Genomic DNA, 144,179 nt, shown 5'->3' on the forward strand with positions numbered 1-144,179 from the left:
AAGACGGCGAACCGTAGGAGCTCAGAAGAAGTCGGGATGAAGAAAGAAGCCGGTGAAAAATTAGGAAAAAGAAGAAAGGAAGGCTAAAGAAAGCCACAGGAGCACCAAGATGACAGCAAAGAGACACGCCGAATGGGAGAAGAGGTGCCGCCGGCAAAAGGGCTGGAAGAGATGGAGAACGAGCAGGGGAAAGCAAAAGAGCTGACACGATCCCCCCTTGGTGCCACCGAAAGCTGCCAGATTAAGGTAAGGCCCTCTAAGCATCCCCCTCTTTCAGGCCCACGCCTGCACTCTGTCTTTTTCTACCTTATTTTTCTCGGGGACATGGCCTGTGGCACCAGTAAAGTTCAGGCTTAGCCTGTGTCCCTAAGGTAAAGTCAGCCTGGGTTGCAAATTAAAATACAAGATTAGCCTGTCCAGCAAGTAAATTCATGATTAGCCTGCGTCCCAAGTAATTCAGGTATTAGGTCTGTGAGTTCATTTTGGCATTAAGCCTGCTAGTAGTTAGAAGGTACCCTGACATTTGAGACCATGCCTGGCCTGCTCCCGCTGTAGTATATTTAGGAAGCCATTTTGTGGTGAAACGTTCCCTGTGGCATATGGTATTGCATTGTGCGGTATGGTGTGTTTTGTGTACGTATTTCCCCTTCTAGGAATCAGAAGTCAGGCCCCCATTAAAGGTAGTCTTTTGTTATTTCTAGTCTGCATTTTGTGATTGACATCGGTGAGTTGTGGGTTTTGAGTTAGGGTAGTACCTAGTGCTAGGAGTTTATATTTGTGCAGCATCTGGTCAGATAGGTTGTTAGGATCAGGGCACTGTTTTGTTGTTATTGTAACTAGCACTGGGAGGTACATACTAGTCCGGTACACAGCATTGTGGGAGGGCTCTCTTGTGTCACTCCTGACTTATAGACACAGATCCTGAAAGTGCAGATGATCATCAAGTGGAGGCGGCGATTACCCGGTGAGTATCATCTTCCTGTTTCGTCTATTCCTCTTGGTAGGGGCTCTCACCAGTACCTCAATGAGTAGAATAGTTAGTTGGGATATTTCCCTGTCCTGAATATCTGCAGTCCTGCACCCAGGCTTAGATCAAATCGAGGTGTCAGCAATAGGGGTAGAGTGAACTGTCTCTGCTCATGGCCGTCACCTCGGACAACCCCTTCTCCTACTATTCTGAATCTCTGCCCATCAGTAATCTGTCTGGTTTCTCCCCTAGATCGAACTTGTGTGGGGAGCCCTCCTGTGGGATCTGTATGAATGGTAGGTGAACTACCCATGGACAAAGTAGGAACTTTATATGTGTATGTCTGTGCACTGTCTTAAGACAACCTTGGGATGGCCAGATAGGTAATACTAGTTTTGTGTGCACAACAATGGCATGGTGCAATTATCTACTATTAGGGGTATGTTGCCATGCTAGAAGAATTTTGGGCCTCGGTACAGCAACGTCTTGTTGCTCCTTCCATAGATGCTTAGTTCACACTGTTGGGGGTGTGGCCACAACTCTTTGGGGGCATACCTAGTACATGATAAATGCTAAGCTGTCACCCCCACCTTAACCCCCTACAAATAAAACCCTGGACTGCCTCCTGCACCATTGGTTAGTGAGTTAGACTAAGAACAATCTGCTCAGATGTTTTGGTACCACACAGGGGGCTGTTTATTGAAAAATGAACAAATTGCTGAACATTACTGCTCTTTGTGCAGCCATTTTAAGAGTTGACTCCAACCAGCCTTACTGCTCTTTCATTTGTAATCAAAACACACCACTCTACAAATCCCTTCATTGGCTCCACATGCCCTCCAGAATTCATTTGAGACTGTGCTTCCTCACATTCCATTTCATACATGTCCAATGTTGTCATGAAAAACATTCCTACTTACCCTCTCCTCCACTCTAATAACAACCTCTCACTCCAGCCTCCTGTGCTGCTCCCCACCTGTGGAACGCCCTACCCAGCATATCCAGACTCTCCCACAACCTTCAATATTTCAAGCTTTATCTCTCAAGCCGCCTTTTCACCACTGCCCACTGCCTACTCCACCCTCCCCTAGACCACTCCTTATCCATTCTCTTTACTTCATCCTCCACTTACACTCATGTCCCATTTGCTCCTATAGTCTCTGCCTTTCCCCTCCCTCTAGACTGTGAGCTCTCACGAGCAGGACCCTCTATCTTCTGTCTCATGCCTGCTCCTCCTTGTCTACTTCAAACTTACCTTCTCCCCTTTTCTCACAACTTCATTTATATGAGTGTTATGGTTTTATATTTAACCTGTGCTCATGGAATTCGTACTTAATTATGTGCTACTTATGTACACGTTTAATCTGCACCTGTTTTCTCGCTTGTTTGACTCTTTGATCTGCTTGTGGTTTTTACACTGGCAGAACACTGGGGAATTTGTGGTGCCCTACAAATAAACAATGATAAGGATGAAAATGAGAGGAGATGTTGCTTGAGTTTCCTTCATTTTGCACCTGGTGACACTTGGAAAAATTGTCCTCCTATTTACTGTGGGTTATTTATATTTTATTTTACAAAACATTTATTTTCATAAATAAATAATAGGTAAGATGATTTTTTTATACTATTAGAAGTTGGGGGTACATGTTTTGTTTAAGAATAAAATAGTGCTAACATATTATTTAGTATACCATTAGCCCAATAACCCCAAAGGCCTGGGTTGATAGACAGGACCCCGGAGGTTACCAGTTATCACTTCCATGGTTTTAAATTTCCCAGACCCCCATAGCCTAGAGGAACAGAAGAGTGCATACTCTGTATCTACACATGGAACCCACAGAGCTTTGAAGAAGGGAGAGAGCAGAGAAGAGCTTCTAGCCAAAAGCCAGGAACTATTTTCTCCAAACCTCAGGCCCCACGCAACTTCGTTGATGAAAACTTCACCATTTTATTTATGTGGTGGTCCTGTCACTCCAGTGGAAACAACATTTACTTATCTCAGCTCTCCAAAACTTTTCAGCAGCAGTAATGTCAAAATCCAGACAATTGCTGAAGAGAGCTTCCTGTCACAGGACAGGGACTAATTTCAGTAATCCTCTAGCCCTCCATAATACAAGAGTATCTGAGAAGAGCACTCAGCCGCCAGACTATTGAGTGTTGCCCGCCATACCCATTGGGTCCAGGCCAGCTGTGATTCATGAGTTATTACCCCTCCACCAAAATGTTATAACTTTATTCACATTTTCAGCAATTTATGTTTACCATTTGTATTTTTACATACTTTTGTGAATCACCTATAGAGGAAATTATTATTTTACCCCTCAACTGATAGTAAGCCTCCATTTACTTGACTGTTTCTAAAATGGCTCATACTGTAAATGTAATATTTATGGATTCACCCAGACTGGAATGGAGATAACACTTCCAAGTTAGGCCCATTGCAAGTAGATGACTGTATATTGTGATAATCTCTGTGAATTGAAGCGTGCATTTCGGTTTTTCTCCTGAGTACTCATCCTCTGTGGTTTTGTGAAGCAGGCAGCCATGCAGAACAGCAGTTTACAACATGGATCTAATTAGTAGGACCAATAACATGTTGCTCACCTGCAAAAAAAGTTATCTTAAATCTATTTTTTTTATTTAATTATTGGGATGGCCAACAGCCCTGTTTATTTTAAACAGATCCCTACTGGAAAATCCCAGGATGGCATTAACAACTAACAGAACAGGTATTGTGGTGGTACAAGCATTGCTGCAATATTTGGCAAATAGGCTCTGCTATTTAAAAGTACTTGGTGAGTTTATTGAGGGGTGTAACCCATATAACATGTAGTGCAAAGCAAATAAAGACACCCGTTTTCACTCTGAATTTTACCTATTCTCCATTTGATAAATTAGTCCCTAAATCTGAGTCCTGGGACAAATAAAGTCAAATATACAGTGTCCAATTTAAAATGGCAGATAGCAACTAAAGAAGGCAAGATATAATCATTATCTGCTTAAGCACAGATAAATGTCTCTCTGATCGCTCCTGAAAAATGTGATTTTGCTAAGCTGACGCCATCTTGTTGCCTTATAGCCATTTTGTTCTGTTATAGCTTAAATACAAATTAGATGCACCTCTTTTGTAGGAGTAATTCATTATTTTCAAGGATATGCTTATAACCTTGGACATACCAGACAGGAGATAAGCCAACTACCCCCCTTGTGGAGTATTCCTGTGTGATAATGAGAGAATATAGTAACATCTGTGTGAAGGGAACATGAGTGCTTAAAACCTTTTGGAGCGTAGTTTTCTGTAATACGTGATTTTTGCCATATAGATAGGTACTTGTAACTAGAGATGGTCACTGACCCCCGTGTTTTGGTTTTGGATTCGGTTTTGGATCTGGATTACCGTCGTGTTTTGGTTTTGGTTTTGGTTTTGCAAAACCGCCATTGCGTGTTTTGGTTTTGGTTTTGGTTTTGTTTGGTTTTGTTTTGCTATTTTTTGGGAAAATCCATGTTTTTGGGCCTAAATTAACCCAATTTAGTGCTCCAACTGTTTTAGAGACAAGTAATCTAATTGTTGAGGTAATAAATCATCCAAAAAAACAGTTTAATTCTTCGTTGGTAGGCCTTCATTTATTCTACACACAAAACAGATTGTCTTCCTCTCCATCTATGCATATTGGCAATGCAGCCATCGTCTTTGGATGTATATTACACCCTACACTTATAGTTAAATATGTAAAGAAATGGAAAAAGACAGTTTGCTTTCTGTCTCTATAGGCCCCCCTCCACTTTTTTAAAAAAAACAAAAATTCAGCCATTATAGACTGTACAATATTAATTGACATGGAGAAAGCCAGTTTGGTTTCTGTCTCTCTAGGCTCCCCTCCACTTGTATAAAATACTAATAAATTCAGCCGTTATATACTGTACAATATAAATTGAAATGGACAAAGGCAGTTTGGTATCTGTCTGCATCAGATCCTCTCTCCACTAGGAGTAAAATAGAAAACTATTCAGCCGTTATATAATCTAGAATATAAATAGAAATTGAGAAAGGCAATTTGGTATCTGTCTGCATCATAATCATCAACATCATCATTAGCGCCCTCGTCGCCTACACAAATCTCCCCCTCATCCTCTTCTAATTCCAAAGTGGCATCCTCAATTTGGGTATCACCATTTACACTCGGGCTATTAAGGCACACATCAGAAGAATGCTCACGATTAGACATCCTACTGTTGGATGGACTCTCCACAGGGATTGTTGTCATTTGTGAATCAGAGCAAATATTCTCCTGTAATGCCTCACTGTTATCTTGCAGCTCGGCTTTGACGCGTAACAGTAGTTGTGCACCAATTGTAGGCTGGGTAAATTTTTGGGATCTGCCACTAATAGCCAAAGGTGAAGGCCTCATTCTCTCTTTGCCACTGCGTGTGTAGAATGGCATGCTTACAATTTTTTTTTTATCGTCACTTAACTTTTGCTCAGTTACACTTCTTTTTCGCTTCAATACAGTAAATTTTTTTGGGGTTTTTGTTTTTTGCACTAATTTGAAAACACTCTGTTGTTTGACATCGCCTTGGCCAGATGACGTACTGGGAACACTAACATCAGGACTGGTGACAGAACCTGGTTGCTCATTCAGATCATATGTGGACTGCTTTGAATCCATTCTGAGCGCAAACCACTGGGGAGTGCTAAAAATTATTTGGTAGATACTGCTGACAGATATGACTTTTGACAGCCAGAAATATTAATGCACAATTAGGGAGTACACCCCAAAAGCACTGAGGAGTGCTAAAAATTATTTAGTAGATACTGCTGACAGATATGACTTTTGACAGCCAGAAATATTAATGCACAATTAGGGAGGACACCCCAAAAGCACTGAGGAGTGCTAAAAATTATTTAGTAGATACTGCTGACAGATATGACTTTTGACAGCCAGAAATATTAATGCACAATTAGGGAGGACACCCCAAAAGCACTGAGGAGTGCTAAAAATTATTTAGTAGATACTGCTGACAGATATGACTTTTGACAGCCAGAAATATTTATGCACAATTATGGGGGACACCCCAAAAGCGCTGGGGAGTGCCAAATATGAAGAAAAAATAATAAACCTCTATCCTCCTCTCTGCACTAGCGATTTTGGTTAGAGCAATTGCAAGAACAATATTGTATTCTCTGTGCCTGCTCTAATTAGCCTATGACTACACCCTGCTCTCTCCCTCTGTCAAATGGCGATGGATTGCTGTGGAGGCGTGTATTTATATAGTTGAAGTATCGCGAGAACCGAGCCCCGAGATCCGACGACGTCACAATGACGTTCGGCCTCGATTTGGATTCGGAATGGGCGGGAGAGTACCGAGCTGCTCAGCTCGGTACTCGGATACCCAAAGTTCGGGTGGGTTCGGTTCTCGGAGAACCGGACCCGCCCATCTCTACTTGTAACTAATGAAGCAGAGTTTATTGTACACTCACACCATGCAGTGTATTTAATTCTCTCCAGCTGATGAGCTCATAACTGATAAACTGACACTTACAGGTGAACAATCTGATATAGATTCCACACTCCTTACCTCTAGAACTCTACCTGTCTTGATGTGTCACCATGTGCCTTCAAAGCTAATCTGCAATCCTGCCGCCTAGATCATTAGTACTGTTACAATGTCATATCTTGGCTGCACCTATTGCTCTATTCCTCTGTTGTTAGCACTTCTGAATGTTTAGCATTTATCTACATTTGTGTATATGAATACATACCTCCCAAAATTTACATTTTAAAAAAAATGACTCCAAGTAGGTAATATCATCATGGGGTATGACTGAATCACTTGCAGTGTGCCTTGCTATGTGCCCCAACCCACCACCCCTCCCCAATAAACATTGCACTGTAGTCCTAGGTGTCAGAGAGGTGGCAAATAAACATATATTAAAAAGCGTGTTTTTAAATTATAGAATAAATTACTTTATCTTATACTTATATTATCATGCTAATTGCAAAATGGGCAGTGCTTGGATTCTCCAGCGATGCCTCAGCTCCTCCAAGACTCTGCAATTGGTGCTGTGTCTCTCCAGCATCTCCTTTATTGTTCCTCTTGCATGTCGTCAAATTCAGCGCTACATACTGGTCTATAGAACCAACTCCCATGTGGTAATCAAGCGCCACTTCCCTCCTGCACCTCAGGATGGCTTTAAAGGGGGGAAAAATTGAAATACCATTAATTGAATTATTAATATAAATATCTATAATAGTAGTAAAATATATATATATCTAACATAAGCTATAATTATATAACTGTTTAATTTTTTATATCAAACTTATCACAGCAATGGATGTAATCATATATAGGCCACTAAGACAAGATACCAACAATTACAATGCTCCTGTTTTGGGCTGGTGTTGTATATTTGTGCTGCTCACAGTTACACCAAAACATTTAGGAGCATTTCTAAGTTTTTTTTTAGCTGCTGAAAAGGGATTTAATAGCCATTTATTGTGTGTGTGTGTGTGTGTGTGTGTGTGTGTGTGTGTGTGTGTGTCAGGCTACAGCATTTTACATTAATTTCAATGGACCTGAATTATACCCATTTTTTTATCTGCTGGGTGAAAATATATGTGGCACTTGTGACTGTTAGAAGCTTTGGAAACAGCTGGTGCACCAGCATTGAGCAGATCCCACAGACTTTAAGCCAGGTACACACTACAGGTTTTTCACCCGATTGTCGTGCCAATCACACGATAAATGACTGTTAGGTACGATATTGCATTAGTGTATGCACTCCCACAATCATGTTTTATCGTACCAAAGCACATCATGGGGTAAATGTATCAAGCTGAGAGTTTTCCGGCAGGTTTGAAAAACCAATCAGATTCTAGGTATCATTTATTTAGCACATTCTACAAAATGATAGCTAGAATCTGATTGGTTGCTATAGCCAACATCTCCACTTTTCAAACCCCCCGGAAAACTCTCAGCTTGATACATTTACCCCCATATCTTTTCATTTGATTCTATAACAGGACTAAACATCTCTATAAACGATGGAACGCTGTCGAGAAAATTCTGAAGTGTGTGGAGCTTAGTGTCACAATCTTTTCAGCAGATGGTTATTACAGATGAGGAGCACAGATCTGTTGGTAAATCTTGTAAAACGTGTATCGCGTGTGCACATGTATCGGAATGCTGATCGGGATTTTCAGTCATTGGTAAAATCGTTAACTATATAGCATCAGAGAAATTTTCTGTAGTGTGTACCCAGCCTTAGTAATATGACTTATAAGCAGAGATCTGCTGTTTTATACTAACATACAAAATGCTGTATCCTAAATCCAGGTCACATCACCCTTATATCGTTAGCTTAAAACATAGGGCAAAATTGTTTTACACATGGGTGTTATTATAAAGATAGTGACATATAATGACATCAATACATTCCAATGTAATTTAATGCAGAGAAAATATCTGATAGTAAGTGAAGGTGAAATTATAAAGAGGAGATACTGTGAGTACGAAACACAAACATGGATTAGAATATGGGCATTCAATTTTCTTTTCACATTTAAATTTATTAAACTCGACTACTCCCTACATTCCTTGTTTCTCACCAGGTGGCAGCATTTATTCAAACTCTCACAGTAATTGCTAAAGAGTAAGTCAAAGAGATATATTTGAACACTAGGGGGAGCTAAATTAGAGAAACTACTAAGAATTGTTCAATTGTGCAAAAGGAGTATCTATAGTCTCTAGAATGCAGTGGTAACCCAGGCTTATGAAGACGTCCATAAAATGAAATTGCCCTTAAGTATTCACAGAATCTTCAACTTGGCTGATGATCTGTATCATTTAGAATAAATATGGGAATCAGCAATGCCGAACAATGTATTTAAAGAACAACATCCAAGAACAACAGAGCAATAGAAGCATAATTGCAGCTATGTTTCCACAAGAGAAATAACTAAATCATTGCATTTTATTTTATTCATACAGTTCATTTAGATGCATCGGAATTCTGGGGGAAAAAATAATTCCAAAGGTTAACATGAGAGAACTGCAACCCAAAACGTGTAACAACTGCAGTATTCGTGCTGAACCTAATTATGCAAATAGTCTATTTGATAGTATTGTATATCATTAACATGTTTACACTGGGCGAATCCTAGCATTGCTCATTTATCAACTAAGCAATTGTGTCCCACTCCAGGTTGGCAGAAGAGAGCTGCACATTCTCTATTAGGTACAGTAGTAGCTGTTTGTGTCGTACTCAGCTTTATACCAAAGTAGAGCCCATTAATCTACAGGTACCATTGTGTGAAGAAATGCACAAAGCACATTTCTAAAGGTTTGCTAGATCAGCTGTTTAAAACTGGACACATATTTATTACACTTGGCTATTGGCTTCATTGCATTACATTTGGATGCATGTTGCATGCCCCCTGCTCTCATTTTGCAACACGGTAGTATGTATGTGAAATACTATATTGAAATGTGTCCATGCAGAATGTATGTAGCCCCCTGTTTGCCAATGGTACCTTCCTCTGGAACACAACATTTGATCAGCCACCAGGTTTCATGCTCAGTCTCTCGTTGCTCAGACCTTTGTGGGTGAATCAGCAGGTTTAATGACAGCAATGATCATGCAGTAAGTGTAATAGTGTACAGTTTCCAGATTAAATAAATGGGTGCCAAGCCATCCCTCTGGAGGTACAAATAAAGGGGAAACTTTATTTTAACAAAGTCTTTCACCTTCTCCGTTCCAGCACATACTTTGTTGCAGTAAATGAATTAAAGTATTTTGCATTACTCCTCTCCAGAGAAGACTTACTTGCAGCAAGTTAGTTTTCAGCTACAGTAGAACAGTGATGGGCTGCATGCAGCCATCCGAGTCTTCATCTGCATCACCTTCCTGCTTTATTGTCAGATTTGTTTGTGATAGCTTGTAATATTTGTTTTAAATGCCTGCTGCTATGTTATTACAGATAGCTGAAACCGCTGTTGCTGAGAGGCCCCACTAAGAATCCGTAGTTTCAATGAGAACGCACTGTGGCTTTGCAGGACAAAATAAGAGATTTCATTGGATGAAACATTACAGATTTTATTGGACATCAATATTAAGACATGGCTAAAGTAATGCAGAGAGGTGTGTTGGGGTGTATCCAAAGGTAACATTATTATCCAAATGGGTGATGTGGGTGTCAAGGGTCGAGCCAGATCTCCGGAGATCGACGTGTAGTTAAATAACTTTATTAGGGCCAAGTGCATGGACCCCCTAAATACAGTAACACAGGAACAGAAGTGAGGAGGGCGAATGATCGGAATGAAGGGGCTATATACAATTCAAGCATTTACACTGGCAAAGGATAGCACATAAGCCAACACACTATACTCCTTCCTCTCAGTAGACGTCTTCATACTGGGCCTGCTAGGTCTCAAGAAAAGCATAAGCCCGCCCAGTGTGGGGAAGGAGCAAAGTTATCTTTCTCTTGAGAGGTAAACTCTTCCTCACACGTGGTAGACTTCCACTCTGCCAGACTAGCCAAAGCCCTGTACTCCCGCCCTGTAAAATCTGCACTGGTATCCTGGATGATGATGTAGCTAACAAGGAAAAGGCTGGAGCATTCTGTACCACTGCATCAAGCATAGAGTGCAAACATGAAGGGTGATCTTTGATGAAAACAAAATTAACCCCCCCCAAAGTTGTAACAGAGATCCACTCAAAAAAACAGAGTTTCCCCTGGCTTAATTACAAGACTGGATGCTTGTTAGGGTAGGGTAATCTTACCTCTCCTTTATCAAGTCCCTTCAGATATCAGTGAGATAAGATGCTGGTTAACCAGGAGATCAGTAATCAAGACACAGACATGCCAATGTCAAGATGGAACTGAGCTGTGCTCATTTATTAGTGGGCTACATTTATACATGAAAAAGCGTTTGATCTGGTTATAGGATAGAAACACATGATTGATATTTTCCTGAGCAAATATAAATCTTTTGACAAAGCTAGTTAGTTCTCTTCATGTCACTTTTATGGGTTCTTCTTATCAACTTTCACTGGAGCCAGTACTCCCAATGTCATCATCCATTATCCCATGTCCTAGGCCTCCATCCGGGGTCTTTGAGATAGTTCAAGGCTGGAGCTGGTGATTATGCTGAATGTATTTTTAAGGCAAATACCAACATTTTTAACTCCTTCACATATTATTACCATTATCAGTGAGGACCCTAGAGATCCTTTCACATGCTTTACCCTTTTGAAGTCGCTATACAAGACAACCTCAAGTCCAGTTGTTTCATCAGGTGCCTGCTAGACCACCTGACAAAGCAAAAACAAATCAATAGGGCACAGCTTCAAGATATACTGTCCTAGGGCCTGTTCTTAGGCAAACCTAACTTTATATTACCTCACCGGAGTCCCAATTTTTCTACCATAACCTATGCCAACCAGGCATCTTTGTGAACATGGCTTGACCAAGAGGGCTTAATCATGGAAAAATAGCCATCTGCATCTGAAACCCAACCTCTCTCCCTTAGGCATCATGTTCCCCTCATGCCTACCTAATACAATGTCTCAGCAAAACACGAAGAACACTAAACCTGACACAGCTCAACTTGGGTGTCACCACCCATTCCTGACCCCTTGACTTCCCCAGTTGAACTCATTTGCCTGATTTGGAATTGGGAGTTGAGGCGCATCTTGTTATCGCAAACTATGTTAAAGAAATTAAGACGACATATCAGCAAGAACTTAAACGGTTCTTTAATTACTTCAAAGTAGAGATCACAGCACTGGGCATAGAACAGATGCCCTGGAATCCAGAATAGATACCTTTGTCACACACACGTAGCCACAGAGAACTTGCAACTATGGGCCTGAAACCTTGAAAATATTTTCTGACGAAACAATCTCAGACTGAAACATATACTGGAGTCTTTAGAAACCCAAGCTCTCCTTTCATTTCTAGTTGGCCTATAAATACAGATGGTGTATTCTCTTTCAACTTTAAGTATTACCAAAAACCAAGCTCCTGTATTGAAAAACAGATGAACAGGGCCAAATCATTCTTCCCAAATTGGTCATCCCCAGAGCCTTATCAACCCTTCAAGCTCTTCCTAAAGAAACTCACCATAAGGGCGAGTGGGATCTCCTTCACTGCAAGAAGAACCCCCTGTATGAATCTACTAACTATAAACTTGGTTGTAGTTTAAGACACTGAAGAGGCATTTGATCGAATATCATGCTATCGACTTTATCCATTATTTTCACAGGGAATATGTTAAATTGTGTTTCTGCATTATGTTATAATTCTTCAGTGGTAGTCACTGTGAATGGGTTCTCGTCCCCATCTTTCTTAATATCAAGACCAGATTGCCCCTCTCACCCATAAGATTATATGTAATAATTGAACAACTAGCTATTAAAATCTATAAAGATCCATTCCTCACAGACATTAAATCTGGATGCTCTGAGCACAATATAGCCCTGAACATGGATAACCTCACCTCACAATTCCCTGACCTCTCTACCCAATATTCTACAGGAAATTAAACTATATGGCTCCTTTTGGATATAATGTAATCCAATATTACTGCAAAGAGCAATTCTCCTTTAAACTGCAAATGACAGACTAATTTTGGAAGTGGAATCTTGCTAAAATAAAAAAGGACATGGACATCATGGCTAACTTAAGCACCTCCATTGCCACTTCAGTCATGAAGTACTTTATGATGTACTCTATCCTTGTCCCATTCTATAAGGCCTCCTGTGTATGAGAATGTATGTGTCACTCCAGATGTTTAGTGAATTTGTCCCAACATGATCTTCTATCATGGCATATATTCTGAACATTCCCTGGTGAGAAAGAATTTCCTCTTAGGTTGATCCACAAATCTTTGATTAAACTCCTGTAAAATAAACAGATGTGCCTGGTGCTTTATCAAACAATTTACCAGTCTCCTTTGAGAAGTTTTCTGAATATCAAAGTTATATCATTATATCAAGAATATATTTCATAGTACAGTTCAAACCTTCTACTGACTCAATTGGAATGAGGATGTTGATTGTAGTACTGGCTAATGATCATCCTCTAGCTCACTCTCAGAAAAACACAACATATCAATAATCAGTCCAGCAATATCCTAAATATGGGGAAGGCTAACTAGATGAATTTCCCATCGGCTGTGATCCTGCCAAAGCTTTAACAAAACACTCAGTGACCTTTGAAGCTACTGTTTCCATTGACTGTACAAATGACAGCTTCGTCAAGTCGGTTAAGGAAGCAATCTGATCAGAGGTGGAGGCAGATTAGAAATTCAAACAATCCTGACAAACACGTTCGTCCCTCAGGGCATGGTTCTCACATACATTACATTTGAAGATTTGCATATAGATTCTTCCTCTCATCATCTTCCTAGACATGAATTATAAAAATACATGTTGCTATGCTTTTCTTGATAGTGCATTTTAATATATATATATATATATATATATATATATACACACATACATATATATATATATATATATATATATATATATATATATATATATATATAACACCTCTCTGTTTGTCTGTATTACCCAGTATTGTTTTATTACTGAGTTCGTTCCCAATTGTACATAAATGTTGATTGAGTATGTGTATATATATATATATATAAAACCAGTCCATGCATTCTCATATCCATACTCACCCCATTGAAACGGAATGAAACCATCTAGATCTTTATTACGGTGTTTGTTCCAAATTGTAAAGCGCCATGGAATATGCTGGCGCTATATAATATGTGTTAATGAATAGTAAATGATATATGACCGATTTTCACATTTGCAGGAATCGGTACTCACTACACTGCAGGCTTAATTTTGCAGGCACCTGCAATTAAATACTTTATTAAGGTTTTCTGGTATATGGAAAGGTCTAGATCAGTGATGGGCAAACTACGGCCCACGGGCCAGATCCGGCCCACTTAGAGGTTCTATCCGGCCCACCAATATTTTTTAGAAATTTAATTAAAATATGCATAAAATTATTAGGGCCGACCCTGTGTGTCAGAACCTTCATTTTTATACCTTCCCAGCTATTTCCTCCATTACACTTCATCCTTCTTCCTAAAAGGACACTTCGTATGTCAATCACTCAAACACCTGCCCGCCCCCTAATGGCTGAAAGTCATGTGAGAAGAGATGGGCTGGGCTATATACTAAGGCGGATTTCGATTGGCTGCTGTGTTGTCAGTTAGTGGCTCACCAGAAAGACGGATCTGCAACAACCTGCTGAAATAAGTGCTGTGTCTGTACGATCGCTGCACTTATAGAGGTAACACTGCTATATAACACCCTCCCGTCCCATTCAAAAAATGTGTATTATATATTTCGATATTTTTAATAAATTATATTGGCCCGCCTACAGTTTTTCTTTTTTATTTGGCCCGCTCCTGAAAAAGTTTGCCCATCACTGGTCTGGAGGCACCAGGTGCCTGTATGTACAGTATACATAAGGATATAATGATGATTTACTATACACTCACTAGATGGTGTTCAATGTGACTTACAGCGTTAAACTTAGTGAACAAGCCTTGTCCCAGCAATAGTCACCAAGGGGATAGTTACTATATTAGCATTGTGCTGGCAGTTTAGTCAGGGAAGAGAGTACCAGAGTGGGAGCAATGCTGCCTCCATATTCCCAGGCACGGGATGAAAAAAAGGCAAGAGAAAATAGGGGGAAGTGAGATATTTGCTACTGATGTTTTTATTGTCTGTCTATACATATGGCAGGGTGGGATTATCCTATGAGTGACAACTGTTATGTGTAAGTGCAGGAAAAGCAGTTACCCAGCACTGAACACACTTCATTGAAAAAGAGCTTTCTGCTGTTCACAGTAAATTGCCTGTGAACTTGCAAATTTAAGTGAAGGGGATTGCATGTGCCTGGAAACCCCTTCAGACCTGAAATAATGTATAAAATAATTTAATAAGTTGTTGAACCCCCATTTTTAGTAGTACCCATATATTTGCACTGGGTCATCTTTGCAGAGCAGTGTGATTTTTACACCCTCCTATTCATACTTGCCTACTCTCCCGGGAGGCTCCTGAAGTTTGGGGAGTCCTCACGGACTCCCGGAAGAGTAGCCATTTGCCGAAATTCACAGCAGTGGATGGAGGTTGGCAATGGTGATGCGATAATGTCACCATGCCCTCCTCCTACCCCATGTCACATGACTTCTCTCCCAGGGGTGAAAACTTAAAAGTTGGCATGTATGTTCCTATTACTGAATACATATGTAATTTTTCTATATACTCTGGGCCTGAGTCATTAAGGGAAGTAAGGCAAGAAAAGGAATAAATGTTCTCTGGGACAAACCATGTTACAATGCAAGGGGTGCAAATTAGTTTATTATTTTGCACATAAGTGAAATACTGGCTGTTTTTTTATCTAGCACACAAATACTTGATAGCTTTATCTTTACACTGAAATTTAAAGTTGATTTAGGACATGCCATATCCCAAATATAAATCTGTCCCCACATTTTAACTTTACATTCCCATCCAATCAGTGTCGGACTGGGGCATGAAGGGCCCACCGGGGGACTGCAACGCTAGTGGCCCACCAGAGGGGGTGTGGCCAGCCATCATGGAGGCGAGACCAGATGCTAGAGGGCAAGGGGTCAGCCCACGAAGGACAGCTAGCACCATAGTGTAGTATATAAAGAATGCAGTGTGTATATAAAGAGTACACAGTCTTGACCTGTCCCTTAGATTGGACAGAACAGTCACCAAAAATCGGGATTGTCCCACTAGAATCAGAACATTTGACAGACTGTCCTACCTGTTCTTCTCACTTTCACCACCTGTGGCTGCTGGTTTCTTTAGTTGCAGCTTGTCTGGATCCTCGGATGTTGGGGGCCCTATTTGGAAACAAAATGGGTACATTTAGAAAATTCCAACCAGCCCATGGACCTCATGTGCCTCAAACTCAGCCCCACATTCAATTACTAGCCCCCAAACCACCCCATCTTAAATTAATAATCCAAAATACAGAATTAAATTGCCCCGCTATCACCCCACAAACAAAATAGCATCCATTAGTTAGCCACCACCTACCATGCACATTACATTTCCACAAGCCTGCTGTACCATCACACACACATTACTGTGCCCCTTCATCACCATGCTGTGCCCCCTTATGATCAGACTGCACCCTCCATGTTGCTTTTGCTTCCCTCTTCTCCTGGTCCCCCTTTACCACACTGTGCCATGCTGCTTTTGCCCATCTTCACCCTGCACCATACTGCTTTGGCCTCCCATCACACTCTGCCATGCTGCTTTTGCCCCCCTTCACACTGTGCCATGCTGGATTTGCCCCCCCCCCCTTCACACTGTGATATACTGGCTTTGCCCCCCCTTCCACACTGTGACATGCTGGCTTTGGCCCCCCCCCCCCTCCACACTGTGACATGCTGGCTTTGGCCCCCCCCTCCACACTGTGACATGCTGGCTTTGGCCCCCCTCCACACTGTGACATGCTGGCTTTGGCCCCCGCTCCACACTGTGACATGCTGGCTTTGGCCCCCCCTCCACACTGTGACATGATGGCTTTGCCTCCCCCCTTCCACACTGTGACATGCTGGCTTTGGCCCCCCCTTCCACACTGTGACATGCTGGCTTTGGCCCCCCTCCACACTGTGACATGCTGGCTTTGGCCCCCCTCCACACTGTGACATGCTGGCTTTGGCCCCCGCTCCACAATGTGACATGCAGGCTTTGGAGCCCGCTCCACACTGTGACATGCTGGCTTTGGCCCCCCTCCACACTGTGACATGCTGGCTTTGGCCCCCCTCCACACTGTGACATGTTGGCTTTGGCCCCCCTCCACACTGTGACATGCTAGCTTTGGCCCCCGCTCCACAATGTGACATGCTGGCTTTGCCCCCGCTCCACACTGTGACATGTTGGCTTTGGCCCCCCTCCACACTGTGACATGCTGGCTTTGGCCCCCGCTCCACAATGTGACATGCTGGCTTTGGCCCCCGCTCCACAATGTGACATGCGGGCTTTGGAGTCCGCTCCACACTGTGACATGCTGGCTTTGCCACCCCCCAGACACACACACTGTGACATGCTGGCTTTGGCCCCCCTCCACACTGTGACATGCTGGCTTTGGCCCCCCTCCACACTGTGACATGCTGGCTTTGGCCCCCGCTCCACAATGTGACATGCTGGCTTTGGCCCCCCCCTCCACACTGTGACATGCTGGCTTTGCCCCCGCTCCACACTGTGACATGCTGGCTTTGGCCCCCCCTCCACACTGTGACATGCTGGCTTTGGCCCCCGCTCCACAATGTGACATGCTGGCTTTGGCCCCCGCTCCACAATGTGACATGCGGGCTTTGGAGCCCGCTCCACACTGTGACATGCTGGCTTTGCCACCCCCCCAGACACACACACTGTGATATGCTGGCTTTGGCCCCCCCTCCACACTGTGACATGCTGGCCTCATGCCTCATCGATCTCAAGTTAAAATGACAACCTGTGCAAAGTTCCTGCTTCATGCTCCTCTGGACGGCTGGATATCCGGAACTTCTCCTCCTCCATGGGCGTCTCTTCTATTCCCCTGCTCAAACTGAAAAAACACACTACCGCGCAGGTGCAGAGAGGCTCTCTGCACCTGCGCGGTAGTGTGTTTGTTAAACTGCCGCCGCAGACGTCCGGGACCTGGGCCCGTCATTGTGATGCTTCCTGCAAGCTCCGCCCCAATGTCGGAGGGGACGGGGCTTAATCGCGGCCCGGCCTACAGGTTTATAGCCCGGCTGCCCAGCAGGCCAGTCCGAGGCTGCATCCAATGCAAAATGTTTTTTGCCCAGGTGCAATGTTACTTCTTTTATATACTTTTGCTCTCCTTTATGACTCAGGCCTTCTAAGTACAATTTACAGAGTGTCTACATAGAATATTAAAATTCTGGTACAAGACAAGGGAATCCCACCGGTGAAAGTCCTGCTCTTGGTAGTGCACATTAAACTATTAATATTAATAAAAAGTTGGAAATTTTAGAGACATTTGAAGCCAAATTAAAACCTTAAACAGCATTTATATTCAACTACATCAAAATGCTCAGAAAACCCCCCAATTAATATTAGCAAAGACACAATACTTGGCAAACAAATATGAGACCAATTACCTAAACACTGTGGTTAATGAACTAATACCATATCAAAAACTAAAGAAAATACTAATGAACTGATTAAAAAAAATCTTTTTCAGATTTGTTAGAAAAGTAAATTAATAAATGTATATCCTTGTTTTGCTGATTTTGAGATTTGTCTTTTGTTTTTTAACTTGCTTAACCTACTTGGGAAAACTTGTGGAGCAACAATTTTCTTAATCTAAGTGAAATTAAATATGTGTAAGCAATAAAACACAGCATTTCTACAAAATAATTGGAAACATCATAGTGGGGTGGTTATTGGAGGATTTCTGTGTAGGTACTTTTATTCTTGAAATAAGACTTCACAGTCTGAAGTTTTACTACTGTGATGCACAGAGTTATCATCATCATTAGCTATTTATATAATGCTACTAATTTCACAGCGTTGTACAGAGAACTTACTCACATCAGTCCCTGCCCCATTGGAGCTTACAGTTTAAATTCCCTAACACACACACACACACAGAGAATGGGGTTAATTTGATAGCAGTCAATTAACCTACTAGTATGTTTTTTGTGGGAGGAAACCGGAGCACCCGGAGGAAACCCACGCAAACACAGGGAGTATATGCAAACTCCACACAGATAAGGCCATGGTTGGGAATTGAACTCATGACTCCAGTGCTGTGAGGTAGAAGTGCTAACCACTAAGCCACCATGCTGCCCATGTTATGTGTATGAATACAGCAAAGGAATCTAGATGGCAAAAATATTTTGAAAAAGTGTTCTGTTCCACACTGAGGACCTGATACTGAGTTAGCAGCAAAGCGAAAAAAAAAGGAGTAAATTTGCTCCTGGACAAACCATGTTACAATGCATGGAGTGCAAATTATTGTTTTGCACACAAGAAAAATTCTGGCTGTTTTTTAATGTAGCACACACATGATAGCTTTATTTTTACACTGAAATTTAAGGTTGATCTAGGACATGCCCTACCCCAACTATACATCTGTCCCCACATTTAAAATTTACCTTCCCCACCAATGCAACATGGTTTTACCAAGGTTTAAATTTGCTTTTCTTTGCTTTGCTCCAAACTCAGCATCAGGCTCAGAATGTTTATATTAGTAAACAACATAAGATATATATATATATATATATATATATATATATATATATATATATATATATATATAGAATATATATATATATATATATACACGGAGAGAGAGAGAGAGAGATAGCACATTATAATAAGGTTGTAGAGAGCACATACATAGATTAATATGAGTAGTTATATGGAACACGAGGAGGGGTTACAAATTGCAGAGCAATAGGAGGAGTTAAAAGGAGCATTTGCAGACACAATCTGACAGGATTCTTCCTCCAGGTCCTGTGGTTCTTCAAAGCGTGTGATATGAGGGGCTTGGACAAAATTGGGCTAATGAGATTAGTAGCCGGGAGCAACGGGATGGCATTAATACGGAGGGGGTGTTAGACCAGCGTCTATAATCAGCAGGATGGGGGCTGGAGCCCTCAGGGGAAATCAAATTACTGCTTATCCCAACTCGTGTCAACATAGATAGCGAGAGCTTAATATGCTATTATAGAAACACAGAGAAGATGCTTTTATGAGAAAGACTTTTCTGAAATAAGAGTTGCAATTTGGATTTTTTTTTTTTTTTTAGAAAAGCAGGCAGCATTTTCCAGGTTCGGATGTTTGTCTGTAAGAGTCATTCTCTTGCAATGTTTCCTGTAAGATTAAGATTTGTGGGGGCCTCTGGGCAAGCAACTTGTTGGGGCCCCTGCCACTAGAACATTTTGATCCAACATGTTTGCCTGACCTGCACAAGAACACTGTCCTTGCCTGCATCTAGCTAGTGCATACCGATGTTGTGCAAACACGGAATTGACTTCTTGCAGATAATGCTGTCTGGCCTTGTCAGGACAGCCACATCATGTGGAGTGATGGTAATTCGTGGTAGAGGGGACAATATTTTTTGTCGGTGCTTTCTTGTGTGGGAACCCTAAGGGTAGCATCCTTATTGTCCTACCTATTATATGGCTCAAACTAGAAGTATTATATTCTGCAGACTAAAGAGTTAAACATTGGATGCAGTCCGTTGTGTCATATTGAAAAATAAGCTGAGTTTGTATAAAATTCTTCCTTCAGTGCAGTCATTTCAGTGCATTGCAAGGAAGAAACAGTGAACCAAAGTGTCAAAAGATAAATCTATCCCCCAGATGCCCGAGGCCTAGATCTCCCTGGTGTACTTTGTGCTGTCTTTGAGGTACCCATTAAAAACCTCAGCCTTTTTTACGGATGAGCTGCTGGAAATCATGGTGACATGGTCAGACTCCCCCTGGAAAGGTAGCTTCCCTCTGCATGATGTCCAAGACCAGATTTCTGTCTGTGCTCTCTTGCCCCCCTCTAGACCAGACTTGCTAATTTAAATATGATCAAAAACTGTTGTACGGAAAGTTTCAGTACCTGAACTGACTCCTTGCGGTGCAGTATGAACTGTATTTTTTTCCAGAGCAGGGCGTTCACATATATTCTATATAAATATAAATGTTTTGGTGAAAGATGGAGTCTCTCTATGAAACCTGTGTATTTGCCCCTGAAATACATAACAACATCGATTCTAGGCTGTTTATTATGTCTTTTAGAGTTATGTCAATTATTTATATCTGAATGTCTGGCAAAAAGTGATGCAAGAGTATATAACAGCATCAAAATGTGCAACTTATTGTTAGTAGAAGCTTTCACTTCCTGTTAACTATACCATGTAGCAAACTCCTCACTTGGTTGCTCAGTAGAGGCTCCATGCCTTCGGCAATTAGCATATGAATCAGGTTTGCTAGAATGCTAATTGTGGCCACTGCCATTTTCCTGTTCAACATCAGCACTCTGCACCAGTCAGAGGTGCTGGAATGGAGCACGGGGCCGGCAGGAGAGGGGCAGAGTGCTGCTCAATATATTACTGACTTCTATTTGTCTCTCCTCCGGACTAACCCGTGACAGGGTGGGTAACATTTTTTCTGCTATAGACAAATAACATGTGCATCATAAAACAGGTCCCCTTTAAGTGTTCCTCTTTGGTTGTTTGAAATGTTGGGGTTTTTAGGTATAGATATGTTTAGCAGTGAAGAAGGAGTTAGTTTGTACTGAAGTACTGTTTGAACTGTGGGTGGACTTCAGTCAATAAAAGAGCTCCAGTTAATAGAAGTTTATTTAAAGACTTCAATACTTCAATTACTCTATCCCTTTAGACTGTAAGCTCTCAAGATCAAGGGTTTCTCTACCCTCTCTCTCATGTTTGCCCCTTCATTGTATGTCCTTGTTCTGTGTCTATCTAACGATTGTTTTACTGACTGTCCGGCACTGTGGCGTTCTTTGGTGCCTTATAAATAAACAATAATGATGATACAACACTGACTATTGAGAAATCTCATGTCCTCTGGCTTATATAAACTGGTAGGCTAGTCATTCGTATTGAGCTGACATTGACTACTGCAACCGTCCTATAATGAGGCAAAGCTAAGTGGTTGCTTCAGGCAGCAAATACAGTGAAATGGTACTATGGACCATCTCTGTAATATTGCGAGCTGGAAGATAAAAGCAATTAATTATGTACAGAGTAAACAGTGCCACTGTATACCGTACATCAAAGGAAGGTGATGCAGTTCTGTCCAGTCTCTTTAACAGCATGTCAAAATTGTTTTCATGTTTATACTTCAAGCAACTATGCTGCTGTTCTAGCAAGCAGCTTCACATAATCCTACCCATTAGTCAATGATCTCAGCCAATACAATCAATATGAGGATAACATTTTTCCTGTGATGATGAGCAAAAATGGAAGAACATAATCATTGCATGACACGCGATAGGACCATGGTTTGAAAAAATGAAAACTTAGATTCTACTTTAGAGGACAAGATATTTAAGTGATCAAGAAAGGTGGAGAATGGACATTTATCAATTCATCTCTGTTTGTACTGAGTAATTCCCAAAATTTGCTGATATTTACATAACCATGGTGGTGGAAAATTCAGGTTATTTTAATAGATTCACTGAATCAATAGTTGAAAAGTACTGATTTTCACCTCCTCTACGGTCGTACAAATTTCAGGTCATGTTGCACAGATTACCGCACATGACAGCACTAAATCATGAATGCATTCCAATATGGGCAATTTCCACTACAACCTGATCATGTAAATTTCTATAATTACATCTCAGTTATTGATGTGCATCTCTGACAGGGCAGGCTGGGCTGGGGGGCAGGGTGGCATCTGTCCCCTGGGCCGGTACCATAATGGTTTAACTTGGGCTGGGTCACTGGGCCACCTTCCTTTTTTCTCCTTTAAAATGTTCCTAAAAGGCTGCTGAGTCATATCTTGCCCCCGGGCTAAAATTTTGCAGCCCTTACCTGATCTCTGACCACCCAAGTTCACCTGTCAATCATTGCAAAAGTCTTATCAATGTCCCACTCACCACTTTCGAACTTCTACTTATTATTTATTAGAATCTTTTATTTATATGTTGCCACAGAGGGTCCGCAGCGCCTTACATAGTGCATAGGAGAAAACAGAACACGGCATACAGGACAGTACAAAAAAACAAGACATGAGTGTAATTAAATTGACAACGCGGCCGAGGACAGGTAGCCCGGGCAGAGAGATATGAGCGAATAAAGAACATTTGGGAGCCAGAAAGTGGAAGGAAAAGAGATGGGGAGTGAATGAAAGTAGGATAGGCCTGAACCCAGGAGTCTGGGCACAACTGGTAGGACCAGAGACTGATAAAAACTTAACAGTTTTTCTTTTAAAGTACTGCTCACTTTAGTCTCATTTATGATTTAAGTACATGATGAGAGTGCGGAGAACTTATTACTGTTTGAACTTTTACTACATGTGCACTACATGTGTAATACAAGGCCATCAACAAAACTGCACATCTCCTCATTTGTCTCAAAATTTTCTCCCAACTCTACAACTTCGTTTTGCAGAAGATCTGCGTCTCTCATCCACTCTCTTTACATCCTTCCATTCCCGGTTACAGGACTTTTTTGAGCTGCACCAATTCTGAGGAATTCCCTCCCTCGCACAATAAGACTTTTCTCTGGTCTACAAACTTTCAAGCGTTCTCCGAAAACCCAACTCTTCAAGCAAGCTTATAGTATTCCTCAACCAACCTCTAAACCTCACTAGGCTACCCTATTACCAACCTTTATACAAACCACAAATGACAACAGCCCTCTGACCTCAGACCAACATTGGTTTGTGACTGGATCACATAGCATACAAATCACTTTTTACCTTTGCAATATGGCTGGACCAATATGCAGTATGTAGATTTAACCTCACGTGTCTAACTCCCATTGACCTATAAATTGTAAGCTTGTGATGTATTACCCAGTATTGCTTATTACTGTTTGACCCCAATTGTAAAGCACTACGAATTTGCTGGCACTATATAAATAAATGATGACGATGATGATGTGTCACTTTTGTGTATGTGAAGCTTTTTTTTTTTTTTTTACATAGTTTGGAGTGCACTTAGAAATGTTTTTCTCCACAATAAAAGTATAGAAAAAGACTTGGGCTGGTGCAAAATTAAAGTCCTTCTTGAAATTTGAAATAACAAGTCACCCATCAATACAGTAAGGAACACCCCTATAATGGTACAGCCATACTCTTCAAAATAAAATATTGTTTTTGCACCTTAAAACAAGGCTTATCATCATTATCATCATCAACATTTATTTATATAGCGCCAGCAATCAAATAATACCTCTGCGCTTTTGGTGAAATCTAGGACAGATGGTGGTCCAAGGCTGATTATACTCTGCCCGCCTGACATTTTGTGCTTCATAAAGGACCTCAAGTGTGTGTGACAGTAACTCATTTACGGCAGGATGATCCTACAAAGCAGTCTGTTTCGTTTCAATGGAGTTCCCCCGATGGATTACGTATGAAGAAGGAAAGAAGATGGTAGATAATTATATCATCCCTGCCCTTCAGAAAAAAGGGGACAATATTAATATTACTAAAGTAAGAAAATGGCCAATATCTGTTTATTTATATAGGGGGCACTAATATATATATATATATATACATATAAAATTACCTATATATATATATATATATATATATATATATATATATATATATATATATATATATATATTACCCCAACCAGTAGCTACTTAGCTACTTAGCATTGGGCAGGACATCACTAGATGGTTATTTTCCCTCTAAGTAGCATGTCTCCTTAATGAAGGGGAGGGAGGTTGTTTTTTTTACTATTACTAATGGTAATTTCCCCTAAACTGTATGTGAGTTAAGGGTTTTGCAACCATCACACATAGCCGGTGCTTTGATATTACACTCTCCAGACTGTTGGCTGTATTATCCAGCAGTTTATAAAATCACTAACAAATTTAATATTTTCAATGGCACCAATCAGGGATGCCCATTGTTGCCTCTTATATATTTATACAGTATATACTAGCCATTGAACCCTTAGTGGAACTAGGGGTGTGCACCGGCCACTTTTCGTGTTTTGGGTTTTGGGTTCTGATTAGCTTGAGGTTTGGGGTTCTGATTGGTTTTGCCAAAACACCCCACTAAAGGTTTTGGTTCTGATTTTAGGTTTTGGGTTCTGATTTTTTTTTTAAAAAAAGCATAAAAAGTGCTAAAATCCATATTTTTGTTTTTTTTTCACTCCTACACTATTATTAACCTCAATAACATTCATTTCCACTAATTTCCAGTCTATTCTGAACACCTCACAATATTGTTTTTAGTCCAAAAGGTTGCACCGAGGTAGCTGGATGTCTAAGCTAAGCGACACAAGTGGGCGGCACAAACACGTGGCCCATCTAGGAGTGGCACTGCAGTGGCAGACAGGATGGCAGTTTGAAAAACTAGGCCCCAAAGAGCACATAATGTAAAAAAAAGAGGTGCAAGATGGAATTGTCCTTGGGCCCTCCCACCCACCCTGATGTTGTTGTAAGAGGACATGCTCACTTTAACAAACCAATCATTTCAGCGACAGGGCCTACAAAACTGTGGCTGAAATGATTGGTTTGTTTGGACCCCCACAAAACAAGCTGACAAAGAAAAAAAAGAGGTGCAAGATGGAATTGTCCTTGGACCCTCCCACCCACCCCTATTTTGTTGAAATAGGACATGCACACTTTAACAAACCAATCATTTCAGCGACAGGGCCTACCAAACTACTGTGGCTGAAATCATTGGTTTGTTTGGGCCCCCACACAAAAAAAGCAATTTATCTTTCCCTGTACAAACTAAACTGGCTCTACTGAGGCAAGATGTCGTCCTCATCCTCATCCTCTGATTCCTCGCCCCCTTCAGTGTGTACTTCCTCCTCATCACACATTATCAATTCGTCCCTGTCACTCACCGGACCGTGAGTGCCTCTTCCCGGACATTTAGGAACCGTGGTCGTCCACCATCCTGAGGGTCTGCGCATGCGCAGCCCTTTTCTATACTTCAGTGTATACCCCTTTAACTCAATTGGCAGATCAGGCAACCTCCCTATATTAAGCACCTGTGGTCAACACCACGTTGCCTGATCTTGGAGTCTCATTCCTCATGAGTCTCTGAAGGTGTTCCTGTATTACTCGTGTATTCAGCGCTGCTGATTCCTGTGGTTTCCAAACCACTTCTACTACTGTGGTTCCATACCACTTCTACCATCAACTGTATCATCATGACTGTTTGCTGATTCCTATCCGCTGCCTCCGTGCACTACAGTCTTCTACACCACTTCAACGTTATTTTATATCAATGTGACTGTTTACTCATTGCTATCCGCTGCCTCCGGGCACTCCAGCTTTTACCTCACTCACCTGCTTCTCATCAAGTCTGTTTGCTGATTTCTATCCGCTGCCTCCGTGCACTACAGTCTCCTGCTTGCAACTCGCCTGTGTTCAACATCGTGACTGCCAGCTGACTACTATCCGCTGCCTCTGTGCACTACAGTCTCCTGCTTGCAACTCGCCTGTGTTCAACATCGTGACTGCCAGCTGACTACTATCCGCTGCCTCTGTGCACTACAGTCTCCTGCTTGCAACTCGCCTGTGTTCAACATCGTGACTGCCAGCTGACTACTATCCGCTGCCTCTGTGCACTACAGTCTCCTGCTTGCAACTCGCCTGTGTTCAACATCGTGACTGCCAGCTGATTACTATCCGCTGCCTCCGTGCACTACACTCTCATCTCATCTTCGCTGTGACTTCCTCGAGACTGCCGCTTTTCATTACCATCTGCTACACTTCGTGATCTACAGCTCCTGCCCTGCGCTGCACTCCTGTTTCCCATCGCTGTTGGTTCCTGTGGTTGCTACTGGTTACCTCCGTGTGCCGCTGAGTCCTGCCGCTGTGGTCAGCGCTATCGTCCATCTCCTGCTGATCCACTCTCCACGCCTTCACGTGTTCCACTGGCCTCTACCCTCCTGTCAGCATTGGATTTGTATCTCTTCTACTACCCTCTGCTGGATCATCTCCATTCTCCTGGGTTTCCTATGAGTCCAGTTCCACGTGTTGCTGACTCCTGTGGATTCGTGTCCCTGTCGGTCTACTCACCTGTGCGCTGCACCTGCTAGACCGCTGCTTCTCCTATCCAGGGACTTCCTATCCAGTCGGCCTCCAGCCGCTCAGGTACCGCTGCAATCCCATCTGACTGCTACTGCTGAACCACGGTATGCATACTTCTCATTGACTGTGCTGTGTATTGCATATCTTGCTGGACTGTGTTTGGTTCTCTCTGAAGTCTGCTATCCGCTGAGTCTATTGCCATCATTGACTGTGTTATCATTGTGCTGGACTACTTCAAGAGACTTTCTAGATTGCAGACCTGATCAGTCATTTACATATATATATATACCTATATTGTGCATATTACTGTGGATCGTGTATAAGGTGCCTGTGTATATCCTGTGTTGCAGTCTTCCCCCGTGCACCTCCTCTCATATATATGCAGTGGTACAACTTGCTGAAGGCAGACCACTGATCCCTGTTTCCGGTATCACCTGTTCCATTATCCTCTCACATAGCAGTGGTACAAATTGCTACCGCAGACCACTGACTACCTGGATACCTCCACTTGGATTCCATTCCTTCACTCAGACAGCGGTACAACTTGCTACCCGCAGACCGCTGACTCTCATCACCTCCTTGTTTCTGTTGGACATTCCTCCTCACTATAGCAGTGGTACAACTTGCTATCGCAGACCACTGACTACCTTCACGTGTCCTTGTCCATACAGTTCCTTGTGTATCATTACCTCATTATTACCAGTGTTGCTAGTCATAGACTTTCCTGAGCATCTCATCGGCCATCATTTCATGTTCCGTGATCACCCAGCTACCAGAGTACCCTATTACCATCTACATTGCTCTGGTAAGCCTACCATCTGGTGATTCCTGGGTAAAGACTCCTAGTGCCCGTGACAGTAAGATCAGGCCATGACAGACCCAGATACGGAACCTACTGCCAAAGAGATGCTGCGGCATCTGGTTACCCGTATTGAGCAACAGGAAGTTCGCCAACGGCATTTACTGCGGTGTTACCAGGCGTTGGCCTCCCAAAGACCGTCTGTGCAAGATGCCACAACTACTGTTGATGCTCCTGTGCCTTCCTCCGTTTCCCCATTGCCATCCCAGGTGTCTACAGCTTCCACGCTTCACCTGCCTACTCCGTCAAAATACGATGGAGACCCCAAAACTTGTAGGGGTTTTCTTACTCAATGCTCAGTTCATTTTGAGCTCCAACCTCAAAATTTTTCTACCCATCGTTCCAGAGTGGCCTATCTTATTTCATTGTTTTCTGGACAAGCTCTCGCATGGGCTTCCCCTCTGTGGGAGAGAAACGATCCATTGTTACAGGATAGTGCCGAGTTTATTTCCACGTTCCGAAGTGTATTCGATGAACCAGGTCGGGTTATTTCCGCTGCATCCAGCATTCTCCGTCTTCGCCAAGGATCTCGCACTGTGGCTCAGTACGTCATTCGATTTAGGATCTTAGCCTCTGAACTTCAGTGGAACACTGAAGCACTAGTTGCCGCCTTCTGGCAGGGGCTTTCCGATAAAATTAAAAACGCACTGACTTCACAAGAACTACCCTCCTCTTTAGAAGATTTGATCTCTCTTTGCCATCGGGTAGACCTGAGGTTTCGTGAAAGAGAACCTGAGAAAACAACTTCGGTTAAAACACCTCCTCTCTCAAATCCTCAATTTCACCCAGCTTCATCTCCGGTGATACCCATGGAGATAGGTCGCTCCAAATTAACTTTAGAGGAGAGGGACCGAAGAATAAAGAATAGACTTTGTATCTATTGTGCCGATTCTACGCATATGCTCAATTCTTGTCCCAGGAGATGCCGGGCTCTAACCAATACTGGGGAGATAAGGTTAGGGTTCCTGCAGTCCTCTCCATCGTCTATGAAATCTAAAGTCTGCGCTTTTGATGTTACGATTTCCTGTGCTACCAAAGCCTTTGAGTCACAGGCATTGATTGATTCCGGAGCAGCAGGAAATTTCATTTCCAAATCATTAGTGAATCAATGGTCCCTACCAGTGATTACTTTGAAAACACCGATTACTGTGACTGCTATGGATGGATCACGTCTCATCAATGGTCTCATCACCCAGAGTATGTCTCCAGTAACGCTTCAGATTGGTGGGCTACACCATGAAGAGATTTCGTTTTTAATTCTTCCTGTTACGACAAGTCCGATTGTCTTAGGCCTTCCATGGCTTCAGTGTCACTCTCCCCAGATTGACTGGCGCACTTCTCAAGTTACATCTTGGGGAGCTGAATGTCATCATCGTTGTCTCTCTCAAGTGGGTTCATTCAAAAGACAGCATTCGTCTATTCCACCAGGTCCTCCTCCACAGGATCCTTCATCTACGGATCTCTGTGATAAGGTTCAGTCTGAACGCCTTCCTCCTCATCGGGCGTTCGTGACGTCATCGGACGTTGAAGATGGATCTCAGGAGTCATCTTCAAAAAGTCAAGTGCTGGTGGTTCACGGTCACCATCCGTCTTTTCCAGAATTTCCTGCCCTCCCGCCCACCCAAGTTCCTGCGGTGGAGACTGCTTGTCAGACCTTTAAAAATATCGGGTCTCAGGTCAAAACCTGTTTAAAGAAGACATCTATCAAATATAAATCTTTCGCAGATAAGAAGAGGCGGGCTATTCCACCACTAAAAATTGGAGATCGTGTCTGGTTATCCACCAAAAATATTCGTTTGAAGGTTCCATCCATGAAATTCGCCCCTCGTTTTATTGGTCCATATAGGATCATTCAAGTTATCAATCCAGTATGTGTGAAACTCCTTCTTCCTAAGAGTCTTCGGATTTCTAATGCCTTCCATGTATCTTTGCTCAAACCTCTTATTATCAACCGTTTTTCAACTCCTCCCTCAGCTCCGCAGCCAGTTCAAGTTCATCAGGAGGAGGATTTTGAGATTACCGAGGTACTAGATGCAAAAATTTCGCGAGGAGTCCTCCACTTCCTCGTTCATTGGAAGGGCTTTGGTCCTGAGGAGCGCTCTTGGATCAAAGCTGAAGATCTTAATGCTCCTGCCCTTTTGAAGAAGTTTTACTCCAAAAATCCGGACAAGCCCGGTTCCAGGCGTTCTGTGCCCACCTTTAAAAGGGGGGGTACTGTCACTCACCGGACCGTGAGTGCCTCTTCCCGGACATTTAGGAACCGTGGTCGTCCACCATCCTGAGGGTCTGCGCATGCGCAGCCCTTTTCTATACTTCAGTGTATACCCCTTTAACTCAATTGGCAGATCAGGCAACCTCCCTATATTAAGCACCTGTGGTCAACACCACGTTGCCTGATCTTGGAGTCTCATTCCTCATGAGTCTCTGAAGGTGTTCCTGTATTACTCGTGTATTCAGCGCTGCTGATTCCTGTGGTTTCCAAACCACTTCTACTACTGTGGTTCCATACCACTTCTACCATCAACTGTATCATCATGACTGTTTGCTGATTCCTATCCGCTGCCTCCGTGCACTACAGTCTTCTACACCACTTCAACGTTATTTTATATCAATGTGACTGTTTACTCATTGCTATCCGCTGCCTCCGGGCACTCCAGCTTTTACCTCACTCACCTGCTTCTCATCAAGTCTGTTTGCTGATTTCTATCCGCTGCCTCCGTGCACTACAGTCTCCTGCTTGCAACTCGCCTGTGTTCAACATCGTGACTGCCAGCTGACTACTATCCGCTGCCTCTGTGCACTACAGTCTCCTGCTTGCAACTCGCCTGTGTTCAACATCGTGACTGCCAGCTGACTACTATCCGCTGCCTCTGTGCACTACAGTCTCCTGCTTGCAACTCGCCTGTGTTCAACATCGTGACTGCCAGCTGACTACTATCCGCTGCCTCTGTGCACTACAGTCTCCTGCTTGCAACTCGCCTGTGTTCAACATCGTGACTGCCAGCTGATTACTATCCGCTGCCTCCGTGCACTACACTCTCATCTCATCTTCGCTGTGACTTCCTCGAGACTGCCGCTTTTCATTACCATCTGCTACACTTCGTGATCTACAGCTCCTGCCCTGCGCTGCACTCCTGTTTCCCATCGCTGTTGGTTCCTGTGGTTGCTACTGGTTACCTCCGTGTGCCGCTGAGTCCTGCCGCTGTGGTCAGCGCTATCGTCCATCTCCTGCTGATCCACTCTCCACGCCTTCACGTGTTCCACTGGCCTCTACCCTCCTGTCAGCATTGGATTTGTATCTCTTCTACTACCCTCTGCTGGATCATCTCCATTCTCCTGGGTTTCCTATGAGTCCAGTTCCACGTGTTGCTGACTCCTGTGGATTCGTGTCCCTGTCGGTCTACTCACCTGTGCGCTGCACCTGCTAGACCGCTGCTTCTCCTATCCAGGGACTTCCTATCCAGTCGGCCTCCAGCCGCTCAGGTACCGCTGCAATCCCATCTGACTGCTACTGCTGAACCACGGTATGCATACTTCTCATTGACTGTGCTGTGTATTGCATATCTTGCTGGACTGTGTTTGGTTCTCTCTGAAGTCTGCTATCCGCTGAGTCTATTGCCATCATTGACTGTGTTATCATTGTGCTGGACTACTTCAAGAGACTTTCTAGATTGCAGACCTGATCAGTCATTTACATATATATATATACCTATATTGTGCATATTACTGTGGATCGTGTATAAGGTGCCTGTGTATATCCTGTGTTGCAGTCTTCCCCCGTGCACCTCCTCTCATATATATGCAGTGGTACAACTTGCTGAAGGCAGACCACTGATCCCTGTTTCCGGTATCACCTGTTCCATTATCCTCTCACATAGCAGTGGTACAAATTGCTACCGCAGACCACTGACTACCTGGATACCTCCACTTGGATTCCATTCCTTCACTCAGACAGCGGTACAACTTGCTACCCGCAGACCGCTGACTCTCATCACCTCCTTGTTTCTGTTGGACATTCCTCCTCACTATAGCAGTGGTACAACTTGCTATCGCAGACCACTGACTACCTTCACGTGTCCTTGTCCATACAGTTCCTTGTGTATCATTACCTCATTATTACCAGTGTTGCTAGTCATAGACTTTCCTGAGCATCTCATCGGCCATCATTTCATGTTCCGTGATCACCCAGCTACCAGAGTACCCTATTACCATCTACATTGCTCTGGTAAGCCTACCATCTGGTGATTCCTGGGTAAAGACTCCTAGTGCCCGTGACAGTAAGATCAGGCCATGACAGACCCAGATACGGAACCTACTGCCAAAGAGATGCTGCGGCATCTGGTTACCCGTATTGAGCAACAGGAAGTTCGCCAACGGCATTTACTGCGGTGTTACCAGGCGTTGGCCTCCCAAAGACCGTCTGTGCAAGATGCCACAACTACTGTTGATGCTCCTGTGCCTTCCTCCGTTTCCCCATTGCCATCCCAGGTGTCTACAGCTTCCACGCTTCACCTGCCTACTCCGTCAAAATACGATGGAGACCCCAAAACTTGTAGGGGTTTTCTTACTCAATGCTCAGTTCATTTTGAGCTCCAACCTCAAAATTTTTCTACCCATCGTTCCAGAGTGGCCTATCTTATTTCATTGTTTTCTGGACAAGCTCTCGCATGGGCTTCCCCTCTGTGGGAGAGAAACGATCCATTGTTACAGGATAGTGCCGAGTTTATTTCCACGTTCCGAAGTGTATTCGATGAACCAGGTCGGGTTATTTCCGCTGCATCCAGCATTCTCCGTCTTCGCCAAGGATCTCGCACTGTGGCTCAGTACGTCATTCGATTTAGGATCTTAGCCTCTGAACTTCAGTGGAACACTGAAGCACTAGTTGCCGCCTTCTGGCAGGGGCTTTCCGATAAAATTAAAAACGCACTGACTTCACAAGAACTACCCTCCTCTTTAGAAGATTTGATCTCTCTTTGCCATCGGGTAGACCTGAGGTTTCGTGAAAGAGAACCTGAGAAAACAACTTCGGTTAAAACACCTCCTCTCTCAAATCCTCAATTTCACCCAGCTTCATCTCCGGTGATACCCATGGAGATAGGTCGCTCCAAATTAACTTTAGAGGAGAGGGACCGAAGAATAAAGAATAGACTTTGTATCTATTGTGCCGATTCTACGCATATGCTCAATTCTTGTCCCAGGAGATGCCGGGCTCTAACCAATACTGGGGAGATAAGGTTAGGGTTCCTGCAGTCCTCTCCATCGTCTATGAAATCTAAAGTCTGCGCTTTTGATGTTACGATTTCCTGTGCTACCAAAGCCTTTGAGTCACAGGCATTGATTGATTCCGGAGCAGCAGGAAATTTCATTTCCAAATCATTAGTGAATCAATGGTCCCTACCAGTGATTACTTTGAAAACACCGATTACTGTGACTGCTATGGATGGATCACGTCTCATCAATGGTCTCATCACCCAGAGTATGTCTCCAGTAACGCTTCAGATTGGTGGGCTACACCATGAAGAGATTTCGTTTTTAATTCTTCCTGTTACGACAAGTCCGATTGTCTTAGGCCTTCCATGGCTTCAGTGTCACTCTCCCCAGATTGACTGGCGCACTTCTCAAGTTACATCTTGGGGAGCTGAATGTCATCATCGTTGTCTCTCTCAAGTGGGTTCATTCAAAAGACAGCATTCGTCTATTCCACCAGGTCCTCCTCCACAGGATCCTTCATCTACGGATCTCTGTGATAAGGTTCAGTCTGAACGCCTTCCTCCTCATCGGGCGTTCGTGACGTCATCGGACGTTGAAGATGGATCTCAGGAGTCATCTTCAAAAAGTCAAGTGCTGGTGGTTCACGGTCACCATCCGTCTTTTCCAGAATTTCCTGCCCTCCCGCCCACCCAAGTTCCTGCGGTGGAGACTGCTTGTCAGACCTTTAAAAATATCGGGTCTCAGGTCAAAACCTGTTTAAAGAAGACATCTATCAAATATAAATCTTTCGCAGATAAGAAGAGGCGGGCTATTCCACCACTAAAAATTGGAGATCGTGTCTGGTTATCCACCAAAAATATTCGTTTGAAGGTTCCATCCATGAAATTCGCCCCTCGTTTTATTGGTCCATATAGGATCATTCAAGTTATCAATCCAGTATGTGTGAAACTCCTTCTTCCTAAGAGTCTTCGGATTTCTAATGCCTTCCATGTATCTTTGCTCAAACCTCTTATTATCAACCGTTTTTCAACTCCTCCCTCAGCTCCGCAGCCAGTTCAAGTTCATCAGGAGGAGGATTTTGAGATTACCGAGGTACTAGATGCAAAAATTTCGCGAGGAGTCCTCCACTTCCTCGTTCATTGGAAGGGCTTTGGTCCTGAGGAGCGCTCTTGGATCAAAGCTGAAGATCTTAATGCTCCTGCCCTTTTGAAGAAGTTTTACTCCAAAAATCCGGACAAGCCCGGTTCCAGGCGTTCTGTGCCCACCTTTAAAAGGGGGGGTACTGTCACTCACCGGACCGTGAGTGCCTCTTCCCGGACATTTAGGAACCGTGGTCGTCCACCATCCTGAGGGTCTGCGCATGCGCAGCCCTTTTCTATACTTCAGTGTATACCCCTTTAACTCAATTGGCAGATCAGGCAACCTCCCTATATTAAGCACCTGTGGTCAACACCACGTTGCCTGATCTTGGAGTCTCATTCCTCATGAGTCTCTGAAGGTGTTCCTGTATTACTCGTGTATTCAGCGCTGCTGATTCCTGTGGTTTCCAAACCACTTCTACTACTGTGGTTCCATACCACTTCTACCATCAACTGTATCATCATGACTGTTTGCTGATTCCTATCCGCTGCCTCCGTGCACTACAGTCTTCTACACCACTTCAACGTTATTTTATATCAATGTGACTGTTTACTCATTGCTATCCGCTGCCTCCGGGCACTCCAGCTTTTACCTCACTCACCTGCTTCTCATCAAGTCTGTTTGCTGATTTCTATCCGCTGCCTCCGTGCACTACAGTCTCCTGCTTGCAACTCGCCTGTGTTCAACATCGTGACTGCCAGCTGACTACTATCCGCTGCCTCTGTGCACTACAGTCTCCTGCTTGCAACTCGCCTGTGTTCAACATCGTGACTGCCAGCTGACTACTATCCGCTGCCTCTGTGCACTACAGTCTCCTGCTTGCAACTCGCCTGTGTTCAACATCGTGACTGCCAGCTGACTACTATCCGCTGCCTCTGTGCACTACAGTCTCCTGCTTGCAACTCGCCTGTGTTCAACATCGTGACTGCCAGCTGATTACTATCCGCTGCCTCCGTGCACTACACTCTCATCTCATCTTCGCTGTGACTTCCTCGAGACTGCCGCTTTTCATTACCATCTGCTACACTTCGTGATCTACAGCTCCTGCCCTGCGCTGCACTCCTGTTTCCCATCGCTGTTGGTTCCTGTGGTTGCTACTGGTTACCTCCGTGTGCCGCTGAGTCCTGCCGCTGTGGTCAGCGCTATCGTCCATCTCCTGCTGATCCACTCTCCACGCCTTCACGTGTTCCACTGGCCTCTACCCTCCTGTCAGCATTGGATTTGTATCTCTTCTACTACCCTCTGCTGGATCATCTCCATTCTCCTGGGTTTCCTATGAGTCCAGTTCCACGTGTTGCTGACTCCTGTGGATTCGTGTCCCTGTCGGTCTACTCACCTGTGCGCTGCACCTGCTAGACCGCTGCTTCTCCTATCCAGGGACTTCCTATCCAGTCGGCCTCCAGCCGCTCAGGTACCGCTGCAATCCCATCTGACTGCTACTGCTGAACCACGGTATGCATACTTCTCATTGACTGTGCTGTGTATTGCATATCTTGCTGGACTGTGTTTGGTTCTCTCTGAAGTCTGCTATCCGCTGAGTCTATTGCCATCATTGACTGTGTTATCATTGTGCTGGACTACTTCAAGAGACTTTCTAGATTGCAGACCTGATCAGTCATTTACATATATATATATACCTATATTGTGCATATTACTGTGGATCGTGTATAAGGTGCCTGTGTATATCCTGTGTTGCAGTCTTCCCCCGTGCACCTCCTCTCATATATATGCAGTGGTACAACTTGCTGAAGGCAGACCACTGATCCCTGTTTCCGGTATCACCTGTTCCATTATCCTCTCACATAGCAGTGGTACAAATTGCTACCGCAGACCACTGACTACCTGGATACCTCCACTTGGATTCCATTCCTTCACTCAGACAGCGGTACAACTTGCTACCCGCAGACCGCTGACTCTCATCACCTCCTTGTTTCTGTTGGACATTCCTCCTCACTATAGCAGTGGTACAACTTGCTATCGCAGACCACTGACTACCTTCACGTGTCCTTGTCCATACAGTTCCTTGTGTATCATTACCTCATTATTACCAGTGTTGCTAGTCATAGACTTTCCTGAGCATCTCATCGGCCATCATTTCATGTTCCGTGATCACCCAGCTACCAGAGTACCCTATTACCATCTACATTGCTCTGGTAAGCCTACCATCTGGTGATTCCTGGGTAAAGACTCCTAGTGCCCGTGACAGTCCCAGCTGGACTCCACAATCACAGGTCCCTTTGTAGTCTCTGGAGGCCAGTGCTGGTCTTGATTGAAGAATTGATAATTCATTTTTATGAACATCATCTTCTCAACGTTTTGCGGAAGCAACCTCCTTCGCTGCTAACTGACCAGGTTCCCCGCTGCACTAAAAACTCTTTCGGAGTACACACTGGAGGGGGGACAACTCAGGTAAAATAGAGCAAGTTTGTAAAGGGGCTTCCAAACTGCCTTTTTTTCCTGCCAGTAAAAATAAGGACTGTCTGACATGTCTACTTGGATGGTGTCAGCAAAGTAATCCTCCACCATTTTTTCAATGGTGACAGCATCCAATGCAGCGACAGTAGACATGTCTGCAATGGTTGGCAGGTCCTTCAGTCCAGACCAGATGTTCTCAGTATCCCCGCCAGCGGGTCGTTTATGAAATCTCAGCTGTTTCCTTGCAGCCACAGGTGTGGAAGAAAATGAAGGAGGAGCTGTTGGCATGTCACGGTCCTCTTCAGAGGACAATCTCCTGACCAGCAGGTCTTTGCACCGCTGTAGACTTGTGTCCGCCGGAAACAGAGACACAACATACGCTTTAAACCGAGGATCGAGCACGGTGGCCAAAATGTATTCCTCTGACTTTAAAAGAGTGACCACCCTCGGATCCTGGCAAAGCGTACGAAGGGCTTCATCCACAAGAGCTACATGCTTTGTGGAATCGCAATGCTTTAACAGCTCCTCCCTCACTTTCTCCAGCTGCTTCTGCAACAGCCTAATCAGGGGAATCACCTGACTCAAGCTGGCAGTGTCGGAACTGACTTCTCGTGTGGCAAGTTCAAACGGCTGGAGAACCTTGCACAACACGGAAATCAGTCTCCACTGCGCTTGACTCAGGCGCATCCCCACTCCTTTGCCTATGTCGTAGGTGGCTGTGTAGGCTTGAATGGCCTTTTGCTGCTCCTCCACCCTCTGCAGCATATAGAGGGTGGAGTTCCAGTGCGTCACAACCTCTTGTTTGAGGTGATGGCAGGGCAGGTTCAGGCTTTTCTGATGTTGCTCGAGTCTGCGGTAGGCAGAGGCAGAATGCCGAAAGTGTCCAGCAATTTTGCGGGTCACCGCAAGCATATCCTGCACACCCCTGTCACTCTTCAGGTAATGCTGCACCACCAAATTTATTGTGTGGCCAAAACATGGCACGTGCTAGAAATTGCCCATATGTAATGCCCGCACAATGTTACTGGCATTGTCCGACACCACAAATCCCCAGGAGAGTGTAAGTGGGGTAAGCCACTGCGAGATTATTTCCCTCAGTTTCTCTAAGAGGTTGTCAGCGTTGTGCCTCTTATTAAAACGAGGGATACACAACGTTGCCTGCCTTGGAACGAGCAGGCCTTTTGGAGATGCTGCTACTGATGCTGCTGCTGCTGTTGCTGCGGAAGGCAATGCATCTACCCAGTGGGCTGTCACAGTCATATAGTCCTTAGTTTGCCCTGAACCACTTGTCCACATGTCCGTGGTTAAGTGGACAGTGGGTACAACCGCATTTTTCAGAGCACTGAGGACATTTGTTCGTACTTCTCTGTACATCCCGGGTATCGCCTGCCTAGTGAAGTGGAATCTCGACGGGATTTGGTACCGGGGACACAATACCTCCATCAACCGTCTAAATCCCACTCCACTGATGGCGGACACCGGACGCACGTCTAACACCAACATAGCTGTTACGACCGCAGTTATCCGCTTTGCCATAGGATGACTACTGTCGTACTTCGTGCTCATGGCAAACGACTGTTGTACGGTCAACTGTTTAGTGAAAGACGTAGCGGTCTTACGACTTCCCCTCTGGGAAGATGACCGACTACCAGCAGCAACAGCAGCAGTGGCAGTAGTAGGCGTAGCGCTGCAGGGTCCTCCGGAAGAATCCCGGATTGAAGAGGACTCAGTCATGCCAGTGACATGGCCTGCAGGACTATCTACAATCGAGATCGAGGAGGAAATTGACGAGGAGGGTGTTGCTGGTGTGGATACAACAGGACCAAGGGATTTAGGTGTCCCTGGACTGCTGACGGTCCTAGCCACAGTTCCTGAACTAAACACTGAATTATGAAGGTTCTTCAGGTGACGTATAAGGGAGGATGTCCCTAGGTGGCCAAGATCCTTACGCCTGCTTATTTGAGCTTTACATAAGGTACATATGGCCATACATTTGTTGTCCGGATTGGGATAGAAATAATTCCAGACCGTAGAGGTGGATTTTTTGGTCTTCTGCCCAGGCATGACGATGGGCTTTTTTTATCCCATGGACAACAACTGTTTCTTCCCCTGGTGCCTCATTTAAGATAACCACATCAGCATCCTGCTCGTCAAGTTCCTCCTCAGCGCCAGCTACATCAATATCCTCCTCCCGGTTTACAACATTGACACCTTCATTAGCCAAATCTGTAACTGGACTGTGGGTGATCCTTCCAACATATGCAGAGGGCGTGCTGCAAAATGGTGGAAGGAGCCACCTCTTCCCGTACAGTGATGGGAAGGTCAGGCTTCGCAACCACCAACACCCTTGGACTTGGGGATTTGTGATGCCATTTCTTTAGAAGGCATCATCATAGCAGAAGTGCTAACCACTAGGCCACTGTGCTGCCCAGCACAGGCAGAGTTGTTTGCTGTGTTATTGATGACAGCTTATCTCTCTTAAATTTTTTAGGAAGGGGGGAGGAGGGCTTAGATCCTTGGGTGAAGCTGAACCACTAGTCATGAGCACGGGCCAGGGCCTAAGCCGTTCCTTGCCACTCCGTGTCGTAAATGGCATATTGGCAAGTTTACGTTTCACCTCAGATGATTTTAATTTTCTTTTTTTGCTAATTTTAGTGAACTTTGGCTTTTTGGATTTTACATGCCCTCTACTAGGAGATTGGGCATCGGCCTTGGCAGACGACGTTGATGGCATTTCATCGTCTATGTCATGACTAGTGGCAGCAGCTTCAGCATTAGGAGGAAGTGGTTTTTGATCTTTCCCCACTTTATCCTCCAAATTTTTGTACTCCATTATATGGAGCACACGTTGTATTGCAGTACTAATTTTTTTATACTGCAGGAACAGTGAACGTAGTTAGATATTGCAGTAGAAATTCCTTTTTACTGAAGGAACAGTGAATGTAGTTATATATTGCAGTAGAAATTCCTTTTTACTGCAGGAACAGTGAACGTAGTTAGATATTGCAGTAGAAATTCCTTTTTACTGCAAGAACAGTGAACGTAGTTATATATTGCAGTAGAAATTACTTTTTACTGCAGGAACAGTGAACGTATTTAGATATTGCAGTTTTAATTTTTTTATACTGCAGGAACAGTGAACGTAGTTATATATTGCAGTAGTATTTTTTTTATACTGCAGGAACAGTGAACGTAGTTATATATTGCAGTGGAAATTCCTTTTTACTGCAGGAACAGTGAACGTAGTTAGATATTGCAGTAGTATTTTTTTTATACTGCAGGAACAGTGAACGTAGTTATATATTGCAGTATAAATTCCTTTTTACTGCAGGAACAGTGAACGTAGTTAGATATTGCAGTAGAAATTCCTTTTTACTGCAGGAACAGTGAACGTAGTTAGATATTGCAGTACTAATTTTTTTATACTGCAGGAACAGTGAACGTAGTTAGATATTGCAGTAGTATTTTTTTTATACTGCAGGAACAGTGAACGTAGTTATATATTGCAGTAGAAATTCCTTTTTACTGCAGGAACAGTGAACGTAGTTATATATATTGCAGTAGAAATTCCTTTTTACTGCAGGAACAGTGAACGTAGTTAGATATTGCAGTACTAATTTTTTTATACTTTTTATAATTTTTTTATAATTTTTTGTTATAATTTGTTTACTGTTCTAAGTATACAGGTCCAATAAGTATTATTTCTTAAGTTATTGAACAGTTTATATTTGAAGTTATAATAATTCTTATGCTGTTTGTTAGAGATGACAGATAATCAGGTGTAGTTGCTATATATACAACCGTGAATGATTTATTTGTTAAGTGTTTGCACCTTTAGATGCAGAAACAGAGCCCAGCCAATGCAAGACAGAACAGTTGCCTAGGGCTCAAATGCATCCTTCATGTACAGGAGTGCATAGTGCTTCCTCAGCTTGCCCCCACAGTTTCTACAGCTTAAGACCCAGTGGGAGCTCTAAGTCTGAGGACTGCTACCAGGTTGCCTAAGGCTCCGTGCTTCCAGGTTTCAGAGCTGCTATCTGCGTCTGTTATATTGGCTGTTGTCTCCCGTACACTGAACAAAACCCAACCTCCCGCTTCCCTGATCAATGCCCGAGTGAAGATGACGGCGGCAAACGGGGAATTTAAAGAATCCGAGTATCGCGAGATCCGACGGCAGGATTTGGACTCATAGCCTCGTTTTCAGTTTTTCTCAGCGGCGGAAATACCCGAACAGTGCTCGGATTGCCCTCGGATCCGCACTGTTCGGGTGGGCTCGGATTGCGATAATCCGAGCCCGCTCATCTCTAAGTGGAACACCTCCAATGTTCCACAAATTGCAGGGGCTTCAACTTCTCGGAGACCGACCACAGTCTTTGCCTATTGACTGACAACGTCCTCCTTTTTGTGTCCAAACTGGAGACCTCGTTAGAGCTGCTGCACCAAATATTAAGCAAATACAGTTGGGCATCTTGCTATAAACAAAATACTTCCAAAACTGAGGCACTCCCCTTCAATCTCCCACTGAACTCCTTGGCTCACTTAAAATCCAGCTTTAAGTATCCTTGGAAGGAGAATTCTATTTTCTATCTAGGGATACATCTGATGTTTATGATGTTAATTATCCCCCATTAATTAATCAGCTCACTAAACTATCTAAATCAGGCCTGTCCAACCTGCGGCCCTCCGGATGTTGTGAAACTACAAGTCCCAGCATGCCCTTCCAGCTATCAACAGGTTGTCTACTGGCAAAGCATGCTGGGGTTTGTAGTTTCACAACATCTGGAGGGCCGCAGGTTGGACAGGCCTGATCTAAATCTTGGATGGTCTATGAGGTCTCCTGGCTAGGTAGGGTGGCTGCTTTTTAAATTATGTTGCTCCCTAAGCTTAGGTACATTTTCAGAAGTATTCCCTTTATCCTCCCAAAGATGTTTATGTCTGCACTCCACACGCAAAATTAATATTTGGTTACTGGTCTTTTAAAGTAGCAATTCCACATAGGTTTACTTTTTCTCTTTAAATAGTAAGCTAATTGCCTTTTAAGCATGCATCCTATAGTTAATTTTCTTAGCTGTCATTCTACAAATCAATATCTCACAGCTTTCAGCATGTAAATTGAAGGCAGAGGGGGAGGAGGAAAGGGAAGATTTTACAGTACACAGAGCCGACAGAGCCCACAGGGGCATTCCAAAGTCTCTCTGCTCACTACATCATGTGACTGTGGTTGCCATGGTAGTCTATGACACTGTGCAGAATTATAAATAATTAATAGCAGCCTGAAGAAACCAAGTATATATACAGTGATTTATCTTAAAAAATCCCAATTAATTTTTCCATGGAATAGCTGCTTTAAGCTCTCCACACTCATAGAAAATAACCATCTGCATAAGTAAAATGTAGTAGTTTAGAATGATGGTTTTTATGCAGTTTTGTTTACACGAGATATAGTAAATGTGTTTTTATATGTTTTTAATATTATACTGTGTTGTATTTTTACCTTACTTTTTAAGGAGCACATTTTAATTTAAAACATGTATCTACTTATTTAATCTCTGTTGGCATCTTTAGGTTCTCTATGGTCTCTTTAAAAATGAATGATTGTAAAATACAACACATATTTGGTGCCAAAAAGGTCAAGAAAATATATTCCCATGCTGCACCAAATTGCTTAAAGGATTATGCTGAAACAGATATATTTTAACATGTTTTGTGTAAGTGACCAGAAGTAGCCCAAATGATGAAAATTTAGGAAGGTTTAAAAATATGTAATCTATTTATATTACTTATGGCCACAAAACTATCACCAGAAGCAGCAGTATTCACTTGGCTCAACAACTTTGAAGTTTGCAACAGCTAATTTACTTCAGAAGTAGAAGTAGGAATAACCTTAGTACATTTACAGGTCTGAAGGCACTGCCTCCTTTCTTCTTTTTAATGTGATATCGAACTATTAGAATGTACCACCACTGTGACCATTAACTTTTTTCTCTGTTGCAACAGCATTTAATTTACTTTTTCATTGATTTGTTAATTGACAAGTCTCTATTCTGTTAATTGATATTCTTGTTTGAATTAAAGGTATAAGTAAAAGATAGCACAGATGGAGAAAGAAGTTTAGAATAGAAGCATGTATACAAATAAATAAATACGCACACTCTCAAAACGCCATCATTAGACAAACGCAGTTTACAAAACGTCTCAAAACAGACCAAAATTTAAAGCAACTTCAAATACATTTCAAGGGGGGATTCAATTCCCCCCGAATTAGCGTGGAGTCAAAGCTGTTACCATGATTACGGTAATTTTAACCTGGCTAAGGGAGCTGCGAGCAAAAAGCCGGCATTGAAATTATTGTAATAACGGTAATAATGCGCAGGCCGCGTTACTTTTACCAGTTACGCGGCCAATTGAATTCCCCCCAAATGTGATTTTTTTTTTAATCTTTCCAAAAGTAATTTGTGTAAAGAAGCCCTAACAACGAGACTGTATGACTGGACAGTTCTAAATGACACTATGGGGGGAATTCCTGCCACGTAAAAACTATTACCGTTTTTACGGTAATATTAACCCGGCTTTCTGCTCGCAGCTCAGGAAGCTGCGAGCAAAAAGCTGGCGTTAAAACTACCGTAATAACGGTATTTACGCGCACTGTTACCGTAATAACGGTATTTATGCGCACTGTTACCGTAATAACGGTAAAAGTGCGCAGGCCAATTAAATTCCCCCCTATAATTATGTTACATCTATTATGCAGCGGACAAAAAACCCTTATTTGGTTTCCATAATCCTGAGTCATTAAGAAAAGTAAGGCAAAAAATGGAGTAAATGTTCTCCGGAACAAACCATGGTACAATGCAAGGGGTGCAAATTAGTTTATTATTTTGCACATAAGTTAAATACTGGCTATTTTTACATCTACCACACAAATACTTGATGGCTTTAAGTTTACACTGAACTTTAAAGTTGATCTAGGACATGTCCTACCCCAACTATAAATCTGTCCCCACATTTTACATTTATTTAAATTTATCTTTTCCTCGAATGCAACATGGTTTTGCCCAGGTGCAAAGTTACTCCTTTTTTTATGCTTTGCTCTCCTTAATGACTCAGGCCCATAGGGAGCAAAGGGGACATGGAGAACAATAGTTGAAATCCAAACTCCCAGAAACGGTTAAAAATAGTTAAAACGAGTTAAAAATTATAAAATTATCTAAACTTTAAATTTTTTCCCTGTAATACTAAAAAGCAAGGTAATGTCTTGTTGGCCGAGTCCTGTTTAGAAATCAAATTTTCCACCTGTGAATTTATGTCTAATACTAAATCCGCCAGTCTACAGTACTCTAATAGATAAAAGCATTTCTAGCGTCAAATCCATCATTCTGTTCTCATGATCTGATACCTGGCTAGCAATAAATCTTCCATTTTGCTTTCTTGTATTGATGCTTGGCTTGAAGTAAGACCTTCTCTTGCAGATTCATGCTTGTCACAGGGAAAATCCATTACGCTGCTTTCTTTAAGTGATGCCTGCTCTCCTGATCTGCTCTTGCAGTGTGTTATTCCAGTGTTAAGATTTGCTTGCATGCATTTGCCTACTGTCCTGCAAATGAGATTGCTAGTGATAGCAGCTTTTGACCTTTTTGGAAACAGAGCTACATATACATCTATCATTCTCTATGGATTGATCAATGTCAGGCCGGAAGAAAATGCTCACTGAATACAAAATATGCATCTTATCCAGTTTTCATCCACTATATAGGACTACATTTTATCTAGTAAGATTTGATTCTGTACAAATGAATGTGTTTATAGATTAAATTGCAAAATAATTCTTATTTGAGTATTAGTTTGTCTTTATATGGGGGGTAGAGTGCTTTTGCTAATAGGGCAGGAGAGTAGAGACATAGATTTAAATGGAGAGTGGATATTTTAGATAATCCTCAGGTCGAATAAATATGAATGATAATAGCTGCATGGTGATCAACCATCCAGAATCCATCAAAATTTTTACATTGAATTATAGGAAACTCTGCTGCAACAAAAATATGTTTTCGGCCTCTAACAAAGACTCTGCTTAAAAAAAAACAAACTTCTGTCTGGATTAATATTTGACTTGAAAGAGATGTACAAGTCTTTTTTCTTGTGAATGAAAAGTTCTCATCACCAATACTCATTATGATTTTCTGAATGAATGTAAAGCAAATATTCATATATCTGTCTTCTCATACTAATGTTTGACTTTCAGAAAATACATTAATATTTTCCTTTTTTTGTGAAGTGATACATAACTGCCAATAAATCAATCATTCTGCACTCATCTATTAATGTCTAACTAGCAGTAAATCCATAATTTTGCTTACAAATATTGACGGCTGGCTAGCATTAAATGTGTCTTTCTGCTCACATGGATTGGTGCCTGGCTAGCAATAAATTAAATGGGGTACTACATCAAACAGGCTTAGCTAACATGCACAGCTTCTGCTGTCATTCTTTCTCTGTGCACAGATATTTACACAGAGAAATCATTGTTGAAGTTGATCTTGCTCTTTGATAAACATGCACACACATTGCAAGCAATGATGTCACAGACGAAAGAAGACTTTAGGATTTATTTCACTGGTTTCTCAACAGTTCAGAAATAATTAAGTCCCAAATAAGCAAAATTGATTCTCCTTTGCTCATAAATTCCGTAGGTTTGCAACTGCAAAAAGCAAACAAACAAACAATGATTGCACAATAAATTATGTATTATTTAAATGTAATCAGATCTGGCTTTACTTTCTCCTCAGCTGATGCCCTCTATAGAATTCCATGATTACTAGATTCCCTGGATTAATCACCCCAATTATATCCTATATCTAATAATTATAGCTGCAGGCTGCCAATACCAATTGGTGTAACAATTGGTTTAAAAATGCATCCAACCAATTTAAAATTCCCCACCTCATGCAGTAAAGAATTTCTCAGCTTAACCACCCTTAAGTATAGAACCCTTCATATGCTGATGGTGAAACCACCTTTCTCCCATTCATAGCTTATGAACCCTTTGTCCTTGGAATAAAAAATGAATTAGACACTGTTGTGTTTACCACAGGTATATTTATACCTATTAATATGGTTACCTCTAATTTCCCCTTTTTCTAGATTAAATAAACCTACTATTTCTAAACTCTCTTTATAAATGAATCCTTCCGTTTCCTTTACTAATGAGGTTTCCCACCTCTGAACCCTCTTTGTGTTTTGGTTTTTTTTGCATTATGTAGCGGGAAAAGGAGATATAGGGGAGAGTGGGACAGGAGAGTGGGGGGGCGGGAGGGGGAATAAACATGTACATAGCTCACATAAAATTAAATTCCAGGCACAGGTAGACATGTACAGCAACCCATAATAGAAACAAAAATAACCCATTGTGCTATGTAGTCCTGGGGAGCACAGTGCCCAGCTCCCAGAGGTGGCTCGAAACCTGAGTTGTGAAAGGAACGAAATCTCATGGAGCACGGGACAGAACGGAGGTGGACAGGCAATTATGGCTTTTCCTAAGGTACCAGGGGACCCAGACAGGGTCAAACTTATGTTGCTTTTTGTGGAGATCTCTGAGCCCTCTTGAGGTCAGCTATGTCTTTCTTGTAGTCAAAACTGTACTAGTTAGACAACATCTTGAATGTAAGGTACAATCTTATACTATGTTTACACCATGTGAATCTATTCTCATGTCATACATCCCAGTATGTTATTCACCTTTGCTGTGTGCTGCTACTCAGCTTCCTGTCCACTAACATTCCTAAATTCAGAAATAAGAAGCCATATTTGTAGCATGTCAATACATAAGGTGGGGTTCTCCTCTATGAAGGCCCAGATTTGTGGACAGGACACATAATCCTAGACCTAGAGCAGTGGGGATGGCAGTATTGTTTTACACTGTGGAGCTCATTTAGACTTGGATATAATTGGACATTGAGTCACAGTCAGACGTGGACTTATTAGCAGGTATACGGCTTTTATGTACGTGTGTATATATATATATATATATATATATATATATATATATATATGTGTGTGTGTGTGTGTGTGTGTATATATTGTCGAAGTCAGCAAATTGGATAAAATCATTTCAATTAAAATCGATCAAACTTGGTTGTCTTTGAAAAGATGCGTACGGTACGCTATGACGTACAAGGGCACGCTACGGCATGGAAGGGCGTACGCAGCTGCAACACGTGGCAGCTACAGTATTTGGTCTTTTACCATACATTCGCACAAACACGCATACTTATAAAATAGTACACATTAATGGTAGTTGCAACACATAGTCAGTTATGTCGAAATATAGTAGTATTTATATGTTATATCAGAGTTACATGCATATTAGTGAAATACACGGAATGGGTTAAAGGAATAACATCATGAGTGGTATCATAATGAACCTCTTAACATTTCCTACTGTTTAGTTCACTCTGCGAAGGAATCGCAGAGTGCATACACAAGTTATGAATGATAGGGAATTATGAACTACTTAAGACTAAGGAATCTTGGCGGGAAGAGCCGAGCATACCCCCTGGAGAGATGACCCCCTCCTTTGGATTCCTTAGGATGAACTAGCCAATGATTGACAACCCCTTGGACCTTCCTGAAACCTGGACCAATAGAAGCAAGCTATACCATCTTCATTGTAATACTGTATTTCTGTGTGCATATAAGCAGCAGCTTCACATCTAGTGTTCAGACATCTTGTCCCCAGACTTCAGGATTGAATGACTGCACACTGGATCCAGAGCGGCTGTATTTATTATCACTTCGCTTGAACATATTATACTACTTTTTGCGAATAAATCTTTGTGCGTTGGAAACACAAATCGAGGTTCAACAATCGTTATTGGTTAGCGACAATACGCACATAACAATTTGGGGGCTCGTGAGTTTAGGAGTTACGTTATCGGCAGGTATGCAATGGTCACGGTATTCGGTTCCTCAACAAAGGGTGGATTGACGGACGCGTTGCATAACAGGAAAGAACGCAATGTGTTTAAGACTTGTGGTTCACTGTGTGTTGCGAAACCGAATGTCCGTTGTTACATAGACTGAAGGAACACTAATAAGAATCTAGGGACAAGAAAGAAAAATTTTTCTTTTTATTGTCGTTTTACGTTTTAACTGTATTGATTTGCATAGCGTATGTGTATTTCCGGCTGTGCGTACGCAAACTTCCGGTAGATTTTCCACGTGGTTAAACAATCGTTTTGATAGTTATACATGCATAGTATAAATCACTTGTGAAAACCTCTGGGACATTATTACTATTGTTGGGAATTCTTTTATTTTCTGTGCAGAAAAGGTGTATGTCGTGTGATTTGTTGACTTTAAATACATTAAGGTTTTATCTATTGTAAAATAGAGTGTCAGTTGCTGTTTGACGAGGCAGGTGCCCAACTGGTGTACGGTATACAAGGCAGGTATACCGGGGGCGGAAACTGAATAAGTTTTCGCGACGTGCACCCAAGGGTAATCGCATAGTTTACTGATAATTAGTATCTGTAAGCGTTGCGATTGCACCGCACGGCACGGATATTTCTGGGACCCTATATTGTGGCAGGATATTGTTATATTCCTGGGACCCTATATGGTGGCAGAATCCGTAATTGCGACTTGGGAGCAACGGGGAGGAATTACGCGGTAAGGCTGGTAATTGACTTTACCGTATGCTGCCGAGTGTAATAAACTCAACAGATTTTGTTGGAGAGTGTGGGGTAATCGAGGAGCTGATAACCCCTTAGCCCACATTGATATTTCTTTATTAGGGGTCCTTGTCTAAGACAAGAGGAAGCGAGTGGACGCGGCTTGTAGCAAATACGTCCACAGGCCGGTAAAATATCTCTAGCGGTAGTGTTGAAATCAGTGGCAGGATATTGTATTATATTTCTGGAACCCTATTTTGTGGCAGGATATTGTATTATATTTCCGGAACCCTATTTTGTGGCAGGATATTGTATTATATTTCTGGAACCCTATTTTGTGGTAGGATAGTGTGATATTTCTGGGACCCTATTGTTCAACATGGGTGCTAAGCACACGCTAGAGATGGCCAATTTACTGCCTAAAGAAGGCCTTATTGATTCAGCGAGATTTCTCATGTGTAAGAAATATGGTGCATACGCAACTGTGTATTGTGACACGTGGGTCAAGATGACCAAAGATTCTAATAGGCCTTTCCCAACAATAGGGAGTTTTAATGCAGAGGTACTAAATAACGTAAAAGATAAAGTACGGTTGATTAAGTCAACGAAAGTGAGAACTAGACATGATGATTGTTTAAAGTCGTTTCAATAGAAAGTAAGACGTGGCAGAGCAGCAAATGCACAGCGGAAGTAAGTGTGGTGAAAAGTGCGCGCACAGCGGAAATGAGCGTACCGGAAGTGTGCGTTCCGAAAGTGTGCGTTGCGAAGCGTGGCGAACTCAGCGCAAACACGCCCCCGATAAATTCGATCAGGGTGGATAGTACAGCCAATACCAAAAATGTGAAAACTGTAACTAGTAACTTGTATGTTGTTTTAAGTAATGTTAAAAGTAACGTTTCAGGACAAGGAAAGGGAACAGTTCCACCAGAAGGGGCAGCGGCTGAAAGTGGTGAGAATAATGTAAAGGTTATCGCAGGGGGAGACATCCATTGTACTGCAGCAGCAATTTCAGCAACTAGTTATAGTGAGTTGGTAGGCTTACATCCTGTCTGCACTACAACAGTTCCCAATGGGAAAGCGGACAGAGATGGTGATGTTCCTTTAAAACATGTAGCAAAGCATGATCCATGCATTAGGTCTGAAACATTTTCAATTTTGTCTGATTTCCCTGATCCTAGGAAAGATTTGACCAAATGTCAGCAGTTTATTAGATATTATGGTAATGTGTACGAGCCAACTAATAATGATTGGCGAGTATTATTGAAGACCTGTCTTCCTCTCAATACTGATATACAAAAGTTCATTAAGGATTGTATGTTGGAGGAGGATGAATCCTTAACCGAGGATGATAATCAGGACAATATTAGACATATAATCACACAGTTGGCCATATATTTTCCAGTGATAGTGGACTGGAGTAAAATTTTTACTATCAAGCAAAAAGATAGTGAAAATGCAACAGACTATTTTTGCAGAGCTCTAACAGCAATGGGCAAATATACTGGGGTACCAGACATAAAAGATAATGTACACTACAGAGAGGTTGCTGTTAAAGTTCTAATGGATGGCCTCAGGGAAAATTTGAAAACAAGGGTGCAAACTTCATTACCGAACTGGAGAGGGATCACTGTAAGTGCTCTCAGGGAGTCAGCTATAGGACATGATAGAAGTAGGAATAAACAGAAAGAGACACTAAGTGATAGGGTAATGATGGTAAGTATCCCAGCACTAGAGGGACTGCACACCCAACCACCAGTATACAACCCACATAATAAGAAACATAGAATAATCAGGTGTTTCAAGTGTAACGAAGAAGGCCATTTTGCAAGAGAATGTAAAAGGGAAAAAACACAGAGTGATAGGTTAATGATGGTAAGTATACCAGCATTAGAGGGACTGCACACACGACCACAGTGTAATAACATCTGGGTTAAAGAAAAGAAACAACATGAGTTGAGGAAGGGTTTTCAATGCAATAAAATAGGACACCTAGCAAAATATTGTGCAGACATGACAGGGACACGTTTTTACTGCCGTAAGAAGGGACACATGAGTAGGAACTGTGTAGAGAGAAGAATGGATACCTGGGTTGGAAATCACATAGACATCCACAAAGGAGGCTTACACTTCTCTCAGAGGTTCCCCAACAATTGATTGCACACCTTGTAACAACTAATATTTTGGGGGAGAAATATAGCCGACTCTAGAGTTAATCTGTGGTAAGTATTAATGTGCAAAATGTAGAAAGAAACTTATTTAAAAGGTAATCTGTGTTGATTTTGTTTGTTTGTTTTATGTTGTCACATGTTTGCTTTCCTAAATCGCTGGCCGATGGAAAAGAATGGAAATGTTTGTTTTGTTTGCTGTTTTAAGATAACTATCTTGTTTTTCTTCTCACAGATAAGGGTACACAGAAGATATATAGACTTAGTGTTTAAAAGGGGTGAGATAGAGAAATAGAAGAATTACTCTTGAAAGACTAATTAACAATAGACAAATGGAACACTCTTTGTTTTAGGCTGCAGTGTCTCATGATAATTTGTTTGGCTGAGAATCATTATCCAACAATGAAGTATATACATACTTTGTTCCAAAATATCATTTATGTATCTCAGATGAGTCATCAACAGTTAATTCTTACATTTCTCTATTATAATTTAGGAAAGTCCGTTGAAAAGGTATGTAGTCAATGAGATACCGAGTTCTTAATGAACAAATGACGGACGACACTGGATTGCACGGTTAAGACCCCCTAGTCATTCTTGGGAGGGATCATAGTTAAATGAATACAGCCATTTCCCCATAGAGTCAGAGTCCAATCCAGCTGTCATTTTGTTGTAAAAATCTCCCTTTCTGCATGTATGTTTGTATTCAAATCTTTGTATTCCCATCATTCATTGCTTTCTTATTTCTCATTCTTTACACAAGCGCTAGTCTCTCTCTCTCCCTCTCTCTCTCCCTCTCTCTCTCTCTCTCTCTCTCTCTCTTCCTCTCTCTCTCTCTCTCTCTCTCTCTCTGCTCTGGTGGAGATAAAATCAGACACAGTCTCAACAATGGGGCTAAGACATATTTTTATTTTTTTACATCAGACAAGTTCAGAGATACACACACTAGATTAACATGAGTTACAGAAACAGTCAGGGGTTTTGTTTTCATGGGTATAGAAACTGCTGATTTTAAGCAGAAAGGTTCTGTTGTGGAAATACGATTCATGTTTTATAGATTGCATATCTGTTTTGTTTTTTTTCTTTTATGATTCGTGCCTCCTGTACAAAAATGTGCCTTTATATAAAGGCACAAAGGGTGGATAGGAGATTGCTGGAAGTTAGGCATACAGATATGCACCTCTGTATAGAACATTGGAGTAGGATTTTTACCACAAGATACGACATAATGTGAAACCCTAGAAAATGTAGAATTTTCATGTTTTATATTTTTTTACTGTTAGACAGACATGTACTGGATACTGCTATATTTGAAGAAAGTGTTATAGAAATAGACCCCTTTGTCTTTCTCACTTAGTCAAGTAGCTGAATGTGAGGTACTGAGAATGACATGTGAGTTGGCAGAGGGAAAATCGATTGATATACATTGGTCTTCAGCATTTTTCTAGTCTAGGGGGTGATGTTGAGGTGACTGAGAAATCATTTTATAGCAATACCAGCACATGATTAGGACACTACATAGAGGACTTTATACAGTGACACAGTTACCAACTGAAGTAGCTGATAGTAAGGTCCACACTTACACACACGACCATACATGGCTGTCACACCAGGGCGAACATAGCTGTCAAATAGACAGCAGGGTTTTATGTGACAGTTAACAAATCTATGTTTTATTTTGTTTTTCGTTGTATTGTTTTAGTTTTAAAATGTGAACACACACACACACATGCACGCATACACATATTGGTTAATATAGGAAGATTTGTGTTACCTGAGGAATAAGCTGTCTGGAAGGTGAAGAGATGTGGTGAGGAGTCTGGTGGACTCTGGAGAGATGGACAAGGTAGACCAATAGAGCCATCCCATATCCCTCCTGCTGATGGGGTTTCCTCCAGGTAAAACAAATACACGTCATCCAATTACCACCATGCAGGATCCTCAAGTATACTCAGGTGTACCAATGAAAAATGTCTGGGTAAAGGTGTAATGAAATGTGTCTAATGTATTACTTTGTCATACTCAAAACTTTTGTTATTCAATGTGATAGTCCTAGAGTTATAATAGATGATAGGGGTATTCATGTTATTGATAATAGAGGTATAATGTATGAGTAGTGGTAACAAATCACATACTTTCAATTAGCCATAAACCAGTGTGAACATAAAGTAGTGGTACTCGGTAGAACGAATTGAATAGAATAAGAGTTGGAACTTGATTGAAGTGACTGATAGCTTCGGCCACTAGTCCTTTCCCGCTACCAAAAGATCACTCCTAGGCAGACTCCTAACCTGTCGGTTTTTGAAATGTTCTTGGCCCCTCGTGAGATGAGATTGTAACTGGGAGGCTAGGTTAGACCTTGAGAGAAGGTAAATAGTGAGACAGCAACCAAGAACGTCCAAAACACTGTTTCCTGAAAGGGCACACTAACTGTCAGGATGTTGGATCGGGAGAGTAAGTTGTGGAGCAGAAATTTCTTAGGCTCAGGTTATTTGACAGACAGGTACCAGGTGTAGGCTACCAGCATCACGGCTTCAAGGGTAGCAGAGACACACTGGTGCCCATTCCACCCACTGCAGAGGGGCCAACACTCAGAGAAGGGTTCAAGGGCACTCATGAGTCTGTTCTGGAAGGCCTCGAATGCAGTTAGTAGCACCTGAGCCAAAGGCTAAGACTGTTGTCCAGCATGAAGTTGTAGTTTTTCCTGTTTTGTGTTCTCTCATTTCATTCTCTTCTAAGGGCGGTTAATTCTTTTGATTATTAGCAGGTGACAGAGACTGGTTCAGGTAATGATAAGGAGGTATTGGGGAGAAAGGAGAAGTTAGTAGCATAATCGGTCCAGCCAATTACTCTATTCAATTCAGGGGTAAAGGAAAATTTGGAAACCTCGGAGCTTGGAGAAAGTGCGAGGGGCTATTGTCTGAGTAGCATTACGTCCGTAAGTACGGTGACCCCATGGTTAAAAAAGAGATACACCCAGCGATGCCAGTCCAGTAATATTCGGACTTGAGCAGGCATCCTTGAGAATGATTATCATTCTTGGGAGGGTAAGGTTTTAGACCAAACAAAGTGCTGGGCGTGCTCACACGTGCCTCAGTGATTATATGAAGTAGGATTAGTTCTCTTTCCACTAAATATTCTTGAGGTACCCGAACTATAGGTGGGAGGTCACTAGGGGAAAAAGTACGACACCTAGGTCCCTTAGTCTGAAGTCTCCCAATGCTTTGCAAGCCGATCACTGTTAAATCTGAGTATTGGGAGACTGGGAAGAACGAACAGACAATAGCCCGCCCACAAGTGTTGATGAAAAGAACTGATGACATTATTAGAAGTGTGTATATTAACGCAAGCTGAAGGAGATTGCATATGACATTATTGATAGACATAGGATGATGCTATTGATGAACATGAAGTGTTTAAATGTATTCTGAGCTTAAAGACATGCGTTGGACAGAAGAACCTGTTAAACTTGAAGAACTGTAGTAGAGAACTATGTATAGCTGATACATGTTCTATTGTACCTTGTACCTTTCCAAATAATGTATAAAGTGTTTTATTGCACCCTTGAAGGGCATGCAAAAGGTTATCTCCAAGCTCCACAGATGTACGGTCTATAGTAAAAGAAGAAATCGTTTAGAGGATTAAGACTCTCTCTTATGATAACTTGTTTAGATCTACAAACAGCGTGGTCATACACCAAGGGGGATTTGTATTACATAACAATGAAACGTGGTACTGAGATCCTGCATATAACATCTTTAAGGGGATAGTTTATTGTACTATCAAAGGGTGGACTGTCGAAGTCGTATAATTGGATGAACGAAAGTATATTGGTTTAATATTGGTTTGCCGTGCGATTGCGAAGTGTACGCCACGTAACACGTGGCGTGATGCTATCGCACGGTAAAATACGCACGCACACACTCACATTACAACATTTAGTTATTTATATAATTCATATTCATATTGGTTTCGTTACACTGTAATTTATGAGCAGATAATATTTGGTTTATTATTAGTCTATATATATATATATATATATATATATATAGTATGATTATATATACATTTTAGTGTTATTAAAAGGTTTAGGTTATAGGAAAGGTGTCATGCCTGATATCATATTGATCCCCTAATCATCAGCAGCTGCCCGGTGCAGTCGGCGAAGAGATCGCACATTGCATACTTTAGTTATTGATATTAGGGAATAATCCTTTGTATGATGCTGGCTATGAAAGGAGCAGACCCCCTGGAGAGACGACCCCCACCTTTGGATTCCTTAGATTGAATCAACCTATGATCTGTTTACCCTGGACCCACCCAACGTCTGGACCTATAGAAACAATCTACGTCATCTCTATTGTTCAAGTGTAACACTGTACTGTATATAATCATAGCTGCACACACCCTGGCCCTCAGTCAACTCTGACACAGTATTCTAACAGATATACTGTCCACCGGGTCCCGTGGGTCCGCAGCGAGTGCATGTGATAGCATTGGTATGTACTTATCTTTTTGTATTGGCTGTACTTTACTGTTTCATAATATAATAATGTATTGAATTGTTGACTATTTACATCTGCTAATATAAATCACTTTGTGCGTTAGAAACACAATACAATCACTTGGGCAATGCTTATTTGAAAACGATAAAATTACTTTAATAATATATATATATATATATATATATATATATACACGTGTGTGTATGTGTATATATATATATATATATATATATATATATATATATATATATGTGTGTGTGTGTGTGTATATATATATATATATATATATATATATATATATATATATATATATATATGTGTGTGTGTGTATATATATATATATATATATATATATTTATATTTATTACTGTATATGATTTGGATGCATCTTTAGATGTGTCAGATGGAATAATACATGTAAGTATACCTTTCTTTGCGCATCTTTTCCCTATGTACATTCTGAGTGCATATGCAGCCACCTCTAAATGAACCTTTTGACTCATCTAGAGGATTGACCCATACAGACATTATATTAATATTTTATTATTTACATCATAAAAAAATGTAACCATAGTTTGAATTATTTCTAATAATCTGTTTCATACAGATGGTGGAAAACCAGTGTTAGTAGGTGGGTGGTAGAGGGAGCAAGGAATAAGTGTGAAGGGATAGGAAAGTAAATCTAGACCTGTGTCTACTGGTGAGGGCTGGTCAGGATTCAGTTAAATCAAAGAATAGAGATGTATTTGTAGCAACTAAACCATGCCTTAGATAGGACTATATGCATCTATTTTATAAATACAAGCCTTACCCTAGCTTTATACGTTGGTTACATAAACTGTCTAATAAGTACCTTCTTGTAAAGTGTCTACATCTTCAGGGGAACGGCTATATGCAGTTCTCTGCATAGACCCAGACCCCATTTTCGAGTCATCTTCCCAATGTCAGAAGTTTGAATTTACTATTCATAAAAAAAAGAATAGAATAGAAACCCTTTTCTCTGCTGAAATCCCAAGTGTCAGTGTGCTATCTGGGAGCAGCTAAGTCAGTATGCCTTCGTTCTGGGATCCAGTTTCTTATAGAATGTACTGTAAATCTGACAATCAAGGGACTTCAAAAACGGATGCTGGGACCCTAGTTGGGGTTCTGACCCAAAGGGTGCAGACCTCTGGAATATAAGGTATTCCATGACCCCCTGAGGATGGAAAACTGCGCCAAAAGGTACCTGTTAGATATAATTACCACTACCCCTGTAAATGCAGACAGATTGTCTGAGGTCATCCTGGGATTCAGGACAACGCTATGTGATAGATCTACTAGGTGAAGCTAACAGAAGAGAGGCATATAATTTTACAGTTTAGTGCTGGCCACACGCGTGTAGATTTCATCTGACAATTGGTCTTTTTAAGCCCTAAATCACTGCTTGTGTGGACCCAAAATAACTATCCTTAGACATGTAATTTGAAGGCTTTTTGGGTGCTGCTTTACTGTTTATACTTGCAGTGGATTTGGTTCACTGGGAGCCAGCATAAAAGGTTTCCAATACAAATTATACATTGGGCATTGTGCGAAAGAAACAATTAGCTGTAAATCATAATCCAGTATCCCTTTAAAAGACATAATACATAAAATATATAGCTGCACCCTGCTGCTGCCTAACTGCTGTAATAATATAATCATGTGTTTCTGTTTGTAAAGACGTTGAACACATTGCTGCATTAAATGACCATTGTCTCGCCATCATGCCCAGGGCTTACTCTGTCTCTACTCAAAAGAAATCTGTTTACTTGTTGCAGCTGACATGAAAGTATATGTGTATGAATTGAAAAAAAAAACACTGCAGCTTTATTAAGCTTATAAATAATATAATACTGGTAAATACAATTCCTCTAAAAATAATTAACACAAGATGAGGAAGCCACTTGATGAAGATTATTTGAATGAATAGTCTTGTGAGCCTCAGTTTCAATTATACTGGCCATCTTGTGTACTTCCAATACTTATGTCTAAAGCTGCTGAAATTACAACATCACTTTTACGGCTACAAGAACTATAAGAGCTTCTGCTACAATTTCATCTCTTAGGGCTTACACTCAGGAGTGCTTATTTTATTCGTTTAATATGTGTTTACTGGTGCAAGCTAAATGCATAATGAGTGGAATAAAATTGAACAATAGATCTCTTACGGCATAGTAGATAGGAGTGGAATGTGTTCATAAACAGGAGTGCTTGGATTAACTCCATTACGGTTGTTAGTTTACATCCCATGTGGCTGCTATAGAGCCTCAGATCATTAGAAAGGAGCCCGGCTGCAGAGGTGTATGTGGGCTACATTCTGTAATCAATACCATTTTAATAGATAGGCAAAGGCGACATTCACAGACCTCCCAACTGACACGGTTCTTCGGCATGGATCAAAAGTTTACTAACTAATAGAAAGCAATCTGTGAGCTTTTACAGTGCCAAGGTTGCTTTACCTGTACAATACTATTAGAAGTTCACTATATATGAAACTAAGCTTTAGTGCTGTAACCTCCAATATCATAAGTTGCCCCCTATTACTCTGGCTGGACTTGGTGTCTGAACACAGTGACAGACAGGGTAAATAATAGGTTAATACTGTTGAGTTTTCGCAGGCTACATATTAAAATTGTATAGTGGTATGTTATTTGTAATAAGCACAGAATTGTTCATGATGGACGCTACCTGATTTGCTAGTGTGGGACTGTCCATTGTTGTGTGAGTGTCATTTGTGTTAATCTTGGTGTGTTTGTTTTTATTTGTTTTGTGGTATAGAGAAAATGGAAACGAGAATTTGGGGGAGGAAGAGAGGCAGATAGAGCAGGAAGGGGCACAGGAGGCATTAGTTAAGGCAGGAGAGGGTAGCCAGTTTCGGACCACGCAGAGCCATGCGGCCAGGACCATGCTAAGACGTAAACGCCAATTATGGGCCAATGTATGTCAAGCAGTCAATGCAGTGAGGCCCTTAAAGAGATCTGTGGCCCACTGCAGAAAGAGATTATCAGACATAAAACAGAGGCTTAAAGAAATAATTACTGAAGACAGAAAGGCTGAAGTAATTAAGGGCATTAACATGCAAGATACCTCCATCACTGCAACAGGCTAGTCAGTTAAAAAAATAATTGAATTCTGTCATTAATTATAATGTCATAAAGCTTGATTAATGTGTACTAATTTCTGTAAACAGGCTGACACTAATAATTATTTGATTATGCCATGTGTATGACAAGTATCCACTTCACATCTTAAACAGAGATAATAAGGTGCATAAAGTAATATATTCCTCGTCTTATGGTTCAATCAACAGGTGCCTCACAAAGCCATCAGCCAAGCCACAAGCTGGCCATGAAGAGATAGGTGGTGAGATGGCATATATATATATATATATATATATATAATTATATTATTTTAAAGACCTCATTTATAAATCAATATGACATGCATTGTTTGTAAATATTGGCTGCTGACAAAATTAATGCTAGTGTGTGTGTGTGTGTGTGTGTGTTGGGGTATTTAGACTGTAAGTTCCAATGGGGCAAGGACTGAAGTGAAAGACAAATATTCTCTGTACAGTGCAGCGTAATTGGTGGCGCTATATAAATAAATGGTGGTGGTTGGTGATGATTATGATATGCTTTCTTTTACAGGAACATCAATGCCAGTTGTGGCTATAAAACATGAATTATTTGACATTGCTGCACCAAGGAGAGAGAAAGGAGGACACAGTCCTTACACTTGAATTTGTGGGTGTTATCTCTTCACCACCTTTAGCACCTGATTAACAAACATGTGATCTGCCTGAGGAGGAGTCAGTATATCCACCACCGAGGAATGTTGGACTAGACACGGCAGCTTTCTTGTACATTGTTAGGCCATGCAAACACAGTTCTAGGAGGCCCAAACTTTTCAGATGTCTCACGGGGTTCCCGATACAATGTTATAACAAACAGCTCTCTAATTCAATTTGCAAATGCAATGGAGCAAAACAGCAACAGTGTCCAAATGACATTTTTTGCATTTGCAGTACATTGCTTTGCATGACTTAATGGGCTCTGTGAGGGAGATAAACTCCAATGTAATTTCTAAGAGTTCTCTAATTCATCCCCACCTACTCTCTTGCTTTCCTGCTACATCTTCTTCTGCATAGTCAGCACACCAGCAAGTTTTGAAACGACTACTCTAGTGGTGGCCGAAGCAGAGTCCATACGCAACATATTTCTCAGGAGACCATGTCTAAAAAAAGAAGGGATAAATAGACATTTCATTTCTAAACTAAAATATTGCATTATATTTTGTGTGCTAAACTGCACTGTTAAAAAATAAATGTTTAGTTTAACAAGTGCACATCAATCTATATTGTTTTTCATCATTAAGGTGCATTTGGTTATCCATCTAATTGAGCAAATTATTAAGATATCATTATTAAAATATGCTTTCTAACAATGTTTCCAGCAGCAATAAAATATATTTTCTTCTAAATATATTTTTTATATAGCTAAAATATACTGGGCTGATTCATTAAGGCACACAAAACTAACGCATTGTGCATTTTTAAACAAATAAATGGAATTCGAGCATACGCATGTCCGTATTCAACTACAATTGGTTGAAACGTCTCTTGTTGAATACGGGTGTAGGTACGCTCTGCTTATATGGCAATTGCTGTTTCGAGACAGAGACACACTACACTCCAGGATACGTACAATGCATAATCTACCGTGCATACACTACAATCAGCACTTAAACCTGCCCTGTGACACGACTTAAAAATATATACCTTAGAGATGCCCAAAGCTTGACTTGGACGCTGCTGCATGTGTTACACTTGGTACGCTCTTACTGTACATTGACAACTTTCATGCATCCCTTCCAGTTCCGCCGATGAAATCGTAGGCAGTCGGAAGTGTCCTTTGCGTTTTAAGATAAATTGGATGTTCTTGTTTTCACTGGCTTATAGTGTCCATTTCTGGGCATGCACAGCGCAATTTAATTTAAAATATGGCATGTAACGGTTTTTATTCCATAATGAATAGGCCCACCATGTGGCATTGTAATATACAGCTATATTTCAGTAAACATTGCAATCTATAGTCACATACACAAACCATGCCAAGGGTGCCAGAGGGACAATATAGCTCTGGGAAATAAGCTATACTGTAAAATAAGGACATAGAAAATATAGGAATATTAGGTTTGTTTAGCATGTCACATCTCTGCTAATATTATTTTTATTATACAAAAATATCTACATGTAAAATAGTTTCCTATGATGGCTATCCTCAGGGCCATCTCAACAACATTATGGGATATATATAGGATATAGGTGTCATGACATGACTGTGGTGTGGTCACCTCAAGCCACTATGTGCAATATAGCTCCCAAGACAGTAGGTAGTCCTGAGAGCCTGTAGAAAGCTACCATGAGCCCATGCCACTGTGACTGCTGTCGTGGAAGCAAATACATGTCTTTCACAGTCTTTTGCTGCACCTAACACTTGAGAAAATTGAAATGAAAATGTTGTCTGTGTTAAGCTGGGTACACACTACACTGTTTTCGTCCAATAATCGGCTCAAACTGCCGAAATACGACCACTTGTTCAAAAGTCGGGTCAGTGTGTGCAGTTACACGATGGTCGAAAGTCTGCCCAAATGGACGATTCTCGCCTCATTTGGTTGGTCGTACCGTTTAATATTTTCGTTCCAATCTCGTTACCACTGTGCAGTGTGTATGAACTTCCGACGGATTCACGACAATCCTCCGATACTTCCTCGACCTGGGGGCCGTGTGTATGTTAATTTTTATGTCAATCCCAGTCCCACGTGGTGCGGAATCCGCACATCACTGTGTTTTGTATCAATGTATATTGCACCTGTCTGGCTGCAGACCATTACACTTGTGTAAAGCAAGTGTGTTATTACCCTTTGCGTCTATGTATTCATATTTACTCTTTATACACTTATACCTTTATAATCTATTAAATTTATATTAACCTTTATTAACCTATAATTGTGAATCACCCAGAGTAAACCACACAGTGTTCAAGCAACATTTTTATTGCAAGAAAAAGGTACACAAATTGTAACAAACAGCGGTCAGAAAGATCCGCATGGGAAGTGAGCGCGCCCATACCAATCAGAGAGCTGAATACTGCAGAGTATTATTTTTAAGGTATTTTTAAAGGTGCTACTGGTTTATGGCAGAACAGGTCTTGATGTCGTTTCCATTCCCTTTGATTTCTTTATCTACGAAACAAGGAAATAAAAATGTTTATCATTTAAATTCTATATATGTAATTTACCAATCTACCTCATAAATACTCTAATTTTCTCACCTTTCACACTGCTCGAGATCAGTTTATATCTATATTTTGGTCCCTGTGGCGAAATCGGAATAATAGCGGGCTTAACCGCCGAGCATTCTGGAAAACAGGAGCCATTTTGGTTATTATAATGGTACAGGTATGTGCCCAAAGCATTCACATGTCTACACATGTTCACTGAAATACCTTTGTGTAGAACTTCTTTAGTATATTTTTCTTTTTCAATTTCTCCTTGTTTGCTAACATTACTGGTATCAGTGATATCTAAACAGGCCTTCTCACCGTTAAATCTTCGTTCTGACATAAAAAATTAGCTTATAAATTAGAATTTTCTACTGCTTTATGTGACAATACATCTACTACATCTACATCTACAATACAGGTACACTACATCTGCTACTGACCTTTTTTTAATGTCGTCCTGGTCCAGTACTTTTACCATCATCTCCACCGCTCTTGGGCTCATTGGATTTGCTTTTTGCTCTTCTTGAGTATCTCCATCCCCCACCTTAACTTTTCCAACATTTTTTGGCCCTTCCAGCACCATCTCTGACTCTATCTCCGTCTCCGTCTCCGTCTCCGTCTCCATAGCTGCAACCCCCACTGACATCTTCTATTCCCTGGACAAAACCATGTTACAATGCAAGGGGTGCAAATTAGTGTTTTGTTTTGCACATAAGTTAAATACTCACTGTTTTTTCATGTAGCACACAAATATTAACTTTACATTTCAGCGTACAAATAAGCTATCAAGTATTTGTGTGCTACATGAAAAAAACAGTCAGTATTTAACTTATGTGCAAAACAAAACACTAATTTGCACCCCTTGCATTGTAACATGGTTTTGTCCAGGAGACTGAAATAAGAAGTTTCTCAAGTTAAGATAGTTAATGAATCAGGCCCTAGGATAATAATATGCTACCGATCCTACAGTGTGTCTGAGTTCTGAGAGGGAGGCTCTGGAATGCAGAAAATCAAGACAACGCCACTAAACTGCGCTGTACCTGAGTGTTGTGAGCGTGGGTGCTCGCTGTAAGATGCACCCATGAAATTCAAGCTTCTAAATCATACTTACCTACTTTCTTCAGCTCCCTTCCGGGAGCCAGCCAGTGGAGGGGGCGTGAGGGGGCGGCCAAAATTGTGCCATTTAGGCCCCGCCCCCTGTGATGTCATGACGCAAATTGCGTCATTTGACAGGGGCTAAACGGAGGCTAAACGCTGCGATTCATCGGGAATCGCGGCGTTTGGGATCTAATTCTGCCCACTTCACTAGGAAGTGGCCACTTCCTAGTGAAGTGGGCAGAATTCGGCAGATTGCCACACTCGCCCGGGAGTCCGGGAGACTCTCGCAAAATCCGGGAGTCTCCCGGACATTCCGGGAGAGTTGGCAAGTATGTTCTAAATGCACAACCAGACCCCATTGATGCCTAACGTGATCCAATTGCTTTGCATATATGTTAAACTGTCACATCTTGTCTAAAAGCTCCACAAATGTGACTGGCTAAAATTGCACACTCATCCTGTTTGCTGTGCTCTCGTCCTGAATGACAGATTCGCTACATGCATTGCCAGCTTTAGAAATCTGAAAAGTTATACAGTATATATATAGGCAAATGCAAAGGCTATTAACAAATCATAGCAAACGCTACTCATGTGTCCTACATGTTTTACAATTTACAATCTTCTGCTATAGCAGAGTTTGGTGATGTAATATTATTTCTGTGAATTCCAATGGTATTATATCTAAAACAGTAACTGGTGATACATTTAGATTACTTACACTACAGGAATACTTTGCAATGATATGCTGTAAAGGTTTTAAGCTATTTTTGAGTCAATCAGTCACCATATTACATATTTTAAATGTGAAACTTTTTTTTTTACATTTACTAAATGTAATTATCTTCACAACAGAAATTGATTTACAAAACCCTCTGCACAGTTAGCATTATCTGGTTTCCTCCCATCTTGTACAAACTGATTACTACAGCAGCTGCCAAGTTGAGGAGAGTGAAAAGAGCACAGGACAAATTATCTTCAGGTCTGCTTGTGTTTTTTTGTGCTGTCTAATACTGCCAGCAAATGCAGCATGTGAAATGTGTGGCTAAAGTTTGCGCATGCGCAAGGGATTTGACCTGGTGGAGGATCATGTAAATCCTTTTCGGCTTCACTGGTCCCTATCAGTGGTGGGTTTCGATCAGGGCAATCAGGCAATCACCACCTCCACCCCTAGCAGCAGAAGCATACCTTTAAATTGTGGCCAATAAACAATCAAAATGAAGGAGGAGCAAGCACAAATGGGACCAGGGAGTGGGGCCAACCTGGACCAGCCAATCAGAATGAAGGAAGTGTGTGACTATGCTAAATTGCCCCCCCCCCCCCCCAAAAGTAAAGTCTAGCTCAACCACTGCTCCCTCTAGGGACAGGTAAACTAACGCCATCCTGCTTGGTAAATCACTAATCACTTAGCAGTTTATTAAGTAAACCCCCAAATTCTTCTCAGTTCAATCTGATATTTTTTCACTGTATGTATGGGCCAGACTCTTGCACTAGCACACTAGGGGATGTATTTATTAAACTGCCAGTTTGAAAAAGTGGAGATGTTGCCTATAGCAACCAATCAGATTCTAGCTGTCATTTTGTAGAATGTACTAAATAAATGATAGCTAGAATCTGATTGGTTGCTATAGGCAACATCTCCACTTTTTCAAACCTGCAGTTTAGTAAATATACCCCTAGATGTTAGCAGACTGTTACCAGTTCTTGTAAAAATCTAACGTATATTAAAATCTCATTGTTTAGAGTAGGACCATCCTATTAGCAAAAGCGCCTTGGCGTGGCAGGATGGCTTAAACATACATTTGCAAATGTGTGCAACAAAGACTTTTGCATTTTTATCTACAGTAGAAATGGCAGATCTGTTGCTGGCTATAGCAGTGTGCTGGGGGAAAAAATGTTGTGTGTATGTTCCTTGCAGGATAACCCCACCCTTTCAAGCACCTGTTATGGCCTATAAATTGATTTGAGCAGCTTCCACTTTTGTATTTGTCTGAGAGGCATGTTGGTGTCAGTAGCTGAGAGGGGGTACTGGCACTGAATTGCTGTTTGGAGGCTTCTGGGGTACCTCTTTGGTAAGTTGGCTCTCAATTTAAAAACACATATGTATGGCCCAAATATATGGGACTCTCATTGTTTAGAGTAGGACCATCCTATTAGCAAAAGCGCCTTGGCGTGGCAGGATGGCTTAAACATACATTTGCAAATGTGTGCAACAAAGACTTTTGCATTTTTATCTACAGTAGAAATGGCAGATCTGTTGCTGGCTATAGCAGTGTGCTGGGGGAAAAAATGTTGTGTGTATGTTCCTTGCAGGATAACCCCACCCTTTCAAGCACCTGTTATGGCCTATAAATTGATTTGAGCAGCTTCCACTTTTGTATTTGTCTGAGAGGCATGTTGGTGTCAGTAGCTGAGAGGGGGTACTGGCACTGAATTGCTGTTTGGAGGCTTCTGGGGTACCTCTTTGGTAAGTTGGCTCTCAATTTAAAAACACATATGTATGGCCCAAATATATGGGACTCTCATTGTTTAGAGTAGGACCATCCTATTAGCAAAAGCGCCTTGGCGTGGCAGGATGGCTTAAACATACATTTGCAAATGTGTGCAACAAAGACTTTTGCATTTTTATCTACAGTAGAAATGGCAGATCTGTTGCTGGCTATAGCAGTGTGCTGGGGGAAAAAATGTTGTGTGTATGTTCCTTGCAGGATAACCCCACCCTTTCAAGCACCTGTTATGGCCTATAAATTGATTTGAGCAGCTTCCACTTTTGTATTTGCTTTTGTATATTAAAATAGCTAAGGTTTATAAGTTACATTTTGATTTGAATTTGTTAATAAAATTTTATTGGAAGCAATTTTTGTCTTTACTTTAATCCTTAATACCAAGTAGACAGCGTCTGCTGATCCTAAAGTACACATATGAACATACCTCACACACTTCACTGCCTAAACACTGACTCTACTTTTCTTATGGGAAAACCTTTTCATGGCTGACATTAAAAAATGACAACTGCATTTCTATTTTGATCTGTGTCTAATTCACATGGGTACAATGCTGTATACCTCTCTATCATACAGAGGGAAATGCAGGAAACAATGCCAGCTCTTCTTGAAATATATTTGTCAGTCTGATAACACATTCTCTGTGCCCTCATTGTACACAGCCCTCTCCTTTCACAGTGTTGACCTTGGATATATTTATAGCAATCATATCCCCTCATAAGCTCTCCTTTTCTAATGTGATTAAACCAACTTTGGCTAGCTTTTCCTTCTAACTAAAATCTTTCATTCCCTTTCTTATTTTTTTCCCCATCTCTGGACTCTCTCCAGCTCCATAATGCCTTTTTGATGGACTGATGCCCAAAACAGTATCCCATATTCAAGGTGAAGTCTGACCAAAGATTTATAATGTAGTAAAGTTCTGCATTTGTAGCATGATCAATGTCATTCATAAGCAAGAATGCAGAGTATGAGAGGCAATTGCTTGAGACGGTTTTATCGTTTGCAATAAAGATTCTCTGATGCAATCGCTGTGGTTCCAAAGCACAAAGGTTTTATTTGCAAAATATTACAAGGCAAACTTTAACATACATGCACTTGTGCTGTTAGCACTAACACAACCTTCTATCAGAACGCTTTGTTTTCCAAAGCTAGAGTTTATACACTGTATAATTGTAAAAAGCTGTGACATCACAAAGATACACAGTTACAGTATTAAGGTCCACATTCCTAGGTCGATGGGTCATGACCTCTCATTGTTCCTTGAAGTAGCCAAATGTCCTTCTTCAGGTTCCCGCCTCTAGACCTGTATACACCGGTTGTTTTATGACATCTCTGGACTTGCTATTTGGTGTATGAAAAGTGATATTATTTATAACTAGAGTTCGCAATGTGCGAACGCTACATAAATAATAGCGGAAATGAGCTGAATGAAACCAACCTCAATGTAATTTATATGTTGGAAACATACATTAGCCTCTTCCCCACTTTATATTTTATATTAAATGATAGAAATACGTTAAACTTATTTAAATGTTAAGCTAATAATAACATTGCGTAATTATCACATGGCAAGTAATTGTTGTGTATAGAAATGATTGATTACTACGTTCGTCCAATTATTAAACATCAACAGGCAATTGCCTAAGGCACCAGGATGTAAAAGGACAGGAGGTCATCAGTTTAGGGAAAGACCACATAGACCCAGCCCTGGGGTAAATTTATCAAGTTGCTAGTTTCTGGAGGGTTTGAAAAGTGGATATATTGCCTATAGCAACCATTTAGATTCCAGTTATCATTTATGTACATACAACAAAATGTATGTACTATTTGTCGAAAACAAATATTTTATATATTAAAATCAGCTGAATGCAGGGCCTAATTAACGGTTCCAGCCCCCCCCCCCTCCCTGCCACCTTGCTCCATTGTATATACAGTGGCCAATGTAGAAATTTTTAAAAACTTTCACAATGAAGACAATAGAAGCGGCGGTGTGGCATACCAAACAGTGCTCTAAGAATACTCTAGATGATTCACTATATATATATATATATATATATATATATATACATATATATATATATATATATATACATATACACATATCTATCTATCTATCTATCTATCTATCTATCTATCTATATGTAAATATATATATGTACTACATACATATACACAAAATTGTAAAATATTAATTAGTGCATAAAACACAATTCATTCTGCAAACATATTGAAATGTCATTACAGTAAGATTCCGCATTGAAAGTTAGTAGTCAAATTGTGCCGTTCTTTGTTGCATGATCTTGCAGCATAGACTACTTGCTGTTCTCTCTTGCTTGTTCTTGAAACGTTGTTGTCAGTTGGCATCTGGAAACTTGGAGTCCTGTACTGAAAATGTGCAAAAATGTTTTTATAGTACTAAATGTTAACAAACCCTAAATGATCCAAACACAACGCTCCATTGTGACCCGTCTGTCTAGTATTTAGCATTCTAGAGAGAGACCACTGAGGCCACATGACTGCCACACAATACAGAGATCATGGCTCCCACAAGCTAATTCATCTCCTCCCCCAGCCATTTTTATCAACCCTCACCAGAAAGTTTATGACACTCCCATCCAATTCATCGCCCACCCAACCATTCATTTGCTCACCCACCCCCCAGCCAATTAATCACCTCACCTTAACTAATTCATTAACCCTCCCTAGCCAATTCATCACCCCATTCAGCCAATACATTAACCATCCATTGCAGGCAATTAATCCCCCCTCCCTCCAATATATCAACCCATTGCAGAGAATTCATTACCCCCCAGCCAATTCTTGAAACCCATTGCAGCCAATGAATTAACCCATTAACCCCCACCACCTCCTCCCTCCCCTTGATATTTAAAGGCAGAATTTACCTTGCTGTCTTCTGCTCCTTCTTTCTTCAAACGCAGGTCTTCTTGACAGCAAATCCGATGCTGTTAGCTGCCCTGTCAGAGCGGGCGCTCTCTCGTTGCTTAGTGTGGTCACATGAGATGGGACACATGACCACACTAAGCAGGGTACCACAGCCTCACTGGCAGGGCAGCTAACAGGCATCAGATTTGCTGTTAGCTGCCTGCCTGACCCTAATTGGATCCACTGACAGTCGGAGCCGCCCTCTTGAGGCCAGGGGCGGCCCTGATAACTGTGGAAGAAGCCGATTGCTGGCATTTGCAAAAAATAAAAATAAAAACAAATATTAATGTGCCTGGCACTGTGAACCCCCACGACTCAGCGCCCCAGGCTGGGCTGATCAGGCCCTGGCTGAATGACTAGATAGTAACCGATTCTAGCCATGCTGTTAAGAGTAGCCAAATTGAACTGATCCAGCCAAGCAGCTGGAAAACATGGGGGGCCTCTCAGTGGTCTTCTGCTGACTGGCTTTTCAGTCATGCTCAAAAATTATGCAATCAAGTTCCTAGACATCTAGGGCATTTTGGAGCCACACATGCAGCAATTTGCTGTAATCACATAGCGTGTGGTCACTTTAAGGATGCAGGATTCTTTTGTGAATTTGCTTCAATTATACTTCAAACTAAAAAAGTAAACGCGAGTGAAAATGATTGCAGTACACCATTACAGCAACATGATTCACTGAAACAGTTTTTGAAAGCAGCAATTGTTTGTTAAGCAACAGGTAAGGTGCTTCAGAATTTAAATGCTTACAACAATAATCACCAGGAGGTTTATAATCTGAGGGACCTGTGTCAAGTTCCAAGCATGATTTACTTACACTAAACCAAGGTACATAATAAGACAAATATAGTGGACTATTTTTTCCTGATACACAGTTTTTATTTAGGTGAAATGTACCCTGAATGTCTGGTAATGAAAAAGTTTATATATGTAGATTGTTCCATTTGAAACTTAAATTACTCTTGACCACTATGACCATGACTATATTTGGCAAATATAAAAAGATTCCATAACAGGCTCTTCTGCTTTATTATTAAATGATTACATATAGAGTATGAGAAAGTATGAAACACTCTACAATCAAGGAGACAAATTGAACATATCATGATATCAAAATACAGATATAAATTAAAACCCGAGGTGAGAGGATCCTGATGACTAGAGCTGACAATCTAATATCAGCATTATAGTGGGCGCCAGAATCCAGTGTGGTTGCAATCTCAGGAATAGCAACAATGCGTGGATTCTCCTGTGTGACAGTGTGTGAGGAAACGGGCTGCTACTGGACTGAGAATTTTGTATTCATCACCCGTTTCTCACGGTTTAATGTACTTTTTAATCCTTGGCCCAGTCTAAGTATATACACCAGAGCATCGGTGTATTCTGTGTATTATTATTTCATGTTATTAGGAACATTTTGCCCATACTATTACCTGCGATATTGTATGTAGTATAAATATAAAGAATATTGCCATACTGTGTGAAAATAACAGAACAGCAGCAGTCATTTTGCTTGTGCTAATGTAATTACCATTTGTCTCCAATGTCCATTGTTATGGGGGGCAGCTGAGATTTGGTTTGTAATCAGAACAATGTCTGAGTTAACTAGTTGGCAGCCCATGTTAATTAGCAAGGTCAACAGATAACCTGAGAGGTAATGAGGTTAGAACTTCTAATGATATGCAATGTGCCTCCACAGTAATATATTGGGTGAAATAGCATGGGGAAATGTATCAATATGTATCAATATAAATGTAATTGTATCAAAAGGTATCAGACTTATATTGTGTAACCCTGCTGATATAATGTGTCAAAAGTCTTAGGGCTAGATTTACTATCAGGCGTGTTTGTAAACCCGCCGACTTTCGGCGGGTTTGGCGGCGGTTTAGCCATTGCCGGATTTACTAAGGCTAAACCCGCCGTCCAAACGGCCAAAAATTATGTTTCCAAACCCGCCTCTGTATAAAGCGCCATGACGGTTTCAACAATGTTCTACATACAAACAGCCGGATTTACTATTAGGGGGTTTATAAAGCCGCCGGAAAACCGCCATTCAATAGACCAAAATGAAAGCGCTGCTTGTGAGCAGCGAGATTGTTCAAACAGTGTGCTGTTTCAGGTATTTAGCCATTTCTAACATAAGAGAAAGAGCCATTTTGTGCAAAGTTTCCTCCTTTAGGATTGTATATGGGAAATGGGCAAACTGGCATGTAATTTGAGGTTTTTTGTTTTTTTTCCCCATCCTGTATTATTGAATCCTATTTACTGATGTAAAGGTTTACCGGCCACTCCACATGCATTTAAAGTGCGTATGAATCTGGAATCTTTGCCTGATGTGGACGTAGTACCAATGTTTGTACTCATGTAAACCAGGTTCCTAGATATATTTGGTGGGGTGCTTATGTATGCACCTGTTAAGGTGTCTGATATTATCCTGGCTTGCTGGTTGATACATAATCTAGCTTTACATCAACTTACCCCACCGATTATTGCAGTACACAGTGAACAAGTAGAGGCCCGTGTCCCATTTGGTGATGTGCAGAGCACACAGGGGGAGGCAGATTTGAGACCGTCTCATTACAAACTACTTTAAATGTAAGTGCATACAATAAAAAACATATATTGGTTTTTGATTTTATGTCAATGCAATGGTTTTATTAATGGAATATTTTAATAAAATTGGACCCTTTAAACAGAGGATAGTGTGTACTGTGAATGTTGTAATTGTTAAAATCCCTGTAAAGTGACAGTTAGAGGTCAATGTGTACGTGAAATTAGTGCATCGTTTTAAAGAAAACAGTATACTCTTGTTTAATGGGAAGAAAAGAAAGAATGATATGAATGAAATATAACTGCATTTATTGCATTACAACATAATAAAAGAAAAAGTATAACGCTTACACAACACATTCCCCAAGAATACATTTTTTGCCCTAGCGCCGTCTTTTCGCTGGCATATCACTGTGCTTAGCCCCACTCTCTACCCTCCCTCGCCCACCCCTGGTGCGAGCACCTCTCCTTGGAGGAGTGCTATGTGTGGATCTGCTCGGCGTACTAGCAGTACTGGTGGAGGCCGATGAAAAAGGGGCCGGCAAGTGGGCAATCAGTTCCTGCTGGAGTTGGCCTGCCAGCCGGATAACATTGGCATTCCCCTCACGAACGGAGGAATGCATGGCGTCCACAGACCCAGACATTTGGGCCAGCTGCACATTCGTCTGCTCCAAAGCGCTTGCCAGCCGGTTTATTGCAGCAGGGATTTGGCTAGTGGAGCGGTGTATTCGCCTCAACTGGCCGCAATTTGTGACATGTGGCGAGTTTGCCTGTCCATGAATAATGTCTGTTGCTGCTGGAATGTGCCAATAGACAGCGCCATTTCTCTGGCTGGGTCCATAGGTGCAGGTGCAGGTTGGTGGTGTGATGGTTCAGCAGGGCCAGGTGAAACTTCCTGGAGGCCAGACACAGGGGCATCCACTGTTACCAGGGTGATGGTTGTTAGATCCTCTGGCTCAGGGGACATTTCCAGGGACTCCGCCTGAGGTGTCTGGTATGAAGAGGGCCCTGTGTATGAAAAATGACGGTAAGTATATAGTATATAATATGTTTGTATATTGCATTCTGAACACTGGATAGGAAAGAATAATCTTTAGCAACTACAGATTCTTTCACAATGTTTGCATTCCTGATTTCTAGTCCTATGCTACCTGCTTACGGATGCACTTATTATCCTTTTAATACCCATTATCATTTGGACTGTGTAGTACATGCTGGGTTATTTTGACTAAACTGCATGCTATCAAAAGTGGAGATGTTGCCTATAGCAACCAATCAGATTTTAGCTGTCATTTTGTTGAATGCAATAAATAAAGTAAAGGTATATTCTGATGGGTTTCTATAGGCAACATATCAGTTTAGTAAAATGTAGCCCTAACTTCTCATTGCAAACAATAAAAAGAAAAAAAAACAAACATTGACAGCAACATTTGCACAGAAAATCAAGTAACTCCATTATTTCTCTCCTAAACAGAAATCACGCACCTGCTTGCTCGTCTGTGCCCGAATCTCTCGCTGAAGGTGGAGGTGTAGGTCTGGCACTGGGACTGAACTGCGGTCCTGGCGATTCTGGATGTATTAGAAAAAGCATACAATGTATTTCCAGAAAAAAACAATTTCCAAATATACTGTTTATTGCACAAATGTGTTTGCAATTTTTGTATTTTTTTTCTATGAGAAAAAAAAACCTTTACAAACTATTAGAGGCAAAAATACACTTTGAAAATCAAAAAAAATAAAAAAAAATAAGAAAAAACGTTTGCAAAGAGAAAAGCAGTTTTAAAAAGAGAAAAGCAGTTTTAAAAAGAGAAAAGCAGTTAAAATACTGTTAGGGTAAAAAAAAACAAATAACTCACCAACTACTTGGCCAAAAGAGGCGAGTCTGTGTCCTGGACATTTATGCCCTCTACAATTTCAGCCGCCATTATCTGGCGCAGCTCCTCCTCGTACGTGGTGTACTCCATACGAATTGGGGGGACACCACCCGTGCGCCTTGTCGACCTCCTTTCCTGGGCAATCTTCTCTTTAAGCCTCCTCTTAATATCAGAGAAGCGCTTGCGGCAGTGTGCCACTGTCCGCTTCAGTGGGCCCACCGCGTTCACGGCATCACAGACTCTCCCCCACAGTTGGTGACGCCGCCTTAGAGGAGTCCGGGCTGCCAGGTTCCCTAGGATGACCTCGTAGCAGGGAATGATATTGTGCACCAACACACAATTCTCATCATGTGAGAAGCGCACATTCCTCCCTGTCTTGGTCTTCCTGCCCTGTCCTGTCTCCTCAACCTCTCCCTCTCCCTCCTCTGACCCCTCAACCTCCATCTCCCTCTTATCAGCCTGTTCTCCCCTCCTATCTCTGGACATTTTTACCCAGAAGACAGAAAAACACAAAACACTGAAGGACTTACAAACACAAAGGACAAACTACACTACCTACAGACACACTCTCCACACAGTCACACACAAGTAACACAGACAAAGGACAAGTCAAATACAAAAAATACAAGACAGAAAATAAATGAGAAAATAAATGTACAAAACAGGATAAAACCACAGGACTACTCACACTTCAATCAGATATCGCTCCACCAATCCACCAAACTCCAACTCTCACCAACTCTCAGCAAACCACTATCCTCCAAACTCCTCTCACAAAACTCCTCTAAACCCTATCAGAGAAAAAAGTGTCAGGCCAGTGGTTTATATAGGGCTTGTGATGTCAAATCTCCTGACTTTGAAAATAGCCAATAGTAACAGGCCAGGAGAGAGGTGTAATTTTCAAAAAAACCGCCTTCACACAAAAGCGCCGTCATTTAAAGCAAAAGCGCCATGTTCTATTCAAAGCCGCCGGCGGCTTTGAGCATTACATCCCGCCGTGACATCGCCGGCGGCTTCAAATTGAAGCTGATATGCGCCCATTAGTAAATCCGGCTGTTTGCAATGCAAACCCGCCGGAAAAGCGCCGCGATGCATGGCGGCTTCAAGCCGCCATGCATCACGCCTGATAGTAAATCTAGCCCTTATTGTTCCATGTAAGCGTGCAGTGTCATTCCTTGATGTACTATTGTAACCCCTTGTGTAGTGTATCCAGCCAAAACAGCTAATTGAGTCAAACCATTCTATTGTCTAATCAAGGTAACAGGGACAGTATGTCTAGCAGCTAAATTGTTGACTGGGAGACCCCTTCTATAAAGGGGGAGGTTTGAGACATTTGACCCTACTTCCTGTGTATACAGAAAATAATATAGGGCGAGGAGAATGGAAGAGGGGCTATTCTAGTTTGGAGGATCCTGGTGTAGAAGACATCAGTGAAAAGGACTCTGGGCCAGGCATCGTGGTGCCGCTGGAGGAAACCCTACCAGGACAGGGGCGGTGTGAGCCAGTATCCCAGGCTGGGGGACACCCTGACTGTTTTGCTAATCGGTAGTGGTAATATTGCGGGAGGATAAGACCCTGAAAGAGACAGAGATTATGACTTTGGAGTGCTGACTGCAGGAGGCTGCTCGAGGATACATGCTACCATTTACCCTGTAACTTGTGAACGTCTTGTAGTGTTGTGCTGTCGTAATAAAGTCTTATTTTGGATATATTCTGGTCTACCCGAGTGAGTTGAATCCCACAGAGGGTAACTGCCATCCCAGCTAAGGGTAGTATCCTCACACAGTGTTTAGATGTATCACCAACAAAACTACAGACTGCTGATGAAAAGGTCTGACGGAAGCTAAAATGACTTGTGCAGAGTAACAGAAAGGATACAGACAGTCAATTAACAGCTGTGCCAAAAGAGGAATTTCAGAGTGTACAACTCATATTTGCCAACTTATGGCAAGTATGATCCAGGAGCTGACAAGGACAGGTGGGCGTGCAGAGGGTTGGGCTCCGAAAATCGTGACATTTTGGCCCCGCCCCCTAATTCTGCCCACTTCACTAGGAAGTGGGCAGATGCGGGAGATTGCCATATTCTCCCGGGAGTCTGTGAGACTCACCCGGAATGCGGCAGTCTCCAGGACATTCCGGGAGAGTTGGCAAGTATGATACAACTCACTGTACATATGGGGTATGGCAGGCAAACTTAAACCAAGCTCAACTGCTGACAATGAAAACACGAGGTTGTAGTGAGCTGTGGTACACAAGCAGTGGAAGAGACAAAACATTGTCTAATATAATCAATACCATTTCTTGCTGTTACATGCAGACAGTAGGACCAGGCTATGGCAAAAACCATTTCAGCCTGATGTGAATGATTAAATATTCTCTGTAAATCGCTGTGTGATATATAGGTGCTATATAAATGAATGTTAATAAATAAATAATAATCTATGTCACTGTGTTAGATTTTGTGCTCAACTATTATCATTAATTATAGACTAAGAGCATTTTCTGTAGGCTACATAGAAACAGGCATTTTCAGTACATTTTAATTGCATGTTAAAACACATATAAACAGCAAAGTATTTACATACGCATTTAGGATGCATTCAGATGTGTTCACAATGCATTAATCTGTGTTTTTTAAACATACGTCTGTGACAAAACAGGAAGCTGTTACCTTATTCAAAGGAAATGCACGTGAAAACGCTTCTTAACCGCATCTCATTGCTTTTACAATGTACTCATATTGAAATTAATGTCAAACATACTGAAATGGAACAAGAAGCATTCAGAAAATGCAACGTACAGGTAAAAACAAATATGCACTGTATGATTTTTATTTTCAGATCCATTTACACACACTTCATTTATTATTATTTTTATTAATATTTATTTATAAGGCGCCACAAGGCATCCGCAGCGCCGTACAGAGACAAACAAAATCACAATACAATGGGAGACAGCACAGTACAGTAAACACAGCAACTCAGTACGCTCAATGCACAGCTAGAGAGGGCGGGGGAGGGGGAGGGAGGATCCGCAAACGACGGGGCCCAAGAAGGAGGGCGCGGAAGACAGGGAGACCCCCAGGGGGGAGGAGGGAGCGAGGGTGGACGTGGGGTGGAGGACCCTCGAGGAGGAGGGCTAAGTAGCTGGAGAGCAGAGTTAGAAGTGGTGGAAACAGGAGGAGAGATGGCCCTGCTCAGAGGAGCGTACAAGCGTACAATCTTCATTTGTTTTAAATACTGAGGGCTGACACCGTCCCACTGCACCACCTTACCCTTTTACATTCAAGCTGTCTAAGGTTAAATCATGACCTGAAATAATGACACGGACGCATGTTTAAATTTTGGTGCACTAAGGTCACAGTATTAATTGTTATACAAATGGTGGCAACATAGGCAGATGCAGTAACAGTTACCAGTCTATACCAAATGAAACTTGGGGGTGGCCAGTCGACCCAGGACCCCGGTGCTATCTTAATTGTGTCAGAAAGATTCTACACCTTCTGGCCTCAAGAGGCACTCTTCCACAAATTATACCCCGGGCACCTATACAAGGGACCCTGAAGAGACAAGAGCAGAGGGGGAAGAATACTGCAGTCCAACACAACACTTGCGCCAATGTATTAAACTGCTGACTGCGCTGCTTTGTTGCTTACTGTGCCTCGTCTGAATTAGGGGAGAAAAACAATGCTAGTAACAATACACAAACGCCAGTGCAAAAACTAAGGGTGTGCACCGGGCACTTTTAGTGTTTTGGGTTTTGGGTTCTGATTAGCTTGAGGTTTTGGGTTCTGATTTGTTTTGCCAAAACACTTGACGAAAGGTTTTGGTTCTGATTTAGGGTTCTGATTTATTTTTAAAAAAGCATAAAAAAAAGTGCTAAAATCTAGTTTTTTGTTTGTTTTTCACTCCTATATCACACTTATTAACCTCAATAACATTCAATAATAATCATTTCCACTAATTTCCAGTCTATTCTGAACACCTCACACCTCACAATATTGTTTTTAGTCCAAAACGTTGCACCGAGGTAGCATTCTGGACTGCGTAGTGGAGTGGGCCCAGTACTAGGGATGAGCGCACTCGGATTTATGAAATCCGAGCCCACCCGAACGTTGCGGATCCGAGTCGGATCCGAGACAGATCCGGGTTTTGGCGCCAAATTCAAAAGTGAAACTGAGGCTCTGACTCATAATCCCGTTGTCAGATCTCGCGATACTCGGATCCTATAAATTCCCCGCTAGTCGCCGCCATCTTCACTCGGGCATTGATCAGGGTAGAGGGAGGGTGTGTTAGGTGGTCCTCTGTGCTGTTTAGTTCTGTGCTGTTTAGTTCTGTGCTGTTTAGTTCTGTGCTGTTTAGTTCTGTGCTGTTTAGTTCTGTGCTGTTTAGTTCTGTGCTGTTTAGTTCTGTGCTGTTTAGTTCTGTGCTGTTTAGTTCTGTGCTGTTTAGTGCTGTGCTGTTTAGTGCTGTGCTGTTTAGTGCTGTGCTGTTTAGTGCTGTGCTGTTTAGTGCTGTGCTGTTTAGTGCTGTGCTGTGCTGTGCTGTGCTGTGCAGTGCTGTGCTGTGCTGTGCTGTGCTGTGTTCTGCAGTATCAGTCCAGTGGTGCTGTGTGCTGTGCTCTGTGCTTCTAAGGGCATAGTTATTTCCCCAATATTCCCAAGTTTTTAAAAAATAAAAAAAAAGTAAAAAAAAATAAAAAATTTAAAAAAAAAAAAAATATATAATAATTATAACCAAATTTGCAAAACCAATCCAGCAGTATAAGTCCATTGGTACTGCAATATTACCAAGTTCACACATTCTGCAGTATCAGTCCAGTGGTGCTGTGTCCTGTGCTCTGTCCTGCTGAGTTCCGTAGTGCTGCTGGGTCCTGTGCCGTGTCCTGTTCAGTCCAGTGGTGCTGTGTCCTGTGCTCTGTGCTTCTAAGGGCATAGTTATTTCCCCATTATTCCCAAGTTTTTAAAAAATAAAAAAAAAGTAAAAAAAAATAAAAAATTTAAAAAAAAAAAAATATATATAATAATTATAACCAAATTTGCAAAACCAATCCAGCAGTATAAGTCCATTGGTACTGCAATATTACCAAGTTCACACATTCTGCAGTATCAGTCCAGTGGTGCTGTGTCCTGTGCTCTGTCCTGCTGAGTTCCGTAGTGCTGCTGGGTCCTGTGCCATGTCCTGTTCAGTCCAGTGGTGCTGTGTCCTGTGCTCTGTGCTTCTAAGGGCATAGTTTTTTCCCCACTATTCCCAAGTTTTTTAAAAATAAAAAAAAAGTAAAAAAAAATAAAAAATTAAAAAAAATAAAAATATATAATAACTATAACCAAATTTGCAAAACCAATCCAGCAGTATAAGTCCATTGGTACTGCAATATTACCAAGTTCACACATTCTGCAGTATCTTGTGCTACATATAATGGAGACCAAAAATTTGGAGGATAAAGTAGGGAAAGATCAAGACCCACTTCCTCCTAATGCTGAAGCTGCTGCCACTAGTCATGACATAGACGATGAAATGCCATCAACGTCGTCTTCCAAGCCCGATGCCCAATCTCGTAGTACCGGGCATGTAAAATCCAAAAAGCCCAAGTTAAGAAAAAGTAGCAAAAAGAGAAACTTTAAATCATCTGAGGAGAAACGTAAAGTTGCCAATATGCCATTTACGACACGGAGTGGCAAGGAACGGCTTAGGCCCTGGCCCGTGTTCATGACTAGTGGTTCAGCTTCACCCACGGATCTTAGCCCTCCTCCTCCTCCCCCCCCCTACAAAAAATTGAAGAGAGTTATGCTGTCAGCAACAAAACAGCAAACAACTCTGCCTTCTAAAGAGAAATTATCACAAATCCCCAAGGCGAGTCCAAGGGTGTTGGTGGTTGTCAAGCCTGACCTTCCCATCACTGTACGGGAAGAGGTGGCTCGGGAGGAGGCTATTGATGATGTAGCTGGCGCTGTGGAGGAACTTGATGATGAGGATGGTGATGTGGTTATTGTAAATGAGGCACCAGGGGGGGAAACAGCTGATGTCCATGGGATGAAAAAGCCCATCGTCATGCCTGGTCAGAAGACCAAAAAATGCACCTCTTCGGTCTGGAGTTATTTTTATCCAAATCCAGACAACCAATGTATGGCCATATGTAGCTTATGTAAAGCTCAAATAAGCAGGGGTAAGGATCTTGCCCACCTAGGAACATCCTCCCTTATACGTCACCTGAATAACCTTCATAGTTCAGTGGTTAGTTCAGGAACTGGGGCTAGGACCCTCATCGGTACAGGGACACCTAAATCCCGTGGTCCAGTTGGATACACACCAGCAACACCCTCCTCGTCAACTTCCTCCACAATCTCCATCAGATTCAGTCCTGCAGCCCAAGTCAGCAGCCAGACTGAGTCCTCCTCAATACGGGATTCATCCGAGGAATCCTGCAGCGGTACGCCTACTACTGCCACTGCTGCTGTTGCTGCTGTTAGTCGGTCATCTTCCCAGAGGGGAAGTCGTAAGACCGCTAAGTCTTTCACAAAACAATTGACCGTCCAACAGTCGTTTGCCATGACCACAAAATACGATAGTAGTCACCCTATTGCAAAGCGTATAACTGCGGCTGTAACTGCAATGTTGGTGTTAGACGTGCGCCCGGTGTCCGCCATCAGTGGAGTGGGATTTAGAGGGTTGATGGAGGTATTGTGTCCCCGGTACCAAATCCCCTCGAGATTCCACTTCACTAGGCAGGCGATACCAAAAATGTACAGAGAAGTACGATCAAGTGTCCTCAGTGCTCTTAAAAATGCGGTTGTACCCACTGTCCACTTAACCACGGACATGTGGACAAGTGGTTCTGGGCAAACGAAGGACTATATGACTGTGACAGCCCACTGGGTAGATGCATCCCCTTCCGCAGCAACAGCAACAGCTGCATCAGTAGCAGCATCTACAAAATGGCTGCTCATGCAAAGGCAGGCAACATTGTGCATTACAGGCTTTAATAAGAGGCACAACGCTGACAACATATTAGAGAAAATGAGGGAAATTATCTCCCAGTGGCTTACCCCACTTAGACTCTCATGGGGATTTGTGGTGTCAGACAATGCCAGTAACATTGTGCGGGCATTAAATATGGGCAATTTCCAGCACGTCCCATGTTTTGCCCACACCATTAATTTGGTGGTGCAGCATTACCTCAAGAGTGACAGGGGTGTGCAGGAGATGCTTGCGGTGGCGCGCAAAATTGCTGGACACTTTCGGCATTCAGCCAGTGCCTGCCGCAGACTAGAGGCACATCAAAAAAGCATGAACCTGCCCTGCCATCACCTCAAACAAGAGGTTGTGACGCGCTGGAACTCCACCCTCTATATGCTGCAGAGGATGGAGGAGCAGCAAAAGGCCATTCAGGCCTACACAGCCACCTACGACATAGGCAAAGGAGTGGGGATGCGCCTCAGTCAAGCGCAGTGGAGACTGATTTCCGTGTTGTGCAAGGTTCTGCAGCCATTTGAACTTGCCACACGAGAAGTCAGTTCCGACACTGCCAGCTTGAGTCAGGTCATTCCCCTGATCAGGCTGTTGCAGAAGCAGCTGGAGAAAGTGAGGGAGGAGCTGGTAAGCCATTGCGATTACACCAAGCATGTAGCTCTTGTGGATGTAGCCCTTCGTACGCTTTGCCAGGATCCGAGGGTGGTCACTCTTTTAAAGTCAGAGGAATACATTCTGGCCACCGTGCTCGATCCTCGGTTTAAAGCGTATGTTGTGTCTCTGTTTCCGGCGGACACAAGTCTACAGCGGTGCAAAGACCTGCTGGTCAGGAGATTGTCCTCTGAAGAGGACCGTGACATGCCAACAGCTCCACCCTCATTTTCTTCCACATCTATGGCTGCGAGGAAAAAGCTCAGTTTTCCCAAAAGAGGCACTGGCGGGGATGCTGATAACATCTGGTCCGGACTGAAGGACCTGCCAACCATTGCAGACATGTCTACTCTCGCTGCATTGGATGCTGTCACAATAGAAAAAATTGTGGATGATTACTTTGCTGACACCATCCAAGTAGACATGTCAGACAGTCCATATTGTTACTGGCAGGAAAAAAAGGCAGTTTGGAAGCCCCTGTACAAACTGGCTCTATTTTACCTGAGTTGTCCCCCCTCCAGTGTGTACTCGGAAAGAGTTTTTAGTGCAGCGGGGAACCTGGTCAGTGAGCGGCGAAGGAGGTTGCTTCCTCATAACGTTGAAAAAATGATGTTTATAAAAATGAATAATCAATTCCTCAATGAAGTACAGCACTGCCCTCCAGATACTACAGAGGGACCTGTGGTTGTGGAGTCCAGCGGGGACGAATTGATAATGTGTGATGAGGAGGAAGTACACACTGTAGGGGGAGAGGAATCAGAGGTTGAGGATGAGGACGACATCTTGCCTCAGTAGAGCCTGTTTAGTCTGTACAGGGAGAGATGAATAGCTTTTTTGGTGTGGGGGCCCAAACAAACCAATCATTTCAGCCAAAGTTGTTTGGTAGGCCCTGTCGCTGAAATGATTGGTTTGTTAAAGTGTGCATGTCCTATTTAAACAACATAAGGGTGGGTGTGAGGGCCCAAGGACAATTCCATCTTGGACCTTTTTTTTTTGCATTATATGACCAATCAACAGTCGTTTGCCATGTTCAAAAAGTAAAACCAAATTTAAAAAAATACAAGAAATTAAACCAAAAGTAAAATGCCGTGTCATAATTTAAAACAAGAGGTATTGACGTGCTCTAAAACTACTGTATTGTTGTTTATATTTTATAAACACTACACTTGACAGCTTGAGTCTTTCAATAAAAAAGTAACTGTCCATTGCACGAATATTTGCAACAGGGACAATTTTAGGGTTAAGAAAGTCAACTAATAACACTTCGACGCTGTCTGTCTTTATAAACACTACACTTGGAAGTTGGAGGAGGTATTGTGGCCCCGGCACCAAATTTACTACCGGGGCCACTCCACTGTGCAGTCCATATTTAGGTGTATCAGATATTAAACAACGGTGACAGTTGATGCCCAATTTTTTAATTATATTGTGGCCTCGGTACCAAATTGTGTACCGGGGCCACCACACTACGCAGTCCAGATACTTGTTTGGTGGAATTCAGACCAGTTGAGGGTTTTATTATTATATTGTGTGGACCACTCTATCTATACCACACTACAACTCTATACCACTCTATTTCATACTTTAATTCTATTTCATACTTTAATTCTATTTCATACTTTAATTCTATTTCATACTTTAATTCTATTTCATACTTTAATTCTATTGCTAATTACCATAAAGAGGAACAAAATAAACCAATTTTACCAAAAGTATAATATGACTTAGACTTACAAACACTACACTTGAAAGATCGTGCCTTTAAATGAAAAAGTCAGTCTTCATTGCACGACTATGTGCAACAGGGACAGTTTTTTGGGTTTACAAAGTCAAACAATAACACTTTGACCCTGTCTGTCTGAGATCTCAATGACGAATTGTCTGTACCATGTTTGGAGGAGGTATTGTGGCCCCGGTATCAAATTGGGTACCGGGGCCACCCCACTATGCAGTCCAGATACTTGTTTGGTGGAATTCTGACACGTGGAGGGTTTTATTATTATTATATTGTGTGGACCACTCTATCTATACCACACTACAACTCTATATACCACTCTATTTCATACTTTAATTCTATTTCATACTTTAATTCTATTTCATACTTTAATTCTATTTCATACTTTAATTCTATTACTAATTACCATAAAGAGGAACAAAATAAACCAATTTTACCAAAAGTATAATATGACTTAGACTTACAAACACTACACTTGAAAGATCGTGCCTTTAAATGAAAAAGTCAGTCTTCATTGCACGACTATGTGCAACAGGGACAGTTTTTTGGGTTTACAAAGTCAAACAATAACACTTTGACCCTGTCTGTCTGGGATCTCAATGACGAATTGTCTGTACCATGTTTGGAGGAGGTATTGTGGCCCCGGTATCAAATTGGGTACCGGGGCCACCCCACTATGCAGTCCAGATACTTGTTTGGTGGAATTCTGACACGTGGAGGGTTTTTTAATTATATTGTGGCCTCGGTACCAAATTGTGTACCGGGGCCACCACACTACGCAGTCAAGATAGATAGATGCGTATTGCGTATCATAGATAAAGTACATTCAGTGGTGTGGGGCAAATTGAAAAATATTCAAAATGCACTGACATTATCAAAAACAAGAGGTTGTCACACGCTAAAACTCCAACATGTATATGATGGAGAGGATGGAGGAGCAGCCGTATGTGTAGTGTAATGCAGATCTGTTGAAGGTTTTTTATATATTTTATTGTGGTGCCCAGTGCCCACTCCTCTACGCAGTCCAGGTACATTTATTGGTGCGAATCATAAAAGTTCAGGGTTTTTAATATATTGTGGTGACCCACTCCTCTACGCAGTCCAGGTACAATTATTGGTGCGAATCATAAAAGTTCAGGGTTTTTAATATATTGTGGTGACCCACTCCTCTACGCAGTCCAGGTACATTTATTGGTGCGAATCATAAAAGTTCAGGGTTTTTAATATATATTGTGGTGACCCACTCCTCTACGCAGTCCAGGTACATTTATTGGTGCGAATCATAAAAGTTCAGGGTTTTTAAGATATTGTGGTGACCCACTCCTCTACGCAGTCCAGGTACATTTATTGGTGCGAATCATAAAAGTTCAGGGTTTTTAATATATTGTGGTGACCCACTCCTCTACGCAGTCCAGGTACAATTATTGGTGCGAATCATAAAAGTTCAGGGTTTTTAATATATTGTGGTGACCCACTCCTCTACGCAGTCCAGGTACATTTATTGGTGCGAATCATAAAAGTTCAGGGTTTTTAATATATATTGTGGTGACCCACTCCTCTACGCAGTCCAGGTACATTTATTGGTGCGAATCATAAAAGTTCAGGGTTTTTAATATATTGTGGTGACCCACTCCTCTACGCAGTCCAGGTACAATTATTGGTGCGATTCATAAAAGTTCGGGGTTTTTAAGATATTGTGGTGACCCACTCCTCTACGCAGTCCAGGTACATTTATTGGTGCGATTCATAAAAGTTCAGGGTTTTTAAGATATTGTGGTGACCCACTCCTCTACGCAGTCCAGGTACATTTATTGGTGCGATTCATAAAAGTTCAGGGTTTTTAAGATATTGTGGTGACCCACTCCTCTACGCAGTCCAGGTACATTTATTGGTGCGATTCATAAAAGTTCAGGGTTTTTAAGATATTGTGGTGACCCACTCCTCTACGCAGTCCAGGTACATTTATTGGTGCGATTCATAAAAGTTCGGGGTTTTTAAGATATTGTGGTGACCCACTCCTCTACGCAGTCCAGGTACATTTATTGGTGCGAATCATAAAAGTTCAGGGTTTTTAATATATATTGTGGTGACCCACTCCTCTACGCAGTCCAGGTACAATTATTGGTGCGATTCATAAAAGTTCGGGGTTTTTAAGATATTGTGGTGACCCACTCCTCTACGCAGTCCAGGTACATTTATTGGTGCGATTCATAAAAGTTCAGGGTTTTTAATATATTGTGGTGACCCACTCCTCTACGCAGTCCAGGTACATTTATTGGTGCGATTCATAAAAGTTCGGGGTTTTTAAGATATTGTGGTGACCCACTCCTCTACGCAGTCCAGGTACATTTATTGGTGCGAATCATAAAAGTTCAGGGTTTTTAATATATATTGTGGTGACCCACTCCTCTACGCAGTCCAGGTACATTTATTGGTGCGAATCATAAAAGTTCAGGGTTTTTAATATATATTGTGGTGACCCACTCCTCTACGCAGTCCAGAAAGATACCTTGTTGCAACGTTTTGGACTAATAACTATATTGTGAGGTGTTCAGAATACACTGTAAATTAGTGGAAATGCTTGTTATTGAATGTTATTGAGGTCAATAATAGCCTAGGAGTGAAAATAAGCCCAAAAACTTGATTTTTAAACTTTTTATGTTTTTTTCAAAAAAAATCCGAATCCAAAACCTTAAATCCGAACCGAGACCTTTCGTCAAGTGTTTTGCGAGACAAATCCGAACCTCAAAAATAACGAAAATCCGGATCCAAAACACAAAACACGAGACCTCAAAAGTCGCCGGTGCACATCCCTACCCAGTACCCAATTTGGTACCGGGGCCACAATACCTCCGCCTTCAAATGGTCTCAATTCCACTGCACAGCTGTCTGCTCCTACATCCTCTGCAGCATATACAGGGTGTAGTTTGAGCGTGTCAATACCTCTTGTTTTAGACGATGACAGGTCATTTTGATTAATTTTGGATTTGGCAGCAACAGTCAACGTTTTTTAATATCTGATATGCCTCTATCTGGACTGCGTAGTGGAGTGGCCCCGGTACCCAATTTGGTACCTGGGCCACAATACCTCCTCCAACCATGGTACAGACCATTCATCATTGAGATCCCATCAAGTATGTTAAAGACAGACAGGGTCGAAGTGTTATTTGTTGACTTTGGAAACAAAAAACTGTCCCTGTTGCAAATCTTTGTGCAATGAAGAGTGACTTTTTCATTTAAAGGCTCAAGCTTTCAAGTGTAGTGTTTATAAGTTATATTATACTTTTAGTTTAATTTGTTTAATTTGTTTTAATTTTGTTTTACTTTGTACTCATGGCAAATGACTGTTGAGCAGTCAATTGTTTGGTGAAAGACGTAGCGGTCTTACGACTTCCCCTCTGGGAAGATGACCGACTACCAGCAGCAGCAGTGGCAGTAGTAGGCGTACCGCTGCAGGATTCCTCGGATGAATCCCGTATTGAAGAGGACTCAGTCTGGCTGGTGACATGGCCTGCAGGACTAAATCTGATGGAGATCGGTGAGGAAGTTGACGAGGAGGGTGTTGGTGGTGTGTATCCAACAGGACCAAGGGATTTAGGTGTCCCTGGACTGATGACGGTCCTAGCCCCAGTTCCTGAACTAATCACTGAAGTATGAAGGTTATTCAGGTGACGTATAAGGGAGGATGTCCCTAGGTGGCCAAGATCCTTACCCCTGCTTATTTGAGCTTTACATAAGCTACATATGGCCATACATTTGTTATCCGGATTGGGGTAAAAATAACTCCAGACAGAAGAGGTGCATTTCTTGGTCTTCTGACCAGGCATGACGATGGGCTTTTTCATCCCATGGACATCCACTTTTTTCCCCCCTGGTGCCTCATTTAAAATAATCACATCAGCATCCTCCTCATCAAGTTCCTCCACAACGCCAGCTACATCAATAGCCTCCTTGACACCTTGATTATCCAAATCTGGAGCGACACTGTGGGTCATCCTTCCAGCATATGCAGAGGGTGTGCTGCAAATGGTGGATGGAGTCACCTCTTCCCGTACAGTGATGGGAAGGTCAGGCTTCGCAACCACCAACACCATTGGACTCGCCTTGGGGATTTGTGATGTCATCTGTTTAGAAGGCAGAGTTGTTTGCTGTGTTGTTGCTGACTCTTTTAAATTTTTTGGAGGAGGGGGGGAGGAGGAGGGCTTAGATCCTTGGGTATAGCTGAACCACTAGTGCTGAACACGGGCCAGGGCCTAAGCCGTTCCTTGCCACTCCGTGTCATAAAGGGCATATTGGCAAGTTTACGTTTCTCAGATGTTTTCAATTTTCTTTTTTTACTAATTGTAGTGAACTTTTGCTTTTTGGATTTTACATGCCCTCTACAAGGAGATTGGGCATCGGCCTTGGCAGACGACGTTGATGGCATTTCATCGTCTATGTCATGACTAGTGGCAGCAGCTTCAGCATTAGGAGGAAGTGGGTCATGGTCTTTCCTTACTTTATCACCAAAATTTTGGTACTCCATTATATGCAGCACACGTTGTATTACAGTACTATTTTTTAAATACTGCAAGAACAGTGAACAATTTTTAATAGATTGCAGTATTAATGTTAATGGACTGCAATCATTTTTTTTAGACTTTTTAAAATATTTTTTTATATTTTTTTGTCGAATTATAATTTTTTTGGAAGATTTTTTAATACTTTTAAAATAAAGATGCACTTAGCAAAACAAAGCACAGGACAAAAGCACCGCTGGACTCAGCAAGGACAGAGCACTGGACTGATGCACCACTGGACTCAGCAAGGACTTTTTTGATATATTTTTTTTATATTAATTTAAAAGGATTTTGGTAGAATTTTTCTTTTTTTTTCTTTTTATGGAAGTATTTTTAATACTTTTGAAAGAAATATGCACTTTGCAGAACAAAGCACAGGACAAAATGCACCGCTGGACTCAGCAAGGACAGAGCACTGGACTGATGCACCACTGGACTCAGCAAGGATAGAGCACTGGACTGATGCACCACTGGACTCAGCAAGGACAGAGCACTGGACTGATGCACCACTGGACTCAGCAAGGACAGAGCACTGGACTGATGCACCACTGGACTCAGCAAGGACACAGCACTGGACTGATGCACCACTGGACTCAGCAAGGACACAGCACTGGACTGATGCACCACTGGACTCAGCAAGGACACAGCACTGGACTGATGCACCACTGGACTCAGCAAGGACACAGCACTGGACTGATGCACCACTGGACTCAGCAAGGACACAGCACTGGACTGATGCACCACTGGACTCAGCAAGGACACAGCACTGGACTGATGCACCACTGGACTCAGCAAGGACACAGCACTGGACTGATGCATCACTGGACTCAGCAAGGACACAGCACTGGACTAATGCACCACTGGACTCAGCAAGGACACAGCACTGGACTGATGCACCACTGGACTCAGCAAGGACACAGCACTGGACTGATGCACCACTGGACTCAGCAAGGACACAGCACTGGACTAATGCACCACTGGACTCAGCAAGGACACAGCACTGGACTGATGCACCACTGGATTCAGCAAGGACACAGCACTGGACTGATGCACCACTGGACTCAGCAAGGATAGAGCACTGGACTGATGCACCACTGGACTCAGCAAGGACACAGCACTGGACTGATGCACCACTGGACTCAGCAAGGACACAGCACTGGACTGATGCACCGCTGGACTCAGCAAGGACAGAGCACTGGACTGATGCACCACTGGACTCAGCAAGGATAGAGCACTGGACTGATGCACCACTGGACTCAGCAAGGACAAAGCACTGGACTGATGCACCACTGGACTCAGCAAGGACAGAGCACTGGACTGATGCACCACTGGACTCAGCAAGGACACAGCACTGGACTGATGCACCACTGGACTCAGCAAGGACACAGCACTGGACTAATGCACCACTGGACTCAGCAAGGACACAGCACTGGACTGATGCACCACTGGACTCAGCAAGGACATAGCACTGGACTGATGCACCACTGGACTCAGCAAGGACAGAGCACTGGACTGATGCACCACTGGAATCAGCAGGACAGAGCACTGCCAAAATCACCACTGGACTCAGCAGGACAGAGCACAGCACAGCACAGCACAGCACGAGAAATAGCAGGACAGAGGACCACCTAACACACCCTCCCTCTTCCCTGATCAATGCCCGAGTTAAGATGGCGGCGGCAAGCGGGGAATTTAAAGGTTCCGAGTATCGCGAGATCCGACAGCGGGATTATGACTCAGAGCCTCGTTTTAAGTTTCGGAATCGGCGGGAATACCCGGACAGTGCTCGGATCTGACTCGGATCCGCAATGTTTGAGGGGGGGGGGGGGGGGGGGCTCGGATTCCAGGAATCCGAGTGCGCTCATCCTTAGCAAAAACGAACGCATCAAAAAAGGGAGAGCGGGCTGGAAATCTTGAAGAAAGAGAGGGAAATTTCCTGTCCTTCTCGCTTATGAAGGCTTCCAAACCCCACGCGATGTATCCTATTGGCTACTTCAATATCCTGGTAGAAGCTTAACCCTTCAAGGGAAGTGACGTGGTGGAGACTGCAAGCCCAGCATTTAAATCCATTCATTCCCCATTCAGGTCCTCATTTATTCTAAACTAGAGATGGTCACTGACCCCCGTGTTTTGGTTTTGGATCTGGATTACCTTCGTGTTTTGGTTTGGTTTTGCAAAACTGCCTTTGCGTGTTTTGGTTTTGGTTTTGTTTGGTTTTGTTTTGCTATTTTTTAAAAAAATACAATTTTTTTGGTCTAAAATAACCTAATTTAGTGCTCCACCAGTTTCTTAGATAAGTGAGGTAATTCTAAAGCTAATAAATGATGAAAAAAACAGTTTAATCCCTGGTAGGCCATCCTTAATGCGAACACTTGTCTGCAAATTATACAGTCAAACCTGGTTGTCTACCTCCTCCATCTTTGATTATTGGCAATGTAGCCATCGTCTTTGGGTGTATATTACACCCTACACTTGTAGTTGAATATTAAAAAAGCAGCCTGCACAGACTGTGGAGCTAGAAAGTAAAATTAAATGGACCACGGTACCTTGGTGGCTATCTATGCCCCCCCGCCCTCCACTTGTAGTTGAATATAAAAAAAAGCAGCCTGCATAGACTGTAGAACTAGAAATTCGAATATACAAAGAAATGGACAAAGGCAGTTTGGTATCTGTCTGCATCAGATCCCCTCTCCACTAGGAGTAAAATAGAAAACTATTCAGCCGTTATATAATCTATAATATAAATAGAAATTGAGAAAGGCAATTTGGTATCTGTCTGCATCATAATCATCAACATCCTCATTAGCGCCCTCGTCACCTCCATAAATCTCCCCCTCATCCTCTTCTATTTCCAAAGTGGCATCCTCAATTTGTGTATCACCGGCTACACTCGGGATGTTCAGGTACACATCAGCAGAACTGCTGAAAGGGCCCTTCTTTATGGGTACACTAACAGAATGCTCACGATTAGACATACCACTGTTGGATGGACTCTCCACAGGGATTGGTGTAATTTGTGAATCAGAGCAAACATTATCATCTAATGCCTTACTGTTATCTTGCAGCTCGGCTTTGGTGTGTAACAGTAGTTGTGCACCAATTGTAGGCTCGGTAACTTTTTGGGATCTGCCACTAATAACCAAATGTGAAGGCCTCATTCTCTCTTTGCCACTGCGTGTGTAGAATGGCATGTTGGCAATTTTTTTTTTATCGGCACTTAACTTTTGCTCAGTAACACTTCTTTTTCGCTTCAACACAGTAAAAAAAAAAAATGTATTTTGTTTTTTGGCCTGATTTCGAAACACTCTGTAGTTTGGCATCACCTTGCCCATTCTGATCATATGTGGACTGCTTTGAATCCATTCTGAGCGCAAAGCACTTGTAAAAATTTGGTAACATACTGCTGACAAATATGACTTTTGACAGCCAGAAATATTTATGCACAATTATGGGGGACACCCCAAAAGCTCTGGGGAGTGCTAAAAATTAGTTGGTAGATTCTGCTGACAGATAGTAATTTTGACAGCCAGAAATATTTATGCACAATTATGGGAGACACCCCAAAAGCACTGGGGAGTGCCAAATATTACAAAAATAAAATAAACCTCTATCCTCCTATCTTCTCTAGCAATTTTTGTTACAGCAATTGGAATAAGAATATTGTATTCTCTGTCCATGCTCTAATCAGCCTGTGACTACACCCTGCTCTCTCCCTCTGTCAAATGGCGATGGATTGCTGTGGAGGCGTGTATTTATAAAGTTGAAGTATCACGAGAACCGAGCCACGAGATCCGACGACGTCACGATGACGTTCGGCCTCGATTTGGATTCGGAGCGGGTGGAAGAGTACCGAGCTACTCAGCTTGGTACTCGGATACCCAAAGTTCGGGTGGGGTCGGTTCTCGGGGAACCGGACCAGCCCATCTCTATTCTAAACATGGAATTACAATGACAGTGTGTTCACAGCCCTAGGAAAAGTAGTGTGTATAGAAAAGTCACCGGCCCCTTGAAAAAACTCTTATATCAAATATGTTTTATTCTGATAAGCTGCTGGATATGTCATTATTTTATACGAAGCACATTGTATTTTAGGCTAATGGCCCTATAAACATCCGAAATTACAGACTAACTGCACAAAAAGCAGGACCAGGTGAATTTACTTAGGAGCATTGCTTTGTTATAATGACATTTTTTCTGATAACTTAGTAGTTGTTTCCTTGTCAATCCTTTACTAAAAATGAAATGAAAAGATTTATATTCCTTTACTAACTACTGCTAAACTCTCCTGCAAACATCTCACCCTCCACCCACAACCATAGATATATAAAGACACGAGATGGTCACTATTTTGAGGGAAAAGCAACCAATGTTTATCTAATAAAAGAGTGGAATTATGACATCATAATTCACATTAAAGTGGTCGTGCTTCAATGGGCAACATAAAGGCTCCTTTACAGCATAAAGTTTCATCTGCTTTTATTGCAGCTTTAACAATAGAAAATAAAGTCCTCTTATGATGCTAATACCATCTTTGCGCTGAGGTATGGGTGTTTTGTGGCTTTCCATTGTCCACTGAGCTAGTGTTAAATCTACTGAAGCCTGAAAAATACATGACAAAGCAACTAAAGATACGCACTTTTAGTGTATCTATTACAATGCAACAAAATAGAATGGTGCACACTTACCTTTAATAGAGTGCCAGTCAAGATCTATCAAAGTAATTAAAAAGATATCATCATTTTGATAAAAATTCCCAGAAAATGCAACAATGCTGAACTAATGTATCAGGTACATAGGTATATTATGCAAATGACATTGTCTGTCGATGCAGAGTTACAATAGTAACACAATCTAATGAAAGGAAAAGAGGGGTCATTTTTATAGAAAACAATGTATTCAGAGGGATAAACAGCGGCTGTTTTTGCATTGAAAGAGACAATAATTTGAGCACTGGTAAGTATGTTAATATCTACTCTCCATAAAGTAAGAATATATTATTTCAACAAACTTAAAAGCAACTAGAGCAGCAGACAATGGGAATGTCATTTTTATGCAGCTTATAGCAAATTAATTCTGAATTCCTATGCCATTAAATACTGAAATTAATAATTGGGTGCACAGAAAGAAGCTATCAGATAAATCGGATTTTTCCATACAGAGCTTTTCAACTATGTCTTCTTTATGATAAGTTTCAATAGGATTTAGTATGCAATCATTTATTATTAATAATATATATTTATATACCCACAACAACCTTGGAGGATGGATGATATTGAATTAGTTTAAAGCAGCGGTTCCCAAACTGTGTGCCGCGGCTCCCTGGAGTGTCGCGGCCAGGGCCGGTGGTAAGCTGGATAAACAAGGCAGGAGACTACTTGGTAATTATTTTGGCTTATGGGTGCCTTGAAAAACCCTAAGGGGTATGAGAAAGTTTGGGATCCATTGGCGTAAAGCAAAAGCTCCAATTGCTTTCACAGTTTATGAAGATGAAGCAATAAAATACATTTCACGGAGATTGTGGGTACCATATCCACAAAATCCAAATTAAAGAACATTTTAAAGTATAGTCATTCTGTGCAATGAAAGAAAACAGTAAGTTAAAAAAAACATGCAAGTTTAAAGTAGAGAAGAGCTAGCCACTTCCTTGTTGTCAGGAACTGCCTTTTCTTCTACTGCAGCTGCCTCGATATGCTACTTCTCTTGGCAGCTCCTGTCTTTGGACTATTCTGGACTTGTTACTTTGAATGTATCCTGTAGTACTTCTAATCCACCAAAGCATGCTGATATAGTACTATTGTGTCTGGTCCCTTCTCTCTACCAGGGGTTAATCTGCTGCACTAACTAATCATCTACACCTGTTGTCACCTTATTTATACCTGCCTCTCCCAGTTACCTTTGTTGGTCATTGTTGCTATTTTTCTGTGGTTGGCATTGAGGTGCTCACTTGTTGCTCCTATTCCCTGGGACTTCTACAAGCTGCTGGGGACATTTCTTTGTCTGGTTTCTCTCCACAGCCTGTTCACCTGCACCAGCCATGTTCCTTGTTATTTGCTTTCAGCCTCTCTCAACAATCCCTGTTCAGTATCTGCATTACTCGGTTTGTACCATTCTGAATTATCTGGATCATATCTGTTCAATAAATATCATGTGCATTCACCATATTCCGTGCTCCATAGCTGTCATTTCCAGCTTTCAGCATTAAAGTGTGACACTTGTGTTTTGGTGTTGGCTTAGTCAAAACCAGACTGTTTTTTTGTTTTTGGTTCTGGATTTAACCCAAAAATTGTATTTGTATGCAATGTGATAAAATGCTTAATAACACATAAAATAATGTAATTTTGAGGTGTTTTTGTTCCTACAATAGTAGTTCTATGTGCTTTTGCATTAATTTATTGTCTATTTGTAAATCGGCTTGTAGTTTTTGAGCATAAGCACACATATTTCGAAACAACCTACATCGCCAAAATCACAACTTTCCCAACATATAAAATTATATACTTAGTTATTTCAAATCAAATGACTTCACCATCATCACAAATATCCCATAATCAGCATTATATATGCACAGTTATTTTAAATCAAATCTGTGATCCAATCATGTGTAAAAGATGTTTTTCCTCATCTCCAGAACCAAGGAGCACAGACAATTTCAAGTCTATCCAATGCTCAACTCAGATATGTAAACTTAATAATTATCCTGAATCTGAACTGCTTATCTCTAGTTTTATCCTTCATTTTCAACACCTGTAATTCTATATAAAGCCCAGGTGCTCCTGCTGAGTTGTGGATATTCTGAATGCCTACTGGCTTATAGCAGTCTCCTACACTAAACACCTATAGGAAATCATCACATTACAGGAAACTAAACTCAATCATCCTGCTCTATAGTTAGTTCATTATATTTAGTTTCCTGTCCTTCAACTGGTATTTGGCCATCAGAGTTCAGTATAGAAGTGAAAATGGAGCTCATATCAGCCAATTTGATAGTGCAGTCTCCAAACCTGTCTGTAAATATGATATGCTGTTCATTGTGCCACCAGGAATTTGTCTCTAGTATACACTGATTCCCTAGAGATTAAACTGTACTATATACTCGGCTATCAGGAAATAGGCTGTGCACTACACTGGGCCATCAAGAAATGTTCTGTGTTGTAAAATGAGCCACCAGGGATTATTATTAGAGATGGTCACTGACCCCCGTGTTTTGGTTTTGGATTCGGTTTTGGATCTGGATTACCGTCGTGTTTTGGTTTTGATTTTGCAAAACCGCCATTGCGTGTTTTGGTTTTGGTTTTGTTTGGTTTTGTTTTGCTATTTTGTTGGAAAATCCATGTTTTTGTGCCTAAAATAACCCAATTTAGTGCTCCAACTGTTTTAGAGATAAGTAATCTAATTGTTGAGGTAATAAATCATCCAAAAAAACTGTTTAATTCTTCGTTGGTAGGCCTTCATTTATTCTACACACAAAACAGATTGTCTTCCTCTCCATCTATGCATATTGGCAATGCAGCCATCGTCTTTGGATGTATATTACACCCTACACTTATGGTTAAATATGTAAAGAAATGGAAAAAGACAGTTTGCTTTCTGTCTCTATAGGCCCCCCTCCACTTTTTTAAAAAAACAAAAAATTCAGCCATTATAGACTGTACAATATTAATTGACATGGAGAAAGCCAGTTTGGTTTCCGTCTCTCTAGGCCCCCCTCCACTTGTATAAAATACCAAAAAATCCAGCCGTTATAGACTGTACAATATTAATTGACATGGAGAAAGCCAGTTTGGTTTCTGTCTCTCTAGGCCCCCCTCCACTTGTATAAAATACTAATAAATTCAGCCGTTATATACTGCACAATATAAATTGAAATGGACAAAGGCAGTTTGGTATCTGTCTGCATCAGATACTCTCTCCACTAGGAGTAAAATAGAAAACTATTCAGCCATTATATAATCTAGAATATAAATAGAAATTGAGAAAGGCAATTTGGTATCTGTCTGCATCATAATCATCAACATAATCATTAGCGCCCTCTTCGCCTACACAAATCTCTCCCTCATCCTCTTCTAATTCCAAAGTGGCATCCTCAATTTGGGTATCACCGGCTACACTCGGGCTATTAAGGCAGACATCAGCAGAATGCTCACGATTAGACATCCCACTGTTGGATGGACTCTCCACAGGGATTGTTGTCATTTGTGAATCAGAGCAAATATTCTCCTGTAATGCCTCACTGTTATCTTGCAGCTCGGCTTTGACGCGTAACAGTAGTTGTGCACCAATTGTAGGCTGGGTAACTTTTTGGGATCTGCCACTAATAGCCAAAGGTGAAGGCCTCATTCTCTCTTTGCCACTGCGTGTGTAGAATGGCATGCTTGCAATTTTTTTTTATCGTCACTTAACTTTTGCTCAGTTACACTTCTTTTTCGCTTCAATACAGTAAATTTTTTGGGGGTTTTTGTTTTTTGCACTAATTTGAAAACACTCTGTTGTTTGACATCGCCTTGGCCAGATGACGTACTGGGAACACTAACATCAGGACTGGTGACAGAACCTGGTTGCTCATTCAGATCATATGTGGACTGCTTTGAATCCATTCTGAGCGCAAACCACTGGGGAGTGCTAAAAATTATTTGGTAGATACTGCTGACAGATATGACTTTTGACAGTCAGAAATATTAATGCACAATTAGGGAGGACACCCCAAAAGCACTGAGGAGTGCTAAAAATTATTTAGTAGATACTGCTGACAGATATGACTTTTGACAGCCAGAAATATTAATGCACAATTAGGGAGGACACCCCAAAAGCACTGAGGAGTGCTAAAAATTATTTAGTAGATACTGCTGACAGATATGACTTTTGACAGCCAGAAATATTAATGCACAATTAGGGAGGACACCCCAAAAGCACTGAGGAGTGCTAAAAATTATTTAGTAGATACTGCTGACAGTTATGACTTTTGACAGCCAGAAATATTAATGCACAATTAGGGAGGACACCCCAAAAGCACTGAGGAGTGCTAAAAATTATTTAGTAGATACTGCTGACAGATATGACTTTTGACAGCCAGAAATATTAATGCACATTTAGGGAGGACACCCCAAAAGCACTGAGGAGTGCTAAAAAATTATTTAGTAGATACTGCTGACAGATATGACTTTTGACAGCCAGAAATATTAATGCACAATTAGTGAGGACACCCCAAAAGCACTGAGGAGTGCTAAAAATTATTTAGTAGATACTGCTGACAGTCATGACTTTTGACAGCCAGAAATATTAATGCACAATTAGGGAGGACACCCCAAAAGCACTGAGGAGTGCTAAAAATTATTTGGTAGATACTGCTGACAGATATGACTTTTGACAGCCAGAAATATTTATGCACATTTATGGGGGACACCCCAATAAGCGCTGGGGAGTGCCAAATATTAAGAAAAAATAATAAACCTCTATCCTCCTCTCTGCACTAGCGATTTTGGTTAGAGCAAATGCAAGAACAATATTGTATTCTCTGTCCCTGCTCTAATTAGCTTATGACTACACCCTGATCTCTCCCTCTGTCAAATGGCGATGGATTGCTGTGGAGGCGTGTATTTATAAAGTTGAAGTATCGTGAGAACCGAGCCCCGAGATCCGACGACGTCACGATGACGTTCGGCCTCGATTTGTCGGAACGGGCGGGAGAGTACCGAGCTGCTCAGCTCGGTACTCGGATACCCAAAGTTCGGGTGGGTTCGGTTCTCGGAGAATAGGACCCGCCCATCTGTAATTATTATTATTATTTTATTTATAAGGAGCCACAACATTTCCGCAGTGCCGTACAGAATACAAACAGTAGACTATACAATGTGGAACAGAACAATAAACGAATAATACCAAGTCTCCAAAAGCTCCAGGCATAGCTATTACAGTGAAGTAGGAGCAGAAGAGTAGGTAAAGAGGGAATAGGGTCCTACTCGTAAGAGCTTACATGCTAAAGGGAGAGCAAACAGAAAGCAGGTACAATGGGGAGTCTGTGGAGGGGAACTAGCACAAGAGGAGTGAGTAATGAGGCAGGGAAAATGACGAGAACAAGCATGGAGAGAGGGTTAGGTGGATGGCTGGTAGGCTTTGAGTAACAGCTGAGTGTTAAGTGAAAGGAAGATAAGTCACGCAGCCGCGTTGCAGATAGAATTGGGTTAAAAACCTGTAGTGTGAACACAGTTCTAACTAGAGGGATGCATTTTGGAAGCCATCAGAGCAGAGGCATATTTTATGGAGTGAATGGCAGATAAAGTTTGTTACAGAGTTACTTGGGAATTAAGAAATGTAATTGTTTCACATGAAAATTTGGGAAGCTTACAGGATGTTAAATAGTAATCAAGTCAAGTCTAAGATAATTTTTAGAGGAACTAACCTGATGCTGAGCCCGGGACCCTTGAATTTAGGACTGAAAAGATTGGATCAGCTCAAGTTCCTACTTTCATTTAGATGCAGAAATACTAATTAATTACCTCTAATGGTGGCTTTGTGAGCACCCCAAAGTGTGGAGAGAGAAATATTGTCAGTAGGGGAATGAGATATTGTACATTGGGCTCACCTGCACATTGGTGCATCAGGCAATGTACTCCCTTGTACACTGAGCCACTAGAGAATCAGCTCTATTGTACATGTAAACTCTGGGGATGCTGCATTTGGACTTCAGGGGCTACTAATCACATTTGCATCAGTAATAAAAGAGATGGACATTGTTGTTCACCAGTCCAGGGAGAGAAACTACATGTCTTATAAGGTTACTGTGAAAAGGGGGTGGAGCCCAATGGGTTTGTGTGTATGGAGGCTGGGAAACCCGACGGCTGAGGGCAGAGAGATGGAATAGCATCCTGAGAGAGACTGAGCTGTGTGACAAGTCTAGAGAAGGTGACCCTAAGCGGAAGGGCACTGTATTGGTGGTCTGAGCAGTGAGAACTGACAGTCTTGAGGGATATCAGAGCTAAGGGGAATGGTGAACAGAACCTGCTGGGATGTCACAGCTTGAAACAGAAGCATGAGGTTTGCACGCATCTTTGTAAGTCAGCCATTTTTGAGGGATTCAAGTCCAGATCCTGGGATGAACACTGGTACAGATAAGTAACTATGGTTAATTTACCTATCTGGATAATTCAAGTGGGGTTTGGACTACATCTGGCCACAAGCGTGGAGAATCCGGGACAGATGGATGGGCAGGTAAATGTGCACCAAGTGTTTCCTTAATCAGCATTTCCGCTTATACCATAAAGTGATCCCTCTGGTGTTAAAATAAACTCCCAGGGTACAATTAAGTAAGGATACAAGCTGAGGATTTTACAGTTGCTGCTACAGAAAGATTGAAAGACCCCTAAAAGCTGCAAACTGGACACATGGTGCTTCCATGCCATGCTGGCATCCGTATAGGAGAGCCCCAACTGGCAGTGCACTGCTCAGTCTTTGTGGTGTGTTGAGGGCTGCCAGTGTGTGTATTTGGCAGCATATTGTAGAGATATAAGTAAATATATATACATTCACTCCTTAAAATAATTCGGTATCAGGAGCCAGCAAGGTTAGCATCTGACACATTGCTCCAGTGTAAAAGGTTGTGACAATTAATGTTTAGGTCTTATGTTGTTTATATTATTGTATTGCTCACTATTATTTCAGACTATGCCAAAGTATATTTTTCTGTAAAATCATAAAAGCTGCATTTAGTGGTTCCAGTTCAATAAAAGCATCACAGTGTGTTAGAACTGGGAAGGGGGTTTCCTGAGTATTGTAAAAACACCCTCCCCAGAAGAGAAAGAGTACCTACATCTTTCAATATATATACACCTTCACAACACATACTACAGAATGGGGGGGTTATATACACTAGGTCACATAGTATCTTATTCTATTGTATTCTGTAAATGGGCTCTCTATTATAATATGGTCAGCAGCAGAGCTGGATTAAGGCTTTGGGGGGCCCGGGGCACTTAAGACAGGGGGGCCCCTAAAATCTAAAATTAAGATCATAGTGTCTTCATTGGGTATAAGGCTGTAAGCATTGCCACATCCTGCATTACGACACCTATAGCCCGCAGTACGACATTTACAGCTCTCCCAGAGGGCTCGCCTAGCTTGTCTGCACAAGAAAAGTCATTACTTCCACAAACTAAAATACTTCACATTAAAACAATCATCAAAACCCCCACATTAAAATGGGCATTGACACCACACATTAAAAATACAACAGGATAGGTCATACGGGGGGGGGGGGAAGCCGCGGAGAGAGGTGGGCCCGGAGCGGTTGCTGTCAGTTATAAACTGACAGCAGGAAAGTTCATGCAGCGGCGGGGGGCCCTTGGAGAGAGGGGGGCCCGGGGCACGTGCCCCCTGTGCCCCCCCTTAATCCGGCTTTGGTCAGCAGAGTGGTTAACATTGCTGCCTCACAGCACTGGCATCGTGGATTCAATTCCAACCCTGGTGTGGAGAATGCAGTCTGAATTGTGGATTACTAGACAAAAAAGGTACATATTATATATGTATTACAGGATGAGCTTATAGTTGCTGTACTGGCATAGATCACTGGTCTTGTATGTATGTTATCACTGCTCTGTCTTGGGTTTGTGTTCAGTAATGTGGGCATTTTTTCAACTTCACCTTATACCTCAAGTCACAGAACAGGTGTATGTAGGAGAATAAAGTAATACAAATCTTAAAAGACAGACAGATGGCTGTAGTGGTGTCATACCACACCTGGGTCCATATAGTTGTTGTCAAGGATGAAGAATGGAGTTGTTGGGAGGTATGAGATTAGAATGCTGGAGGTATGAGATTAGAATGCTGGAGGTATGAGCTTAGAATGCTGAAGGGGGGTTGAGGAAAAGATGTATATTCGTCAATACATATAATATTTATGCTCTATAGCAGGTGTGTAATCCAAAGAAAATCAATATAACATGAAAGGAGACGAAAGTAATGAAATACAATTTCAAAACTATATGATCCATAAGGATAGAACTAAAATAAATAAAGATAAATAAATAATGTTATAATAATAATGAAAATATGATCAGACGTCTGTTTTACAGACTTCTCAGTCTTTATCCTATTTACACTCTATACTCTGTTTCATATATGCTACTCTTACAACTGTCCTCGTAATATCCTATATTTTAGATAAATCCCCCCTCATTTTTTTCATCTTCATTATAACAATATACTTTTATCCATTTTTACCTTTTCCATTTATTATTATATTTATATATTTTAATTATATCATTACATTTAATTACATCATTGATTACATTTATTATTTTTCATACCACACACAGCTAATATCACATTTCTAGAGGCACTTTGCTCAATATAAAAACATATACTTCAAACACACAAAGCAGTCCCAATGTCCCCTCACTCTCATAATTAATTTAAACCATAATCCGAAATGTATTTAATGAAATGGTTGTTGTGCAGAGTATAAGGTTGAACTTTATGTGACATTTACACTTTTGCACAGTGCGCCTCTTCAGATTTTTCTGCCTCTCCACAGACCTAGATGCACGTGTGAATGGGTCTCCCAAGGGTGGCGAGCAGGCGTGCGCCATTATATGCGCTGAGTGAATCATCCACGTGCACTATTGCCAAATGAAATTGTTTTGCGTGGCACATTGATTGCCCTTTATCAACGATGTCCACAGTCTCTTTGTTCCATCACTTCCTTGAGTCATTAATAAAATATAAGCACCAAATAAGCAGGTAAACAACAGTTATTCAAGAAAATGTCTTTACTGTGGGAAGTGGGACACAAACAGTGCTTAGAGATGACGTTGCATGTTTATGGTCTTAGCACACAGGTCGGGTTCGCACCCTGGTTTCAACCTCATCTCAGAATGGGTGAAAGATAAAGCACATTATATGTATGGCCAGGCACATTGGCACAAAAGGAGATACACATGTTTGTTTATGGTGGTCAATACAGAGTTTAATAAGGGTATTTATGGCTAAGGTAGCTCTGATACACTCCAGTTTTTGATGACATAGATTTTCAGTCTATAGTATCAAAAATGTCTCCTAGTTAAGGCCCTTGACTGCTGCAATCTAAAATGGAAAACATCATGACTCAATTAGCTTCTCATTCCGAAAGATTGGATGAGGCAGAGGACTGAATTACCATACTGCATGATGATTCCAAATCTATTTCCAAAAGTCTGCAATTTATAATGCAAATAAGCTTCCTTGGAGCCTTGCCGTGGAGGTAAAAATATATCAAACAGAAATAAACTAAAATAAAAGATTTGCCAGATTTAATGACAATTTATCATATATTTTCTCTATCTGTGTAAACATTACTTAATGGAAACATCTATGTGTCTTCATTAAGAGGAACATGCCATCAACTGGGTTAGCCTAGATTGGGACAAATTAAAAGTTGTAGAATGACTTATTTCTGTAGGTGACGACATTAAGGTAATCACAGTGATTATACAAGTATGCTCATTGAACTACGACAGTAGTAACTTTTTTACTGTCTCAAGGGAATTCACTGGCTCAGTTTTACATGGCAGGATTTGCACCAAATGCTATCAATTCAGAAACATTATATTTGCTTTACCCCTTTATTAGCATTAATTACCAACATACCTTAGAGTTTTGCCTCCACAAAATAGATTCTTAGAGCCTGATTCATCAAGGAACATAAATGCAAATTTTATAAGTAGAACCTGCAAATTTGATCTGCGCATGCCCAGAACCGTTCCATATGCAACTAATCGCAGCAACGTTTAATTCATCTGCATACACAAAGCACACTTACAGCCTATGCATTGTGGGAGGTAATGGGGTGAGGAAGGGGCGTTCGCCCGTAGTCGATGTACAGTAAGGACGTGCGAAACTTGACCGCAAGCAGCAACCACGTCCGATTCAAGCTTTGGGCATCTCAAAGGAACTTGTTTTTCTGCCGTATCTTTTTGCTAATAACCAGTAAGCTCTGATGTTATCAGTCCGAATTTTATTAGTAATACCAGTTTATCATAAAGAATAGTGTACCATCAATGTGACTTTGTGGCCATTCCAGAGACATTCTGCGGCTAATTAAATATGCCCCTATAGAAGTCCCTAGTCAGACCACATCTTGAATTAAAAGGTACAGTTTGGGCACCACACCACAAGAAGGACATATGAGACCCCATGAGGGTTCAGAGGCAGGCAACCTCATTAATAAAAGGGAATGGAAAAGAGTTGAATTACAAACAGAGGTTAGAAAAACTAGGTTTGCTTATTTTGGAAAAAAGTGATCATCATCTATATTCCAGATCCATACAAAGATTTGTCTAACAAATTTTTCATATCAAGGACCATACACAGGACAAAGGGCCACATGGTTGGCTTAGAGTTTAGCACTTCTGCCTCACAGCACTGGGGTCATGAGTTTGATTCCCGACCATGGCCTTATCTGTGTGGAGTTCGTATGTTCTCGGGGGGGGGGGGGGGCTTCAGTTTCCTCCCACACTCCAAAAACATACTGTTGGTTAATCGGCTGCTATTAAATTCACCTTAGTCTCTCTTGGTCTGTGTGTGTATGTTAGGGAATTTAGATTGTAAGCTCCAATGGGGCAGGGACTGATGTGAATGAGTTCTCTGTACAGCGCTGCAGAATTAGTGGCGCTATATAAATATCTGATGATGATTATGGATATAATGAAGATATATGAAGTCTCCTTGGACTAGCTTTTTGTCTTTTATATGGTCAATGAACTCCTGTTTGAATTCTAATATTTTTATAATTAACAGTAGGAGGTACATTATCCCATATATAATTAATTGCTTTCACCCAAGCTCTGTTTTATACTTTTTCTTTACTTCCTTTTTGACATTTACAGGGAACATACGATGGTTGGTTTCTTTCTTATAATGGGCTTTGATAGATAGGCATTAGGTGACAATGGAGGAAAAAACAGATGTATCAAAGAAAATATTATCTTTTGTTATCCATATGACTAGGTCTGTGTGTTTTTTAATGTACAGTGTATTCATTTAAAATGTTTACATAAGTTACAGTTGGTGCACGTTTTTTACTTTTTCCTTAGAGTTTCTAAACAGAAGCTTCATAGGTTATACAGGTGTAGCATGATTATCTAAAACATGGTTGTCCAACCCGCGGCCCAGCATGCCTGTAAATGTGGCCCAGCAAGAGTTTTGGTTGTGGCAAGGGGGCAGGGCTGCAAAAAAAAATCCTGCAAAAAAAAAAAGAAAATACTTACCTTGCGGTCACGTCAGCTGGCGCTCCTGCTCCCTCCCTGGTCAATTCCTCCGTGTGGCGCTCGCAGTGAATGTCGGGGGTGACATCATCACACCCGACATCCATTGCGTAGCGCAGCACAGAGGAGTCACCCGCGCGAACTATCAGCAGCAGTGAAAGATTATCCAGTATCTTATTGTTGTTACTCTGAATTTGGACTTTCTGCACCATGCAATTATGAACTAGCTGTATTCTCTGTATGTATCTAATATAAATATCAAGAGATGATTGTATTTTTAATATTTTAAACCATTTTAAATGTGCAGTGCTGAGTAGGGTGAAAATATCACCCACTGTTACCCTCATCAGAGGCTGCTCCATGAGCCATTTTTCCCGCCACCCTATCTTTAAATCTCTGTAGATTTCTATTAGTCCTCCTGATGCTACCTATATCTGTGACCATTTCAAACTGGTCAATAAAAAAATGATTCATGGGTGCAGAAAGAGAGGAAAAAAAAGTTTTTGGCATTTAATTACCCAAACCCCACTATGGGACAGATGCAGGTAAGTTAAATTGCAGCTGGTAATGGGACTACTGCTTTAATCATGATTCTGCAACAGGTTTCCTAACTCTTACTAACTTCATTTCCAAGTAAGTTTAATATGTTAACTATGTTTCTATGTTTTTTTTCGATGATCAGCTATCGTTAGGATTAGTGTATTTTATGTGCGGCCCAAACCAACTCGTCGTCTTCCAATGTGGCCCAGGGAAGCTAAAAGGTTGGACACCCCTGATCTAAAACATATGGCGCTATCGAGTAAATCCAGAACTGCAGGGTATGCACCTGATCGCACCATATGCAACGCTCCCTCTCTGTTGTTAACAACCTCTCCTTTATTTAACAAGACCATGTGGCACAGTATGATGCAAATGATACAATCATCACTCTGAGTGACCAGTGGTCAATCGCAAGATTTGTCACAAAGAAACATACTCCATTTATACACTTCCTTTATTCTTTTTTTTTTACCTCCCAACATTTATGAATAAAAATTAAATTCATTCCCCAGCAAAAATATATAGGGAGGTTTTTGAAATCGTTTGGCATTTAAAGTCAGATCTTTTTTTCTCTGTGGGAATCCATCCTAGCTGATGCAGAATCAACTAAACTGGATAATGGGTAATCACATGTTTCTGTTTAGCAGCTTTAATTAAGAAGGCAGTAGCCACTTTGATCAATAAATTCCTTCTGGCGCTGGCGCTAGACTCTTAATGTAGTATGGAGACTCCTGTAAATAAGAACTAAGATAAATGAGTTTGAATGCATTCTTTTGTATATTTTTAACTGCTAACTGTAAAAAGGAAACCTTTTTATCAGCAGCAGAAGTCAATTATATCAGTCTTGTCTAGTCCAATTATATTTGGAGGAGCTTCTGGTCTAGATTGGACCTTATGTAGGTGGTCAAAAGTTCATCTGCTCAATCACTGTCAAAACTACTTAAATTAAAAAATAATAATAAAAATAAATAAATCTTGAGCCATGGGTAATTAATGAGATCAGTAGCCTGGATAGAATAAAATACATGGGCTCTACATGGGATGATATCATCACAAATTTGTAGGGAAATAAATAATAGTGGATGCATTCATATTTCATAGTTGTATGTAGGGACAAATTCCTCTGACAAACTTGGCAGTATTGCCCTCCAATCCTAGTTTCTGTATATGTGTAGAGGGAAAATAAATGTATACTCAACAAGTAACACCTGGGAAACCACGCTTTCAGGTTCGAAGTGTGATCATGGAGAAGCAGAGCAGCTAAAAAAATACTATAATACTATAATAATGAAATTTACTATTCACGCACATTCACATGAGTCCATGATGCAACGGGATTATATTTTGGTATCCCGCCAGATAAATTAAGAGGTTTTTGGCATTTCCAAAGTATAACTGATTTTCAACACAAGGGGGTATTAAAGTCTGTTTTTTTCAACTCGCCGGGAATCGGCTACTCGAACCTTGAGATTATCGTTTTCTTCGCTCCATTTCCAGCAACCTTCTAAAAACCATAAAAAGAAAGTAAAGAAGAAAAAGAAGAAGAAAGATTCTCCTGGATCTCAACTCCCCTGTGGTGTGGTTTCTATACCCTTCCCGTCCTTGCATGAAGCCTTCTCAACTACATGCCCAATTCTGGACTATGACTCTGACTTTCCAGACCATCTCTAGTATTTGTGCGTCTGGAATCCGCCCTTTAAGGAGGGGGTACTGTCACGATTTGCATTTTGCTATTGGATTTGTTATGCTTTCTACTTGTAGTACCACTGCCCACCAAAGGGGCCACTGTGCTACTTTGATTATTCTCCTTGATCACTGGGAGTGGTTTCAGCTGCATGAGGCCTATTTAAACCTACCTGCTTCAAACAGTCTGGGCCAGATCATCAGGTCACTCCTGTGAGCATTTCCATGTGCTTTGTTCCAGTCTGCATTACCAAGTTGTCAGGTCCAGTCTGCATTACCAAGTTGTCAGCTCCAGTCTGCATTACCAAGTTGTCATCTCCAGTCTGCATTACCAAGTTGTCAGCTCCAGTCTGCATTACCAAGTGGTCATCTCCTGTCTGCATTACCAAGTGGTCATCTCCAGTCTGCATTACCAAGTTCTGTTAAGTCTTCTATATTGTTGATCCCATTGAACTGTTGCTCTGTCTTTCCATTTCGGTATATCTGTGCCACAATCCGTGGTGGATTGTTATTTGTGTTCTTAATAAAGCCACTTTAACCACTTACGCTCTCTCCGTGGTCATACCTGGGAAATCCTGACAGGCGCTTTCAATTTTAGCTGTCAACTCGCCGATTCCCGGCGCGTTGAAAAAAATGGACTTTAATACATTTACCCCAAGGTATGGAGGAAATGTGAGGAAGCTCTCTTATCCCTAATTGTTGGGTACAGTTTATAGTTTTCTACTTATTTAACATTTTTGTTGGACTATACCCCAAGACATTTTCTCCTATATAAAAGTGAACATATGAAAGAAAATTGTATATTAGAGGACATATTGTGGTGTATAGAGTTCCACAAAAAAAAAGAGTAAGTCAAAAGTAATGCAGTGATTCTAGCCACAGGTGCTTATCATGAGAAAATTTATATCTGGGGAATCATAATTATATGTATAATAGCGAAAAGAAATGATCTTTAAAATACATTTTAAAAGTACATGTGACAGTGAAACCACTCTGTGTTACTTGTAAGGATGAGCAGAGGGTCTACAAAGTATTATCAGGTATCAGCATGGAGAAGGCATTTGCTTAATATGACCTAACAACATCCTGATGTAAATGTACAATTAGTCAAATATCACTTAAGTAGTCATTTAGAGCTAAATTCATGATTTGCATCTCCTTGCGTCTGGAGAGGTGGATCGGGAAGAGAAGGAGTGTTCATGGGTAGACCAAGCACAGTAAGGGCATGTTATTGTAATTGCAGTATAATTATAGGTGGACCACAGAGATGCCTATCTAGAGGTATACCCCACGTGTGTCCCCGGAACAAAAATCTGTGCTGCTGATAAACATTAATACGGACCTTTGCGGAGGTAAAATAAATAAATATACGTTCCCCTGCCCCCTCCACCTCCCAAACAAAGAAGTGAACCAAGTGCCAGCGTTCATATCCTGGGGTAATTATCCTGGGCTGGTCCTCTGTCATAGGTCCGCCTCCACTGACTCCCCATTGGGCCTCCTGTCTGTTTGCCCTCCCCTTAGGATGTAAGCTCTTACAAGCAGGGTCCTCTTCCCTCCTGTCTCTATACCTATTCTTCTGCACCAACTATTCTGTACTAGCTATGCTTGGAGCTCTTGGAGTCTTGGTATCATTTCTTTATTGTTCTGTACTGTTTTACCGTGTATGGACTACTGTTTGTATTATGTACGTCGCTGCGGAGAACTTATGGCGCCTTACAAATAAAGGATAATAATAATAGTGGGACACAGCCACACCCTGTCCAGCACAGGACTGAATTCCCTAGGGAATCATACCAGGAAGAAAAATTGTGTTCCCCCCCCCCCCCCCCCACCCCTCTAGGAAAAATCAGCCCCCTGCTGATCATACTGGGGTCTCTCCCAGCTGCTAGTTGCTGGGATAATAAGTCAGAAAATAGCATTTTAATATGTGTCATTTAACAGGCTTTTTCTTTCCCTTTGGAATTTGGGGTCTAATAAAGTGGAGAACACTTTGGAGAGTTTTTATTTCAAATACTCTTTCTATGGTGTATGTGGCTTTCCTATATGATCTTCCAATGTGCACTACAGGTACCAGTGGGGGCTGGTGTTTTGAGAGGTTCAATCCCATGTGGAATTTGGCCCCACAATGAGCAGGATGCAAGCATATCATAATGAGCTTTAAATATATCTTCATGCCCAACACATTTAGCATACTATTTTGAGTTGCACGTATATTAAGATGTGTGCAACTCAATATAAACATGTAAATGCACCATTTTTGCAATACACATTTTATGTATGTGTTTTGGGTGCAAATACATCAACTCTGAATGACCCACTTAATCTCATAAAGGTTTTTCATGTACAATCATACTAAAAGATAGTGCGCGTCAATCTAGCCTTCTTATATGTACAGTGACTATAAACATATTCAGCCCTTTTTACCATCTTGTGCTTTTTTCATTTTTTTAACTCAAGGAATCAAAATGCATTTATTCTGGAATTTTTACCACTGATCAACACACAAATGTTATGTCACTTGAAATGAAAAATGCAACAACTCTAAAGCTTTTTTCCTCATTAATTACATACAAAAAACAAACAATAATTGAATACATAAGTATTCACCCTGTTGCCGAGATACTCCGAAATAATCTCTGGTACAATTAAAGTGTTGATCGTGAAGATCAAAGAATCTGCAAAGCAAATCTAAGAAAAGGTTATTGAAAGGTACCAGCTGGGAAGGATGTAAGAAGATTTCAAAGACTTTATTATGCCCTCAAACGCTATCAAGTTCATCATGAAGAATTGGAAGAAATATGGCACAAATATGCATTTGTCTATAGCAGCCAGTCATCCAAAAACAGAGCATCCATGTGAGACGGGCACTGGTTAGAGGCGCAACCAAAAGGAAATCTCTGCCTGTGTTACAGTCTTCCATGGCAGAGATGGGGAAAACTGACAACAATATCCTGGGTACTTTGTGGGTGGGTGGTAAAGAAAAAAGCATTGAAGAAAAGCATGTGGGGGGCTCACATACCAAGTGAAGGAAGATTCTATGGTTTGATGAGATGAAGGTTGAACTTTTTGGCCTCAGTGCTAGGTACTACGTTTGGCATAAGCCTAACAATGTACATCATTCTAAGAATGCTGTCCCTACATTAAGGCCTATCAAGAGAAAATTCGAGCTCCAATGCAGTGTTTTTTTGGCCCCACCATGCTGTGCATTAGAGTAAACTAATGGTCCATACAGTAACTTGCCCTGTTTACCCCTCTTATAATCCAAATCTGCACACCCCTAAGGTCGATAAAGCTGGAGCCATGGGCCCCGGGTGGTCGTCCCATGCACCCTGCGCCGGACTGGCCATCTGGCACTTCTGGCAAATGCTCAATCTCCACCCCTCTATCTCATTTTAATAGGCTAGCTCCACATAATTAAATTTCATTTTTCTATGGATCAAATATAAAAAATTCTGAGCGTCTAGCGCTTCACTATGGCTTGCAGCCTCTAGTATGTAAATGGAATACTACCACAAATTCCACATGGATATAACAGATAAATGTAATGTATTACATACATGAAGCGCTTCCTTATTTTGCACTTGATATTATTCCACACAACACGAATGGCATTCAGCTGTAGAAATCTCTATATGAAAGAAATGAATCTCACATAGTGTATTACAGTGTATCACATATGGGAATTGCTATGGGATAAATGTGCAATAATATAAGGATCCACCATCCAGACACCGTGTTGGCCCCGTAGTATCTCCCCCCAAGGGTTTGAACTTACAAAATGTAACTCCAATATACGCAAAAACAGTGTACTCATAGGATGGCTTCCTTCTCCCACCGAATTCGATATTATTCCATCGATACCACTTCCACTTCTCTCATCACCCAATACGGATATGTATATAAAGGAGAGAAACAATCTAGTGTTTTACCCTTTAATTAAAACAGTACCAACAATAAAATAGAGGAACTGTACCGGAAGGCAGATGTCAAAACAGCGTGTCAAAACGGCATGTCAAAACAGCATACAGTCATCAACGAAAGCCCCTCTCGTGGACTTAACAAGTCACGCTGATGTTCATCTCCCCGATACGTCCTCTGCTAAAACCAACGCGTTTCAACTTCACTGAAGTCTTTATCAAGGTATGATATCCGGTTCCATTGGGTTCCTTTTATTGCTCCGTCTAATGTTGAATCTCCGTCCTCTTTCTCCAAAACGAGGCTTGGTCAGAGACTTTGTCCGGAAGTCCTCAGTTCATATCGAGGTTTGAGGCAATTTAAAAAACACAATCAAATGTAGATACCTTCTACTGCAATTTTTAAAGGTTTTTATCAGTAAGGGATATATTGGAGTTACATTTTGTAAGTTCAAACCCTTGGGGGGAGATACTACGGGGCCAACACGGTGTCTGGATGGTGGATCCTTATATTATTGCACATTTATCCCATAGCAATTCCCATATGTGATACACTGTAATACACTATGTGAGATTCATTTCTTTCATATAGAGATTTCTACAGCTGAATGCCATTCGTGTTGTGTGGAATAATATCAAGTGCAAAATAAGGAAGCGCTTCATGTATGTAATACATTACATTTATTCATTTTTCTATGGCTCGCTCCAGTGGGCTTACTCCATATTTAGCAAGGAACCTCCGATTGCAAAGTTCTGCTTCTCAGCGTGTGCCATCTTCTTGCTCCACACACCAGATAACACAATGCACATTTTAGTCTGCGCACCTGCCATTTTCCTCTTTATAAATGATGTCTGTTGTGTCTGTAGCAATCGTAGCAAGATTAGGGGTTGAGCTAAGTCGAACTGCGTGAAAGCTCCATCACTGCCTATGGGAGCCTCACATGGGAATTTTTAAAGAATAAAAATTAACATTAATAATAAGAATAAAATAAGTTAAATAATAATTTATTTAAGACTCTGGTTTTGCGCATTTAGTGGGAGGCAATCATTTTGGAAGCTCGGACCTGGAGGAGGGTGGTCCAGGGTCCCCGGCGAAGGGGGTGCGCAGCAGATGCAGCGAGGGCACCAGTTATGAATCCTCAGTAAAGGAAGAAAGCCCTAGAGTGTGTAGAAGTCCCTGAGAGAGGTGTCATATGCAGCAGAGGGGATCCCCACCATCAGGGGCACCTAAAAACAGGCACTAGTGCATAGCAGAGCATGAAGAATGGAGAAGTATATGAGAGCTGCACTTGAACAAGAGAGGTAGGGAGTCCCCAACAGCATAGAGAGAACCTTGGAAGGATTGAGGTATTAAGCTACCTTGTAAAAATGTCCCCATTCTGTAAGGGGTGGGTGGGAGGGATACAGCAAGTGAGGCAGTGTTCCTGGCTTTTGGGATGTGTTTAAAATGTCTGCCTGAGTAATGGATGTCCATGTAATTATACTGTTATTTTTTTCCAGATTTTGATGAATATCAGAGTTGTTGTTTGTCTGTCGCTGAGCAACCTTACTCACCCTGCTTCCTGGGCTGTTACGAGGATGTCACATTGCTGCTGATTGCCAGCTCTTGCAAGACTCATCACTGCTCATTACCTAGCAGCTGAGCAGTCAACACTCTCTGCTCACATAATTTCTACCCAGCATCTAATTGATCAGGACCTACATAAATACACTAATTGCCATTATTGCCTTGCTGGTGTTAGGTTTACCTAGGCTAGTTCCTGTAGCTGTATCCTGCATAGTGTGGTATATCTTCTGCTGCTGGATTTCTGTGTTTGACCTTGGCTTTGTTTACTAGAAATTGTGGTTTAATCTCTACCTGCCCTAGAATTTTTTACCTGTTTTTTGACGTTGTGTACCTCTCCTGTCCTTTGACCTGGCTTGCCAATTGACCATTCTCTTTTGTGTCCTGTTTGTCTTGTTTTGTCTGTGTGTTGATCCACAGCTGTGAGTCTCCTTGACTCTACCTCACTTTTTATTTTTAATAAGATGGTCTGGCACCCAAAAAATATTTGACATTGCACTGCATACCAATAATGTCCACTCCATTTTAATTGTGTTTAAACAGCTGAGTATTCAGTTGACTCCCTGGTTGTGGATGCTACACTGACACCATAGCTGGAGCAGAAGAGGTGAGCTAGAGCAAAAGGGGTACCACATCACATCATGGCTAAATGGTTCCAGTAATTGACTGCACACCAGACCAGCAGGGGTTTCACATATATTTGTGTTTATTACAGATGCAAGTGAAGTTCCGCATGTCCTTATAATACAGTTTGCATAAGCGTCACCCAGAGTTATCTGAGGCAACAAATGATATGGCATCTTCCTCATAACTTGTACAAACTATAACAAACATTTGTATTAGTTACATTCTCGCTATAAATGTACAGATGCACAGGGGGCGTAGCTTGGAAGAGAATGGAGTAGCATGTGCTTCTGCTGCTTTCCCTTCTGACATCTGAAAGATATCCTGATTCAAGGACATATTGCCCCACATCTATGTTTGTGATGGTAAAGGGTGTTAGTCATTTTCCAGTTATCAGATGCCTATCCTGGAATCCTCTCAATGGAAGGAAGAAGGTGCTGGGTGTGATCTCTTGCTGTGGCCTTTGAAGTAACTGAGGGGGTGTTACTGGTCACTACAGGATATTCTCCCAGTGCTTCTGGCCTGCATAAGATATCCCTACCCCCTAAATTCTGCTTTTCGGAGTGATTACTTTCATAAGGTTAGAGGGATTCGGGCCCATTCAGCCAGCAACTGACCTGTCACCGCAGAGCTGTCCCCAATTCAGACTCTCACCCCTGCAATCTATTTTACACAGAGCAGCTAGATTGATTTTCCTTGCAAATTGTTCTTCCTCTGCTGATCCACTCTGTTCTTACCTATATTGGTTGCCTGTTTTTACTGAATCCAATATAAAATTCTTCTACTAACATACAAAGCCATCAACAAAATGGCACCGACATACATATCCTCACTTGTCTCAAAATACCTCCCAACTAGACACCTCCATTCTGCACAAGACCTGCATCTCTCATACACATTCATTATATGCTCTGTCACACAGCGGTCCTTCGGTTTCTACAACCGAGGTCCGACACACTTACCTGCCTCACGCTGACCTCCATGCTCCGGCCCTTGGCATCCTGTTTTCAGCTCTGCACATGCGCGGACTCGATCTTCTATGTCCTCTGCATGCTCCCTATTTTTTGCTTTATGTTGTAAAAACAATAAAGCCATTCCTACAATAATGCAAAACAGCACTAGGCAGGTTTTATGTGGTGATATTGTTTGGGTTTTTTTTATAATTATTTTAGATTCTTGTAGAAATCCCAAGAGGACTACTTACTCAGGTATATACAGTCAGGTCCATAAATATTGGAACATCAACACAATTCTCATATATTGGGCTCAATACACCACCACAATGGATCGGAAATGAAACTAACAAGATGTGCTTTAACTGCAGACTTTCAGCTTTAATTTGAGGGAATTTACATCCAAATCAGGTGAACAGTGTAGGAATTACAACGGTTTCTATATGTGCCTTCCACTTTTTAAGGGACCAAAAGTAATGGGACAACTAAACAATCCTACATCAAACTTTCACTTTTTAATACTTTGTTGCAAATCCTTTGCAGTCAATTACAGCCTGAAGTATGGAAGGCATAGGCATCACCAGGTGCTGGGTTTCATCCCTGGTGATGCTCTGCCAGGCCTCTACTGCAAATGTCTTCAGTTCCTGCTTGTTCTTGGGGCATTTTCCCTTCAGTTTTGTCTTCATCAAGTGAAATGCATTCTCAATCGGTGTCACCGGCACTAGGAGTCTTTGCCCAGGATATCACCAGATGATGGACTTACCAGAGTAATATAGTTGGTACTATGGTTCTCTGGTAGCAGGGTGACAACGGAACAGGAGAAACAGCAGATGGTGAGAGAATGCTCGAGGAAAGTCTATGACTAGCAGCAACTGGTAATGAGTAGATGAATGTACACGATGAACCAGATGGACAAGGAAACGTGAGGAGAGTCAGTGGTCTGCGTATAGCAAGTTGTACCACTGCTATAGTGAGGAGGAATGTCCAGGAGTAGCGAGGAGGTAGTGAGAGTCAGCGGTCTGCGTATAGCAAGTTGTACCGCTGTCTATAGTGAAGGAATGGAATACAGGTGAAAGTAGGTAACGGGGAAGTCAGTGGTCTGCGTATAGCAAGTTGTACCACTGCTTATGTGAGAGGATACTTGAAACTGGTGTCACAGGGAACAGGAGTTAGTGGTCTGCGTCAGCAAGTTGTACCACTGATATATATATGTGAGGAGGGGCACGAGGAGATGAATGTAAAGCAGAGTATACACGGGGCACACAGAACTTGATCCCACGATGATATCCACAATACAACGATAACTGACAAGCACTGCTTGAAGTATACAAAGTCACAATAGCTATCCAGGCAATAGGAAACAAAGTCAATGGTAACAATAGCTTCAGTGGATAGGAGGCTCCGGAGGAGAACACAACTCAGTCCAGATGGATATGCAATACAAAAGCAAAGTCAATGGAAAGTATACATATCGCGGTTCAGGAGAGCAGGCTGTCAGAGAGACGTGCAGGGATACCTGAACGGCTGAGGGCCGGCAGGAGGGGAGACCACTGGAGGGTGGAAGCGGTAATCAGGTTGGTGCAGCGCACGGCAGGTAATCCAGAATCAACGAAGCAATACTTAGGAAGCAGTAGTAAGTGAAACTGGAAACATGATGAACACGGGAGAGTTGAGGCTGTCTGGTATCCAGTAGTAGTGGTGGAGGCAGCGGAGAGAAGGCACGCTAAACACGGGAGAGTAGAGGCGGTCTGGAACCCTGTAGTAGTAACGGAGGCAGCGGAGAGCTGACACGATAAACACAGGAGAGTTGAGGCGATCAGGAACTCTGTAGTAGTAACGGAGGCAGCAAATAGGAATCAGCTGAGTGCAGGCACGATGGACACAGGAGAGTTGAAACGAACAGGAGTCCGGTAGTAATAGCAGATAGGAATCAGCTGAGTGCAGGCACGATGAACACAGGAGAGTTGAAGTGGTCTGGAAACCACAACAGCAGTAAACAGGAATCAGCAGGAGCTGAATACACGAGGAACACAGGAACACCTTCAGAGGCTCATGGGGAATGAGACTCCAAGATCAGGCAACCAGGTAATGATCACAGGTGGTTTAAATAGGGAGGGTTGCCTGATCATCTAATCAATTAAAAGCAACAGGTACTGAAGGTTTGATAAGGGCTGCACATGCGCAGACCCTCAGGATGGCGGACGGCCACGGTTCCTGAACACACGGGAAATGGCACTCACAGTCCGGTGAGTGACAATCGGATTCAGGTCAGGTGATTGACTTGGCCATTGCATAACATTCCACTTGTTAGCCTTAAAAAACTCTTTGGTTGTTTTTGCAGTATGCTTCGGGTCATTGTCCATCGGCACTGTGAGGCGCCGTCCAATGAGTTCTGAAGCATTTGACTGAATATGAGCAGATAATATTGCCTGAAACACTTCAGAATTCATCCTGCTGCTTTTGTCAGCAGTCACATCATAAATAAATACAAGAGAACCAGTTCCATTGGCAGCCATACATGCCCACACCATGACACTACCATCACCATACTTCACTAATGAGGTGGTATGTTTTGGATCATGAGCAGTTCCTTTCCTTCTACATACTCTTCTCTTCCCATCACTCTGGTACAAGTTGATCTTTGTCTCTTCTGTCCATAGGATGTTGTTCCAGAACTGTAATGGCTTTTTTAGATGTTGTTTGCCAAACTCTAATCTGGTCTTCCTGTTTTTGTGGCTCACAAATGGTTTACATCTTGTGGTGAACCCTCTATATTCACTCTTGTGAAGTCTTCTCTTGATTGTTGACTTTGACACATATACACCTACCTCCTGGAGAGTGTTCTTGATTTGGCCAACTGTTGTGAAGGAGTTTTTCTTCACCAGAGAAAAAATTCTTCTGTCATCCACCACAGTTGTTTTACCTGGTCTTCCGGGTCTTTTGGTGTTGCTGAGCTCTACGGTGCGTTCTTTCTTTTTAAGAATGTTCCAAACAGTTGCTTTTGTCACACCTAATGTTTTTGCTATCTCTCTGATGGGTTTGTTTTGATTTTTCAGCCTAATGATGGCTTGCTTCACTGATAGTGACAGCTCTTTGGATCTCATATTGAGAGTCGACAGCAACAGATTCCAAATGCAAGTGTCACACCTAGAATCAACTCCAGACCTTTTACCTGCTTAATTGATGATGAAATAATGAGGGAATAGCCCACAAATGTCCATGAAATAGCTTTGGAGTCGATTGTCCCATTACTTTTGGTCCCTTAAAAAGTGGAAGGCACATATAGAAACCGTTGTAATTCCTACACCGTTCACCTGATTTGGATGTAAATACCCTCAAATTAAAGCTGAAAGTCTGCAGTTAAAGCACATCTTGTTAGTTTCATTTCAAATCCATTGTGGTGGTGTATAGAACCCAAAATATGAGAATTGTGTAGATGTCCCAATATTTATGGACCTGACTGTATTGTTTAGGCTACATATAATCTACAATGCACACACTTTTGCAATGACTATTCACATACAAAACTATGAATAAAGAGTACAACTGCTGAAGTGAACAGATTCACATTTACACCTAGCAAACAATCCATATCTTCCCTCATAGACCCCATGGAATATCGAGATTTGTCCACTTAGACTACACTTGATGATATGTGTGCATTGCATTTTTGCTGGTATAAACAGATCTGTCATGCCCCATAGAATCATTTACCAATGCAACCCACTTATTGAAACTGGGTCTTTCTGCAGGCAGCCCAGGTGCTTGGTATGATGACTGTAGCCAATGATAACAGAATAATTACATATTGGACTGAGATATGTTAAGAAATTTTACAAGGCATCCACAAAATATAATACTCTGGGGGACATAGAGAGAACATCTATAACCATTCTAGCAGTTACTTTCAATTCATCATGCCAGTAGTTTTGTACCTTAGAACACATAGTAGATGCCAAGACAATCGTATGCATTGCTGGATATGTGTCTGCATATTAGACTTTGAACCGAACTGGGGTACAATTATTAGTCTGTGCACCTAGAATAGAATTGCATGTTAGGCCAGTAACAAGATATGGGTCTACATATTAGATGGGGTACTAAATATAGCTTAACTATGCACACTTGACAGCACATATGGCTGCAATTGGTACATTTGGCACCAGCCATTGTTCAGCACTTTTGCTGGGTTCCATACATTGTTTAGCTTTGTAAACTTGAAACCAGATATAATTTAGTATACTTTACATGATGCATAAATGGATTAGCATACAGAGTCTCCTAACATTTGTAGCTTGCTCTAAGATTTTGAACATATTTGTTGAGACCTACTCATACTGTGTGCTTCTGCCCTGTAAGCTATTTACTGAATGGTAGCTGAACCAAGAAAAATGCAGTGCAAGCATGTGCAGTCAGCTTTAGTTCAGTGAATATTTTACAAGACAGCCACTGAGGAAAACGTGCAGGTTTGATCTGCAACAATAGCAATACACCCTCTCTAGCTGCAATTGTAGGGAGTGGGTGTAAAAAAAAGTATTGTAGAACAAAATGGGCATTTATGAAATGGGTGGTTTGTGAAATAGGGCATGTATAGTAAAGCTGGCAATGTAGGTGGCAACTGGGCTGTGCAATATGGCTGTCTATGAAGCATGTGAAAATGCACTTGGCATAATGTCAATAATTTCCCAGACATAGAAACTTAGAATTTGACGGCAGATAAGAACACTTGGCCCATCTAATATGAAAATGAAGGGGCGTAAATTCTGAGGAAATATGAGGAAAAATTACTTCACAGAAAGGGTAGTTGATAAGTGGAATAGCCTTCCATCAGAGGTTGTAGATGCTAATACAGTAGAGCAGTTTAAAAATGCATGAGATACACATAAGGATATCCTTACAAAGAACTGAGGATCAAATAGGGTTTGAGGTTACCATAGGTTAAATATGGGCAGACTAGATGAGTCAAGTGGTTCTTCTTTGCCATCAAATTTTATGTTTCTATGTCTTCTGCACTGACCAGTGTTTGGCGACAGCACTTGTTCACACCTGCGAGAACTTTGGCAAAGCTTCAGGGACAACTTTGGGAAGTCAGAGGCTTTGGGCAGTGGTATCTGTCATATTCAGCTTTTACCCTTTACAATGAAGTCAAACTTCATCAAGATTCTGGGAGGAAGCGGCCCTGAAGTGTTGAGAGGCAAGACTTGTGACAATACAACAAAAGATTGGACTATGGAGCCTCAGTGACCTTACCTTTGTAGGGAAAGCACTGGTGCTGCACAACGAGATCCTTCCCATTCTGCAGTACACGACCCAAGCATGGGCCACCCTTGCTGTGGTCTGCAAGACCATCACAACAACAGTCTTAAACTTAATCTGGGGCTTCAAAACAGAGAGAGTAAAGAGATCAGTTATGCACAAGGAGCCCCTCAGAGGCAGAAAAGGGATAATAGATATCCCCATCATGATGTGATCCTTCTTCATTTGTAGCTGCAGGACTCTACATAAGAAGCACAACAACTCTGCTGAGAACGCCATGTCTCGCTTTTTTCTCCTGCCTCTTTGCAGGGGCCTTGCCTGAGAGAAATAGGTCAGCTCCTTCTCTTATAACTGGACCACTCTATGGTTCTACCTGGATGTTGGACAATTTGTGAGGGAGCACCATCTGGAAGGAGTTAAACCAGACTTGTGGAAGCCCAAAACTATCCACAAGCTCATCAAGGCTAAGGATGTGATGGAGGCTTTTCTGGGGCTCCCTGCAGCAACTGCAAAACATGTTTGGGAGAATGTGGTCTCCAAGAGGCTGACTAATGTACATAAAGACTTAGCATGGATGGCTATCCAGTGGGGTTTCCCTCTTAGGACATTCATGGACTCCTGGAATCTGTGCAGATATGTTCACTGCCCCTAGTGCATTGTCAGCAGGGAAATATCTCACCATATCTTACAGGTCTGCACCTATGCACAGGCACCGTTGTATGCCATACAACATGAACTCAGAGACAGTGTGTCCTGGACTTCCTCTCATACCATTTGGTATTTTTTGGTTTATTTCCTGGAATCCACACTTATGGGGCAATCCAGGAGGCCTCATTTTGAAAAGGGAGACTATGTCTATCCAGATCTTTTTCAGGCTGATTCACAGTCTGCTAAAAGACTATAACCTTACAGGACAGGGAAAAAGAAGAGGACTAGATTCTTCTTCTTCCCATTCTCCCTCTGTGTCAATTTGTTCAACAAAATGTTGAATGTGTCTCCCCCTCCAATTACTCCCTCTGTACCATTCCGCCATCACACTTGAATGTCTAGCCTTTATTTATGCACCCTTCCCTTGTACGTGTTTATCTATCAATAAAGCTTTGGGCCTGTGATCTCCCCACCTACCCTCTTCACCTACCTCCTCTCAAATCCACTGCTTCTTGAAACTGTTGTCTTGCTAAAGTGATGCATGGATAGTGCAGTACTTGAAGTATAGTGTAGTATGTCAGATCATGTGCCATATGTCTTATATTATACTATAAAGTATGTCTGATCATGTTTCATGGTGTATTGTGCTTTCAGCTGCGCTGTGATCCAGTATGCTTGAATGTAATGTCTTATGTCGTTTTTTTTGTATCTTTATGGAAAATAAAGTTATAGTTTTTAATAAAAAAAATCTCCAAAAACATATCTTTTCTATTAGAGTTTACCCTACTCTCACCTATACTACCTACACTAAAGCACCCTAAAAACTGTCCAAATCTCTACTCTGAACCACACTCAATTCTCTTTTTTCAGCTGTACCCTCTTCCTATCAGAATGTAAAGTCTCCCATGAGCAGACCCCCCCCTACCCTTTGTTTTCATGTCTGCATTTGTTTTCTCTACCTTGTATGCACCTGTTTTATGTATGTCCTGTTTTCCCTACTGTCCGCTGCTACAAAGCCTTACAAGTCAACTATAATAATAAATGTTGGTGATGTCTTTTCTGAGACTCCCACAGCAACATCGTTTTTTTCTTTTTTTAATTCCTTGAGCCCATCAGTTTCTAAGGCTGAGAGTCCAACCATCTAGCCCCCAAACTATCACAACCACAGTCACAGCTGGTACCCATGCAAATTATTAAACATCTAGACCTGACCAGCATTTTCATACACGAACCTAAGCATAATGGAAGTATCTGCTTTTAATACACTTTTTATTTCTCTTGATTTCTTTTTTTGGTAGTAACCGTTATTTGAGAGGGAGGAAATTTGCCGTCAATCAGGACAGGGTCAGACTGACCTGCCAGGATAGAGTGGAAATTGTCAGTGGGACCATTGCCTGAGGGTGCTGCCCCTACACTACATAACCACTTCACCTGATCTGGTGTGGGTGAAGGTCAGACTAGTTAGGCACTATTTATACTCTCCATGGACTGGCCACACACCCCCCCCATCTATTTTGTGAGATGCTTTCCCCAATGGACTCTTCATATGCCAAACTTACACTGACCCAAGATACAGATAATGGGTACCAGCGACAGTGCAAAGTGCAGCATATATCTTCTTTATATTCCTATTATGCACCTTTTCAATGAATTAGTGTTATATTTGCTCTCCAATTTGGGGGTTTATCAGACACAATCATGGTTCTGCAGGGGTCTGGAACTTCCACACAGTCATACCAGACAGAAGAGGAATCTTCACACTGCCGGACAAAGATATTAAGAATGGGGGGGAGGGGGGTTCTCTGAGTGGGAATCTCTCTAAGCAACTGGGAACTCTCTCCATTCAAAGGGTAGTGTCTATTCAAAGGGTCTTTGTAGATGTCCCTGTTTTGTTTCATAGAATTAGCTACTGTATGTGAGAAAAACCACTTTTAGCTGGGACAGGGGTTCAACTCACTCGGGTAGACCACAGACCACAGAATATCCAAAATAAGGCTTTATTGCAACGGCACAATACCATAAGACATTCACAAGGTACAGGGTAAATGGTAGCATTTATCCAGCAGCCTCTTGCAGTCAGCACTACAAAGTAATAATCTCATTATTTTTCAGAATCATATTCTCCTGAAGTATTACCACTACCGTTTAGCTACACAGTCCTGTATTCCCCAGCCTGGGCTACCGGCTCACACAGACCCTGTCCTGGTATAAGTTCTTCCATTGGCACTACAATGCCTGCCTAAAGTCCCTTTTGCTGATGTCTTGTACACCAAGATCCTCCAAGCTGCAATAGCCTCTATTGGCATACTGCTCTCCTTATATTCCTCGTTGTTTACACAGGGAGTAGGGTCAAATGTCTCAATCTTCCCCCTTTCAGCAGGGGTCTATCAGTGGACACTTAAATTATTTAACCATTAGACATACTGTCTGTTACCTTGATTATACAGTGAAATGTCTTGAATGAATTAGCTATTTAGCTAGATGCATTAAACAAAGGGTTATTATTATTATTATTATTAATATTTATTTATAAGGCGCCACAAGGCATCCGCAGCGCCGTACAGAGACAAACAAAATCACAATACAATGGGAGACAGCACAGTACAGTAAACACAGCAACTCAGTACGCTCAATGCACAGCTAGAGAGGGCGGGGAAGGGGGAGGGAGGATCTGCAAATGACAGGGCCCAAGAAGGAGGGCGCGGAAGACAGGGAGACCCCCAGGGGGGAGGAGGGAGCGAGAGTGGACGTGGGGTGGAGGACCCTCGAGGAGGAGGGCTAAGTAGCTGGAGAGCAGAGTTAGAAGTGGTGGAAACAGGAGGAGAGATGGCCCTGCTCAGAGGAGCGTACAATCTAAGGGGAGGGGTGGACAGACAGAGAGACGCAGGGGAGAGAGGGAGAGTAGGGGGACAGAGGCAGAAGATAAGGTAGGAAGTTAAGTGGGAGACAGAAAGGCTTTAAGAAAAAGGTGGGTTTTTAGGGCCCGTTTGAAGCTGGACAGATTAGGGGAAGTTCTGATGGAGGGAGGGAGCTTGTTCCAGTGGAGGGGGGCAGCGCGGGCGAAGTTTTGGATACGCGCGTGGGAGGAGGTTATAAGGGGGGAAGAGAGGCGACGGTCAGAGGCAGAACGGAGAGGGCGGGATGGAGCATGAATAGAGAGGAGGGTGGAGATGTAGGGCGCAGTGGAGTTGGCGAGGGCCTTGTAGGTGAGTGTGAGGAGCTTAAAGAGGATTCTGAAGGGGAATGGGAGCCAGTGAAGGGCTAGGTAGAGGGGGGAGACAAAAGAGGAGCGGCGAGAGAGGAAAATAAGCCTAGCTGCAGCGTTAAGGACGAATCGAAGGGGATCAAGATGAGAGTGGGGGAGGCCAGTGAGGAGGAGGTTGCAGTAGTCCAGGCGGGAGATGATCAGAGAGTGGATAAGGCATTTGGTAGCATCTGGAGAGGAAGGGCCGGATGCGAGCGATGTTGCGCAGCTGGAAGCGGCAGGATTTAGCAAGAGAGAGGATGTGGGGGCCAAAGGAGAGAGAGGAGTCGAGGATGACACCAAGGCAGCGAAGTTGGGGGACAGGGGAGATAGAGGTGTTGTCGACAGTGATGGAGAGGTCAGAAGGGGATGGGGTATGAGAGGGAGGAAAAACTATGAGCTCAGTTTTGGCAAGGTTAAGTTTGAGGAATCGAGAGGACATCCAGGAGGAGATGGCAGAGAGGCAGGCGGACACCCTAGAGAGGAGGGAGGGAGAGAGATCAGGAGAGGAGAGGTATAGTTGAGTGTCGTCAGCGTAAAGGTGGTAGCTGAAGCCGAAGGAGCTGATGAGTTCACCCAGGGAGGAGGTGTATAGAGAGAAGAGTAAGGGTCCCAGAACAGAGCCCTGAGGGACCCCGACTGGAAGGGTGGATGGGGGGGAGAGAGACCCAGAGGTGGTGACAGAGAAGGAACGGTGAGTAAGGTAAGAGGTGAACCAGGACAGGACTGGGCCGGAGAGGCCGAAAGACTGGAGGGTGTGAAGGAGGAGGGGGTGGTCAACGGTGTCAAAGGCTGCAGAGAGGTCAAGGAGGATGAGAAGGGAGAAGTGGCCCCTGGCTTTTGCAGAGAGGAGGTCATTGGTGACTTTAGCCAGGGCAGTTTCAGTGGAGTGGAGGGGGCGGAAACCAGACTGGAGAGGATCAAGGAGGGAGTATTCAGAAAGGTAGGAGGTGAGACGGCTGCAGACGCGCCTCTCGAGAATTTTGGAGGCAAAAGGGAGAAGAGATATGGGGCGATAGTTCGAGAGAGAAGTGGGGTCGAGATTAGGTTTCTTAAGAATGGGGGATACGAGAGCATGTTTGAAGGAGGAGGGGAAGATGCCAGTGGAGAGGGAGAGATTAAAGAGGTGAGCGAGGTGGGAGCAGGTGGTGGGGGAAAGGGAGCGAAGAAGGTGGGAGGGGATGGGATCCAGGGGGCAGGTAGTGGGGGGGAGGATAAAATGAGAGAGTGGACTTCCTCGCCGGTGGTGGGACGGAAGGAGTGGAGGGGAAGGTGGTTGGGGGGGAGGACAGAAGAGTGGGAGGGTTGGAAGAGAGAGTGGAGGAGGAGATTTCAAGTCGGATGGCCTCGATTTTAGAGGAGAAGAAGGAGGCGAAATCAGAGGCAGTCAGGGAGGAGGGGGAGGGGAGGGGGCCAAGAGAGTGCTGAAGGTGGCAAAGAGGCGGCGGGGGTTAGAGGACTGGGAAGAGATGAGGGATTTAAAGAAAGATTGTTTAGCGAGTGAGAGGGCAGAGCTGTAGGATGAAAGGATGAATTTAAAGTGGAGGAAGTCAGCCAGGGAGCGGGATTTTCTCCAGTGACGTTCGGCGGAACGGGAGCATTTTTGGAGGAAGCGGGTAAATTTGGAGTGCCAGGGTTGGGGTTTGGAGCAGCGGGGGTGGACGGAGTGGGCAGGGGCGACCGCGTCCAGAGCGGAGGTGAGGGTGTGATTGTAGAGGGAGACCGCCTGGTTGGGGCAGGCCTGGGAGGAAAGGGGAGAAAGGAGGGTATCGAGAGAGGAGGACAGAGAGGCAGGGTCAAGAGCATCGAGGTTGCGTATGGACAGAGTAGGTTTGGGCAGGGGGAGGGGAGCAGGAGAAGAGGAGAGAGAGAAGGAGAGAAGATGGTGGTCGGATAGAGGAAAGGGAGAGATGGAGAAGTCGGAGAGATTACATAGGTAGGAGAAGACAAGATCAAGGGAGTGACCAAGGCAGTGGGTAGAGGAGGAGGTCCATTGGGTGAGACGAAGGGAGGAAGAGAGGGTGAGCAGTTTGCTGGAAGCAGGGTAGGTGGGGTTGTCGATGGGGATATTAAAGTCACCGAGAATGATCGAGGGGAGATCGGAGGAGAGGTAGTGAGGAAGCCAGCTAGCAAAGTTGTCAAGGAAGAGGGAGGTGGGGCCAGGGGGGCGGTAGATGACAGTGACGCGGAGATGGATGGGGTAGAAGAGATGGATGGAGTGAGCTTCAAAAGAGGAGAAGGAGAGGGAGGGTTCAGGGGGAATGACACGAAAAGTACAGGTGGAGGAGAGGAGGAGGCCAACTCCACCGCCAGGGCGGGCACCAGGCCTGGCGGAGTGGGTGAAGGAGAGGCCACCATAGGAGAGGGCAGCGGGGGAAGTAGTATCAGAATCGGAGAGCCAGGTTTCAGTAACGGCAAGAAGGTTAAAGGAGTTGGATAGAAGGAGGTCGTGGATAGCAGTCAGCTTGTTGCGGACGGATCTGGCATTCCAGAGGGCACAGAAGAAAGGGGGAAAGGAGAGGGGGGAAATGGGGATGAGGTTAGCAAGATGAGCAGCGCGCGGGGGATGGCGGGGAGGAACGGGAGTGGTAGGGCGGGGGGAGAGTATGGGTATGGAGTGAGAGCGGGGAGGCATAGTAGGGAGAGAGAGTAACAGAACAGTGAGATAGTGGGGACAGTGAAAAACAGGTAAGAACAAAGGCAGGAAGACAATGAAAAGGTGGAAGATAATAACGAATTAGTTTGTGGAGGGCATGGAACAACAGTACAGTGAGATAATAAGGACAATGAAGACAGGTAAGAATGATAGTAGAACAGTAAGATAGTAAGGACAGCGGATAACAGGTAAGAATAAGCAGGGAGACAATAGCAAGATGGAGGACAATAACCAATTAGGGCATGGAAGGCAAAGAATAATAGAAGGAGAGGTAATAAGGACAATGGAAATAGGCAAGAATAATAACAGGTAAAACTAGTTGCTGGTAAATATAAAATCAGGAAAAACAAGATAAAGGCATATAAATAGTAGAATAATAACAGGTAAAAAGTAGAAACTTGTAAATGTACAATCAGGAAAAACAAAATAATGGCATATAAAATAATGTTTTAAATGCAGTTGATGCAGTTAAGCCAGGGATTCAGCAGGAGAAGGGTTAACTGACAAGTCGGGTCGATACACAGTAGATCAGTCGATGCAGGTAAGCCAGGGATTCAGCAGGAGAAGGGTTAATTGACAAGCCGGGTCGGTACACAGTAGATCAGTTGATGCATTAAACAAAGGGTTACAATATTACATCAGCGAATAACACGTGAAACATTAAGACATTTGAAACATTGTATCTGTAGCATTGCAGAGTATGTGATACATTTTGAAACAATAACATTTATATTGATACATATTACTACATTTCCCAATGCTATTTCAGCCAGTATAGTATAATCATGGCCAAATATTTTGAGAATGACAAATATTATTTTTCACAAAGTCTGCTGCCTCAGTTTTTATGATGGCAATTTGCATATACTCCAGAATGTCATGAAGAGTGATCAGATGCCTCTTTGCCATGACAATGAACTTAATCCCAAAAACAACATTTCCACTGCATTTCAGCCCTGCCACAAAAGGACCAGCTGACATCAAGTGAGTGATTCTCTCGTTAACACAGGTGAGAGTGTTTTCGAGGACAAGGCTGGAGATCACTTTGTCATGCTGACTGAGTTAGAATAACAGACTGGAAGCTCTAAAAGGAGGGTGGTGCTTGAAATCATTGTTCTTCCTCTCTTAACCATAGTTATCTGCAAGGAAACATGTGCAGTCATCATTGCTTAGCTATGTGAGGAAAACCACTCTTAGTTGGGACGGGGGTTAGGAAAAGGGCAAGGATATTGCTGCTAGCAAGATTGCAGCTAAACCAACCATTTATCAGATAATCAAGAACTTCAAGGAGAGAGGTTCAATAGTTGTGAAGAAGGCTTCAAGGCACCCAAGAACGTCCAGCAAGCCCCAGGACTGTCTACTAAAGTTGATTCAGCTGCGGGATCGGGCACCACCAGTTCAAAGTTTGCTTGGGAATGGCAGCAGGTAGGTGTTAGTTCATCTGCATGCGCAGTGAAACAAAGACTTTTGGAAAATGGCCCGGTGTCAAGAAGGCCAGCAAAGAGCCACTTCTCTCCATGAAAAACATAAGGGACAGACTGATGTTCTGCAAAAGGTACAGAGATTGGACTGCTGAGGATTGGGGTAAAGTAATTTTCTGTGACGAATGCCCTTTCAGATTGTTTACGGCATCTGGAAAAACGATTGTCCAGAGAAGGAAAGGTGAGCGCTACCATCAGTCCTGTGTCGTGCCAACAGTAATGCATCCTGAGACCATTCATGTGTGGGGTTGCTTCTCAGCCAAGGGAGTGGGCTCAGTCACAATTTTGCCTAAGAACACAGCCATGAATAAAGAATGGTACCAAAATATCCTCTAAGAGCAATTTCTCCCAACCATCCAAGAACAGTTTGGTGACGAACAATGCCTTTTCCAGCATGAAGGCGCACCTTGCCATAAGACAAAAGTGATAACCAAGTTGCTCAGGGATCAAAACATCAAAATTTTGGGTTCATGGCCAGGAAACTCCCCAGAGCTTAATCACATTAAGAATTTGTGGTCATTCTCTAAGAGGTGGCTGGACAAACAAAAACCCACAAATTCTGACAAACTCCAAAAATTGATTAGGCAAGAATGGGCAGCCATTAGTCAGTATGTGGCCCAGAAATTGATTTATAGCATGCCAGGGCGAATTGCAGAGGTCTTCGAAAAAGACGGGTCAACACTGCAAATATTGACTCTTTGCATAAACTTAATGTAATTGTCAATAAAAACCTTTGACACTTATGAAATGCTTGTAATTTTACTTCTGTATACCATAGCAACATCTGACAAAAGGTCTAACACTGAAGCAGCAAACCTTGTGAAAACAAATACTTGTGTGATTCTCAAAACTTTTGGCCATGACTGTACAGTGGAGGCATATTGCATATAATCTAGAAGTTCTAACCTAATTACCTCTCAGATTACCTGCTGACCTAGCTAATTAACTTGGGCTGTGAAGTAGCTATGTAAACAGTCACTCAGACAATGTTCTGATTGCAAGCCAGATCTAAGTCACACTGTCACACATTTCACCAGCTAACCTGCATTTTGGTCACTGTTCTTACTTCATTCTTTTGGTTTTCACTCCCTGCATTCACTTGCTGGTCTGAACTGAGCATGCGCACACCTGCTCTTTTCAAAACTTCCTGCATTCTCTTGATTGGCTAATTGCCTGTCAGCCCTGTCTATTTAAAGCACCTGCTTCTCTAAGTTACCAGATCTTCAGGTCTCCTTACCTATTAGGATGCTGTTCTCTCTGGCTCCTGTCTGCACATCGGTATTCTGTGTTACCTGTTCCACTATCAAGACCTGTGGTATAATTGCAAGAACCTCCTGCCTTATCATTGGTCCTGGTCTCAAGCTATTTGCTTTCCAGGGATCTCAGTGCATCAGTTCTTTGCAGATCACCACTTCTCAGTTGGTATCCTGTGTTGCCTGTTCCACGATAAAGACCTGCGGTATTGTTGCAGGAACCTCATGCCTCATAATCAGCCCTGTTCTCCCCCTCCATCATCACGTGCTTCCCCTCCTTCATCACACTGCTCCCCTCCTTCATCACACTGCTCCCCTCCTTCATCACACTACTCCCCCTCCATCATCACACTGCTCCCCCTCCATCATCACACTGCTCCCCCTTCTTCATCACACTGCTCCCCCTCCTTTATCACACTGCTTCCCCTACATCACACTACTCTCTTTATCACAATGCTTCCCTTCTTCATCACACTGCTCCTCTCTTTCATCACACTGCTCCTTTCTTTCATCACACTGCTCCCCTCATTCATCACACTGCTCCTCCATCTCACTTATTCCCCCTTTATCACAATGCTCCCCCTCCTTTATCACACTGCTTCCCCTACATCACACTACTCCCTTTATCACACTGCTCCTCTCTTTCATCACACTGCTCCTCTCTTTTATCACACTGCTCCTCTCTTTCATCACACTGCTCCTCCATCTCACTTATTCCCCCATTATCACACTGCTCCCCCTCCTTCATCACACTGCTCCCCTTCCTTTATCACACTGCTTCCCCTACATCACACTACGCCCTTTATCATCACACTGCTCATCTCTTTCATCACACTGCTCATCTCTTTCATCACACTGCTCATCTCTTTCATCACACTGCTCCTCTCTTTCATCACACTGCTCCTCCATCTCACTTATTCCCCCTTTATCACAATGCTTCCCCTCCTTCATCACAATGCTTCCCCTCTTTCATCACAATGCTTCCCCTCTTTCATCACAATGCTTCCCCTTTTTCATCACAATGCTTCCCCTCCATCATCACCCTGTTCCCCTCCATCATCACCCTGTTCCCCTCCATCATCACCCTGTTCCCCTCCATCATCACCCTGTTCCCCTCCATCATCACCACTGTTCCCCTCCATCATCACACTGTTCCCCTCCATCATCACACTGTTCCCCTCCATCATCACACTGTTCCCCTCCATCATCAGACTACTCCGCTCCTCCATCGCACTGCTTCCCCCCTTCATCGCACTGCTTCCCCCCTTCATCGCACTGCTTCCCCCCTTCATCGCACTGCTTCCCCCCTTCATCACACTGCTCCTCTCCTTCATCGCACTGCTCCTCTCCTTCATCTCACTGCTCCTCTCCTTCATTTATTGCTTCTCCTCCTTCATCTCACTTCTTCCCACTTTATCACTCTGCTCCTTCCTCTCCTTCATCACACTGCTCTTCTCCTTCATCACTCTGCTCTTCTCCTTCATCACTCTGCTCTTCTCCTTCATCACTCTGCTCTTCTCCTTCATCACTCTGCTCTTCTCCTTCATCACTCTGCTCTTCTCCTTCATCACTCTGCTCTTCTCCTTCATCACTCTGCTCTTCTCCTTCATCACACTATTCTCTTCCTTCATCACACTATTCTCTTCCTTCATCACACTATTCTCTTCTCCATCATCACACTGCTCCTCCCTCCGTCATCACACTGCTCCTCCTTCATCTCACTTATTCCCTCACACTTCTCTCCTTCATCACACTATTCTTCTCCTTCATCACACTGCTCCTCCTCCTTCATCTTGCTTATTTCCCCTTTATCACACTGCTCCCCATCCTTTATCTTACTGCTCCTACTCCTTTATCTCACTTATTCCCTTCCTTCACAACACTAATCCCCCCTCTTTCTGTACCTCCATTCACATTGCTATCCATCACTCTAACCAGCAGAAAGAGATTGGATGACAGAACAAGGGGGGAAAGGAGATAAATTTGTGTGACACCACCAATGCATCTTCAGGCAGCAAAAAGTTAAATGAACGCCACTGAGAGCACAGGCCTAGTGTACAAAAGAAAATTCTGTCATCTAAACACAGTCTTTTATCTACAAACCACCTATTATGTAATCTGATACTTTAACCAATAAATGGAAAGGGGTGGGCTTAATCATTATAACGCCTAAGGCAGAAACTTAAATGTGTACTGCTCATCAGTTATCCAATCTGACTATTTTATACAATAAATACAATTATTGATTCTTTAATTTAATTAAATCTACCACTATGGTATTAACATGGTGGCAGCACAGTGGCTTATTGGTTCGTACTTCTGCTTCCATTATCCATGTGTTTGTGTGAGTTTCCTGCAACACCCCAAAAAATACTAGTTGGCTAATTGACTGCTATTAAATTGACCTTAGTCTCTCTGTCTGTGTGTGTGAATGTTAGGAAATTTAGACTGTAAGCTCCAATGGGGCAGGGACTGATGTGAGTTCTCTGTACAACGTTGCGGAATTAGTGGTGGTATATAAATGAGATGATGATTAATCACTTATTTAGATGATATCAGCAATTAAATTATCATTTGTTAAATTGTTTCCATTTATTTTTCCAACCCCAAATCCTGATGACTATAAAAGGTACCTCTAATTGCCCCATTAACAGAGCACCCCTGGCATGCAGCAAGAATATTGGGTTAACCTGGATTGCACTGACCTAGTGTATGAAAGACGATTCTGTTACAGGCCCTCTAAGCACATTTTGAATATCCATAAGAATGCATTTTGTCCCACAGAACATATCGGTCCCTTATAGAGATCACTAACCACTCAGCCTATTCCTTAATTAAATGCACTGGGGGTAAAGCATATTAAAAATTGTACTTGAACATGTAAACTAGCTGTATAAAAGCATCTGTTTTCACACACCAATTGATATGGAGAATGTGCTGCTGTCAGAAGTGACAGTCTGCTCTTCAATTGTCTAGTAAATATCCCTGCCCTATCTATATTCCCTCCGGTAAATCTGTGAATGTAACCAGTACCACAGCTGTTTCCCATCCTAGGTGATCACCAAAAGCATAGTCCACAAGCAATCTCCCATTTCTATCCATGTGTTCCTCTCTGACACTGCTGCTCCACTGACTCCCTTTCTATCACCGTCTACATCTCCCTGTATATGCTACAAGCAATGCCTTGTGGTCTGTGACCAGGAGCTCTGCCTGTCTCTGAGAGGTGAATAGATTTGGGATTTAACATTTCATGACACAGTTTAGTGTACTAGCTGCCATTAAAAGTGATGTGCTTTCTGGATTATTCATACATACCAAGAGGTCCAGTGTGTTGCTAATATTGGCCTAATTTAAGACACCTGTCTATAATTATATTTCAGAGTCCACATGACTGTGTTGCTGTCAGAAACAGTCTTGCGGAACATGAAGGTCAGTGGTTTGCGGTCATAGATGTTAGTAAACCTTGTGCGTGTATGTGTCTATATATGTGTACGGCATAAGATGAAATTACATGTTGATAAATCCTTTTATTTCTGAGATTATTTTTCCTTGCATGCTGTGTATGAATGTATCTCATGGTGTGAAGCTCTTTTCTGACTTGTGCACTGGTAACCCTTTCTGTTAAATAGTGACATTTTCTACCATCAGGAAATTCGTGTTATCATTATGTGCTCTTAACTGAGGGTTAATTTAAGGCTTTCTTAAACTTTATTAATGATTTTATTCATACATACAGAGAAAGAAAGAGTTTATTAAGCCACATGCCTCTTCTCATTGGCTCTGTTTAGTAAGAATATACTTTTATTTGACAATTAGAGTAACTTTGGTAATTAAGCTCTCTTGCCTGTGCTAGCGGTTTGGAATATTTTAGCCCAGTAAGAAAGAAAGAGACCACATTCAGGGGCGCACAGAGAATTTTTCGGGGGGGTTTCCTCCGCCCCCGAAAAAAAAAAAAAAATCCTAGAGAACTGCTGCTTCTTAGACAGCGCCGCGGCTGCTGTATACTACAGTGCCGATATGTAGGGCACTTTTTAGCGGAGGGGGGGGGGGGTGTCCTGGAGACCCAGAAACCCCCCCTGCGTGCGCCACTGACATTGGACCTGGTTTAAATTTAGGAGTAAATCCAGCTAGAAGGTACAGTTTTGGCACAACCATGTTGTGCAACAAGGCAGAGAATGTAAAACGTGGATAGTTTTAGAGTTGGAAGGGATGCATGTCCTAACTTAACTCTAAATTACAGTGTGAAAAGGGAAAAAAAAAAAGCTGTCCGGTATGTCCATATTACATGGAATGCATTGCATTGCAACACATTTTGTTCAGGTGCAGATATGCACTCTTTAGCTGGCATTGCCCCTAACTATAAATGAGGCCCATGGCATTTAAGGGGCCACGTTAGTAAACAATTAGTAAATTATATGTTCTGTTTACTATCTTCCTTAGTACTAGTTGAGTTGTGGTTTTTTTTTTTTATATTTTTGTTCATTCAGTACATGTATTCTTTTTTGTTTTGTAAAATCTGTTTTTATTGAAGACTAGGCATAAATTCCAAATATAACATGATAAAAAGACATAAGCTTCAATAGAGTGACATCAGAACAAGCATAAGATTGTAACATATCTTTAAATGTGTGTACAAACTGAAGAGAGGGGAGGGGTCTGACCCTCAGAGTAGTACAGTATAGAATCAACGTTTATGGTAAAAGTGAATGCATATGTTATAACATTGATGAACCAGTACCGAGCCGGCTCTGTACTTTCGCTCGTCCTCGGATCTGAATCGAGGCTAACGTCATTGTTGCGTTGTCGAATCTCGCAGGTTTTGGATTCCATAAGTATATCTCTCCCCAGGAGATCCAGCACCATTGGTCACACGCAAACAGCGGTAGCAGTGTTCTTGTCACTCTCCAGTTTTCAGTGCCATTGCTCATACAGAAACAGGAGGGTTAGCAGTGTTCTTGTCACTTGACAAAATTTTACTGGAAATTTATGGAAATTAATGTTATTGAGGTTAATAATATTGTAGGAACAAAAGAGCCAAATTATGTGATTTTAGAAAACAAATAAGAATTTTAGAAAGAAAATAGGGATCCAAAACCAAAACAATGGTTTATTTTATTATAACAGGACTCTGTTGGGCTCCAAGAGCCAGGTGCTGGGGAGAACACTGTTTAAAATATAGCTACTTTTTTATGAAAGTTCTGGGTTTGAAATAGGAGTAACTCTGTTTTATTGTAAAGCTTTGAAATGGGCTTATTAGTGTTTTGCTGAGTCAAATGCTTTTTATTGTGTATGTAGTGCACAGGATTTTTTGTTTTTAGAACAACTTTTTATGTATTGTATTTTTTAGAGGAAATAGAACAGAAAATAAATAATTGAAAGCATATACATACAAACACAACAGAATTATAGCAAACAGATAAGACATAAATACACATCTATTTCAGGTACATGGGAAAATAAGTGGGGGCGGGAAGGGGTGAGGGATGGGATAGGGACAGGGTCCTTGACAGCATTGTTAAAAAATTAATAAAAAAAAATACGGTGAGACAAAACAGGTAGGGGAGAAGGTAAACAACATAAAAAGACTATAGGCCTGAGAGTAGTTTCCCTTAAAGAGAAAACGCATGGGAAGCATGTAGGACAAGCAAGGTGTAGGGTTGGGGGTGTTGGAGAGTCGCCGTATATTGCTACAGGGAAGCTTTGTAGAAACGTGCGGATGTCAAACGGTATGTAAGGGTGGTTTGGCCTCATAGAAGCTCGTCCAGGTATTTTGGAAGCTCAAAGGAGTGTTATGAATGGTGGCTGTAATGTGTTGCATACAATAAGTATTTGGTCCTTTCATCTTTGCTCTTATATTCAGCACACTATACCCACCAAGTGACCAGGGATCTCCATTGTTTGTTTTAAGTCACCAATGTGAGAGGGGCATGGCATATAATCTACTTAAAGATCTACCTCCATCCGCTCTCTGACCCCATTATATAATGCTTAGGAATTCACAGAGACCCCTGACCAACTTCTTCTAGACAAGAGGTTTCTGAAAAAATATACAGTAAAAACCCTCTTTCCCAAATAAAAGTTAATTTACCAACCCATGGCACTTGGCCTCTCATCTATCGAGTATCTGACTTGTAGGCAAACTAATCAGAGCTTGTAGCAGAATCTAAAAACTAGAGCTGAAGACAGATGGCTGAACAGGAATAAAACAAAAAGTGAATAGGAAAGAGAGGTGAAATGGTTTTTTTGTTATGTCTTCTTTGCTGATCAGATCATAATCATGTTTTGAACATGTCAGTTTGCAGTAAAAAATTAAGAAATAAGTGAAGATGAAATAAAAGAAATGAGAAAACAAAAGAAATTAGTTTTTTTAAATTGTGCAAAATGTAATCCCTGTGTAAACAGTTCACACAGGGATTACATCCTTCAAATAGGTATGGTCCAAAGACATTTGTTGGTGTGAATTATATAAAAAGCACAATTACACGCCAACTGGAACGCAGGCAATGCATGTTTTGTTTTTTTCTTTCAAAATCTGCTTTAAGAAAACCATCACTTGAGAAGCCTATAGGGTATAGAACAGGCAATGAAACAAAACAATGTTATAGTGCAAGTGCATGAGTAAATTCCAAGAAAAATAATAACAACGACCCTCTGAGAAAGCATTGCCTGCTATCATGTTATGCCTAACATAATAAAGGGGCTCTGTTTTAATTAAAGTGTTTTTTATAGATATTGCCCTGTTTTATGGAGCTGGACTGTGTTCTGACAGCCTCTTGGGCTTACTATGGCATGCAAATTGCATAAAAATGCTATTTATTTTATTACACTAACAAAAGCACATGAACCAAACAAGATAACTAACACATTTGTGCTCTCGCAGACATAAAATTCTCTGGTTATAAAGATAGGCGGTAGCTCCACTGCACCCACTTCATTACAAATAAAAGAGAGTGTGTATATGTGTTTGAGTATGTATATATATATATGTGTGTGTGTGTGTGTGTGTATATATATATATATATATATATATATATATATATATATATATATATATATATATTATATTGTACGCTCCTTTGAGCAGGGCCTCCTCTCCTCCTGTTCTCCACCACCTTAACTCTGCTCTCCAGCTCCTTGTCTCCTCCGTGAGGTCCTCCTGCCCTTCTAGCTACCCCGCTGGGGGCTCTCACCTCTCATCTAGCTGTACATTGAGCTTCCGAGTTACTGTGCTTTTTGTTAACTGTACCGTGCTGTCTCACCCTGTATCGTGTTTCTGTCTGCCCCTGTACGGCGCTACCTAGTAGCGCCTTATAAATAAAAATTATTAATAATAATAATAATAATATATATATATATCTTCTATTTCCCATTTCAAAAATGTGATTAACATATCTTTGTCCAAATCCATTTGTAATTACATTGTTAAACATATTTGTTTCCAAGAAACAAAATGTAAAAAGTAAATATAAAAAGCAGTTTTATGACATACATAGATTTACACACATTGCTTTTATCGCCATCTGTATTGGGGATGAAGTAGGCTGTTTACAGCCTGTGTACAGCTGGCCAATCATCCTTCAGCTTTGGCTTTTCCATGCACTGCTGTAAGTGCCAAGACATCACTTTGATGTTAACGCAATCCAAATGCATTATAGGAAAAGAGAATGTAGTGGAGGAAGAAGGTAACTTAAGTAGGGAGAGAGCAGGAGGGAGTGAAAAGGTGAGATCTAGTGACATAGATACTATTGTGTTATGGTGCATTACAAGGGTAACAGTTGTGTCCGTTTGAGGGGGAGGAAACAGCATGGTGGGGGAATGTAGTTATTCTATTGTATTATAATATACACATTGTTGTTTGTTTTATCTAATGGGATATTTTACTTGTCTGCAATTAATTTGATAATGGTTCCCCTCTCAATACTGATTTACTATTTAGCTCTCCAAATGCAAGCCTATGATATAATTTCATACCTACCAATTGACCCAAAGTTGACAGGGCAGTTGTGATTTTGCAGGTTGTACTGCAACCAAGCAGAGGTGTGTGTAGTATTGCAGTGAAATTTGAAGCGGGAGGGGAATGGAGGCCAGCCTAACGCTTCTAAAGTGCCAGAAACTCACCGCACCCATAAGCTGGCCACACCCCCTATACATGATTTTGGGCCATACTGACCAGAAATGCTAGTGTAAATAGTATTAGCAATAGCATAAATGTGACTGAAGCTTGTGATAATTTAGACCTTGTATACTAAGGTATATATTTTAAGCATTTAGCTCACGCTATTAAAGTCTATTACATGTGCTTTGATGATGATCGTCCAAAAATAATGTAAGGGAATGAGCATGTACATACTCACATTTTGACAAGCGTTCCCTTTGCTTTGTTATGCACCAATTTCGAAGTTGCTCATGAAGTTCATGATAGACTATGATGCAGGGAGGCTTCAAGAACACTCTTAGAATTTTCTCTTAAAATTAGGTTTTATCTATGCTTTAAGCACACATTTTCTAATGCCTATGTGTAGTAAGTAAGCAATGAAAAAATGTACCAAAATATTTTATGATAACACAATTAATTAGTAAGCCATAACAAAACTCAGTTTAAATGTACTTCATCATTTCCCTGGTGTTTTCCTGATGGGAGCAAGCGGTAATCTATACAAAAAAAAAGGCAAAACTATCTTTGGAGGTGCCATGTGTGTTACTAGACTTCTGTAAACGCATGTAGGTTTACAGAGTGAGATAGCATTTGTGGAGGAACAAAAGTTTGGATCGGCAGAGAGGAGGAGTTGGCCAGAGTAATGGTGTCCTTTGAAAAGCATGGAGTAAGCAGAGCGGTCCAAAAACAAGATTTCAATTTGCGGCACGAGATTGGGCTAAAAGAGTGGGGACAGTGCATTTTTGAGGGCGTTCCTTGGTGTGCGGGGCAGGCCATCAAGGTGCTCTGGAGCTTTGAGTTGGGTTTTGAGAACATGCTGTAAATGAGGTCCACTGTCTTCATATGTTCAGCAGAGCAGTTACTTGTACTGCAGCTTTATCATGCTGTGTTCCAAGCACTGTACATTCTAAACACCTTGGATTTATGCATGTTTTTACGAGACGGATATTGTTCGCACATAACTAGGAGCTAAATAATGAGAAGGAGGAGTGGATAGAGACAGAAGAAGTGGGCTAGGAGGAGTAGTAAGAGACATGGCGAGGAGAGGGACTCATAAGAAAGATGGAGGGTTGAGAGAAATGAAGAACACGTCGTAAGAACACTAATTGATAAATAAACAGTGTGCAGACAGAGACGATGTAACGGATGGCAGGAGATAGCTGAGAGAGATGAGCATAGATTTATAGGAACATGGAGAATGAGAGATGTGAAATAAAAACATCCGCAGTACAGACATGTTAGGGCAGCAAGTTTAGGCAGCGTACAAGCTTAGCATGGGTCACTGGGAGCTCATGGGTTAAGTGTACTTCTTTTATTAAATAAAGGATTATAAGAATTGAGTGTCCTGTTCTATTTCTAAACGGAACTTCTGAGGATCATAGAGGATTTGGGGTGACAGAAAAGGACAGATGGTTTCTAGGTTAGTCAGAGCATCCAAATATACACTGATGTTAGTGTTCCTTTATTTTTTATTGGAAGGGAACACACACAAGCTTATAGCTAGAAGTAAAAAAAATATATATATATTATTATAGAGTTTGCCATATTCTGACCCGTCAATTGTACTGATTATATATCTACTGATAGTAGTTTTATTAAACCAGCTGTTGCATTGGGGTCACCAGAAATATAAAACACATCATTTTACTTCTAGCAATAGTCTAATGGAGTTCAGACCTACAGTAGGTGAGTGAAATGTGCATGGTCCTAAAAAGACTACATCTGACTGTCGGATCGTAAATTCAGTCTGATGACAAGTGCATCTGATCATGTATGTGGTCATTGTCCAACCACGTTCATGGTACCTTGTCTCATCCCAGGAGCGCCAAGAGGGGGGGGGGGAGGGGGGGGGCAGGTACAATCTGCTGTGACCATGCCCCCTTATAACACCTTTGTAAGGGGCACAAAGAAGTTACTGTACCATGGCCTGAAATTCCTCTTGACAGCCCTGTCAGATCTGACCATTCAGCCTAAACAATGAACAGTTAAATCCTGTGAGATTTGTTCATGGCTATGTATGGACACCTCTAGTCTCTGTCCTAAGATGATCAGTTCCAACTTTTTAAGGAGGGGAGACAGCTATTTAATTACTTTACTTACTATGTTCCGAAAACACCTTGTGGCTAATTGAATTCCCCCCCTATGAGTGTGGAATTGCCCTCCCAGAAGGTTTGTATGTTCTCCACATGTTTGCGTGGGTTTCCTCCAAGTGCTCCGGTTTCCTCCCACACTCCAAAAACATACTGGTAGGTCAATTGGCTTTTAACAAATTGACCCTAGTCTCTCTCTCTCTGTCTGTCTGTCTGTCTGTGTGTGTGTGTGTGTGTGTGTGTGTGTGTGTGTGTGTGTGTGTGTGTTAGGGTATTTAGACTGCATGCTCCAATGGGGCAGGGACTGATGTAAGTTCTCTGTACAGCACTGCGGAATTAGTGGCGCTGTGTAAATGATGATGAAGGTGAGAGAGTTGGGAATGAGGGAAGTGGGAGATTGAAAAGGGGGTGACGGGGCTTCTTTAATTGTACGTGTTTGATGCATAAATGGGGGGGGGGGGGATGACTACTTTGTCTCCCACCCTTTTTGTCTGGAAAAAGGCCCTAAAGATAACACATTCAGTATAGTAATAGTAAGGTAGACTGCTCCCTCCCAGGTTGGCCAGATATATGTCCTGGTCCCCAGCACTTGTTGGCACTGGAAGCTTGTAAACATGCTGTTCCTGTATGAGTGCACAGTATACCTGCAGAAATCAAAGCTCTGTGTCCTGGTTTATATGTAGGGGGGATGTCACATAAGTCAGCTTGTTCTTGGCATGACTTGGGAAGTAAGTCAAGCATAAGTATACTGGTATTCATTGGCAAATGGATGGGGAAAGGCATAATTTATTTTTTACTTTCATAAGAAATAAAATCCTAAAGCTCTCCCTGCTGACAGGTGTACTTTAACCCTAGTCCTAACATTAGCCCAAGTCCTAATAATAAACCTAGCTCAATATCCATCTAAAACCAGTACAAATCCAAACAGGGCATTGATTTGTTCTCTCCAAATTCTAAAAATTCTAAGCAACTCTCATGTAACTGAAAATGTACCACTGTTCCTACTAGCGAATGGCTAGCCCCAGTTATAGCCTTTGCACTGGTCCCAATAGTGTCTTCACCAGGGCTGCTTTTAAAGTCATCTTTTTCATAAATAAATCTTATATCTAACTCATAAACAAATCATACACTTTCGGACAAATACTGCAGCGACCTGGCTGGATGGTAAGCGACAGAGCAATGACACAAACACACGGCAGTTCCTACCACATCTAGGACACATTGGCACACAGCAGTGGCAGAAAAGAAAAGTGGTGCAAGATGGAATTGTCCTTGGATCATTAAACCAGTTATGGTTCATTTGATCCCTCCACCTGCTTCTTGGATAACTGAGGTAATTCTACAGCTAATACATAGCAACGAGTGCTGACCACCCCACCCAGGATGCGTGCTTTTATCAGACCCACACCAATCCAGGGTGCCACACAATGCACTAAAAAGAGTCATTGTAATTCCCAGTAAAAAGCCAGTTCATCAGTGAGCTTCGAATCAGCCCCAATTGCCACAAAGTTATAATATAGTTAGGTACCTTTGATGTAAAATGCAGATTACAAACACTTGATGAAACAGCAGCAAAGTGAAAGGTAATACATATACACATCTATTTAGACATCCATGCTTACATTACTTCTGCAAGCAATGTTGTTCTTTGTTAATAAAACTGTTGTCTTTATACGGTTCAAAAAAATGAAAAATAATCCTCCACCATTCTTTGGATGTTGATAGTATATAGTAGGATCAGGTGGAGTTACAGCAAAGGTATCACTAATTCTGGTCAATTATTTTACAGTAGACAAGACCAGGGGGTAAATGTATCAAGCTGAGAGTTTTTCGGCGGGTTTTAAAAGTGGAGATGTTGCCTGGAGCAGCCAATCAGATTCTAGCTATCATTTTGTAAAATGTACTAAACAAATGATAGCTAGAATCTGATTGGTTTTTCAAACCCACTGGAAAAATCACAGTTTGATACATTTACCCCTAGTAAGTTTAAGTTCATTTTCCAATTTATACCCCTCCAAACACTAGATAGAGTACATGTCTGACAGTAAAGCTTCAACAATAATACATGTTGTAAAGTGGGAATACCATGGGGTAGTGACTTATGTTGTCGTCGCTTGTCTAAATGAGACAGTTTGGGGTGTTCTTTAGCTCAGCTAGGGTCAATAAAATAAGACTTTCCATCTATTATAACTCTGGATAATAAAGGACACATTTAAGTTGTGTTCATTTAGGCTTTTATACAATGGTGGAAAATGTTGCTTTTATTTTTAGGTACAGTGTTGGAAAAACCTTAGAAAATTTGAATTTTATTGTCCTTGATGGTAAGGGAATGGGCTTTGCAGTAGGTTTTTAAGATATTTTCTTTGTCTCTTTAGTCTAGACATTTGGCTTTAACCTGTCTTTGGTGAATATACTTGTTATACTCTTATACTATGTTTCCTTCTGGTTCCAACCTGTGGACTCACTCTATCTGTACTGTAACTCTGCAGTTTGGATATTTAAGGTGTTAATAGACCTCCTTAGTGTTGTTCTTATTAAGTCAGGATGCCTACAAACCCTAAATTGTTTTGCCTATGTCGATTTTCTAGGTCATCTAGTTTTTGGTCATTGAGAGTATGGACTTGTTCTGTATTTCAATTGTATTTTGTAAAGCAATTATGGTGTCTTCCGCCTCACTAGCCTTCTGTTCCAGTTCGGTGATGCATTTCGTGTTTGAGTCAAGGTGTTGAATGATTGTATTAATTGATGTTTGTATAGTGTACTGTTTTTTTTTTATTAAGGGCATTATGATAAGAGATATCTCCCTTTTTTTTCTGCTGCTGGTGAGGTTGTCCCCTGTTCTTGTTGGGAGGGAGTAAGAGTTTCCACAAATAGGTGTTGTATACAATCTAGAAAGGGTGGAGCACTACTGCAATGGCTGGTTTTACTTACAGCTTGCTAACTTGCCCATTGTGTCAGCGGTTTTCCCCAATAATTTTTTCATAACCCAAAAGTGATTCAGCTACCGAATATAGCCACCAATCCCACTATAAGATTCAAGAGTTATTATTATTATTATTATTATTATTATTATTATTATTATTGTTATTATTTTTTTATTTTATTTATAGGGCGCCACTAGCTATCCGTAGTGCCGTACAGGGACAGACAGAAACACGATACAGGGTGAGACAGCACGGTACAGTTAACAAAAAGCACAGTAACTCGGAAGCTCAATGTACAGCTAGATGAGAGGTGAGAGCCCCAAGCGGGGTAGAGAGAGGACTAGAAGGGCAGGAGGACCTTGTGGAAGAGACAAGGAGCTGGAGAGCAGAGTTAAGGTGGTGGAGAACAGAAGGAGAGGAGGCCCTGCTCGAAGGAGCGTACAATCTAACGGGAGGGTAGGACGGACAGAGACGCAATTGTAGGAAGAGGGAATGGGGAGAACAGAGGCAGAGACAGAGAGGGGGAAGAGGAGAATGAAAAGGAGGGAGGTAAGAGGGGGACAGGAGGGAGGGCAGGAGTGGGAGGGGGGTAGGGGGAGACTGGGAGGAGGTCAATTAGGTGGGGGACTGGAGGGCTTTAAGGAAGAGGTGGGTTTTTAAGGCCCGTTTAAAGCTAGACAGGTTGGGGGAAGTTCTGATGGAGCGGGGGGCTGGTTCCAGTGGAGGGGGGCAGCGCGGGAGAAGTCTTGGATGCGAGCATGGGAGGAGGTAACCAGGGGGGAAGAGAGGCGGCGGTCATTGGCCGAGCGCAAAGGGTGGGATGGAGCGTGAATGGAGATTAGGTTGGAGATGTAGGGAGCAGTGGAGTTAGAGAGGGCCTTGAAAGTAAGAGTGAGGAGCTTGAGTTCACATTCATTGTAAAGTATATAGTAAATGGATGTGTGCCTAATACTGGAGTTAGGCTAAAATAAAATTTTGTCCATTTGGATTTTGTCAGGATAACCAAGTTTAGCTGGGAAGCTGGAGACCAGGCACAACAGGTTTACTGCAGGTGCAGTCATGGCCAAAAGATTTGAGAATGACACAAATATTGGTTTTCACAAAGTTTGCTGCTTTAGTGTTTTTAGACCTTTTTGTCAGATGTTGTTATGGTAAACTGAAGTAAAATTACAAGCATTTCATAAGTGTCAAAGGCTTTTATTGCCAATTACATTAAGTGTATGCAGAGAGTCAATATTTGCAGTGTTGACCTTTCTTTTTGAAGACCTCTGCAATTCGCCCTGGCATTATGTCATTCAACTTCTAGGCCACATACTGACTGATGGCCGCCCATTCTTGCTTAATCAATGGGTGGAGTTTGTCAGAATTTGTGGGTTTTGTTCTCAATGGGATTTATGTCTGGGGAGTTTCCTGGCCATGGACCCAAAATTTCAATATTTTGATCCCCGAGCAACTTGGTTATCACTTTTGCCTTATGGCAAGGTGCTCCATCATACTGGAAGAGGCATTGTTCATCACCAAACTGTTCTTGAATGATTGGGAGAAGTTGCTCTTGGAGGATGTTTTGACACCATTCTTTATTCATGGCTGTGTTCTTAGGCAAAAATGTGAGTGAGCCCACTCCCTTGGCTGAGAAGCAACCCCACACATAAATGCTCTCAGGATGCTTTACTGTTGGCATGACACAGGACTGATGGTAGCGCTCACCTTTCCTTCTCCAGACAAGTGTTTTTCTAGATGCTGCAAACAATCTGAAAGGGGATTAGTCAGAGTAAATTACTTTTTACCTCAGTCCTCAGCAGTCCAATCCCTGTACCTTTTGCAGAATGTCAGCCTGTCCCTGATGTTTTTCCTGAAGAGAAGTGTCTTCTTTGCTGGCCTTCTTGACACCGGCCATCTTTCAAAAGTCTTTGCCTCACTGTGCGTGCAGATGCACTCACACCTGCCTGCTGCCATTCCTGAGTAAGCTCTGCACTGGTGGTGCCTCGATTCCGCAGCTGAATAAACTTTAGCAGACGATCCTGGCGCATGATGGACTTCCTGGGCAGTCTGAAGCCTTCTTCACAACTATTGAAGCTCTTTCCTTGAAGTTCTTGATGATCCAATAAATGGTTGATTTCAGGTGCAATCTTACTAGCAGCAATTTCCTTTTTTGCTCCCCCCTTTTTCTTGTCCTCCAAAATAATTACTTGTTTTGCTGTTATATTTGTTTAACATGTTTCTACTATTCAAAACCCATTTTAAAATAAAAACATTGCTTTGGTAAACTCAGTAGTTAACTCAGTTATACCAGCCCACCGTTCATGTATAAGTGCTATATAATGTCAACACAAAATCATAAACAATGTAAATATATGTCAATGTTACAACAGGTCAGGTCTAGAGTTAACTAATATTGTATAGTTTCTTCCTACTGTCCATTTCTGTGAATTTACTTAAGGCCCTTCCATTCAAAATATCTTAGTTGTTTCCACAGATTGTTACTAAGCAGTGTGTTTGGGGGTTTCTGCAACCTGATCACTGTTACCTTAACGGAGCAATACATACTTTTAAAATTAAGACCGTTAGTTTGGATGTCCTGTGATATCCCGCAGGTTGCTATGTGCCCTTTGAAGAGGTCTGCTGTGTCCCTGTGTCGCCCTGGAAGGGGCTGGGATAAAGCAAGTCAGTGAGAGCTTCATATTACTAATATTATAATAATTCATAGTCACTGGCATGAGGTAGCATCATTTTGGCCTTTCAACATGGTGAATATTTTGTTCAGATATTCTAATCACATGTATTTGAACACAGCCTTGAGTATAGTAGATTTTAATATTTATATAAAGCAATGCCTGATTTTTATACTGCATGTGAGTGAAGGCTTGTTGAGACTGTGATCTTGTGCTGCACTTCGGTTTATTTGTATTGCCACATGAACAAATGTTGTAAAACCACACACACTGTAGAAACCAATCCTTTTATTTAAAATACAGACTCGCCCATTCACTTTATTAGTCACATAATTCCAAAGGGTCCTCTACTTTCTACTTCTTGTACTCAAGATAAATCCATAGGAAAGAAGAAAAAAAACATATTACCGCAGAAGAACTGCGACTCTGCCTACAGACATATGAGTAGGCATCTTTGGTGGGCATGTGCCGTACAGAAATTCACATTTTTAGCAAAAAAGAAAAGGACTTGTGTCCAGCTCTACATGAGGTCCTTAGTAAAATAGTACATAAGCATTAGTCTGCCTATAATTAAAATATTGTCAGTAATTTAATCAGTATATTAATAATCGTTAGTCTGTCAATAATTAAAGTATTTAGGCTTCTAATTATTAGATTAATAATTACAAGTCAACCCTATAAAAATAACATTACAATTAGTAGTTAGTAGACACATCGGTAAGTCACTATAGCTTAGTGACTGCTATTTTGTGGGTACAGTCCTGGTAGAGAGGAGAGAGGGAGATAGATAGGAGTGAGAAAAGGAATCGAAGAGGGATAATAGCAGTTACAGCAGGGACAGACAGGACAGGATATGGAGGAGTAATATGCTACAACCACAGTCACACTCACAGAACTGCACCACCCAACATTCTTCAAGAACTATATAGATATATATTTATTTTCTTTTACACTTTTCGACCAAACTCATCAATTATTTTTAAAGTCAACACCCCTTAAAACCTCATTTTATATAGGTGGCTCAGCCTACTCATTTGGCTCCTTATGCCATACTTTACTTTTTAGAAAGAGTGTTCACCGCTGCAATTTGAAACCATTATAGATAAATATATTTGCAGATGTATGTCAAAATAATAAAACATTTGGGTCGTCGTCTTCTTATAGAGAAATACAAACTTGAGGTCTGGTAGTGTGGTTCCTTCCATACAGAAGGATGATGCACAATCAACTGAGAATGCTTTCATAAATGGTTTGTTTCAAATTCAGGCACCAGGTCCTTTCAGACATCACTGCAGAAGGTTTGCAGCAGCTTTGTTGATTTTGAGAACAGTTGGGCAGAAATCCAAGCTTGGAACTTCTGTGTAAGCTTGCAGACGCTGCAGTAAACCACTAATTAGGTGATCTATGAGAGCTAGCAAAAACCTGTGTTGTGAATTTTCCTTTTGGTGTGAGAACAGTGCTTTCCTCTTCTCCGTCATCATAAAAGGGCTTACGTGGCCCAAAAAGTCTGCGCTATATTGTATTCATTATGGCCACACAGCTTGACAGTTTGCATTTTGCTCTGAGTCTTCACAAAGGGACAAGGTACTGTAGCAAATTGTATTCAGATTCAAACCAGCATCTTGCATGGAAAGGTTGGTCTTGTGAAAGTGTTCTAAAACAGTGGTCCAAAGAAACAATTAGAACAGCATCATATAGCTCGCCTAACTTTCAAAGATCGCTCAGCTTCATATTTATAAAATCCGTAGTTAATGTCCAACACTTCATAAATATCATTGTACACTTTGAACAGAAGTCACTGCTTCATACCTTGCTGACCATCAAGTAGCTTAAATCTGCTCAGTAAGCAGTCTACATCTAGAAGTCAATGATTAAAAAGTATATAACCATTCGCGAATATCAAAAAGGTTGGAAAATTCTGAACTGCTTTCAGCACTGTTTTGCCAGCTAGATTTAGTGTGGGTGATGAACACTGTATAAAAGTAGTATGTGAACATTGCTTCCTACTCATATTTGCTATGCTGTCAATTTTTAATGTCCTTATCATTCTTTTCCAGGAAATCTAAAATTGTGCCAATGTTGGTATTGATCGCTGATTAACATTTTAAGTAGTATATAACAAACAATAATTGTCAATTGATCTGAGTACATAATATCTGGTGTTAAGTTCACAATATAGAGTAGAATTTAGCTTTTATTAATTCTTGTAAAATTGTTTCAAGGACTTTTGCTCCTTGTTTCATAGTAGAAACCAGTTCCAGACTGGTCAGCACATGGCTGTTGCGTCTAGGGCAAAGAGGCCAGCAACAAAACAGTGTGCCCATCTCCGAAAGACTACCAGCCCTGTGCCACAAAATGCTAGGCAGCCAATGAAAAAAGAGTGGGACCCCTAGAGTGAGAACTTTGCCA

This window comes from Mixophyes fleayi, chromosome 4 (genome assembly GCF_038048845.1).
Source record: "Mixophyes fleayi isolate aMixFle1 chromosome 4, aMixFle1.hap1, whole genome shotgun sequence".
Taxonomy (NCBI): domain Eukaryota; kingdom Metazoa; phylum Chordata; class Amphibia; order Anura; family Limnodynastidae; genus Mixophyes; species Mixophyes fleayi.